At 50.4% G+C, this 141,693-nt stretch overlaps 2 protein-coding genes, 1 long non-coding RNA gene and 1 pseudogene across 5 annotated transcripts; 3 read left to right on the forward strand and 1 right to left on the reverse strand.

The window, feature by feature from the left end:
• Positions 1–1,672: 1,672 nt before the first annotated feature.
• On the forward strand, positions 1,673–27,563 carry RCC1L (RCC1 like). The gene is made up of 11 exons (XM_055409997.2): positions 1,673–2,050; positions 7,102–7,231; positions 10,442–10,570; positions 11,445–11,511; positions 11,972–12,023; positions 12,773–12,857; positions 15,132–15,313; positions 18,236–18,323; positions 19,141–19,314; positions 21,678–21,763; positions 26,801–27,563. Exons 1-11 carry the CDS (start codon positions 1,733–1,735, stop codon positions 26,876–26,878), a joined length of 1,389 nt encoding a protein of 462 aa, XP_055265972.1. The 5' UTR covers positions 1,673–1,732; the 3' UTR covers positions 26,879–27,563.
• Positions 27,564–32,416: 4,853 nt separating this feature from the next.
• Positions 32,417–87,758, reverse strand: CASTOR2 (cytosolic arginine sensor for mTORC1 subunit 2). Of its 2 annotated transcripts, none has more exons than XM_055409994.2 (9): positions 87,415–87,758; positions 48,531–48,601; positions 44,032–44,225; positions 43,050–43,182; positions 42,395–42,518; positions 41,299–41,409; positions 40,761–40,843; positions 38,242–38,336; positions 32,417–38,163 (listed from the first exon to the last, which is right to left on the reverse strand). In XM_055409994.2, the coding sequence occupies exons 1-9, from the start codon at positions 87,525–87,527 to the stop codon at positions 38,098–38,100; spliced, it is 990 nt and encodes a 329-aa protein (XP_055265969.1). In that variant the 5' UTR covers positions 87,528–87,758; the 3' UTR covers positions 32,417–38,097. The 2 variants fall into 2 exon arrangements, with proteins under 2 accessions (XP_055265969.1, XP_055265970.1); XM_055409995.2 differs by lacking the exon at positions 87,415–87,758 and adding an exon at positions 58,056–58,078.
• Positions 87,759–87,986: 228 nt separating this feature from the next.
• On the forward strand, positions 87,987–98,936 carry LOC129545598 (uncharacterized). Of its 2 annotated transcripts, none has more exons than XR_016036601.1 (4): positions 87,987–88,228; positions 89,032–89,103; positions 89,550–89,637; positions 98,698–98,936. It is a non-coding gene; the product is annotated as an uncharacterized LOC129545598 (long non-coding RNA). The 2 variants fall into 2 exon arrangements; XR_016036600.1 differs by lacking the exon at positions 87,987–88,228 and adding an exon at positions 88,262–88,583.
• Positions 98,937–99,342: 406 nt separating this feature from the next.
• Positions 99,343–101,946, forward strand: LOC148773633 (large ribosomal subunit protein eL39-like; annotated as a pseudogene).
• Positions 101,947–141,693: the final 39,747 nt, after the last annotated feature.

A 141,693-nucleotide genomic window follows, 5' to 3' on the forward strand; every position in this document is an offset into this window, starting at 1 on the left:
AATTCCATGGACTGTATGGTCCCTGGGATCCCAAAGAGTCAGACACGACTGAATGACTTTCACTTTCACTAGATCAGCTGGCAAAGAATCTGCCTGCAATGCAGGAGACTAGGGTTTGATTCCTGGGTTGGGAAGATCTCCTGGAGGAGGGCATGGCAATCCTCCCCAGTATTCTTGCCTGGAGAATCTCATGGACAGAGCAGCCTGGTTGGGCTACAGCCTTTGGGGTCCCATAGAGTCAGACACGACTGAGCAACTAACACACAGCTAAAATTGGGCGTCAGGACAGGCCTGTAGGGGAGGGCTCGCGTGGCTCACCATGGATCTTCAGTTACTCCAAACAGGAATAGACAAATCCCTACACCTGGGACAGGAAGATGCCTCTATCCCACCAATGGGAAGTCACCATACTTTGGAGTCCCAGCTTCTTCCAAAGACTCTGGTTATCACAGCCCCTTCCAACTATCCCCTTTCTCTATAAAAGCAATCCCTTCCTTGTTCTCTGGATTTGCCTGTGGTCTGCTGTAGCTTCTGCTCCCTGATTTGCAATTTCTCTTCCTATTCCTACATAACCTCACTTTTGCTGGTTAAATAACTGGCTGTTACATTATTAAAGTTGACACAGGTATCAAGCTTATAAAAAAAAAATAGAAAAAAGAGGAAGAGGAGGGAAAAACAGAAATAGTTTGCCCTCAGCATTTGGGACTAATTTCGGATCATGGATCATAACGGGCTGCAAGAGATCCCACAGGCCGTGACGTTCAAACCTCACATTTATTTAAAAAAAGATTAGTTTCATGTATTGATTTAACCTTCTCATTTTAGAGGTGACACAACTTCCCAAAGTCACTGTACAAGTCAGCAGTGGAGCCAGGACAGGAACCCAGGCCCCTGGACTCCCAAATGGTTCACGAGGGCCTCCCTTGTTCCTGGCTGCACGTTAAACTCTAGTACAATACTGGTGAGGACCATCTGAGTGAACTGGTTCTTGGCTTCATGGAACTTCAAAGGAGGTGCGCCCGCTGGATCTTAGATGAGCAGGAGTTTGCTAGACACAAGTAGGGAGAATAGGGTATTTGGACGAGCATTCAAGGCACTGTGTGCAAAGTAAGGCCTGAAACGTCCCTGGGATTCAGAAATTACAAGCGGGACCACTTGACTTTAGTGGAGTGGTGATGGGCTGAGGGGTTGAGGAGACGCTGGGAGACAGCAGGGAGCTCTCTGGGGCTGGAGCATGGACTGAGCGGCGTGCAAGCGGGAGCAGGGGCGACAAGGCCAGGTAAGAAACGACAGGGTCAGTGGATGGGGGGAGCACTACGCTGGAGTAGTGCAGAGCCGGCAACCCCTAACATTTTACTTCTGATTGCCAAAAAAGCAAAGGGCCTTTGTAAGATGAAAGGGCTCGCCAGGGGCGGGAAGGTGCTCAGCAAACGTGCGCAGTGGGGGAAGGGGAGTGAGTTCAGGGTGGTTTCGAGAGCCGGAGAAAGGCTGCGCGTCAAGTCGAGCCTCCACGGATTCCCCCAAGATTTCTCAGGATCTGCGGATAACGGCTGCTGCCTAGCCCGTAGCCCAGCCCAGCCCTCCCGCCGCCCTCAGCCATTGGCTGCCCTCCAGGCCTTTGCTTTCAGCCAATAGTAAACGAGGCCGCAGGCTCTTCCGCCGGGGCGTAAGGTCAGGGGTCACCAACATGGCGGCGCCCAGGAGCTGTTAAGGCGTGAGACGGAGGGTGGCCATGGCGACGCTGGCGGCGGTGGCTCGGCTGGGGCGCCGGCTGAGTGGGCTGGGGCCGGGCCGCGGACACTGGACAGCGGCCGGACGCTCGCGGAGCCGGCGCGAGGCGGCGGAGGCCGAGGCGGATGCGCCCGTGTTCCAGTACGTGGGCGAGCGTGCGACTCGCGCCGACCGGATCTTCGTGTGGGGCTTCAGCTTCTCCGGGGCGCTGGGCGTGCCCACCTTCGTGCTGCCCGGCTCCGGACCCCAGCCCCGCGCCGGCTCGCGGCCGCGCCGCAGGATCCAGGCCGTGCCGTACCGCCTGGAGCTGGACGGAAAGGTGAGGGCTGCGGCGTCCTCCCTCCCTCCCTCGGTGCCGCTCTCCAGCCTTCGCCGCTCCTCCTGAGACCCTCTCCCAGCGTTGGCGACGCTGGGTGGACGGACTTCGGGGAAGGGGAGGGTGTTGTGTCCGGCTCGCGCCATTCGCGGGACACACCGTGAGCAGGGGTCGGTGCCACAGTTACGGGAGAGGAAAGGGAGGCTCCGAGAGGTTAAGGGGCCGGCCCATTGTCCCACAGTTGGTCGGTGTTCCGTTCTTAGGGATTCGCCCTCGGGCCAGACTCCAGAAGTCCTGCTGCTAGGAAAGAAAGAAAGAAAGTGAAGTCACTCAGTCGTATCCGACTCTTTGCGACCCTGTGGACTGTCGCCTACCAGGCTTCTCTGTCCATGGGATCTCCAGGCAAGAATACTGGAGTGGGTTGCCATTACTTCCTCCACGGGATCTTCCCGACCCAGGGATCGAACCTGGGTCTCCCGCATTGGGGGCAGACGCTTTAACCTCTGAGCCACCGGGAAAGCGGACTTCAAAAGGTCTGAGAAAATGTGGGTCGGCTGGAGTCGGTGAATAGGTCGGAAAGGAAATGTTAACTGGAGTAGTAACAGGAATGAGAGCGAGGAGGCAAGGTCTAAACACACTGGAATGGTTGCACAGGAGGCCCCTGAATTGACTCAGACTTGAAAAGATGCAGCAAAGAATAACTCCTGGAGGGTGCCTTATTGTGGCAGCCAGTATCTAGAAATGCAAAAATGGATGTTTAGGATAGGCTCTTGCTTGGCGTATTTGTGGACATCTTGGTAGGTGGTGGAAAATAAGCAGATTGGACCAGTTTGGCTTCTGACTTTTCTGTCAGGGATAACACATGATCTTTTGCCCTAAATAGGGAGCACCAGAGACACAGGGATTAAGCTTCAGTGAAAGGTTGTTTAACTTCTTAATATTGAGTTGTGAGAGTTATTTATGTGTTCTGGATGTAGGTGTTTTATCACATATATGATATGTGCACATATTTTCTGCCAGTTCTTTTCATTTTATTAAAAAATTTTTTTGTTTGTTTCTTAAAAAGTCACAATTTTATAAAAAGTGGTTTTGTTACATTCACTCATACATACCCCCACACACCCCACTCACCTTCTGTCCGATTGCAGGAGTGTGACTACGATGTAAGAATTTCATGACTAGTTCAGTTCAGTTCAGTTCAGTTCAGTCGCTCAGTCGTGTCCGACTCTCCGCGACCCCATGAATCACAGCACGCCAGGCCTCCCTGTCCATCACCAACTCCCGGAGTTCACCCAAACTCATGTCCACAGAGTCGGTGATGCCATCCAGCCATCTCATTCTCCGTCGTCCCCTTCTCCTCCCGCCCCCAACCTTTCCCAGCATCAGAGTCTTTTCCAGTGAGTTAACTCGTCGCAAGAGGTGGCCAAAGTATTGCAGCTTCAGCTTTAGCATCAGTCCCTCCAATGAACATCCAGGATCGATCTCCCTTAGAATGGACTGGTTGGATCTCCTTGCAGTCCAAGGGACTCTCAAGAGTCTTCTCCAACACCATAGTTCAAAAGCATCTATTCTTCGGCGATCAGCTTTCTTCACAGTCTAACTCTCACATCCATACATGACCACGGGAAAAACCATTGCCTTGACTAGACGGACCTTGGTTGGCAAAGTAATGTCTCTGCTTTCTAAAATACTATCAAGGTTGGTCATAACTTTCCTTCCAAGGAGCAAGCGTCTTTTAATTTCCTGGCTGCAATCAGCATCTGCAGTGATTTTGGAGCCCAAAAAAATAAAGTCTGACACTGTTTCCACTGTTTTCCCATCTATTTCCCATGAAGTGATGGGACCAGATGCCATGATCTTTGTTTTCTGAATGTTGAGCTTCAAGCCAACCTTTTCACTCTCCTCTTTCACTTTCATCAGGAGGCTTTTGAGTTCCTCTTCACTTTCTGCCATAAGGGTAGTGTCATGACTAGTTAAGAGACAGCAAATACTGTAAGGTACAGGTTCAAGTATTAGTGTAACAGGTATCTGCGTAACAAACGTCCTTAGGAAAAAAAAATACGATTTGTCACTGGTTTGGATGATTGCCCTCAAAGCTTACAAGTTATCTCAGTTAAAATGTGTTGGCTGGTGAGCACATTTCAGAACTTAGCAGGGGAAAAAAGCTTTTAAAGCAGATCAGAATTCAACCTGATGGTTTTTATCCTTCACATAGTAAATGCAGACGTTACTGAAGCACTAGATCAAGAATGAACACAGGTGAATACCAAAGGTTCTTAGAAGTCAGTTGTGTGGGGAGAAAGCCCCAGACCAGCACGTCACACCCTCTTTTTATTTTAATAGTGTCCTTCAGGAAGCGAAAGTTTTTAATTTGAATGAAGTTCAGTTGATGAGGTGTTCTGGTGTGGATCAGGCATTTGGTATATCTAAGAAGTCTTTGCCCATCCCAAGATTACAAAGATAATTTTGCTATGTTTTTGTCTAGGATCTTCATAGTTTGACTTCTTATATTTTGGTCTGTGAGCCAGTCATTTGAGTTAATTTTTGTGTATGGTATGTGGGCCTCCCTGGTGGCTCAGTGGTAAAGAATTTACGCCTGCCAATGCAGGAGATGTGGTCGGGAAGATACCCTGGAGGAGGAAATGGCTGGCTAGCCATTCCAGTATTCTTGCTTGGGAAATCCCAAGGACAGAGGAGCCTGGCAGGTTCATGGGGTCGCCACAGAGTCAGACAGACTTAGCGACTGAACAGCAGCAACCAACTTTTCTGTAATCTAGGAAGTCAGTCTCTTCTGCTGTGTGTGGCTGCTGACATTGCTTGGGTTTTTGTTTTGTTCCGTTCTCCTCCCCCAACTGTCTTTTTTTTAAAGTCAGACTTCTTGGGGTTTGCCAGTGATTTGGGCAGAGGCTGTGCTCAGATACCTTGAGCTAGTAAGTTTTCTGCTCTCCCCCTTTGATTTCTGTGTGTGGGTTGGGGATCACATTCAAAGTTCAGCCTGATCTTAAGTCGGCCTCAGCTTTTCTTCCCACTGGGAGCTCCTTGTGGAGTTTCCCTGTCAGCCATGCAGGTGTGAAGAGCTTTCTGTGACTCTCATTTCTAGGACCTGCCCGTTACATTTCTGGCTGGTCTGCCTCTCCTCTTACCCCACTCAGGATTGCAACCTCAGACTCACAGAATTGTGAATCTTCCTTGTTTGTTTCCTGCTGAATTTGCTGTGGGGCATGAGATTTCACCGTTTACCCCCAATTAAGTCTGTCTAATCAACAAAACTGATGGTTTTCACCGTCAACGCTGCCCTTTTCTAACTTCTGTGCTGACTGAGCTGGGTTAGCTGGAGCAACTCGGGACAAGAGGTCTACAAATGCTGGTGTTCTTGCCTGTAGGTCTAGCAGCCCTTTGTGAGTAATTTCTTGATTTGTTTGCCTTTGATTGACTTCTGGAGCCCTGAAATGGTTGTGGTTTGGGGTTTTTTTTGCAGTTTTCTCCAGTTTTATACTTGTTTTTTGGGGAAAGATTAGCTAACCTTTTCACACTACCAGAGTTGGAAAGTCCCCTTCTGGCGCCTTATTATAACAAACATTGCTTAATGCTGATTATGTGTCAGGTATCGTTCAAAGCCTTTTCACATACTGGCAGATTTAATAATATAGCAGCTGCTTCCCAAATATTTGTTGAATGTTGAATAAACAGATGAGAGTAATTGAATAGTGCGCTGGGCATTGGCTTCGGAACTCAGTTTTCTGTGTTTCCTGCTGTGTGGTTAGGGCTTGTCTCCTGCCTCCCCATTGGGTCATTTCCTTGGAGGTGGAGCCATTCCAAGAGACCAGAGAACTGAGGTGTTTTTTTTGTTTTTACTGATGGTGCATCTGTATATGTTCCAGGTGAATGTTAATGAGAGAAAATGTCACAGGGCAGAAAGAGGGATCTGTAACTTTTGGATGACTTGATTAAACAGGTCATCAAATTTAAAAGAAATATTTAGCTCGCTTTCTTCAAGATATGCTGGAGTTAAAAAATGTAAAAGCAAAACAAAACTCATGTTTGTTCATTATCATGGTAAGCTAGCATTTTCATCAGGATTAGGTTAGATTTGCATGTAGTCTCTGAGATCAACTATACAGGCCTTTGGTAAACTATGAACAGCCAAGAGATGATGGAGGAACATTAGGGTGACCATGTGATTTGTTCTCATTTGCTTGAGAATGAACTTTAGGGCATCAAGTGTAAACCAGGATTGTCTCAGGCCACTCTGGGTATTGTGGAAAGGGAGTTGACCTTAAAGCCAGGCTGCGTTTGGTTTGTTTCCAGCCCTACTGAAGACTCAGTTTCCTTACCTGATCTGTGAAGGTGGGGATCAGACAGTGTGTCATATTCATGGTAGCTGTGATGACTAATTCTTCCTCATGGAAGTAGTGGTTTGAGACTGTAACAGTGTAGCGTAAGGATTAATAGCATGCACTCTGCAGTCAGACCGCTTAGGCAAGTTACCTAATCTCTAGGAGGTTTGATTTTCTTATATACCAAATACTACTGTTATACCCTTAATAATAATAATAAGCACATTGTATAGCTCTTACATTAAGCCAGGTACTGTTTACTCTTAAGAGTAACTCATTAACTCATTTAGTCTTCACAACTACTCCTAACTATTATAGGAGAGACACTGTTATTAACTATTTTGCATATAGGGAAAGAGACACAGAGAAGTTAAGGAGTCTGTCTCCGGTTACACAGCTGGTAAAGGTCTACCAGTGGGCAACCCTTTGATCTTGCCAAGATTCAAACTAAAACTAAGATAGTCTTCAAGTTTACTATGCGAGACTGTGTCTTGGTGAATGGGGATCATTTGATACCTAGACCATTGGGTGACTGAAGATTAAATGAAGTTGTGCATATCAAGCCCTTAACACATGGTAAACCTCCAGTAAGTGTTAGTTGCTATAGTAATAGTGTTGGTTCTTAAAATGGATGAACAACCTGTGATTTATTGCTGGGAAAACTTATGTTCCATATCAGTCAATGCTTTATGGGAATTTTTTTTTTTTCCCTTTCAGATTTCATCTGCTGCCTGTGGATATGGATTCACGTTGCTGTCCTCTAAAACCAAGGATATTACAAAAGTTTGGGGTATGGGGCTCAACAAAGATTCCCAGCTTGGATTTCACAGGAGCCGGAAAGATAAAAGTAAGCATTCTCACTTTGGTTTCTCTCTGCTGTGAGTGGTCTGGAAAGGTACTCTTTGATTTTTAAGAATATGGTTTCATAAACCAAACCATAGCAACAAAATAGATGGAGTCTTTAAAGTGTTGTTTGAAACCATCTAGACCAGATTATTTTTCAGCTTGTTTGGTAATAACATTGAACCTTTAGTCAAAGGAGCATTTGCTGATGAGTAAAGGTACTCTTTTTGGCCCCAAAGAGATGACCCTTTTTTCCCTAGCTTGGAGATCACTTGAAATATTCTGCAGTGCCTACAATATGGTCTAAGGGGAAAAATTCAATGAAATCCTTAAGATGGAGGTTTGATTCCAGGTATTCGAAACTTGAATTGTAAAAATGTTAATTATTTATAATGACAGTTTTACAAGTAGACAGTAGTAAATCAATTATGAGTACAATAAGAAGCATTTTTTTAAAAAAAAGGAGTAAGTAAAAAACAGTGGAAACAGTGTCAGACTTTATTTTTTTGGGCTCCAAAATCACTGCAGATGCTGATTGCACCCATGAAATTAAAAGATGCTTGCTCCTTGGAAGGAAAGTTATGATCAACCTTGATAGTATATTAAAAAGCAGAGACATTACTTTGCCAACAAAGGTCCGTCTAGTCAAGGCAATGGTTTTTCCCGTGGTCATGTATGGATGTGAGAGTTGGACTGTGAAGAAAGCTGATCGCCGAAGAATCGATGCTTTTGAACTATGGTGTTGGAGAAGACTCTTGAGAGTCCCTTGGACTGCAAGGAGATCCAACCAGTCCATTCTAAAGGAGATCAATCCTGGAGTTCATTGGAGGGACTGATGCTAAAGCTGAAACTGCAATACTTTGGCCACCTCATGCGACGAGTTAACTCACTGGAAAAGACTCTGATGCTGGGAAGGGTTGGGGGCGGGAGGAGAAGGGGACGACGGAGAATGAGATGGCTGGATGGCATCACCGACTCTGTGGACATGAGTTTGAGTGTACTCCGGGAGTTGGTGATGGACAGGGAGCCCTGGCGTGCTGTGATTCATGGGGTCGCGGAGAGTCGGACACGACTGAGCGACTGAACTGAACTGAACTGAACTATATATGGAAACGGACAGAAGAGTCTAGTGCACCCAATGTGTTGCCAGCAGCTCCAGCAGACATCAGCTCACTCGTCATTTTTATTTAGCCTCCACCATCCCCCTCAACAAATTTGAAGCAAATCCTAACATTATTGATTTTTTTCATGAATATTTCAGTACATATCTAAACAAATTAAGGATTCTTTACAAAAAAAGATATCGTTATCACACCCAAAAATAATTAGCAATATAGTCATTTGATGTCATTAGATATCAAGTGTTTATTTTATTTTATGGCTATGCTGCTTGGCTTGTAGGATCTCAGTTACCTTACCAGAGATTAACCCCGGGTAGTTAAACTTTCACAGCAGTGAAAGTACCAAATCCTGACCACCAGGGAACTCCCCCCCAGTGTTTAAATTGCCTATTATCTCATGAATATCATTAGGTTTATATTTTTAAAAATTTATTTGAATCAAGGTCCAGATAAAGGCCAGACATTGATTGGCTGATAAGACTTTTGAAAGTCTTTTGAGTTTGTGTCTGTCTTTTTCTCCTTGATATTTATTTATTGAAGAAATCATGTCGATTGTCCTGTAGGAGTGTCCAGTCTGGAGTCTGCTGATTGCATCCCCGTGGTGCTGTTTGATGTGATCTGCTGTCTTCTTTTTTTCCTGTCAGTTGGTAGTGGGAAGTGGAGCAAGCTTCCCCGAGAGCCGTAACACTTCAGATTTCCTTCAAATGTTATGTCTTTGCTGCTTCCCAGGCCTTTAGGGGTCAGTGACTATAGTAATAGGAGATGTGAAGTTTTTAGTATTTTAAAATACAGTATTTTTGCAGTTAATAAGGCTGATACACTAACAGCGTTTTCCAATGCCTTTGGTTTAGCTTAGAGTTACGTCATCTTCTTGTGATAAATTACAGTTATTCCATGCTGATCAGAAACTCTGTTTGAAAATTTTATCAGTCACAAGTGAATACCAACAGGCATGTATGATAGTAACGCCATATATTTGGTAAATGAAATGTTTTTAAAGGTGGGGTTCATAGGAGAAAAGATAGGGGTCATGGGTGGTTGAGAACCAGGACATTTGCAGATCTTAACTCCAGCCTCTGTTACAAATATTCAGAAGTTCATTGTTTAAAACCTACTGTAGTGAAAGTGTTATACCTCAGTTGTGTCCCTCTCTTTGTGACCCCTTGGACTGTAGCCTGAGGCTCTTCTATCCATGGAATTCTCCAGGCAAGAATACTGGAGTAGAGTGCCATTTCCTCCTCCAGGGGATCTTCCCGACCTAGGAATCGCCTGCATTCCAGGCAGATTCTTTACTGTCTGAGCCACCAGGGAAGCCCAAAACGTACTGTAGGAATTCCCTATATAGACCAATCTGGCTTCTCCAGTAGGATTATAAAGAACATTAAGATTCTTCTTTGGGGTGCCTTCTAAAACACTTTCCTCCCTTTCTTGCTTATTTAAATATTAAAATTTTCTATTTTGAATAGATAACATACATACTTCAGAATCCTAAAGGCGCAGTTGAATATATAGTGACAAGTCTGCTTTCCATCTCTGTCCTCCAAGCCACACAGCATTTCTCCCTGAAGACAACAGATGTCAGCAGTTTCCAGTTTATCCAGGAGGAGAGATTTTTCGCATCTGGAAGGAAGCACATGCATCTTTGTATTCTTTTTGCTTTTATTCTAAGCGGTATCATACTATATATGCCATTCTTCACTCTCCTGATGAATTCTAATGGGGGTTGCAGGAAGAAAGTGCTTTTTTTCCTTTCCTTAAAAATCCAGAAGGTGGGACTTCCCTGGTGGTCTGGCAGTTAAGACTCCACAACTCCACACTACCATGGTAGGGGGTGTGGGTTCGATCCCTGGTCTGGGAGCTAATATTCTGCAGGCTGTGTATTGTGGCCCAAAAAAAAGAAAAAAAAAATCCAGCAGGTTTTAAATGACTTGGGAAAATATTTCTTTAATAGGACTAAGTATGTTTTATAGTAAGTCATGGTGTGATGGACGCCGGGGGCAGGGAGTGGGGCTGGAGTTCTCGTCTCAGCTCTGCCAGTAACGTCTGTCTCCCGGGCCGTGTAATGTGTGTGCACCTTGTCATTCTTGTTTCAGCGAGGGGATATGAGTACGTGCTGGAGCCCTCGCCCGTGCCGCTGCCGCTGGACAGGCCCCAGGAGACGCGGGTGCTGCAGGTCTCCTGTGGCAGAGCCCACTCGCTCGTCTTGACGGACGGTGAAGGAGGTGATGGACCCGTTCCAGGGGCGTGGGAGAGTGGGGGCCGCTTCCCCGTGGTTGGGCCTGAAGGGGCCCATGCGGTTGATCCCCATCTAGTTAGTGAAGCTGTTGGCATTTCACGAGCGAGTCGGTGGGATGGCTCAAGAGAGTGGTGTGGGGCCGACCTTGGCAACTCGTTCATGTTCTCTGCTCTCCGTGGTTCTTGGGAAATCTCTGTCTGTATTTATAAACATGACAGCACATGCCGTATCATGACCTACTTCTCCTTAGCCCCAGAGCCACCAAGCTGGACTCTGTGTGTGTGTCTAGATGGCATTTTCTCTTGTACTGAGAGTAGCCTGTTTGCTGACACTTCTTCCACATGGGGTAGGGGGTGGTTTCCCTAGTTCAAGCTCCTGGCTCACCCCCGGCCCCCTTCAGAAGAGCAGTTGTTTCCCCAGGAAGGTCAACTTGACTAAAGTTTTCAAATTTCACTTTTTTGGCTCAGTGTGCTTTGCAGGAAATGGTGAAGATAGTGTTAGGAGCTCTTTTAGGGGGAGGCTTGGCGTTGAGGGCAGCCTAGTGACAGGTCCAGGGAATGGAGGTGCTGAGGCCTTCCTTTCACAAGATGTGCTCACCTTATCATGTGGCATTCCTGAGAAGCACCCCAGGACCCAGGCGGGGAGGCAGAAGGCATGGCAACAGCGGCCTGAGCTGTCTTGGCTGGCTTTGACCCCAGTGCTCCTGTAGGGGCACCTGCAGAGGCTGGGAATGTTGGAGAAGGAAGCTGAGTGGCAGCTGGGGCAAGTGGTTGGACTAGAACCACATGTGAGACTTTCCTCCCAGTCCTGAGGATTCCAGGATCCTGCAGAGCTGATTTGATTGGCACTTTATCCTTTAGTCTTCAGCATGGGGAATAATTCTTACGGGCAGTGTGGAAGAAAGGTGGTCGAGAATGAAATTTATAGGTGAGTTCCCGAAATTGCTACCCCTCCCCAGGTTGTGTCGAGTGTTACACACCTTGTGAGATGTGAGAGACCCCCAGAGTCGTGAAACGCAGTGGGAGGCCCCTGTAAGGCGTCGAGAGCGGGAGGGAGGGTGCCTGAGCCCCGTCTGACGTGGGAATGCCTTTGATTTCATTTGTTGCTTAACTTAAAAGTTCCACTAGTCTTTAAAAAAATTTCCCTCTAGTTCCTCATATGATGCTGGTAGATCTAAATAACATTCAGAAGTCTGCAGCGTATTTACGTCACCAAGGGATTTTGTTTTGTTTTACTTTGATGCCCAGACCTACCCCTTCCTTGTGTTTGACCCTGAGAGTTTCCCTAACGTTACCGTGTGCATGTGGGGGCTACCGGTTGGGGTGACGAGAGGGCCTGCAATCACCCAGTGCTTACCATGCTTCTCCCCAAATTTCTCTGGCTGTAGTGAAAGTCACAGAGTTCATAGGATGCAGGACTTCGATGGACAGGTGGTCCAGGTAAGAGACGGGGGCTGAGGACCACTGGTCCTGCCCCCCGCCCCCACCCGGAGGTGGTTTTGAAAGGGTGAAAGGTTGGTGAGCTGATGACCAACTGTTATGGCGATTTTCTGAATTAATAAATGATTTTAGTAAGTATTGTTACCAGCCTGTTCTAGGTTGGGGCTTACACCAGCTTGTGGGGATACAAAGTTTAATAAAAATTGGGGAGGGTAAATAACACTCTGGGGAGAGGCAGGTTATATACCAGCAGTATCAGAGTGTAACTTGAGATCTGCGTTCCAGGCTGCCTTATCCTGCTGACCATTTTATTCTCATCCATGGTACAGTGCCTGGCACATGGTAGATACTTAACTGTGTAAATGAGTGTATACAGAAAGTGCTTATGAGAGCACCAGAAGGAGATCTGTTACTCCTACGGGGGGTGGTCTGGAAGGAGAGAAGGGCTTCTGGAGGAGGGCGTAGTTCCTTGGGTGGAGTGGGGTGGAGAGGCTCTCGGGTTCGCTCCTTAGGACACCAGGCACTGTTTTGTTTTTAGCCAGAGCAGTTTCAGGGCAGCGGGAGACACAGGCTGGGCTGTGCTGGATTGAGAGAGTCAGCCGTGGAGCAGGGCGGGGCAGCCTGCCGCCTGACCCCTGGGGCACTCTGGAGTGGTGGGCAGTGGTGCCTGGCTTTGGGCACTTGGGCCAGAAGAGTGGGGCTCTAAGGAGTCCTTCTCACCAGTCACCTCACCTGCGTTTGTGTGATAGGTCGCCTGTGGTCAGGACCACAGTCTGTTCCTGACGGATCGAGGAGAAGTGTATTCTTGTGGATGGGGTGCGGACGGGCAGACAGGTAGTGTCCCTTCCTCCCCCGCCCCCTGCCCGGGGGATGGTGCAGCTGCCTTCATCCGGCCCTTCCCTCTCCTGTCCCTTCCCGAGTGTCCCCTCCCTTTCCCCTCACCCCCAGCTCCTGGATTGGACAGAGGACTGGGGCTGCCCCACCGTAGAAGTCTGGGTCTTTTCAGAGACAAATGTCCCCTAACGGAAGCTCGGCTTCAACTGATTTGAGAAGCATGTGATTAAGGGAGAGAAGAATGAGAGAGGAGCTTTATCATCCTTGCGCAGTCTGCCTTTCCGTGTTCCATGTTTGTCTGAAGGGACGACCTTAAATTTAAGATTTAAACCTTGTGTAAATCCTCTTATCATCCTGCCACCTCAACACATCATCTTTGTCTCTTGACTCATGTTTTCCCTGTCCTTATTCATATGTGAACATCGTTTATGGCACTCAGAGGTGTGATTTTTATATGCCTGTTTTATTGTTAAATTTACATGAAACATTTTCCCACGTTGGTATAATTTGCACAGTTTTTAATATTGTATGATAGAGCATCCAGTTCATGTACTATAAAGTGAATTAATAATTTAGTTATTTTATCAGGTAGCTACTCATTACCCTGTAGTTGGGAGACATACTTTTGGCGGGGGGCGGGTGGGGGTGCAGTAGCCATTGCAGATACGACATTTCTAACATATACATGTCTGGCTTTTCCCTTCATTTGGATTGTTGCCCTGGGATAAATTTCCCAGGCGTGGGTCAGAGGATTGAAATATTTTTATTGTTTTCAGGATATACTATTATATTGCTTTCCAAAAATTTCACTATTGGAAATGACTTATAGTGACGTCAGCAGTGTACAGAAGTACTGATTTAATCATCAGCCCTCTAGCAGGGATTATTGTCAGTTTAAGTGTCCTGATTTAATCCCAGTACCAGTTTTTAAAGTGTGCATTTCTTTAGTATCTGTAAAGTTGAAGCTTTCTTTTTATTTTTTCAAATCTTGGTGTGAGTAACTTTTAAAAATCAGCTTTTTATAAAAAGAATGAAACTGATACATTTTTGACAGCACAGACCAAGGAATGAGGTGAAAGTCCCAGTGCCAGAGAGAACCGTGGTTTAGTTTGCTGGTGCCACTCCAGAAGCTCTGCTGTCACGTGGCCTCACTGCCCTTGCTCGCCAGGCTCCGAGTCCAGCCCTGCAGGCCCCCTGCACCCTGATCGGGAGCCTCCCTCCTCTGCTGCCACGGGGCCTTTGCACATGCTGTTCCCTTAGCCTGGGATGCTCTTCTTCACTCTCCCTTTCATCCTGCAGACCTTGGCTTGAGGTGGTCCCTTCAGTGCAGGCCCCCCAACCATCGGGTCTAAAGCAGTTTCTATCATAACCCTTCAACATTTTGAGTTAATTTTTAAAAATCTTTTTTAGTATATAGATTATATTTGGTGTATACAAAAGATGATATATATTTTTCACGTTGCCTGTTGCCGGCGGTGTTGCTAGTCTGACACTGCTTTGGGCCCCTTGGAGGAAACCTGGTTTAAGCAGGGCTCTGTGGTTTGGGGGTCTCCCTCATCTGCTGCCCAAGGGGTTACCCTCCATCGCCAGGCTGATAGTGACACTTGCCCTCCTGGCAAGCCCTGTCTTTTCCTTGGCTCACTGTCTACCACACCCGTTTGCCGGTTTCTGTTTGTTGTTTTGGGGGGATGGTGTGGGGGGTTGACATGGCATGGGCTCTTAGAAGTTTCCTTTATTTTCTCCCAAGCTCGGCAGTGCCTCAGGAATTGCTTGTTGTAACTTTGGTTTCCCAGCGCACATAGAAGTTATGTTTATACTGTAGTCTATCAAGTGTAGTGCAATAGCATTATGTCTAAAAAAAACAATGTACATATCTTAATTAAAAAAATACTGCCTCCAGAGTATTCACCACCACCTGACAAAACAGGGTTGCCACAGACCTTCCGTTTGTTAACAGTGCAGTGCCTGCGAAGTGCAGTAGAATGAGCTGTGCCTGTATACTGTATCCAAGGTCTGATCGGCTCACTGTGTGGTGGCGTTTCATCTTGAAAAGGTTTCTAAGTTGAATGAGACTTAGAAAATATCAAGGGTTTTACATGTAAACAATCACTATGATGTTTTTTCCTCTTAGAGAACATGGAACAGGAAGTTGCACAGTGTGCAGAGGGAACTGATTAGGATTCTGAATGGATCTTTGCAAAGTGCTTAAAGCGGTGTTTGGCACATAGTAAGTCAGTGCAAGTGTTTGAGTAACACAGTTTTCCATCGTGTCAGGCCTGGGTCACTACAATATCACCAGCACGCCCACCAAGCTGGGCGGAGACCTGGCCGGAGTGAACGTCATCCAGGTGGCCACCTACGGGGACTGCTGCCTGGCCGTGTCGGCTGATGGCGGCCTCTTCGGCTGGGGCAACTCTGAGTATCTGCAGCTGGCCTCTGTCACTGACTCCACACAGGTACGTGGTCACGGGCAGCCCGGGCTGGGGGCTTGGAAATAGTGTTAAGGACACACAGAGGAGGTCCATCACCAAGGGAGATGAACAGACTGCTGTGTAGGCCTCACCTGAGCTGAGGCTGCCTCTTCAAGGGGCTGAGTGCTTGACGATCTGTTTGGAGCCTAGAAAGAAAGCTCAAAAGCCTGCGTTATCAATACTTCGATAAGCTAGTCCTGGCTTGGAGCAGTAGTTTAGGTATGCCTGTGTGCCCTGTCCTCTTCTGAAAGGGGAAGTGAGGCTATTTACATGTGTTTCTGCAACATCCCAGGGCGCCTTTTGCTGCCGTCCAGCGTGTGTGCCCCTTGATGAAGATGCCGTGTGTCCCCCAGGTCACGCAGGAGAGGCCTGGCGCCTGGCCTGTGGTGTCTCCCCATTGCGACCCCGCCGTCACCGCAGGGGGCCATCGTCTGTACAGGGCAGTAGGGTTTTAAACGTTCTATTAAGGAAAGTTCCAAATATAAGCAAAAAGTAGGCCTTATATTAATCTCCGTGTAGCCATTACCCATATTCAATAATTACCAACTAATGGCCTGTTTAAAAAAATAGATAATTTACTGTTTTAAACTGTATGACTTAGTGGTTTTTAGTGTATTCACAAGACTGTGTAACTGTCACCAGTACCTAATTCCAGAACATTTTCATTAACCCTCCCTTACCCTCCTCTCCAAATAGCCCCATACACCTAATGGCCAGTTCTGTTGCATCTGTAATTCCATCTGCTGCTCTCTCCTATGTTATTTTGAAGCAAATCCTAGACTTTCTATCTATAAATCAGTATGTGTCTCTGAGTGATAAGGACTTAATATCATCAAGCTTCTGACAACATACAGAAGAGTTTTAAATATGTGTTAATAGGTGAAGAAATACGCACAAAGTGGTAAAAGTCAGCTGACCAGAGGAAAATGATTGGTTCTCTGTGGTCTGTCACACTGGCTGGAAGTGGCTGCAGGTTTGGCTCTGATCATTCTAGTAGCCAAAACAGAGGAAAAGGTGATCATTTATTATTTCAATGTGTTTACTTTTATTTATTCATTTGGTTGTGTCAGATCTTAGTTGTGGCATGTGGGATCTAGTTCTCTGACCAGGGATCGAACCCGGGCCTCCCGGAGTTGGAAGCTCAGAGTCTTAGCCACTGTATCACCAGGGAAATCCCAGAAAACATGGTCATTTAATGATTCATTGTTTCCATAAGATAAACTGCAAATAAAGTGTTCAGGAGAAGGACTGGACTTCCTGATACCAAGGCCTGAGATCAGTGTCTGCATGGCCTTCCTGTGGGGACAGGTCTAGGGTCATGTTGTTGTTACCTGTGCTGTGTAACAAATGACCGTACCATGTAATGGCTTATTTATTCTCTCTCAGTTTTTGTGAGTCAGAGATCTAGGACTGGCTTGGCTGGGTCTTTGGCTCTGAGTCTCTTTCTTGGGGTTCACCTTGGGAAGGCTCTGCCTCTGGGCCCACACTGGTGGTTCGCAGCGGGGTGCAGGTCCCCATGGACTGCTGGCCCAGGGGCCCCTGGTCCTCACTGGCGCTTGGCCAGCTCGTAGCGGTTGGCCGAGCCTCCCTCGGTTCCTTGCCATGCAGGCTTCTCCACATGGCGGCTCCCAGCACAGCAGCTGGCTTCAGCCAGGCAGGCAGACGAGAGGGTGAGTTAACTTGTCAGTGAGACAGAAGCCGGTGCTCTACAAGTTCACCCCAGTAGTGGCTTCCCCTCGTTTGACCGAGTTCTGTTCTGTAGAAGCATGTCACCAGCCTGGCCCTCCACAGCAGGGCGCAGACAGCACATAGTGTGACCTGCAGGAGGCAGGCCACTTGTTTGGAAGCAGCCCACCACAGCCCTGATCCTTTATGTGGCCTGAGCCTCACCCCGTCGGGGACAGCAGTGGTGCCTTTCCATGGCTCTTTGCTGGAGCGTTTCTCAGCCTTTGCTGAGGGCTGTGTGCCAGAGCCCAGTCGGGCAGAGGAGCTGTGTGAGCCGGGTAGCGGACGCCAGGCCCCACCAGCAGCCTTGCGCCATCTAAGATCAGTAAGCCCCTTTAGTCAACTTAGGGGTCGTTATCCTCCAGCTGTCTCCATTTGCCCGTGACTCTGAAAAGACCCATGCCTGTCACTGAAGCACTTAGAATCCATCTTTCCAAAGACACTCCTTAGTAGAAGCGCCAAGACCAAAGCCTGCTGGAAGGCTAAGGAGGCCACTTGGCCGTCCCCAGGCACTGCAGTTCAGGACGTCCGGAGTGAATCTGTGCTCAGCCTCTCCCTGGCCCTTCTCCACCGCCATCCACGCCCTCGCAGCTTCCCCTCTCGAAGCCACACCTCTCACTCACTGGGAACCTGTACTGCCTCCCCGTCACGCTTGGGATAGGGACCAGACCCTGACTGTGGTCAGCCGCCGCCCCACGTGGTCTGGTCTCCCTTCTCTCCACCAGCATCTTGCAGATAGCCGCCTTGTTCCCGGCCGCGGCCAGCCTGACCTGCTGAAACTCCTGAACGTGGCACGCACGCCTCACCCCTTCTGCACTGTCACCTGCCCGACCTGGGGTTTCCTTCTCTGCTCCCCTGGCTGCTTCCTCCTGACTGCTCTCCCGACACGTGCCCTGAGACCCCCCGTGCTCCCCTTCACTGCACTCAGCGCAGGGTCATCCTGTGTTCATCGTGGCTGACATCTGCCTCCTCCACTGGACTACACCCCCGGAGCGAGACTGGGTGTCCTGCTCCCTCGTCTCCCCCGTGCCTGTTAGACCCTCAGCACCTGTACAGTATTCGGGATTATCTAGGGGAAGGCACGAATGAACTGGGACTTAGACCTACCCTGTACATGAAACAGTATTTCCAAGTTCTTGCGGGTTTGTCTTCCTAATGGTGTGGCCCCTTCCTCTGATGCAGGTGAACATCCCCCGGTGCTTGCCCTTCTCAGGAGTGGGGCGGGTGAAGCAGGCTGCGTGTGGGGGCACAGGCTGCGCGGTATTAAACGGTGAGCCCCTCTTGTGGGCTGTTTGCTGGGAAGCTGCGGGTGGGATGGGTGCGGAAGGGTTGGTGTCCACTGGGTCCTGCTCTCAGCGTGGGGAGTGGGCCTGTGGGAAGATCAGAGTTCAGTCCACAGAGGGGGAGGGTGACTGATGTTCTTGACAGAAGGCTAACAGCTGTGATTTATACGTCGACAAAGAGCCAGTGTAGAACTTTGTATTGCAGACCTCTGGCTTGCTTGCTCGCTCCCTCTCCCTGAGCCTGGGCCAAAGACTCCAGCCCTGGCTTCTCCAGAGAGACTGTGCCGAGAGCCCACAGGCACACAGGAGAAGAGGCCTAGGGTCCAGATCCTGAGACCCATGTCCCCTGGGATTACGCATCTGGCACCACTGATCAGTGTTAAACTTTTTATAACCTGAAAGTCATTGCAAGTTTTAGAATCTGGCCAGGAGTCGTGTGGGTACTTGGCTCGATCTCCTGCTCCGTGTCGGGAAAAGCTGTCCTTGTAAGGCTCCCCTGTGTTCACGTGGGGTCTGTGGGTGATTTATGGAGCAGCCCCATCCAGCACCCTCAAGATGTGGGATGTTTGTGTTCTGAGATTAGTTAGCTGGCTAGACATCCTCCACAAGCACAAATTTGAAAGAGGAGAAAAGAAACATTAAGTATCTATCTCAGCATGTTCTTGCCAAGCAAGAAGAAGGAAAAGAGAAAAGGAAAAAAAATGCATGTGGACGTAACACATCTTGGTGGCGTGGTTTGAATTTCTGGAGAGGGAGGGCTGTGCTTGGTTTGACTTCCTGACCGTTGTTTTTACTGTAATCCAGGAGAAGGACATGTTTTCGTCTGGGGCTACGGAATTCTTGGGAAGGGACCAAACCTCTTGGAAACCGCTCTTCCAGAAATGATTCCACCCACTCTCTTTGGCCTGACGGAGTTCAACCCGGGAGTCCAGGTTTCCCGCATTCGCTGCGGGCTCAGCCACTTCGCCGCCCTGACCAGTAAGTGACCAGGCCAGTGCGGCCCCAAGGCCTGGACGGGCCTCCGCCTCTCGGGTTCAGCCCCAGGCCGTGGGCTGCTCTCAGTTTCCATCCGTCCAGCGGAGTGGCGCCCTTGTGTGGATAATGAAAGAGAGCGGCTGATCCATAAGTTGTTTGGCTTGAGGTTGTGTAATATGTGTCTCCTTTTCATCCCGGAGGTTTGTTTTTGGTTCATCTGGTTTGTGGTTAGGCTAACGTTACAGTGAGTTTCTCAAGAGGACACAGTCGGTGGTTGGGAGAGGGGACCCTGCAGTGGGCCTGGGGGAAACCAGTGGGGGTTTGGCGACATCCGCGGTGGGTGAGCAGGAAGTGACCGCGCGGGGCTTCCTCCTGGTCCCCTGGCCACGCCCAGCCCTCTTCCAGCCTGGAACGCAGGAGATGCATGTGTCAGACAATCCTGTGGTTTCGAGGAGGTGGACGTGCCCAGTTTCTCCAAAGTGCTGGGGGAGAGTGATCAAAGGGGAGGCGGAAATGGAGGCTTTCTCAGAGGTCTGCCCCATTACGAAGCCATGAGCTATCCGGTTACCCTGCAGACCTCCACCATGTCTGCGCTTCTTGATTACAGCCTTCATCCCACCACTGTGGCTGTCGGGTCAATTTGTTCCTCTTTAGTTGACTTGAAAAGTAAGATGGAACTAAATAGATTTCATTTTATGACTTTTAAGTATTATAAATTCGCTTTTTCCTTGCAATTTTAATGACCTTTCCGTCTCATGGCAAGTAGTTATTTTCTTCTTAAAACACCTGGGCTGGGACAGTCGGTTAGGGGTCGCCTTCGTCTGTGTTCCCTGGCCTTCTGCTAACGTGGGGCCGCTCCAGATAAGCACGCTCTGGAGGTTCCGGAGTCCTCACTGCCTCTCAGGCGTGGTCTGCATTGCGGGTTTGGGGGTGCGGAAGCAGCAGCAGCTGCTGTGCTGTCTGACCGTCCACTGAGGCACCCCAGTGATAGCAGGGGGAGCTGGGGTGAACCCTCACCACCCCCACGCAGGGTCAGCCACCTCCATCTGCAAATACGTGTGTCACATGAGCGTTTTAAAGCTGTTCTGATGTGGCAAAGAAGCGTCAGTGTGGTATTCTAGAGGTAACGATGATCTGTAATTTCTCAAATGTTTAATGCTGAAACTGTGTGCAGAGTTACGAACTTTAGAATCCACACACAGCCTTCACCTACGACTAAGGTAGATTCCTTTGTCTGCTGTTCTGCCGCGTAGCCATATGGGTCTCAGTGAAATGAAATCCTACTTAGATTTCCCCCCGAACCCAAAAGCCACCCTCCCAGTGCCAGTGATTGTTCCTTAGTAGAGGGAGCCCCAGGGCCAGGGTGTCTCCCCTGTCACTGGGCCTGGCATTTGCCTGCGGCCATCTGGTTTACCCTGAGGTACCCTCTCGGGTGGAAGACCAAGGAGAGCAGGCAGAGCAGAGGGCTCTGACACGTGTGACCGAAGGACCTTTACTGAGTCAGCCTTGTTGTTTCAGCCCCAGCTCCTGCGTGTCCTTTCTTCTTCCCACGACCAGAGCCTTCTGCTGGATGGGGCTGTGAATGGGGCCTCTGTGCTGAGGACGCCCCAAGCCGGTGCGGGAGGAAGTCTGGACCGAGGGCCCTTCCCAGTCTGGGGGTTCGTCTTGAAGGCTGGGATTCCCAGAGCCCCAGTCTGGCTTCAGTGTCCTGGCCTGTTCCTGCAGCACTCTCCCGGTCCTCTTCCTTCGTGGCACTTGTTACCGTCAGAAATCATGCATTTGTTGGGTTATTTATCTTTTGCTGCTGGACTGGCTCCACCCGCACGAGGACAGGAACATGCCTGTTGGTCCCCATGCCGTCCCAGCTCCCAGCACACAGACGTAGCCCAGCCCAGAGAGGCGCCCCGTCACCGTGTGTCACTTGACCAAATGCTCCTGAGACCAGACAAGGAATGACAGATTATCCTACTTCTCACTCTGTCAGGGTGTGGCTGGGATTTGAGGACACTGAGATCTCAGGGTTGTGGAGGGCAGGGTCACACAGCTGGGCGATGGGGGGTGTCTGCAAGGGCTGAGCAGAGGGGGCTGTGTGTGCAGGAGCCCCCTGGGACCACCTCCGGGCACGTGCTCATCTCCCCTGAGAAGGACGCTGCGTGAATCTGGGCTGGGACCCGTGTTTGGTTTGGGGATGGTACTGTTTACTTGTCCCTTCAAAAGCAAGCACTAATAAAGCCGGGGAGAGATTGAAGGTTAACGTTGGTCTTTGTACCGGGTTCTGGAAGGCCTGTTCTCATGACCCATCCTCCTCTTGGAGACTTGCCCTTGGCCTGAGCCCCAACCAAGCCACTGTTGTTCTTTCTTTGCAGACCGAGGAGAGCTGTTTGTGTGGGGCAAGAACATCCGAGGGTGCCTGGGGATTGGTCGCCTGGAAGACCAGTACTTCCCGTGGAGGGTAAGGCTGGGCAGGGCAGCCTGAGGGCGTGCCTGTGGCGCGAACACCAGACACAGCAGCCAGGCCAGCACCAGGTTCCCGGGGTTCCGGTCTCGTGCTGTCCTTAGGGTGCCTCAGGGAGGAGTGAGCTGCAGGCCTGGCGTCCCGGCTCTCCACGAGGGAGGGGGTCGGGCTGAAGGAGCTGACGTGCCAGGAGCTGTTTACCGAGGCCCGTGGAGAGGAATGTTTTACAGCGAATTTAAAAGAAAGCAGGATGTTTAATATTTAGAGTGCCTTACCACAGCCACCAGACTAAAACATAAGGCTCTTCTCAGGAGGAGGGTGCAGTTCCACAAAAGGCTCATTTCAAAGTTAAAGGGAAGGAGGTCCCTTCTTAAGTTATCATGTGTCTTCACGTTGTTTACTAAGTCAGTTCTTTAAGTTCTAGACAAGGCTATTTATTCTTTTGAGTACAGAACATATGGACCTGGTACAAAATGTATTATGGAAAATAAGCCTCCCGTCTCCTGTCCCAGAGGCAGCTTCTGGTTTCATCCTTCCCTTCTGGAGATGGTCTCTGTAGAGAAGCAGGAGCTCGTGTGCATGCACGCTTGTGTGTGTGTGTGCATGTGTGGGCGCGCATGTGTGTGCTCGTGTGTGCATGTGTGTGTGCACGCATGTATGCATGTGTGTACGCATGTGTGCCTAAATGTTATGTTTTGAAGGATGGTTTTTAATAATGTGTTTTGAGGTTGTATAAAAGCAACTTTTTAAAAAATGCAAAAGAGATGTTTTAATTTTTGAAAAGAAGATTTATCTGTCAAACCCACGGAAAGTGTCTGGAGGCGCTTTGGTATTTCAGCGGCTATTTCTCCCAGCCCTTGCCTTAACTGCTGGCTCTCCTGGCTCATGTGAATTTGGCTGGCCCTGCCTCTGGTGCAGTCTTCAAGAGACACTGGTCAGAGGGAGGCTTTGAACTTGTTGGGGAATGATGAGTGTGCCCCCGAGTTGTTCCCAGCCTGGTGGGGCGGCCCCGCTGTCCCCTGGGGACCCCAGCCTGGGAAAGGAGAGGCGCGGTGGCAGTGGGCAGTGGTTGGCTGCTCTGGGAGCAGGAGCGTGGGGCAATCAGGATCCCTCTTGTCCTTTGGGAGCCCTGACCCCACCCCGAGGGTTCCCTTCTGCGGGAGCAGCTTGGGAAATGGCCGAGCAGCCGGGCTTTGAATGAATGACCGTTGTGACTCGGGGCTCCCTACCTGCCTTCATTTCCTCTAAATTAGAGCGAAGATCAGCCGTGAAGTCAGACTTGACATCAGAGGGTGTCTTCACTGCTGAAGTGGCCAGGCCAGGCTTGGCCTCTGAGGCGGAGCAGGGGGTGCCAGGCCTGTGGGCGGACCCCTTGCTGTTCAGGCTGGACCCCCGAGCGTCCCTCTGACGTGCTCCTGGCCCCCACGCTGTCAGGGCAAGGACGCTTCAGTCTGTTCTGTGGCGGCCGCCCTCAGGCCACATGCTTCTCCTCTTGGGCATCTGCAGAGCTCCTTCGCCCCCTTGTCTCCTTTGGGTTGGGGTGGGAGGATGGTGCTGAGGTCCGTGCCGGCTCCAGGATATGGGGCTGGGCTGTGGGAGGGCGATGGAGACAGGAGCCAGTTTTCCAGTCAGCTGGGCCGGAACCCTTAGAGGTTAGTCTGATGCTGAGTCGCTGTAGCTTTCTCCAGTCTGTTCTGTTGTCTCACTTAAACAAACAATTGCACGTGATTTTTATTCCTTAAAAACTATATTTTTTCACTCATCTTCAGCAGGGGACGTGTTACATCATTTAAAAAGTATTCCACAAAAGGGAAAAAGAAAACAAACCGAATTTGTAGCTCCTATAGTGGTACTAACTGGTCACTCTTAGGTGCACAGAGCCGGGCTTTTCTCATGGTTCACAGGCCCAGGAGGCGACATCTCAGTCACCCGATGCAAGCCTCTCCTTCCGGAAGCATCCAGGATGTCTTCCTGCTCCATGTTGGTGCTCAGAGAGGTTCAGTGATCTCTTTAAGGTTACACACCTAGTGAGAAGCGGATTCAGTGTCTGACTTTGAGATGTCACCGAGGCTCCCCTCCTCTGTGAGGGCCTGAGCTGGGTCCCCCGCCGTGGAGGAGAGGGCGTGTGCAGAGGGAGACCCTCTGTGCAATAGTGGCCCTGCGGGCCTGGGCTCAGGCCGCACCCCTGCCTAGGGAAGGGTGACGGCCATCCTGGGGTCGAGGCGCTCTGCTGGTGCAGGTGGGGCTGTGCCCCCAGCCTGCGCCCGTCAGCACTGACTTCCCTGCCGCTCAGCTGTCCACTGGGCTGGGCTGCGATGTGAGCTTGTCCTTTGCAGACTGTGCCTCCCCTGCGCTCTGCGCCTCTCTGGCTGGTTGGAGCCCAGACTGGGGACCCTCTGCCTTCAGGGCCCCTTTCTTACTTGGCCTCTTCGGGAGCCGCAGGCCCTGGCAGTTCTGACGCCCTGGGGGAGGGTGCGCTGTGGTGCCGGGCCTCTTTGCAGGCTGGGCAGGCTCCCCTCTGGGGTGTGGTCCCACCTCTGGGTGCCAGGCAGGGTGTCTTCAGGTGCAGCTGAGTGGGGACGTGGCGAGTCTGGCAGCCCGGTCACAGCTGGTCCAGTGCTCCTCTTGGCCTTCCTCTGTCCCTGAGCTGCTGGGCGCGTGTCCTCTGTCCCTGAGCTGTGGGCGCGTGTCCTCTGTCCCTGAGCTGTGGGCGCGTGTCCTCTGTCCCTGGCCTGCTGGGCGCGTGTCCTCTGTCCCTGGCCTGCTGGGCGCGTGTCCTCTGTCCCTGAGCTGGCGGGTGCGTGTCTGTCCCTGAGCTGGTGGGCGCGTGTCCTCTGTCCCTGAGCTGGTGGGCGCGTGTCCTCTGTCCCTGAGCTGGTGGGCGCGTGTCCTCTGTCCCTGAGCTGGTGGGCGCGTGTCCTCTGTCCCTGAGCTGTGGGCGCGTGTCCTCTGTCCCTGAGCTGGCGGGCGCGTGTCCTCTGTCCCTGGCCTGCTGGGCGCGTGTCCTCTGTCCCTGAGCTGGTGGGCGCGTGTCCTCTGTCCCTGAGCTGGTGGGCGTGTGTCCTCTGTCCCTGAGCTGGTGGGCGCGTGTCCTCTGTCCCTGAGCTGGTGGGCACGTGTCCTCTGTCCCTGAGCTGTGGGCGCGTGTCCTCTGTCCCTGAGCTGGCGGGCGCGTGTCCTCTGTCCCTGGCCTGCTGGGCGCGTGTCCTCTGTCCCTGAGCTGGTGGGCGCGTGTCCTCTGTCCCTGAGCTGGTGGGCGCGTGTCCTCTGTCCCTGAGCTGGTGGGCGTGTGTCCTCTGTCCCTGGCCTGGTGGGCGCATGTCTTGGGAACTTGTCCTTGTGTGGAGAGTTGTTCATACACTAATTCTGCTCACACTTTTCAGTTACTCAGGTCAGATAGGGTTCGGCTTCTGGAACTGTTTGCCTTTGCAATAATGGGAGTGTAAATTGGTTTAAAATAGAAACTCCTTTTAACCTTGAGGAGGACACAAATAGAACACGGCTGAGGGCAGCCGTCTCTTGGACTCAGTTCAGAAGCTATGGGGTGGGTTGCCGGGGGAGCCGCCTGCTTCTCCCCAGAGAGGCTACTGGGGCCAGCATCAGCCAGGGCCATGTGGCCCTCTCTGCCTTGGGCTCTTGGGCCACAGCCCTTGGGGAACAAGGACAGAGGTGCTTAAGTGCGGCCGCTCGGCTACAGGTCAGCGCGGAGAGTGGCCTCCCCTGGGGAAGGTCAATAAAGGCGCCCTCGTGGCTGGGGAGGTTGCTGGGAGCTCACCTGGCTGGTCGCCCCGGGCAGCATGTTTTCTTCTGCTTCCATGGCCAGCCCGGAACACTTTGTGCAGCTCTGAGCCTCTGCGATGAGCAGGGGGCACTGTGGTGTATTTGCTCAGTGGTTCCTGTAACAGGCTTTGCTAAGGGCGCTTGTTTAGAGCAGGACGGGCAGCATGACTTGGTGCTACTGTCCGTTTGCCTTGCGGCTCGGAGCCCTTAATGGACTTGTCTCTGAACCGTGGACACTGCTGCCTCTGGGCTTTTAAAAGGCCAGCCATCTGGCTGGGGCCGTCCCCTTGGAAGCTCAGTAAACTCCGCAGGCTGTTGCAGAGCCGTCTCCAGCTGTCACTTTGCCGCCCGGGGGAGGAGGGCGGGCAGGACTCGGGTGCAGGCAGGAGAGCAGCACCCGTGTCCGGCAGAGGCTGAGGAGGAGCCGGGGCGGGAGCTCTAAGGAGACACTGCACCCCCACCGGCTCTCTGCACCCAGAATCTCTGGGAAGAGCAGAAACCAGTGAGAAGTCGTTTCCAGTTCTGAGGGAAGGTGGGGAGCAGGGCAGACGATGCCGCGGTGGTACCCAGAGGCAATGATACCTTTCTTTTTTACTGAATGTCATTTTATATGGTAGCCATGTGACTATCACCTATTTAAATCAATAGTAATAATAACAACAACAGTAATAATACTACAATAGGAGAAAGCCAAGTGCCCTTCTCCTGGAGAACTTGGGGGCTGTATGGGCCTAGGACCCTGCTTGTGTGGTGGGCACTATGGAGTGTGTGTGTGTGTGTCCTTCTCCAGGGCCCAGCTGTGGAGCTGCAGGACGATGAGCGTCCATGTAAAGGCCAGCAGGCTAGGCCGTAGCCTCCACACCCGTGCGGGGTTGTCTGCACGTCACCCGGAGGGTTGGCCCTGCCGGTGATAAAGTGTTGGCAGGGCCGCCAGCCAGGCCTCTGGCCCCTTCTGAGACACAGTCAGCACACCTCCTGCAGCCTGCCTGGGCCTGGGGCTGATGGGTGAAGCGGGTGAGGACGCTGGGCTGGTAGGACTCCTCCCCACAGTGGGCCCCGCGGTCAGGACAGGGCGGGGCGGTTTCTGGAGCCGCTCAGGGAGCTGTCTGGTGACCCCTGGGGCAGACGCCTGTGGGGAGTCGCCCTCACAGGGGCTGTCCACGTCCTGGGATGGCGCACGCAGGGTCAGAGCCAGGGTCGGGCCCTCGTTGGGCGCCTCCTCCCCTCACAGTGCGCCGGGCCTTGCTTTTGCAGGTGACTATGCCTGGACAGCCTGTGGACGTGGCATGTGGCGTGGATCACATGGTGACTCTGGCCAGGTCCTTCATCTGAACCTCCTCCTCGAGCCACTGGAGCCCGGCCCTGGCCTCAGGACCGCTTAGCCTGCTCAGCCAGGGTGGCTGTGGGGCTCTGGATGGGGCCCGAGAGGGTCAGGGCCCTCCATGCTCTGGGCCGCGCTCCCCACAGCCTGGAGCGGGGTGACTGGAAGTGCCGGAGGCGGTCCCCCCTCCAGCCCAGGGTCAGGCGCTTGGCACAGACTCTGCCCCTGGGCTGAGTGGCTCTGGCAGGGCGAGGACGATCTGCTTCATCTCAGCTCCTTCCCAGGGACACACGGTGGCATCTGCTGTCACGACTGGTCTTCAGAGAGCTTCAGCCATCTCTGTGCGCTGTTGGGACACCAGCTGACAGCCCTGCATGCGGGTCCTCCCTGGAAATGCCCTTGGCGCCAGCCTGGAACCCTGTGGGCCCTCAGCAGTCACCTACCTTGTAACACTCCTTCCTGCCTGGCTCAGAAGACTTGAGAGGCCCCTTGGGAAGATGAGCAAGGCCAGATTTCTATGGGCCAAAGGCTTTGAACACAATCCGTGAAAGCTTGGCTGGAGTGCTCGCCTTGGAGAAGGAAAACTCAGACGGTGAAAAACATTTGCGTTAGTAACGTAACATGTCCTTTTCTTTAACATCTTTTAAAAGTCTTTTTTGGAATAAAGTCTATTTTCTGCCTTTTCATTTTTAAGAACTTGAGAGGTCTTTTTATTTTAACCTAATCATTTAGGGATTAGCTTTCCAAAAACAAGGCATGTGGTAAAGAGGCTACTAGAAGCCAGTGAAAAGTACTCTGGAAGACAGTCCTGCTTGGAAACTGTTTTCTGACCAGAGCCTGCCCCCTCACTGCAACTGGGAGAGAACGATGCAGTATGAAAATAACCAGTTATCACGCCACAAACCGGGGTCTCACTCGAGGTGTACACACTCCCTCCTTCCATCCGTTTGCTCAGTACATGTTCACTGTTGTGTCCTGTATGTGCCAGGTATCGTTGATCACAAAAGAGTCACATGGGGACAGAAAACCCCCACAAGCAGGTCTCATGATGCTTACATTTCAAGGAGGCAAAACAGTCAACTAGCCAAGTGCAAAGTGTGTTAGATGGCTGCGTGGGCTGTGAAGAAAAAGTAGGAGGGGGCGGGCGATGCTGGGAGGGTGACATTTAAAGTGGGACGGTCACTGTCGGCGTCCTCGCTGTGGCCCAAGGCTGTCTGGGGTGGGGGGTGGCCCCGGGCCCTCCTCACCTGGTCCCGTGCCGCCTCCACTCCTCTGTGGGCCAGCCCATTCCTGTGTTTCTTAGATCAAAGCTCTTCCATAAACTTGAAACAGAAATTGAAAACCGTCTGCCATGTTCCTTCTCAGAGCTCCTCTTGGGCCAAGGGCCACGTCACCCCGGCGGTGAGCAACAGTAACCCTTCCTCCAGGAGATACACGCCTTGAAGTTCATGCTGACTTGCGGAGCATGATGCCCCCAAAGGGCAGGCAGGGGACCCCCCACTGATGCTCAGGGACCGTAGGGGATGGTGGTGATGGGTGGGGGTCTCTGTCGAAGGTGGGGGTGGTTTTTAGCCTTCCCACACGTGGCAGCCATGATCAGATCCGGCTACTACCTCCTCCTTGGACACAGTGTGAGTCGCTCTTTGTCTGACGCTTTGTGACCCCATGGACTGTAGCCTTCTAGGCTCTGTCCATGGGGTTTTCCAGGCAAGAATACTGGAGTGGGTTACTGTTTCCTTCTCCAGGGGATCTTCCTGACCCACGGATGGAACCTGGGTCTCTTACATCATGGGCAGAATCTTTACCATCTGAGCCACCGGGGAAGCCCGGGGACACAGTACGTAGCGTATATTAAGGGACGTCCTTAGATTTGTCTTAAAACTCAGACAACCCTGGCCAGATCTGTTCTCCCTGGCCAGGTAGCACGGCTGTTCGGTTTGTGGGTGACAGGGGTTCCTGGCTGGAGTGCATGTGCCAGGCCCTCCCACGACTGCCCTCTGTGCTCCTATCTCTTTTCAGCTCTGTCCTCTCCTTCCCAGCCCCCTCCCCAGCTCCGCGGCATTTAACAGAGAGGCCGTCTATGCCACGGGCTTCTCCGTTGAGGTTTCTAATTTTCCTGCGAAGGGTCAGGCTCTGGACACCTCTGATGTGAGCAAATGCATGGCTGACACCTGCGTGAGGCGACCTCGGGCTGCCCCTGATGTGACCTCTCTTCTCACACTCGGATTGCGTCCATTCACGGACGTTGGGGTCAGTAGCTGGGGCCGTGCAGACCCCTGAGAAGGCATAGGGACTCCTCCACCGGCTCTCGCAGTGGACGGTCCCTTCTAAGATGCCTGGGTCCTTCTTTTAAGTTTTGACAGCTATCAAGGGGTTGTCGGAATAACTCCCATTTTCTTGGCCATTCTTCTTGCCGTGCGTCCACATCTGGCTTCTCCAGGACATCCAGTTTTTTTTAAAAAAATTGAAATGTGAGTCGTATACTCTTAAAACCATTTTCAACTGTATAATTCAGTGGTTTTAGCCTTAGTCTTTTGTGCGACCATCACCACGCTCTCATTCCACACACTCCCTCTGGAGAGCTTTTCACCATCGTGAGCCCCCTGCTTCCCCACCAGCAGGGTTACACATGATGAAACCAAGGGGAGGTGGGGACTTCCCTGGTGGTCCAGTGGCTAAGGCTCTGCACTAGCAACGCAGGGGCCCAGGTTTGATCCCTGGTCAAACCCTAACCCTAAGGTTAGGGACTAGATCCCACATGCCAAAGACCTGGAGCAGTCAAATAAATAAAATTTAATCAAAAACCAAAAAACCAAAGGGAGGCATAGTGACCACAGAGGGTGCCCTTTCCTACTGTGGCCCTTATTTTTAAGAGCGGGTTCTGTTCTGGGGCTGTCGTGTCTAACTCTTTGCGACCCTCTGGACTATAGCCTGCCAGGCTCCTCTGTCCATGGGATTTTCTAAGCAAGAATACTTAATGGATTGCCATTTCCTCCTCCAGAGGAGCTTCCTGATCCAGGGATCGAACCCGCATCTCCTGCACTGCAGGTGGATTCTTTACCCACTGAATCATCAAGGAAGCCCCTAAGAATGAGTTGCTGCTGCTGCTGCTGCTAAGTCGCTTCAGTCGTGTCCGACTCTGTGCGACCCCATAGACGGCAGCCGACTAGGCTCCGCCATCCCTGGGGTTCTCCAGACATGAACACTGGAGTGGATTGCCATTTCCTTCTCCAATGTGTGAAAGTGAAAAGTGAAAGTGAAGTCGCTCAGTCGTGTCCAACTAGTAGCGACCCCATGGACTGCAGCCCACCAGGCTCCTCTGTCCATGCGATTTTCCAGGCAAGAGTACTGGAGTGGCTTGCCATTGCCTTCTCCGAAGAGTGAGTTGGGGAACTTTAAAAACTATACTGAAGCCAAGAAGAGTTAAATCAGACTCTTTGGGCCGGGGGTTGCGGGGAGGGAGTCCCAGTACAGGGAACTCCTCCCATCCTCCAGGAGAGTCTGATGTACTGCGGTGAGATCCCTGCCAAGAAGCAGCCAAAGCTGCTCCCACGTGGAATTACGCCTGGCTGGGGGCAGGGGCACCTGCCAGTCCCTCCCCATCCGTGGTGCCCGCCATTCCTGATTGCACTGGGAAGGCTCTCGAGTCAGCCAGGGTTCTCTCTCCTGAGATACGAGGCCGGGACCCTGGCTGCCCCCTTTCCCCCTCCTCTCAGCCATATTCAGTAACCCAGACTCACCATTCAGATGCAAAGTTTGGTCTCCTGCACGAAGTCCTCTGTGGCTCCCCATGGTCTGTAGTGGAGTGTGAAGCCTCCAGCTGGCCTGACAACCCACCTTGTATTTCAGCCTCATTTCCTACCAGCCCCGTCCATTTCCACCCTCCCCTACCCTGCTTCTCCGCTAGGCTCTCTGCATCTTTGCTGTCCCTTCTGTTTGGGTCCCCCCCCCCCCCGGCTTAACCAAGCTCAACCTAACGTCCTGGCTTCTTGTTCCCCGTGCCTGACCGTGGTATTGGCCCCCAAGCATGGCAGCATCCCCGTGTGGTCGAGCTTGGCACTGCACTTCCCCCAAATAGCCGATTTCCACATCTTTAAATCTGGAGCAACTCAGGTGCAAGGGGCCGTGGCAGAGTCATCTGGGTCTCCATCGCCCCCACCCCCAGCCCCCAACCCTAGGTCTGGCACTGCCCTCCAGACACTAAACATGAATGAGCAATGGGAAAAGGGGGCCTTTGCCACTGTTGGGGGCAATTGAGTTCCCACCGATGCTGTGGTCCCTGTTCGAAATGTGAAGGGTTGAGTAGAGTGCTTAGTCCTTGCAAACCCCAGGGAGAAGAGCCTTCGCAGCAGTCCAAGCACCTCCTTGGACTGAGGGTGGTGAACGAGCGCTTCAGTGCCCATCTTCACCCCCTTCCATTGTTAGGGCTACTTTTCCTGCAAGGCAGGGGTGAGGGGAGGGTGGGGTCTGACGTAGGCAGAGCCCTGCCCCGCTCACACCTGCCTCCATGGAGAACACCAGCGAGGGGCAGAGTGAGGGTACGCGAGGTCCAGACCTGCTGGTCTCAGGCCTCTTCTTTTTCGGCCATGTCGCACAACATTGGGATCTTAGTTCCCTGACCAGGGATTGAACCCGTGCCTGCTGCGTTAAAAGTGCAGTCTTAATCACTGGATCCCCAGGGAAGTCCCTCAAGCCTTTCTTGCCAGGGCAGCCTGTGTCCACCTGCCAAGGGAGCAGGAGCCCAACTCCAGAGTGCTTGTGGGAGGGATGCTGAGCCTCCTGACCTCAGGGTGTCTTGACCTGGGCTTCTAGCACCAAGAGACCTTTTCTTGGGGGCGTGGCGTCCTCAGCAGGGCCCCAGCCTCTGATCCTTCCCCAGGGGCCCCTGCCCCCCCAGGCCCACCTCTGCCAGAGATTTGGGCTGGGGGGAGGGAATGGTGACTGTAGTAGCCAGTTCCCAAGGTGGCCCCAAGGTTTTCACACCCCTGTGTGGTCTCCTGCAGGGTTCAGTCAGAGCTGAGCTGCAATGATGACAGAACTTGGTGGAGAGGATGGTACATGAATTCTGAGGCTAGAACTTTTTTTTTTTTTAGGTTCTGCCTTGGTCCTTGAATCCCTTACTCTGGGGAAAACCAAGCACCTACTGTCAGGACATTCAAGCAGCGGAGACTCATGTGGGGACAGGCTGGCAGCCAGGCCCACCTCACCAGCCTTGTGGAGGGGAGCACGTTAGAAACGGACCCTCTGGTCCCAGCAGAGGCTCTCAGATGCCTGCAGCCTCCTGAGACTCTGAGCCTAAACTGCTCCGAAATTCCAAATCACAGAAACCAAGATACACGAATGGACCGTTTAAAGCCTTACGCTCTGGGGGCAACTTGTTACACAGTATTAAGACAACCCTTCTTGCTCTCAGGGTGATTTCCTCCCATATTCTTGTTCTGCCTCCTTGCAACTCCAGGCCGGTGTTCCCCCAACCACAGTACAGAGAAGGGAGGGGGGAGACTTGGCCCTGGATCAGCTCGAAATCAGACAGCCATCAGCCAATGTCATTTGCTTTTTCTTCCATTTTAATGAACACTTTACAAAGTACAAAATATACTGTCTTTTTGGGGGAACATTAGGTACTTTTTTTCTCTCCATCAGTACAGTACACGAATCTCAAGGGTCTTGTGTTTCTTCAAGAAAGAAAGAGCGTGAGGGCCCTGGGCAGGGCTGCTCCGTTCTCCCCGCACCCAGAACGTGGGACAGATAGATGTAAGTGCCACTGGTACTGCTGGTGACCCGGGGCGTGCCAGACCCCCAAGGCAAGGCCCTGGGCAGGGCAGCGGCCTCTCTGAGCCCTGCTGTGCAGCCAACATCCACTCACTCGCATCTCGGGATAACGGAAATGATTTTGGCAAAGAGCAAGAGGAGGGCTTGGGGTTTTGTTTGTGGTTAGCCCCTCCACTCCACCCCCAGTTTTGGAGCCAATGCTGTCCAGCTCTCCCTGGACCATTTTCTGAACAGATAAGCTGAAACAGTGGACAGGAAGATGCACTAGGCTTGGCCTCTGCCGTGGGACCTGAATTTGGCCTGTTTTCCACAAGCTCCTCACCCCCACTCTGGCCTTCAACTTGTTGGGACGCTCTCTGTGGATGAGCCCAGTAGGCAAGGGGGCACTGGTCCCCAGAACCTCTCCTTGTAAATACTGTCTTCAGGGCTGGCTGCTTCTGAGGAGCCTGCTGGGGGTCTAGCCCTTGGGGCTGGCTGCATGGACCACCGGGCCTCTGCAGGGCGGAGCAGAGTCCCATGGGGACACCTCTGGCCTCTCCCCAGTGTCAGTCGTTCAGGTGTGTCCGACGGTTTGCCACCCCATGGACTGTAGCCCACCAGGCTTCTCTGTCCATGGAGTTCTCCACGCAAGAATACTGGAGTGGGTTGCCATTTCCTCCTGCAGGGGACCTTCCCAACCCAGGGGTCGAACCCTGGTCTCCCGTGCTGCAGGCAGAGTTTGCCATCTGGGCCACCGGGGAAGCCCGCCCCCTCCCCAGAGCGGTTTTACCAAAGTCAAGGGGAGTTCGAGGCCCGCCACCCCCACCCCTTCCGTTCTGCATGTGGCCCGCGGTAAGCACATACCGAGGTCTTGAAATACTGAATGAGTTAGTCCTTCTGCTTGAATGTGGGCTCTGCACGCGTGCGCCCCCATGCACACCAGTGTTGACACAGCACACGCTCACACTCACGTGCGCATTTACACACGTGTGCCCAGAACACTGCTCTGACTCCCACTCTCACAGCCTGCCCGACCGAGAACCAGGAGCCACAAGCCCCCTCACCTCCAGGCTGCCCACCGAAGCCACAGGCCAGGCCACAGGCTTCTACCTCATTCCAGGCCACTCTGGGGCCCTCAGCTCCCAGGGCAGAGGCTACCTCAGCCCACAGTTCCCATCCTCCCTTCCCAAGAAAACAGGCTTTCCCGGAGGGTTTGGGTTTCAAAGCTGAAGGCCAGAGCCTACCCTATAGCTTTCTCCCTTGGTCTGTGGAAAAGAATCCTTTTGCTGCTTCTAACTTGAAAAATGAAAGAAAGGAAAAGAAACTTGAGTGTAAGAAAAGCTATTTAGCTATACGAGGGCTCAACTCCCCTCACAAGTCCTGGCCACTCTTCCCAAGGCTGTCCTCTGCTGGGCTGACCACCATCTGCCATCTTGGTCGACCAACAGACGCCATCTTGGTCGACCAACAGGCGCCATCTTGGTCGTGCCTCTTCTAGGCAGCCTCACTGAACAGAGGCCTACTGCCCGCTCCAGGCCTTGCCCTTGCATCAGCACAGTATCCAGGAAACCTGAAAAGCCAAAGCCCCTTCTTTCCACTATTGCGGGACCCCATCATCTGCCCCCAAGCCCTGTTCGCTAAGCCAACAACTGACTCCACTTCATGGCAGCCATGACAGTGGCAGGCTACTTCCCAGCCTTGGCTGGGCAGACACACTGGGGGCGCTTCTTTTCTATGTCCCCACCATTTTCACTCAGGGAAGTGGCAACAAACCTTCGTCAGCCAGCACCTTGGAGGTCCCCACTCTTAGCTGGGGCTGGGACGGACCCTAGTTGTGCCTCCAGATCCAGGGACTCAGAAAGGTGGCCCAGGGGGCTGGGAACTGTGGCTGGAAGGCGCTGGTGGCGAGTGGGCAGGCTCGTCTTCGATCATCAGGCAAATGGTGCCCTTGGCTTGGGGTTGAGGGCTGGCCCTTCCCGTCTCCCTGGAACCTCCTGTCCTGAGCTCTGAGGCCTCCTCCTCTGTCACCTCCGAAGGGACATGGCCCAACTGACCATGCATCTTCTGGACACACCACTCTGGTCACCAAGGCTGCACTGCCTGAATGGGGAGGTCACAGTGGCCAGCTCCAGGTCACCCGGTCCCTCCCTCCCCACTGGGGGCCTGGGGCCTGGAGCTGACGGGAGGGGGAGAATGCTGGTGCTTGGGGGGTTCTGGGACCCCTGAATCCTGGGGAAGGGAGGGCTGTAATCCTCTCCTGCTTGGATGGGTGCTCTGGGGGGAGGGCAGTGGGGAGGGCACCACCTCCTAGGGGGCTCTGGAGACCCCTGTGAAGAGAGGGAGTGTCGAGTGGGCACTGCTGAGTCTCTGCTGGGCCAGGACTGGGGCTGAGGCAGAAAGAGACTTCTTAGGAGCCGGGGGAGCCCAAGTTGAGTGTTGACTTTCACACTGGGGGTGGGGCGGAGCGGGGGTCTCGACTCCCCATCTCGCTCACTCTTCCTACCTTAATCTCTCAGCCCATGTTCACAGGTGACGCAGGTGAGGAGTGAGGGGGCGGTGAGATGGTTTCAGCTTTTCTCACCAGGGAACAGCGCAGACTTGAGACACACTGGGAGCCTGGTGGCAACTCCAGGGCTCCACGCTCAGTGAGCCAGAGTCAACAGTGTCTCAGTCAACAGGGCCCCTTCGGGCCGCCTCCCTGTGGGTCTGGAGACCCCTGGGGGCAGCCAGCCGGTGGGTTAACCACTTTCTCTTCCCCCAGGCTGCTGGACATCAAGCCACTGGCTCACGGGCACTGAGGATGCTCCGGCCTCCCCACACAGCAAGAGGATGGGGAGGGGTGGGAACCAGAGGGCGGGGTTCCCAGGGTGTCGGCTCCCAGCCCCTGGGTTGGATACACACCAGTGTAACCCGGAGAGCTGAGTCCTTGCACCAGCCCCTCAAGGAAACAGTGTCTGGGGCTTCCATGTCTTTCTCAGTTACCTGGGGCCAGTCCCCAGGAGGAGACCCGAGGAAAGAACCTGTGGCTTCTAACCTTGCAGGTGGAAGAAATCAGGTGATGGAGGTGCTGCAGGGGGGAAGCAGACCTGGACCGACCAATGGTGAAGCGGCTGTTCCTTTCCAAACGCTCTTCCCCCTTTATGGCCCTGTCCCTCAAATAAAACAAGGGTGTCCAGGGGCCTTGGACACAGAACTAAAGGAAGGGGCTGAACCCCAGCTTTCAAAGGAGACTTGGAGAGGAGGGGGTAGGGACCCTTAACCCCCACCCTGGGGCTCTGTTCTCGGCTGCTGGTCTAATTCTTCTCTCAGGTCAGGGCCGAGGCAGCCAGCCGGCTTCTCTGATAATTGTATTGCCTATATACTTGAATTAAAAGTACAGGGTGGCTCAAAACGTGCCTGAGTGCACAGCAGACACAGCGGGGCGGAGGCCCTCACGCCCGCACACACACGCACACATGCGTGTGCACGCTCACACGGTATATATTAACATATATATTGCTCAAGTATATATGCTATTTACAGGATATATCTATATCAACATAAAACACAGGTATTTATATGTGTGTACAATATACGTCCTAGGGGGGCTGGGGGGAATCACACGTTTCTCGGGGTCACGGGGCCGACACACTTGCTCGGCGGGGAGGAGAGGCGGGGGAGCGACATGGGGAGGGCCCGACAGGAAGGGGTCTGGGGGGCACGCCACAGAAAAATCAAGGCCTTCCAGGCACAGAGAGGGCGCTCGGGACGTGAGGGGCTGCCCTGCCCACGCAGTCACCCCAGTTTTGGAACCAGCAAACAACTGACATGTTTTGGTTCTTCTGGAGTTTTGTGCAAAATGACTTCCAAAAAAAAAGAAAAAGGTTCCAAATCCGTGCTTGGGCTCTGCACATCTGTAAAGATTCAGAGACACACCTCCGACACCCGTGGGTTTCCAGGGCTCAGAGGGTCCCACGTGGCCTGGAGGGGGAGAGTGGGGCTTCACCCAGTCAAGACAATGGCCCTTCTCCTCCCAGCTTCCCAGGGATGGCACGGACAACACTGCCAGCTAGAGAGGAGGCAGGGGGGTTGCCCTGTTCTCCGGGACGGGGGCTGGTCTGCCACCTGGCTGTCCGTCTCCCCGCAGTCTGATGAAACCTTCCTCTGAGGCTTGGAACCACTCTGCCTTGGCAGCTCTATGTGGGGTGCCCCTGGAGACCCCTGGATCGTAACTGACCTCTGCTCCCAGCTTCCTGCTCTGAAGGGAAAGCCAAGGCCCCTGGCGGCAGCTCTGGTTCTCAGGCTTGTCCCTGGAGCCACAGGATGTCACCCCAAGCCATGTCACACTTTGGGTCCCGACAGCGTCAGCAGGCCCTGTCCCCTGAAACTACTGCCAACCGCAGCCTGGGTAACAAATACATTAAATAGGAGACTACAAGGTATGGTTTTCTCTATTAAGGCTCAGATAAGCTGCCTCCCAGGCCAAGCACTCATGAACGCCACGGTCTCTGGACAGAGGGGCGGGTGAGCTGGGGGCAGGGGCCTTCCACGTTACCCCACAAGCGGGCCAGGGAGAGGAGGGCAGGACGATGGGGAGCCCTCTGCTGGTCTCATTGATTGCTGGGGAGGTGGGGTGACCTAAGAAAACCCCAGCTCAGAATGCTGGGTACGCCCCCACTTGGGGAAAACCGAGGCTCTGCCGGCCCCAGGAGGGTCCAGGGAAAGCAGAGGGGACAGGAGCTGTTGCTCCAGGCTGGTGGGTCTCCTGGGAACCAACCCCCCATCCCCCAGGATGAGCGCTTACGGTGGGGAGTGTCTGGACAGGGCCCCCTTGGCAGTCTTGCTGGGAGTCGGGGTACAGGCCCTGTGGTTGGCAGCCAAGGAAGGTTCTGGGTGGCCGGGGTCCCACCCACCCAGCTCAGGGCCCCACCAGTGTTCCCTCAGAGCCTCACCAGCACAGGACTGGAGGGCCGCCCACTGGCCTCCACTCTGCAGGGACCAGCCCAGAGCCAATGGGACCAGAGATCAGTGACCACGGGGTCCAGAGCCCCCGCCCTCACGAGGGCCTTCCCCGGCTCCATGAACTCGGCCCTGCTCAGCCAGCTCCTCAAGATGACATGACAATCGGTACCCCAGCGTCCCGTAGGAGGCACCAGCTTCCTTCGGCGTTTGCCCTCGGCCGTGGGTGAGGCTGGATGAGGAGGCAGGTCAGCGGACAAGCTCCCTCGGCCCTGGACATCATTTTCTGGGGTGAGGGTGGGGGAGGGGGGTGCTCTCTGGAGGGTCTGGGGGCTCCGGGAAGGCAGGAGGAGGGCATGGGGAGGCCTTGGCTTGGGTCCCAAGCCTGGCGGGGTCAGCCATCGGGGGCATCTCCTAGATGCCTCTGGGGGCCCTGGGGCTGGTTTTCCAGTCTGTTGAAAAATACTGCAAGAAGAGTCTTTAGGGTGGGGCTGGGCCCAGGCCTGGGGAGGGCGGATAGGGAGGAGCGGAAGAGGCGCTTCTAGTGCTTCTCTGCTTGGCTGACTTTCAGGGCACTGATGACGCCGTTGATGTTTTCTTCCGGTACCTGCGAGGGGCGGGAAGTAAACATCTGGGAGCCGCCAGACTGGGCCTCCCCTGCCCGGGGTGGGTGCCTGACACTCACCAGTGCGTGGTCGAACTTGAAGGTGCTGATGTAGTAGGCGGGGATGTCTGCGGCGGCCAAGGGCTCGGAGATTTGGGCCACGATGCCGCACTCATCTGGGGACAGAGGCGGGGACCACGCTCAGCCCTCCCCCTGCCGTGTCACCCAGCACAGCCTCGGCCGTTCCCCGACAGGTCTCTCAAGCTCCTGCTTTTGTGCCTGGTCTCCCAGGGCTCCTGGCAGGACCCACAGGCCCCTCTGGTGGCCGCATAGGCCTCGTGCCTGCACTCCTGGTGATCGTGGGACCAGCTACGTGGTGGAGACTGGTTGTGTCCTGAGATTCTTAAACCACAGACACATTCGTTTTTATTTCTATAAAATAAGGCGGGAGGGAGATGAGGGTCTAGAATGGTGCCTTTCAAACAGCGGCTGGTGACCTGTTTGCGACATGAATTTAGAAGGCTGGTGACGCTTTATAAAGTGACAACAGGTGGTCTGGTGGTTAAGAATCCATCTGTCAATGCAGGGGACCCAGGTTCGATCCCTGATCCGGGAAGATTCCACATGCTGCGGGGCAACAAAGCCCTCGCACTGCAACGAGTGAAGGCCTTGAGCCTGTGCTCCACAGCTAGGAAGCCACCGCAATGAGAAGCCTGGACACTGCAACTAGAGAGTAGCCCCTGCTCGCTGCAACTAGAGAAAGCTCTTGGGCAGCAACACAGAGGCAGTGCAGCCAAAAATAAATAAAACTAACAACAACAACAAAAGACAACAGGAAAGGGAAGGGCCAAGAGCTCGGACAGCACCGCCGTGAGTGCAGTTTTGTGAAACAGTAGAGTTGTTAGGGTATGTGTGTGCTGGGCTGTGATGGAAAACACGTTTCCTGCAAACCATGGTCAAAAACATATGGCATCTGCCAATCTAGAATCTTTCCGATTCTCAAAAAGTTGTTTTTCTCGCAGGGCTATTTTTAATTAATTTATTTTTGGCCATGCCAGGTCTTCATGGCTGTACGGGCTTTGCTCTAGTTGCAGCAAGCGGGGGCTACTCTCCAGCTGTGGTGTGTGGGCTTCTCATTGTGGTGGCTTCTCTTGTTGCAGAGCATGGGCTCAAGGGTGCGCAGGCTTCAGGAGTTGACACTCCCGGGCTCTGGAGCACAGGCTTAATGGTTATGGTGTACGGGCTTAGCTGCTCTGCAGCATGTGGGATCCTCCCGGATCAGGGATCGAACCTGTGTCTCTTGCCCTGGCAGGTGGATTCTATACTACTAAGCCACTAGGGAAGCCTTGTAGGGCTATTTATAGCTACTGGCCCGGTGGTAACACTCTCCACATTTCAGGAAGGGGGCAGGTCCCACTATTGCTTCTTATATTTCAAATGCCAGGACCCCTGGTGCCTGCCCACGAGGTCACTCAAAGCAGCACACAGTGACTACAGATGCTAAAATGATTCAAGTCTCATTCACTGTCCCGCCTCAATTCTCCCTTCATCCTGACTTTCTTCTTTCTGTAACGTTATTATACTGTGTTTTGGGAAACTCTAAACTGAATCTGGGAATAAAAAGAGAAGCTGATATGCATGGCTAATTATTAGAGAAATGCATATAAAATGACAATGCGGAACCACGTCTCAGCCCAGTCAGAATGGCCATCATTAAGAAGTCTACAAATAACAAATGCCAGGGAAGGTGGGGGGAAAAGGGAACCTTCCTATAATTGACGGTGAGAATGTAAGTTGGTGTAGTCACCGTGGAAAACAGAGATGGAGGTTCCGCAGAAAACTAAAAGTAGAATTATCATGTGATGCAGCAATCCTACTCCAGGACACATGTGTGGACAAAACTCTAATTTGAAAAGATACATGCATCCCTATGTTCAGAGCAAAACATGTGGTCCATTGGGACACTACGGAATACATCGGAATATACAACAGAATACTACTCAGTCTTAAAAAAAAAATGAAATAATGCCATTTGCAGCAGCAACATGGGTGGACCTAGAGATTATCATACCAAGAAGAAAATCAGGAAAGACAAGTATCACATGATACCGCTTATATGTTAAATCTAAAATGAACTAATCTGCAGACTTCCCTGGTGGTCCAGTGGTTAAGAATCCACCTGCCAATGCAGGGGACATGGGTTCGACCCCTGCTCTGGGAAGATTCCACATGCCAACGGGTGAGTAAGCCTGTGCGCCACAACCACTGGGCCACAAGCTGCCACTCCTGAAGCCCCAGTGCCTAGAGCCCATGCTCTGCAACAAGAGAAACTGCCACAGTGGGAAGCCTGAGCACTGCAGCTAGACAGTAACCCCTACTCGGGGCAGCTAGAGAAAGCCCACGCACAGCAACAGACCTAGCCCAGTCCCCCCGCAAAAATCTGAACTCACTTACAAAACAGAAACAGTCTCACAGACACAGCAAATAAACACGGTTACCAAGGGGGAAAGGAGGTCAGTGGGGGGATCAATTAGAACGAGGATGGGATGAACAGACACCCACTACTACACGTAAAACAGTGTCGAACCCCAGGGGCTCACCGAATCCCAGGGGCTGTCCTCCAATCCGCACCATCTTCCAGAGCTCCCCAGATGCGCTCGTGAACAACAAATTACTAGGAAACCTTAAAAGGGAGTGAGAGACGTCAACCCCCGGTTGCTGAGCGCTCCCTCCGCCAGCTCTCCCTGAAACGCTCCCTGTCGCTGGGGCATTGATGCTGGGCTGGAACTCAGGGGCCCCAAGGACCCTCCAAGCCCTCAGTCCACACACTCTGCACCTTCCTTCTCCAGGGTGGGTGGGTGCGGGGGCAGGTAGGCAAAGCTGGGATAGGGCTTTGGGAACAACTGCCCCCTTTGCTCAGGCTGGTCAGGGTACCCCTCCTCAGCTCCAGACTGGGGGACGGGGTTGGGAGGACAAACAGCGCCGCATGGCGCTGGGTGACTCGGGGCCTTCGTCTCTGAGTGGCCTGTCATCTGTAAGCTGGGGCCACTCACCTGCAATGAAGGGCTGGGGTGGGGACTTATTAGGACCAAGTGGGTGACGGGCCCATTGTCAGCCTCTACCCGGGGCCTGGCTCACCTCTGCTGGGTCTGCACGTCCATCACCAGGGAGATGTAGCCCTCGATGAGGGAGAAGGAGAAGAAGCGGATGTGGTTGCAGTCATCGCCGGACACCAGGGGGTCCTTCACTCTGGGGGCCAGGGGAGATGGTGAGGGGTGGAGCGGGGGACCCACTGCACCCTGACCCTCACCCGGCCCACCTGCCCTGCCTGTTAGGTACGGGGTTTCCGGGAAGGAACCGACCAAATCCTGGCTCTGACCCTGCCTTGCTGGGGGACCCTGAGCCACTGTCCCCTCATTGGGCTCCACACCTGTGAGATGCAGGTGATTCCACGGCATTCACGGGGGTGAGCACTGCACTTCACAGTGTGAAGACCCAGCTGGCCCTCTGCATGGGCTATACTTGCCCCTTTCCGGGCAGGGTTTCTCTGTCCCTGTGTTGGCCAACATCTCAGGGCACAGTCTGTGGTCACTGCCAGCTTGCTGGCCCCTGATCCCACCCCATTTGGTGTTGGCCGAAACTTAAAATCTGCCCTGAGGAAAAATGTAAAGTTGTCCACCAAATGAAAAAATCCTGAGTTCCGGGCTCTTCAAATGACTGGCTTTGCCCAGGAGCTCAGGGGACCCTGGGGTGTTCATAACATCTATATGTATGTTGGCCTGGGGTGTCAATAAGTTTTGGGGTTCACAATGAATCAATTTTCAGAAAGGGGATTTGGGGTAGAGTCATGTCTCTCTTCTCAAGCTAGCTCCCAGGATAGGTCTGTTTCTCCCCCCTCGGATTAGCTGCCAGGGTAGGTCTGTGCCTCCCTCCCTCCTGGGACTAGCTCCCAGGATAGGTCTGTTTCTCCCCCCTCGGATTAGCTCCCAGGGCAGGTCTGTTTCTCCCCCCTCGGATTAGCTGCCAGGGCAGGTCTGTACCTCCCTCCTGGGACTAGCTCCCAGGATAGGTCTGTTTCTCCCCCCTCGGATTAGCTCCCAGGGCAGGTCTGTTTCTCCCTGCCCAGATTAGCTCCCAGGGCAGGCCTGTGCCTCCCCCCTTAGACTGGGGCTTGTAGGCAGATTCATGTCTTCTTGGCTCAACCTGCAGCCCCTCACCCCCGAGGGGGCCCTACCCGTTGGAGTAAAACATGACGTCCATGAGGAGTGTGGCAACGGTGGGCAGCGTGTCGGGGTCCAGGCTGGTGACACAGAACCTGTTGCTTGGGCTGGACAGTGGGTGGATGACGGGCCTCTGGACTGTGGGAGCACAAATACAAGGGATGCTGAGGCCAGGAGGAGAGGCAGCGGCAAGGGGCCTGGGAGGAGGGGTGGGGTCAGCCAGCAGCTGCTCTGGGGAGGCCTGATGGCAGGCTCTGAGATCCAGCCCCGGTCACTTTTGCAGCTCCCAGCACCCCCTGCAGCTCTGCTGATTCTCCGGGCCCACCCCCAGACCCCTTGGCCTTTGCATGTGCCATGTCATCTGCCTGCAAAGCCCTTCTCAAACTTCACCACCTATCTTATTAGCTCCTACTTTTGTTGTAAGTTTTTTAGCCTGAGAGTCACTGCCTCTGGGAAGCCCACACTGATACCCTGGGCTGGGTCAGCAGTGGTCCCTGGCCGTTTCTGGCTGTGTCCACATCCACCGCCCTTTGGAGACCCCGGGTCTGAGGACTGCTGAACCGTGTGATGCCTATCCCTCAGCTGAGGTTCTGAGAATGGGGGTGCCCTGGGGCAGGACCCGCTCACTTCCTGAAGTTTCTCTGCACAACCCTCCTTCCCTCAACTCACCCATCTTGGGCTTCACGAAGCCGTTGGTGATGCCGAGGTTCTCAGCTGCCACTGTCTCGCCATTGACGACACGCAGGATGGTGAACTCTGATGACAAGGTGTGGGTGACGAAGGGCAGGTCCCGCTCACGCACCTGGGGACGAGGAGTCAATGAAGTGAGTGTACCATGATCCCCGGATGGAGTGGGGCTGGGGGCACCGGCCCCTTCACTCTGAAATTCTGTGCCCAGAACCAGTGTCCCCCTCCCGGTCTCCCTCTGTCCTGGTTGGGACAGGGGCACGTGACTCTCCAGGGACAGAAGGAGGACCAGAGGGGAGAAGATGCTCTACCGAGGGCGGGGACGTGTGGGTCCACGCCCCACTCCCTTCAGAATGCAGTGCCGAACCTGCCACCCAGGCCACGCCCTCCAGGGTGGCCACGCCCCCACGGGAGAAACGCACCAATAACACGGTGGCCAGGAGTTGCTGTCAGCTCTGTGACTGGACAGCGAGATCAAACTAGTCCATCCTAAAGGAAATCAACCGTGAATATTCGTGGGAAGGCCTGATGCTGAAGCTCCAATACTTTGGCCACCTCACGCCAAGAGCCGACTCACTGGAAAAGACCCTGATGCTGGGCAAGATTGAGGGCAGGAGGAGTAAGGGGGCAGCAGAGGATGAGATGGTTGGATGGCATCACCGACTCGATGGACATGAGTTTGAGTAAACTTCGGGAGATAATGGACAAGGAAGCCTGGGGTTGCAAAGAGTCACACATGATTTAGCAACCCAACAACTCTGACCAGAAACGCCTGCCACCCTGGAGGAAGTGGTATGGGATTGGGGAGCCAGAAGTCTGGCTGTGAGGGCGTCCCACCCACATATCTGGCATCCAGTTCAAACCAAACAGGGTCCACTCAAAGGGCAGGTAGTAGATGGAGCTAGAGCCTAGCCCGGGCCATGCTGACACTGGACTGATGACCCCAAGGTCCCCTTCAGCTTACCAGGATGAAGTCCGTCTGGTAGGTGGACAGCATGAACACTGAGATGTTCTGATCGGCCAGCGGGGCGATGACCGACTTGGCAATCTTGGTTACACCGATGGGCTGGGAGCTGGAGAAGCTGCCGCCGCCAGACACCACATTGAGGGCAAGCCAGGTGGCGTCGGCCACACTCAGGTGTTCCGAAGAGGGCAGTTCTGGAGGGGGACATGGAGGGCCGGCCTGTGACTGACGGGCCCCAGCTGTGCGACCTTGGCCAGCCCGCCCTCTGGACCCCAGCGCCCTCATCTGTCAGAGGAGGACGGGAGACTGGCTTCCTCTGTCCCTCCTGGGAGGACCGAGCAGGGAAGATCTTCAGAGGAGTCTGAACATGCCGGGCAGCTCAGAAGGGCAGGGGCCCCAGGGACAAGGGGTTTATCTGTGCTGGGCCTCAGTCCCCAGCTGTGAAGTGATGAGTACTCGGCAGCGATTCTGTTGTTTCTGGTTCTCATGACCGTTCAGGGTGCTGGTTATCACCACCTTATCCAGGTCTTGTGGTTTTCAAATTGGGTTCCCAGGAACCCTCTGGCGGGGGGGGCTGGGGGTGGAGGGGAGGGAGGCCAGAAGAAGACAGAATCGAGGGCCTAAGATTTCTCTCCCTACTTCCATCAGACCTGTCACCCAAGTCATCCTGAGAGCCTGGGGATCCTGCCGGGGGGGCCCATCAGGGACATGGCAGTGTAGGGTCAGGGGGCCAGTGATCCTAGAGTCTCCTTGACTAGCTTGGGAAGACCATCCTACCCACCCTGTCCTGCAGAGAGAGCATGCAGGGGAGGCTACGCACGGGACACGGTACATGTGTGTGCGTGGCTGCACGGACAGGCAGCCACTGAACTCTCCGTGCATCGTGGCTCTCTGTTCAAACCCACCCCAGGCCACGACTGTTATTTCACCCCATTCATGTGACAAACCAGAGCTCTGAGGGACTGGTGACTTAACCAAGATCACTTATGGAGTAACAGAGCCAGAATTCAAATCCAGGTCTGACTTATACACAGACTCCCATGCTCTGTGCTGGGCACTGCATGGGAAGAAGGGCAGGTCCCCAGTTAGCGCAGCAGCTAAGAGGGGCCTGGACCCTGGGAAGTTGAGGGGGCTCTCAGATCATGACGCTCGAGGGAGGCTGTGCAGGGTGGCTCTGGAGGCCTCAGCCAGGCTCCTACCTGCCCAGCTCCAGTCGCCATGGCAACCACAGCCTAGGGAGCCCATTGGCCCTGCTGCCTGAGAAAGGCCAGTCCTCTGCTAGGCTGGCTGGAGAGGCAGGCTGCCTCCCAGAGAAGGGAAGGGGATTGGGAGTTGGAGCGCAAGGAAAGGCTTTAAAGGTTCTGATTTCGGGCTTCCACCTGTTACCTGGGGTGTCAGAAGAGAGACTTCTCAGCTCCAGGACCGCCAAGTGGAATCACAGCCCTGACAGAGCCAAGAGTCCCAGCTCAATTCTGAAATCCTATGGGGCCTGGAACTGGCCAGAGGGGACTTCCCGGGGACAGTATTGACTCCACCCCGCCATCTAGTTTTTCCTTTTGTTATTTTTGGCCATGCCACGTGACAAGTAGCATGGTCCCCCGACCAGGGACTGGGCCTGGGTCTCTGCAGTGAAAGCACTGAATCCTAACCGCCAGGCCACCAGGGAATCCCCCTAGCCATGCCATCTTGAGCAAAGACAGCCCTAGGAGCCACTGAGGGCTGGGGTGCCCTGATAGTCCTGTCATCTGAAGCCATTTATAAACGTATTAATAAACAAAATATTAATAAATAGATTTAATAGGAAAAGTTTTAAAAGTCCCTTTATATGAGGACTGAATCCCGAAAGCCTTCTTGGGAAAACTCTGGAGGGGTCCTTCCCATAAGGGTAAGCTCATGCATCACAACCACGCTGGCTGTCATGAACCTGCCCTCCATCTGCCTATTCCAAGCTCCTCGCGACTCAGAGCCGCCTGGCAGCTCCCACGTCCTCTGGAGCAACAGCTGAAGTCCTCGTGACCTGGGAACCAGCGCTGCCCCAGAGGGCGTTCTGGGTTCAGGGAGACTATACCTACGCCGTCTGAGGCCACTCACCTCACATGGCTACAGGGCACGTGAGAAGTGGTTAGTGCGACAGGAAAGAAAATACAATCGAACGTTTTATTTAGTTTTGGTTCATGTAAGTCCCCACAGTCGTATGGGGTGAGCAGCGAGCTGGAGTCTACAACTGGCCCCATTAGCCCATCAGCTCCCCCAGGGTAGTGGTCTCGGCGACCTTTGTTTTCTGCCATGCTCAGCACAGGGGGCAGACGGAGGCTCCAAGTGAAGGGCTGGGGAGGGACAGGGCGGCTGTCCCCACCTCTCTCTGCTCGGCCCAGGCCCCTCTCCCCCCTGCTCTGCTTTCCTGTTCCCTGTCCCGTCCCCCCAGCTCCGTCTCTGTGGTCAAGCTCCATCTCACTACCAGACCCGGGGTGCAGGGTGACCTCTGACATCACTTCATGTGCCCCCATACTCGACTTCCCAGGACGGGGCAAAGGGCCCCAGGGGAGCCAGTGCCATCCCCTCACGTGGTCTGCCTCTCTGAATTCTCAGGGCAGAATGCTGTCCACTTGCTTAGAGACCCAGCTCAGAAGTCAGCCCCTCTCCCATTTCACAGACTACAAAACTGAGGCCCAGAGAGGGAGGCTGATGGGCAGGAGATCACAGTGCAGTAAACGCGGGGGGACCTCATTCTGGCCTCGTGGCATGCCTTCCAGTCTCGCCTTGCCGCTAGCCTGCAGTGGGGTTTTGAGAAAACCCCTCTCACAGGGCTGAGCTTCAGGACTGTCAAGCAGGGGGGGTTCAGGCAGCTGGGGTTCCAGGGCCCCAGTTCTGACAGCGTGGTCCTACTGGCCCTGTAAGGCTTTCGCCTGGCAGGTGGAGCTTTGGCTGCCCCAGCCTCAGGCCTGCCCTTCCCTAGGTGGACCATCCCAAGACTGAAAGGGATTATTATTTCTGTCACTACCCATCACCCAAGGCCCTAAAAATAGCCTCTTAGAGCTGAGGACGGTCCCTGGTGGATCGCTGAGGATGTCTGTCACCTCCCAGACACTGGGTGGGCAGCTCTGTCGCTGGGAGCCCCGACACTTCTCCAGCAGCCCCCCCGCTACTGGCAGCAGGGCTTGCGGGCCCCTGTGCTTCATGGTCACGTCCTCCGCACAGACTCGGTCAGGTCTTTCCTACCCCACCAGCATCAGGATCAAGAGTCCTGGGGTCAGGTGGGCAGGGTTTCATCCTGGCTGCGTGACTCTGGACAAAATCACCTTGTCTCAATTTCTTAAGCTTTCAAATGTGGGCTGCTGAAATTAGGATAGGCTCCAGAAGACGCTTGGAGGGTTATGGGATATAAACCCCACTGGATGCTTAGCTAAGGGCCTGGTGTCTGAGGGCTCATCAAGCGCCAGAGCCTTTCTGGTTCAACACAGGTGGTGGCAGTGGTGCTGCTCTGGGGACAGGAGTTGGGGAAAATGTATCAATACCAAGAGTTTAACATGTAAAGTTTCACTGTAAAGGAGTTACTTGTGGGACAAAGGAACAGTCAACTCAAACGGATTTAAAACAAAGACCTAGGAACCACCTAAAAGTCCATGCTGGAGCCCAGCAGACGAACCCATAGTTCATCTATGACAGAAGACCACAATCTGTTTAAAAAGCAGCTTTTCCATGGGACTTCCCTGGTGGTCCAGTGGTTAAGACTCCACGTTCCCAATGCAGGTGGCACAGGTTCTGTCCCTAGTTGGGGAACTAAGATCCCACAGGCTGCACGACGAGGCCAAAAAAACAAAAAAGATGAACTCTATGGTAAGGAAAATTATATATCAATTTAAAAGATGGAAGAAAGATAGGGTAGGAATTTTGGTGATACCCTGAGGCATTGTATAAAAGATGGAAGAAAAGTGTTATTCTCTCAGTCGTGTTTGACTCTTTGCCACCCCCATGGGCTGTAGCCACTCCCATGGGCTGTAGCCACTCCCATGGGCTGTAGCCTGCCAGGCTCCTCTGTCCGTGGAAATGTCCAGGCAAGAATACTGGAGTGGGTAGCCATTCCCTTCTCCAGGAGATCTTCCTGGCCCAGGGATCACATCCAGGTCTCCTGCATTGCAGGTGGATCCTTTACCGTCCGAGTCACCAGGGAAAAAGATACTGGAAAATCATGAGGATGGTGACTGGGGCTTGTTCCCATGGGAACAAGGACTGAGGATGTTTGAAAGCACCTCCCTTGTGGGAGGAGCCCCCAGAGAACAAGCCCCCCGCCTCCGTGGTGGCCTTAGTTCCGGGAGGGGTAAGCACTGCCCCCTCTCAGCTGTGGGTCCTTTCCTGAGGGATTGGAATATGGGGGGAGAGAAGGAAGCTCTACTGACTTTGAAACCCACCAGTAGGTGGGGGCAGAAACAGGCAGGCGAGCAGTCAGCACTGACCACAGGCCACAGCCCAGCCAAGCCCCCGGAGAGAGAAGCACGTACCCAGGAAGCCCTCCTCATCGACAATGATGGTGTAATCCTCCGGGGTCTCGGTCAGACTGAAGAACTTGCACCTGGGTGGATGGACAGACAGACACACACAGGATGTTGTTAAGTCCCAGTAGACCCTGTGGCAGCCGCCCCCGTGACCCAGTGTACCCAGCGCTCTGACCCAGGCTGCTGGAGCGGGGTGGGGGGTACTGATTCTTTCTCCCTCCAGTGCCCCAGCTCTGACTCAGGGGGTCTCAGAGAGGCCTAGAGATGATGGTTTCCTCGGCCACCCCCAGTCTGTGGGGACCCCCAAGCTGGCCAGCCTCCAGGGTCGCCTCCAGGCCCAAGGGCAGCTCTGACAGGAACCGTGCAGATGAACTAGGTTTTCCAGACTACCCAAACCCCTACATTCTGACCTCTAGGCCTCTGTCGTTGTGCTGTGTCCCCTGCCCATGGTCTCTGCCCCTCTCCTCACCAAGTCAAGAGACCCCACTGTCATTCAGGCCCTAATTCACATTACCCCAGAGAGCCCCACCTTTAGGGCACCCTTCTTCCTTGTACAAGAGACGGGTGTGGCCATGTGTGCCATTTTAGGGCATGGATCCCTGAACCGCCTCTGGTAACACTGCTTAGCCTGGGGTGTAAGTTACGCATCCCCTACCCCAAGTGGGACCATCAATTTCCCAAGAGCAGGGAGGGTCCGGCAATCACTCTGTCCTTCTGTATCTCGGCCCTGCTGGTCTCAGTCCTGGGCGTGCTCTGGGCGCCTGGCAGACAGGCTGGTCTCCATGTCCAGCCGCCCTTGGGCTGGGCTCTGAGGCTGTCACTGAGGGGAGGGTTACCTCCTCTCAGTGCCTGTCTCCCTGCTCCCCACCCAGCGAGTGGCCCCCAGAACACCCCAGGCACAGCGACAGGGAGAGATGGCACGCTCAGGCAGTGGTGTGTGGGAAACTGCCCATGGTCATTTATTTTTCTGGTGTCACCTATCTCAAGAATGAGGCTCAGCTTGGGCTCCACGCCCGAAGTGTAAAATCCATCCATCATGGGAAGTCGTGACACGAAGAGGCCCAACGAGTAACCCTGGCAAGGGCCCGAAAGGCACTTCTACGAAGATTAAAATGGGAAAGGAATCCTGAAGTGTCACGGGATGGGGTGGCCAGAATGTTACACAAACCTCTCTCCTCCTGGCTTCCCCTCTCCTAGCAGCCGCCCTCCAACACTGAAGCCTTGTCACCAGAAACCCCGCAGCACCCTTTCCCCTTTTTTATTTTTTTAAAAATTAATTTAACTGGAGGATAAATACTGTGGTGGCTTTTGCCATACATCGACATGAATCTGCCACAGGTGCACATGTGTCCCCCTCTCCTGAATGCCCCCTCCCACCTCCCTCCCCTTTTTTCTTTAAATTTTTCACAAGGCACGAGATCCACCGGAACTGGTAGGAATGCAAAATGGTACAGCTGTTAGGGAAAACGGTTTGCCAGTTTCTTATAGAGTGAAACATACATGACCACAGGCAATCCTACTGCTGGGTATGGACTCAAGAAAAATGAAAACATGGCCATACAAACACATGTATGCAAAATGTTTACAGCCTTTATCTGTAACCACTCCGAACTGCAAACATTCCAAACAGCCTCCTTGCAGCTGGAGAACCGGGTAGGCTGTGGGGCACATCCACGCCAGCGAATACTAGTCCGCAACAAAGAGGAGTGAACGAGTGATTCCCGCAATAACGTGGATGAAACTCAAGAGCAATGGGCTAAGGTAAAGCCACACTCCACAGGTTAAGGTACTCCATGATTCCATTTATGCGAGATTCTGATTTACCTATCTTCTTAAACTTTTTATCTTATATTGGAGTATAGCTGATTAACAATGTTTCGATAGTTTCAAGTAGACAGCATGGGGACTCAGCCATACATATACAATGTATCCATTCTCCCCCAGCTCCCCTCCCACCCAGGCTGCCACACAACACTGAGCAGAGTTCCCTGTGTTCTACAGTAGGACCTTGTTGGTACAGTAGGTACCTTGTTTGTACCTTCCCAAAGCCCCTAACTATCCCCACTGCTTGCCCCACTCCCAGCAACCATAAATTTGTTTTCTAAGTCTGTGAGGCTCCTCCTGTTTTGCAAATAAGTTCATTTGTATCATGTCTTTTAGATTCCACATATAAGGGATGTCATACAATGTTTCTGCTTCTCTGACTTACTTCTGTGTGACATTCTGGAAGAGGCAAAACTCTACGGATGGAGCACAGAACAGATCCCTGGTTGCCAGGGGCTGGGTTGGGGTTGATGTCTGAAAGTCACCAGAACTTTTTGGGGGTAAAGGAGGTGTTTGGTTTCTTTCTTAAAAATGTATTTACTTATGGCTGTGCTGGGTCTTCTTTGCTGGGCAAAGGCTTTCTCTAGTTGCGGCAAGCAGGGGCTTCTCTCTGGCTGTGGCTTCTCGTGCTGTGGAGCGTGGGGTCTAGGCACACAGGCTTCAGTAGTTGCAGCTTGTGGACTGAGTTGCTCTGAGGCATGTGGAATCTTTCTAGACCAGGGATCGAACTCACGACCCCCGATGGATTCTTAGCCACTGGACCACCAGGGAAGTCCGGTGTTTGGTTTCTTGATCATTGTGGGGGCGACGAGATCATATACGTTTTTCAAAATGGAAAGAACTATACTCTAAAAAGGGTGACTTTTACTGTATATCTAGATTATACCGCCATGAACCCGGCCTTAAGAAAAGAGCTGGTGCCAGAGTCATAAATGAGGTGGCACCCTCCCCCCTCCTTGACATTCGGCTCAACCAGCAGCACACACTGTTCAATTTCCCTCCAGGCCTTTGGTTTTCAAATTACATCTCTTGCCCTGCCTGTCCCACATCCAATTTGCAACTATTGCCTGGACAAGCGAAATCTATAATTGCTGGGGGACAGCAGCACATTATCACCTTAGTGAGTGGCAATCACTGGTCTGGCCTCGTTCCTTCCTGGGGACCCCCGTGTGCTAAGAGCCTCAGGAACCCCCTCTCCGCAGCCATCACCAGAATGCCACAAGCACGTACACCCTGGCTGGGGCGGGGTGCAACCCAGCCATCCGAGAGCCCTGGGAAGGCAAACAGATGTGGTGCTTGCTCTCAGTGCCCTCTTGGCGGTGAGGGATGCTCCAGAAATAGACCGTATAAATGACCCTGAGGGCATAAACACCGGCAGAAGGCAACACCGGCCTCTGTATAAATGGGAGTATGACTATGCTGTTGATGTGACCCGCGGCTGAGGGCCAGCTGGTAGACATCCATCTCGGAATGGGCGCCTTGGCACGGGCAGGCCTCTGGGAGGGCGGGTCGGCTGGGGGGACCTGCAGCCACTCTTCTGGTCGTCAAACTCAGGAAGACCTATTCTCATATCTCCCCCGCCATGTCCCACACGTCTCTCAGCTCACCCCATCTCCACCACCCCCCAGTCGCTCTGAGATCTGTTTATGCCTCTCCCCACCACTCTCCTCCACATGAAAGCTTGCCTAGAAGCCTCTCCAGTCTCCCCCCCAACTCTTGCCTGTCTCATCTCATGCATCCAAAGGCTGACAAATATTCTTTCCACTGCCCGGCACCCCCTTCCCTGTTCTTTGGCTGGACACGTGCTGCTCATCCTTCAAGACTTGGTTTAAGCATCTTCTTTGGGATGAAATCTTTTCTAACTGGCACCTGCCACCTCCTCTGTCTCACTTCCCACCATAGGAGGGGTCCTCCCTGGATGTTAAAGCCATCGTGGACAGCTAGGCTTGGCAGTGCATCACACCTTTAGGGGACAGCTCATTCATCTCAGAGTGTCTGTGAAGGATGCCTGTAAGAGTTGTGCAGTCCACAACCTGTACAGCTGCACACGACGGTCCCGAATGCTTTCCAGTCTATTTCAGGTAACACTGTTTCCCCCAGTGGACCATATAAGCTCTCACAGGCAGCGATGGTGGGCTCTCTGTACAGACACCTTGTACTGAAGTGGGCTGGACAGAGCATCAACACTCAAAAGTCCGAGCAAAAGAGTGAACTACGGCCACACACCTACCCCCAAAGCCAGAGAAGCCCCAATCAGAGCAAACCCTGTCTGTCCTTGTGTGGCACTGCTCGGATTTGCCCCGCCTCTGGGAAACGCTCTAGTCTCCAGTCCCAGCTCCACGCTCTCTAACGAGCTGTGGCTAAACCCACTCCCCAGATGCCGGGCCTCGGTGTTGGTGGCATCTCTGTGCTTTGTCTAAGGAGCTGGAGAGAGGAACAAGACCCAGCAATTACCCAGGCTGCTGCTGAGTGCTGTTAGGAAACCCGAGGAGGAGGGGACACATTTGCCCTCTAGATGCCCTCATGGTGCTAAGGAACAGGATGAAGTAACAGGGTCAGAGAGAGCCGCCTGGGAGGGCAGGAAGAGGATGACGTTCTGGAGTCAAGAGGCCCGAGTTCCAGTCCCAGGCCGGCACCACGGGGTGGTGAGCCCTGGGCTGCCTCATTCCCCTGTATGTGTCCAACGAAGGATGCATGCAAGGGGGACTAGGTTCCCTGTAGCTCCAGCTTGGGCAAGAAGGACACAGCTCCCCTGGAACCCTGCCAGCTCCACAGCAAGGTGGATCTCAAAGGACCTGGCAACAAGGCATGGAGAGACGATCCCAGAACCATCAAATCTGTCTGGGAAACGCTTTTCAAGGGCAGGCAAAAATCCTATCCAGCGCTGATCAGAACCCAAGCCAGATCTGTCGCCCAGGTAGCTGGGCAGGTGGTAACATCACACCTCTGGGGGGAGGGCTCATTCATCGCAGAGTCAGTGTAAAGAGCACCCTCAGGGTTGGGCAGTCCACAACCTGTATGTGATGGTCGATCAGCAGGAACAGTCAGGTAGAGTCCTGGGCAGTGTGGGAGGGATACTGGGAACAACAGCTCTAGAGACCCTCCTGGTTCACTGTGGTTCAGGACACTCCAAGAATTGTAACGCAAGTCCCCTGTCCAGGAGATGCCAACACATCCTTGGGCTCTGCGAACAAAGCATGGGTGCTCGATAGTACTGGAGGCCACACGAGAAAGTCTATGTCTGTTCAGAGACAGCACGCCCAGGAGAAATGAGGGGACTTTACCCTGCACCTCCTCCCTGCCTGGAGGAGGAGTCCAGCTGCCGCCTTTGAACCTCTGTGGCTGCTCTGGACCAGGGAAGGGAACAGCGCTGCTGTTTACGGCTGTGTGGCCTTTGGCAAGTTACTTAACCTCTCTGTGCCTCAATTTTGTCACGTGTACAGTGAGGACGGTAACAGCGTCCACTTTCTAGGGCTGCTGCTTAAGACTAAACGAGTGGATACCCAGCATGACCACGGTAAGCACTCAGTATGTTGGCCATGTTTCCTTCTTGGAGGACAGAGGCACCTGAGGTGAGGGGCCACGGGGAGGCCAGCTTGCGTTGCCAGTTAGAAAAGCTCCAAAGCCAAATGAGGGCTTCTCCAGTGGCTCAGTGGTAAGAATGCACCTGCAATGCAGGAGGGATGCGGGTTCGATCTCTAGGTTCGGAAGATTCCCCAGGAGGAGGAAAAGGCAACCCACTCCAGTATTCTTGCCTGGGAAATCCCCATGGATAGAGGAGCCTGGCGGAGTATAGTCCGTTGGGTCACAAAGAGTCGGACATGACTGAGCAATTGAGCGCGAGCAAAGCCAAATGGGCTTACAGGGAGCAGGAGGCAGTGAGACGTCACTTTCTGAGGGGCTGAGCCCCCGGCTGGTGGGTTTTGGAGATGATGCTACATTGATGGGGAGGATGGATTAAGCCACCTCCAAGGTTCTGGGGAGTGCCGAGGTTCTGGATTCCTTGAGACACTTGGTCCTTACACGCTGACCCCAAGCAACAAGCTTGGGCTGAAACGTCTCCGTTCATCTTCCCAGTAGTCCGGCACCCATCAGGGAGCCAGCAAAGGGATGATGGTCTATGATGGAAAAAACCAACTCAGCCTGCAATTCCCAGTGGATCTGCTGGAGCCAAACCCACTCCCTGGCCCCAGCTCCCTGACACACCATGCTGGGACCTCAAGAATCTTCAGACATTCAGCAGGTCTGAGCACACGGATTGTCCAGATCAGGGGAGCCAGGGAGGTGGCCTGACACATCACCATTGGGTGAGAGCTCCTATCAGCATCCTTCTCGCCTTCCCCATTCACCTGAGGGCTGGGTGGTGGTCCTGCCCTCCCCTCCTTGTTTCTCAGACATCAAAAAGACCCCCTGACATAGTGAGGGCTCAGCAGAAGTCACCTTTCCATGGAATCCTGTGCAGAAGTCTTGGTCTTTGGGAGGCGGGAGCTAGCTTCGTGGGCCAGACCCTCCCAGGACTGGGGCCTGTTTTCTGCAGGGTCACCATGTGCTCCTCCCAGACAGACCTTGCTGAGGTCGCCTGGCCAGAGAATAAATCCAGCCCTTTGCAATTAGAGCCTGGTCAGCTGGGCTTTTTGTCTTTTTATACAGTTCATGGGGTTCTCACGGGAAGAATACTGGAGTGGTTTGCCATTCCCTCCTCTGTGTTAAAGCTGAAGCTCCAGTACTTTGGCCACCTGATATGAAGAGCTGACTCATTGGAAAAGACCCTGATGCTGGGAAAGATTGAAGGCAGGAGGAGAAGGGGATGACAGAGGATAAGATGGTTGGATGGCATCATCAATTCGATGGACATGAACTTGGGCGAACTCTGGGAGACCGTGAGGAACAGGGAGGCCCGGTGTGCTTCAGCCCATGGGGTCGCAAAGAGTCAGCCACGACTTGGTGATTGAACAGCTGGGCTACGACATGAGCACACCTGCAAACTGGACTGAGAACAGGCTTCCAGCACGTCACGGGTACCCGTAATTCCTTTGCTCAAGTAGGGCCTCTGAATGCTCATTTTGAATTTCAACACCTGGACACCCATGCCTGTTTCCCACCAGGGGTAGCCCGTTCAGGATGGAATGAGGGAGGGTCAACTACATCTTCCTCTGCAGCACATCACAGCGAGCAGACGGAGGGGCTGGGCTCTGACCCACTTCTGGGGGCCATCCAACTGCCTCTGCCAGCCCCGCCGATGCACTCCTGCAGTGGAGCCCAGGGGCCTTGAACTTGAACTACCGTGGGGGACAGATGCGCTTTTGGGGTGCGCACTGTGCTGGTCTCCTGCCCTCCCGGGCTCTTCTTCCCTAAAGACACCCAGGTGGAAAGCGTAACTTTCTTCTGTTACCCAGCTATGACTTTTTCTTCTGCTTCTCCTGGGTCTTTGATAACTCTTCTGTGTTATTTACAATTCATTTCTACTGTCATTAACAACTGCTGCTGCTGCTAGAAGCTGCCAATTCAAGTTTTAGTTAGAAAAAACTAAATTAGTTGTTTTAGTTAACAACTAGAAGCTGCCATTTCAAGCACTGTGTCAGTGCTGTGATTTGAAGGGCAATCCTAAAGAATGTCCTTTTCCTGTTAAGATGGAAAAAAAATTCTGCTTCAGTCTTGTGTGGCCCGGAGAATCAGACAACGTGGGTATCAGCGCTCACAAATTCTAGGGTCACACGCAGAGACAGGACTGCAGAAAAGGGCTGGGTAGGGCGGGAAGAATCGGTAAGGTCTGGATAAAGCCCCTGAGAGCCAGGCAAGAGTCGAATGCAGTGGCTAGATCACTCAATCTTTCAACAAACAAATGGTTAAGTGCCTTTAATGCACAAAGGCACTGCTTCGTGAGCTGGAGACACACCTTAAATAATTGGACAATTAGAATTTCCATGGGGGCTGGATAAATAGTGAGTCAGACGGTGGTGTGTGCCTCAGAGCCAATAAAAAAAAGGGAATTTGCAGTTTAAAGCAGAGTGGGGAGTGGTTGCCAGGGGCTGGGGTGGGGGTAAGGGAACGGGGAGTAATCATTAAATGGGTGCAGAATTTCACTTTTGAGATGATGCAAAGTTCTGGAGGTGGATGGCGGGGAAGGCTGTGGAACAATGGAACGTAAGTATTTAATGCCACTGAGACATACACGATACACGGGAAAGCTTCTACAGGGCTCATGGGGACCTCTCTCACTCTCTTTTTGTAAATGGTGGACAAATGTATTTAACAAGAAATATTACAAAAAATCAAAACGATAATACTTTCTGTTAAGTACATTTGTTCACCATTTAAAAAAAAGAGGGGACTTCCCTGGTGGTCGAGTGGTTAAGAATCCACCTTCCAAGGAAGGGGATTTGGGTTTGATCCCTGGTTGGGGAACTCCAATCCCACAGGCCACCAGTCAGCTAAGCCACAGTGTCACACCTAGAGAGAAGTTCGCCCACTGCGATGACAGATCCCACATGCTGCAAACAAAGACCTGATGCGGCCAAATAAATAAATTAAAAAAAGAAAAAGAAGAGAGAGAGCAGGGAGGGTCCCCGTGAATTCTGTAGAAACTGGAAGGGCAAGCACGTGGCTGTCCCAAAGCCCTGAGGTGGGTACCTGCCCAGGAGCTGGTGGGGCAGGGGGAACGGCAGGCTAAGATGTTGGAGATAATGTGGGAGGGACGAGGATGCCTGGGGCTCCTGTAAGGACCAGGTGGGGCTGACAGGCCAGTGAGGAGGTCCCTGTGGTCTTCAAGGGGGCTGGCCGGTGAGAGCTGGGGGCTTGGACCTGGCTGGCGCTGGTGGGCGTGGCTCTGTTTAGGAGCCAGGAAGTCATGTTCAACAACTGGGGGCTGGTGAGGTTGGTGAGAATGACTGAGGTCAAAGCAGGAAACCATCATCTTCCACGGCACGTTCTCGGCAGAGGCACCAGAGGAGAGGTCAGCTGGCGGCCGGACAGCCCTGAACTGGCAGAATGCATACACCTCTGAATCCTGCCTGGACCCACAGCTTTGGTCCTTTCCTCCATGGAGACCTGCAGCTCCTTAGCCCTGCCCCAAGAGCTCAAGCACAAGCCGCGGGGAGCTTCCACATGGCTCCTCCTATGGCCATCCCTGTGGCCTGAGGCACCCGGCAGTGTCAGAAGGGTCATGCCCCAGGGCAGGAGCTGTGTCTGCGGAAGGCCGGCCTCTTGCTTTGCTAGCAGTTCCCAAGTGCAGGGCATACACGAGGCGCTGACTAGTGCTTCCCTTTCTGCTTTGGGAGGGACGGAGATGGAAAAAACCCAAGTGGACATCCTGGCTTTTGCCATCTCTCCAAGATGAGGCTGGAACAACTGATTGGTCCTCGAATCTTCCCAAGTTCCTTGTCTGTGAAACAGGTTTGAAGATACCTCTCCTGCAGGATCGTTTAGGATTTAAGGAGGTTACGGAACACATACGGGAAGTGCTCAAGACCCCACATAAGCATGCACAGTCTCTTGATGCCGTGAGCTGGCCTGGAGACTTGAGTGGACATCCAAGGCAGTGTTCCCATCCAGGTAGTGCTCAGCCTTGCAGCGGGCTCTGGGTCTCTAACTTTTGGTCTCCCCATTTCTCATGGCCTCCACCCCAACCCTCACAAGCAGGACAGTCAAGTCTCGCTCAGCGGCTAATGGACCCAAGGTCCCCCAGGCAGGCCACGTCCCCCCCCTCACCTGCCCATCACCTCCCAGCGATGATCGTATCCACTGCAGTGCTGAGATGGCTTCCTTCATGGTCTGTCTTCTGCTGGTCAGGTATCTGCTCCTCAAGAGATAACTGAGTTTTTCTCATCCAAGTTCCCCATGCCTCCCACAGGACTCCACGCAGGGTCTGAGAGTCATCACTGCTAACTGAAGGTATGTGTAGTGTCATTAATGATTCCCATTTCACAGGCGGGAAAACTGATGCTCCGTTAGGTTAAGGCAGGTATGGCCTTGGGACCACTGTGCTGGTCTCTAGGATGGGGGGGGCAGCCAGGGGACAAGTGTGGCCTGTGGCATATTCCCTATGACTCAGCTCTTTCCCTGGGAGTCATCCACCCTCTTAAACATGGGTAACAGCCCGTCCTTGGTAACAAACACCTGGCTGCAACCCAGATGCCCATCACCAGGAGAGAAGGAAAGTGATGACAGAATACTACCCAGCAGTCAAAACGAACACTCTGCAGGGACTTGCAAAACTATGAATGCATCTCAGCAATATAATCGTAGATGGAAAAATAAGTGCCCAACTGTTATATATAGCACGGTATTCTCTTTACAGGCTGAAAAGCAGCTACAATGAAAAAACAACAACAAAACCCAACACATTTAAGACTCCACGGAGTTGCAATATAACTCCATGAAAAGGAAGCCAGGGAATAAAGAACACATTACTCGGGGTTGGGGGGATTCCCTGATAGCTCAGTTGGCAAAGAATCCATCTGCAATGCAGGAGACCTTGGTTCGATTCCTGGGTTGGGAAGACCCCCTGGAAAAGGCAAAGGCTGCCCACTCCAGTATTCTGGCCTGGAGAATTTCATGGACTGTATAGTCCATGGGGTCACAAAGAGTCAGACACGACTGAGCGACTTTCATTTTACCTCAGGTTTGGGGGTCTGGTTAGATGAAGGGCAACTAAAAAAAAATAATTTGCTTGGCTGCGCTGGGTCTCTGTTGTTGCTCGTGGGCCTTCACTAGTTGGGGCACAGGCTCCTCGTGGAGGTGGCTTCTCTTGTTGCAGAGCACAGGCTCTGGGGCAGAGGCTCAACAGCTGTGGTGCACGGGCTTAGCTGTTCCGAAGCACGGGGGATCTTCCTGATCCAGGGATCGAACACATGTCTCATGCATTGGCAGCTGGGTTCTTTACCACTGAGCCACCAGGGAAGTCCTAGATGAAGGGTACTGTTTCCCTCCGACTTTTGCTCTGGCTTTGCATGTGCTGATTACACTATTAATATTAACTAGTCAATTAAGCAAATACAAGTGGGCTGTGCAAGTGACACGTGATGGGTGAGGGTTATGAACCTGATGATGAAGGCTGCAGGCAACTGGGATTGGGTCCTGGCAGAAGGGACCTGGCCACAGATGAGAGGCCAGGGTAGGCTGCACAAAGGTGGAGGAAATGCAACTGAAGAGCCACCCCAAAGAGGTGGCTGGAGAAGTTTCTGGTACAGGAGCCAGAGTCAGGCAAGCATCCTAGGATGAATGCACAGGACTGGCCCCAGGGTTACAGCTCACTCCCCCTCAGGGTCATTCACCTTGGGCCTGGCTGGCCAGTGATTTGGGGCTCACTTTAGCTCAAGAGATGCATATCTGATCCCCAACTTGGCCCCCACAGTCCAGCCTCTAATAGTCTGACTGTGCTGTGGGTAACAGGCTAATGTTCTGGGTCTCAGTTACTGCACCAGCCCCAGTGGCCTTTTCATTTAAGAATTAAAAAAAATTGTAATGTTATATTGGAGTATAGTTGATTTATAATGTTGTGTTCGTTTCAGGTGTATAACAAAGTGATTCAATTATACATATATATATATACGTATGTTCTTTTTTACATTCTTTTTCGTTATAGATTATTACAACGTATTGAATATTGTTCTCTGTGCTATGGGCTTCCCAGGTGGCTCAGTGGTAAAGAATCTGCCCAATGCCAGAGACACAGGAGATGGTGATTTCCATTCCTGGGTCGGGAAGATCCCCTGGAGAAGGAAATGGCAACCCACTCCAGTATCCTTGACTGGGAAATCGCATGGACTGAGGAGCCTGGCGGGCTACAGTTTATGGGGCTGCAAAGAGTTGGACACATCTGAGCACACACACACCACTCTGCGATACAGCAGTTCCTTGCTGATTATCTATTTTATATACAGCAGTGTGTATATGTTAATCCCAAACTCCTAATGTATCTCTCCCTCCTCTCGATTTCCCCTTTGGGAAGCCCCTGAGCCTGTGTCCTCTCTGATAGGGACTCCCTGGCTTTCTCCTGACTTAACGGGAAGCTTGTTCAACAACCCCCACCCCTGTTCCTCATGCTGCAGCTGAGAACACACGCAGACACACACCCTCCAAGGATGCAGACAGCGTTCGGTCAGCAGACTGAAAACAGTAATCAAAAGACTCAACCCTTAGCAACCAGTGGTCCTTCTCCCCCTGCCTTGCCCCGCCAAGCCCCTGACACCTTCACGGGGAACCAATGATCCCTAGAGGGTTTGCCATTACAAGACTTTGGAACCACACTGAGGTACAGCCTGGACGGAGATGCCGGCCTGTTGCCTGGCAACTCTCTGATGCCCCCACTCCCAGGTCACTCTGTGCCTCTCTCATCTCCTGCGGCCACTCCAATTCTGTACCGCCTGTTGTGCTTCGGGAGCAGCGTGTCCTGGGTGGCCGATCCTTAGATGGCCCCTGATCAGCACCGTCTTCCTCGGCAGTGACCTCCAGCTCGGAGATCCCCCAGGTCCTGGCTCTCACCCCTCCACCCCTTGGGGGAACAGCTCAACCCTGCCCCTCCTGTGCCTCTCTGTGCCCACGCTCTGCACCCCAATGTCCACCTCCAAGTTCCTAAGGAGGTGAGGGCCTCCTTCCAAACCCCTCTGCCTTTCCACTCATCTCATCCCCTCTCTCCGCCCTCGGAAAAATGGTGCCACCGGGGCAATCGTTTAAGTCCCTGTTCCCACCAGCACCTCTCTCTCAGGAATCTCGTCACGTACTTGGCTTCCTCCTAATCTTAGTGACAAACAAGCTCAAGTTTCCTCCATCCTAAAAAAGGCTCCCTGTGCCCATCAACCTTCTTCCCTCCACTACCTCCAGCCCCTGCGCTGCTGGCCTCGGCCCTCCAATGGATCCTGCTCACCTGTGACCTCTACCAGCCAAAGATGACGGCTTCCTCCCTCACGCCCTCCTGTCCTTGGCCTTTTGGCAAGACCCTACATGGCTGCCCAGGGGCCTCAGCCTAGACCCGGGTATTGACCACACAGTCTGCCGACGTCGACCCTCCTTTTGCTTCCTGCAGGGTTTTCTCTTTCTAGCCTCCCCAGTGCTCTTCTCACACTACCCGCTCCCTGAAATTCTCTCCCTCGCAGGGCCCCGGTCACTGCGACCCAGGCCTTCTCCCTGAGCATCAGACACTATTTCTCCTCTGATGCCGGCTGGACTGGTCTCAGACTCATTTTTCACATCCAGCCGCTCAGAGAGGAAGTGCGGGTGCCCATTTCACAGATAAGAAAACCGAGGACAGCAACCCGGCAGACAACTGAGGCCACCTCCTGTGCCCTCCTCCCAACAGAACGAAACAGAATCGAGTACCATTCGCTTGACTCTAAAAACCCACTGCTGGGAGTTCCCCGGTGGTCCAGTGGTTAGGACTCTGGGCTTTCATTGCCAAGGGACCGAGTTTGAACCCTGGTCAGGGAAGTAAGATCCTACAAGCTGCGAGGCATGGCCAAAACCAAGCAACCAAACACCCCTGCTGTTCCCCCTGGGTGTGGCGAATAGCTGACCACCAGGCCAGAGTCTAGGACAGGGGACTGCTCCGAGCTTGGGGCTGAAGGCTGAGTCATCTCAGAGAACATTCTCCTTTTCAATGGCTGTGGCCGCCTGTTATGGGCAGTCGGCTGACACTTGATCTGTTTACTCTCGGATTCCTAGCCCAGCAGAGTGAGGCCCTCATGGGGACCTCTCTGGGGCATCCTGGGCAAGGAGCCCCAGCCAGTCAGAGCCTCGCGGACCTTAAGCCAGGAGGGGGAGGGCCACTTCCAGGTAAACTTGTTCAGCAGACCCACCCTGAGACTTCAGATTTACGAACCAGATAAAATTAGCAGAGGGAAGAGATTGCAAGGGTTGGTTTAATTTGGTAGAATTGCTTACCACAGATTCCCATTAAAACCACGACAGCGGGGAGAAAGGGGGGATCTTCCTGGAATCACCCAGACACGAAGGCGGCTCACAGGGAAGCACAGAAATCAGGTGGGGAGGCCACTGTGTGCCACCTCTGGGTTACAGAATCCCGGAGACCCCACCGCTGTTTGCTTACTCCTGAGGAGGGGCAGCTCACTCCTTTGTGCGCCAATTCATTGGATCCCGGGAGAACTTATTTCTAGAAAGCTCTATCCATGGGGCCTCCTTAATAACTGACACCCAGCTAGTCTTAATTCTTCCCAGGGAGATTTATTCCAGCTGGAAAATGGCTGGAAAGGAGCCCAGGAGGACTACCACCTCTTCCCACAGTGGGAACAGGGCTTACGGGCAAAGATGTTACATAAACCTCAGCTTTTTGCTTAAAGCAGGGGTCCCCAACCTCCAGGATCTAAAGCTTGATGAACTGAGGTGGAGCTGATGTAATGATAAGAGAAATAAGGTACACGATAAATGTCATGGACTTGAATCATCCGGAAACCACCAGCCACTGCTACCTGCTTGTGGCGGCGCTAGTGGTAAAGAACCCGCCTGCCAATGTAGGAGATGTAAGAGACATGGGTTCGATCCCTGGGCTGAGACGATCCCCTGGAGGAGGGCATGGCCACCCACTCCAGTATGGTTGCCTGGAGAATCCCCATTGGCCATAAGCCTGGAGGGTTACAGTCCACGGGGTTGCCAAGAGTCAGACACAACTGAAGGGATTTAGCACCCCCACCCCCTGCCTTGGTTCGTGGAAAAACTCTCTTCCATGAAACTGGTCCCTGGTGCCAAACAGGTTGGGGACCATTGGCTTAAAGCATGGGTTCTCAACCTTGGCTGCACATTGAACTCACCTGGTGAGCCCTAAAATATACTGAGGGAGCCTGCGGAGGATGTACAGCTGAACGGAAAGCCAGAGAGGCAGGAGGCCAGCCTCACTTGCCAGATGCTTGGACCTTCCTGGCCAGGAGAGGCTGCCGGCAAGCTGCCTAGCCAGGGACTTGAGCACAGCACATCCGCCACCACGTTCTGGGGGGACCACCCTGGGCGGATGTCCACTTACCGAGCCTCTGCTCTGCAGGCTCCCCCAGGCAGCTGTGGGGGTGGCACTCCTGGCCTCCTCAAGACAAGGCTGAGCACGCCTGTGAGACGCCGTGGAGGACACTGCCCCCTAAATCAGAGGCACCACTGCTCCCCGGAATGTCAGCGCCTAGGGCTGCGGGTTTAAGCTGGTCCTGACAATACCCGCTCACCGCAATGCCAGCAGGGAGGTGACGGATGGGGATGGCTTCTTGCTTTGCCTGGGACGGTCCCAGCCTGGGCACAAACAACAGCTCAGAAATGGGCAGAATCACACAGAAGCGACAGAAGTCGGGTGGGGAGTGGGCAGTAAAGGGGAGTGGTGACTGGAAGTGGGTAGTGGGAAGACTTCCGGGAGCCCGGGACCATTCTCTAGGGGTTTCTGCCTGGGAGCTGGGTCTCCAGGTGTGGTCATTTTGCAGGAATTCACGGAGCCTCCTTTATAAAATCTGTGCACGCCCCACCTTGGCTGCTGCTTCACTAAAGTAGAAGGAAGTCCCAGGGAACAGTGAGGAATGGGGGATAAAGGCTAAAGGGTCAAGTTCATGCCTTTCTTCCTGTTTAACCTGAGTCTTCTTTGCATCCCAACTATGCTCAGTGGTTTGCCTGGAGGTGGCCATGAGGCTCACGTGCCAGGGTACACCTCAAAGGTCCTCCGAACAAGGGTGTGAAGGGGCAGAGGTGGTGAGGTGACCTGAAGATGGATGAGGAGAAAGGATTCTACAATGTTCCCATGGTGACACCCCTCTCACTGTGCCAGTGCTGAGCAGCAGCTACTGAACATCACTCGTTGATTTATGTGAGAAATGCTTTAAAAAAAAAAATTATTTGGCTGTGTAGGGTCTTAGCTGTGGCACGTGGGCTTTTTGTTGCTTCACAGAGGGTTTTTCGTTGCACTGCAGGGGCTTAGCAGTTGTGGCTCCCCGTCTGAGCTGTTCAGCAGCTTGCGGGATCTTAGTTCCTTGGGATCGATCCCAGGTCTCCTGCATTGCAAGGCTGATTCTTAACCACTGGACTACCAGGTAAGTACCTGAGAAATGCTTTTAATGCCATCAACTTGGGTTTTGATAATAATTTGTTACAGGTTTTATATATATATATATATATATATATATACATATTTTTTTAATCCAAACCTTTTTCTGAACTGTGGCATAATTCACCATAATGAAATGTGCAGACTTTAGGTGTATGGTTAGATGAATTTTCACAAATGTATACTCCCTTTTAACCAACACCCCAATCAAGATACTGAACATTTTGGGAGGGGAAAAACTGGGAGATTGGGACTGACAAATACACACTCAGTTAAGTCAGTGTTAAGTTTTAATTGCTCAGTTGTGCTCAACTCTTTGTGACTTCATGGACTATATATAGCCTGACAGGCTTCCCTATCCATGGAATTCTCCAGGCAAGAAACTGGAGCGGGTAGCCACTCCAGTGGCTTCCACCCCTTCTCCAGGGGATCTTCCCGACCCAGGGATCAAACCCAGGCCTCTTGTATTGCAGGCAGATATTTTACCATCTGAGCCACCAGAGAAGCCCTGACATATACACACTACTATATATAAAATGGATAACTAATAGGAACCTGCTGTATAGCATAAGAAACTGTAATTAATACTATGTAATGGCAAGGAGATCCAACCAGTCCATTCTAAAGGAGATCAATCCTGGGTGTTCACTGGAAGGACTGATGCTAAAGCTGAAACTGCAATACTTTGGCCACGTCATGCGACGAGTTGACTCACTGGAAAAGACTCTGATGCTGGGAAAGGTTGGGGGTGGGAGGAGAAGGGGACAACAGAGAATGAGATGGCTGGATGGCATCACTGACTCTGTGGACATGAGTTTGAGTGAACTCCGGGAGTTGGTGATGGACAGGGAGGCCTGGCGTGCTGTGATTCATGGGGTTGCGGAGAGTCGGACATGACTGAGCGACTGAACTGAACTGAACTGAATGGCATATATGGGAAAAAAACTAAAAAAAAAAAGTGGATATATGTATAACTGATTCACTTTGCTATACATCTGAAACTAACAACACTGTAAATCAACTATACCCCAATAAAGAAATTAAAAACAAAAAAAGATACTGAACATTCTCTTCACTGCAGAAAGCCTTCTGTCCCTTGCCTGTGGGTCCCTACGACCACCCAGAGGCAAGCCGTGCTCCAGTTTCTGCCATCATAGACCATTTAGCGGTTCATGTGCTTCACAGCCGTGAAATTGTATGGTGTGTACTATTTTGTGTCTGGCTTCTTTGGTTCAGTGTATTGTTTTTGAGATTCATCTGGTTTTTATCATTTGGAGCAGCTTTGATTGCTGAGTATATATGTTTATATATTTATGTTGTATTACATTTTCATCCATTCTTTCTCTTGTTGATGACATTCGGTTGTTTTCAGCTTTGGGTTATTATGAAGGAAGCTGCTATAAACATCCTTATTAAAAAAAGATTTCCTGGCTGGCTTCCTCTGCCCCAAGTTCCCGTAATTCCGCAAAAGCAGCTCAGGTTTGCCTGAAGAACTCCTCCGCAGACCTCAGCCCACCCGGGGGCACCTGAGCCCTGCCCTGTCCGTGGGGTGGGTCCGGCGGCAGGGCGGTCACACCTGCTGAGATGAGGAGGGACCCTGCTGGTGTGCAGCCAGGGAAAAGCAAGCGGAGAAAGCATTACTGTAGTTTGACTGTGGGAAAGGTGGTGAAACAAGGACTGTAAAAGGGAGCAGCTGTGTGGACTTCTTTTGGACAGGGAGCCCAGGAAGGGCTCAGGGAAGCAGAGATCCATGCAGGACAAGCAGCAGACACAGGGGACCCCAGAAGACCCCCTGACTCTCGGAAGAGAAATATTCTACAGGGTTGTGGTCCAACCATCTGTAGCCACGGAAACTTCCAGTATCGTCCACATGATGTAATATATCGCTGAGTGGGAAAAAAGCAAGCTCCAGAAGATAACACACAGCCCAATACCCTTGCCAGCTGTATATCCAGGACAGAACTGTTTGTAAAAGTCAAGGGAGAGATAAGCGTGGGTGGACCTCAGTTACCATCGATGTCACGGTTGCGGTGCGGGGGATATTCTTATTCAAACAATCAACAGGTGAAACGTGGAAGCTAGGATCGATAAGTCAGTCACAGGACGAGGATGGTGAGTAATCACACTCTGTGCACCTGAGGTCTATTAAAAAAATAAAACTAAAAACGGCAGCTTTGAAATGTTTGAGGGTGTATGTCTTATACAGAGAGCAGTTCCTGCATCTTGCTGGCAGTCGCGCTGCTCCATTTCTGCCCCTGCTCGAGTCCCGTCTTCTCTTGCATGGGGGAGCTGGAGTCATGCTCCACTCACTGTGGACCACCAGCGGGGTGGGGGACCCCCGGGAATGCAGGGGGATGCACAGACCCCGAAGTCTATGAGCCTCGCCATATCAGACCCCAGCCCCCGTGTCCCTCCAGCTGGGAGCCTGGGAGGAAGGTCAGGAGCCCCAAGAAGACGTTGCTACTGTCTTTATTAACAGCACTATCAGCCGAGCCCCTGCCAAGACAGGGAGTCAGACACAGACGGGTCTGTGTTTCTGCAGGGGTCCCAGGGACAAGACACCAAAGGGGGTGGAGCGAGAGGATGGGCGGGGGGGCCTCAGTGAAGGAAGAGCCTGGAAATGCCGTGAACAGGGGGTTACAGTGCAGAGGTCCGCAAGATACTTGGGGTGATGAGAACCAGGACTCAGACACGCTGTGCAGGCTCCACACCCGAGAACATTCTTCACTTGCACCAAGAAGCACGTGGCTCCCTCACTCTCTTTTTCTCCCGAGCACTTTTAGGAGTACAAACATATTTTTCTGTACCCAAGAAACAGGCCAGTAATAGCATGATGACAAACGGGCCTGGTGCCTGGTCTCCGTGGAGGGGGGTGTGTGTGTGGGGGGGGTAGGGTGGGAGGTACCAGGGTATGAAAGGGACTGGGGCTGCCAGGTGCGGAGGTGGGGGGTGCTCCCTTCCTACCAAAAGAGGGCCGGCTGACACTCAGCGTCGATCAACTGTGGGCCCTGGGTTGCAAGATCTTCCAACTTTTCCGGAAAAGCTGGAAATCCAGATTTTGGTGATCTCTTGAAACTTAAATGTTGGTATACTTAAAAAAAAAAAAAAATACACCAAGGTGGGAAAGAAAATACGTCTGACCTATAGATACCCCATTTTCCCCCCTCCCAGCCCCCTGCTGCTGTTGCTAAGTCACTTCAGTCGTGTCCGACTCTGTGCGACCCCATAGACCTCAGTGCAGCCCACCAGGCTCCCCGTCCCTGGGATTCTCCAGGCAAGCACACTGGAGTGGGTTGCCATTTCCTCTCCAATGCGTGAAAGTGAAGTTGCTCAGTCATGTCCAACTCCTCGTGACCCCTTGGACTGCAGCCTACCAGGCTCCTCTGCCCATGGGATTTTCCAGGCAAGAGTACTGGAATGGGGTGCCATTGCCTTCTCTGCTCCCAGCCCCCTACCTCCCCACAAAGTTCCCATATGGGATTTAGGAGTTGCAATTAAGCCTCCTAAGCGTTGGACTGCAAGAAGATCCAACCAGTCCATTCTAAAGGAGATCAATCCTGGGTGTTCATTGGAAGGACTGATGCTAAAGCTGAAACTCCAATACTTTGACCACCTCATGCGACGAGTTGACTCACTGGAAAAGACTCTGATGCTGGGAGGGATTGGAGGCAGGAGGAGAAGGGGACAACAGAGAATGAGATGGCTGGATAGCATCACCGACTCGATGGACATGAGTTTGAGTGAACTCCGGGAGTTGGTGATGGACAGGGAGGCCTGGCGTGCTGTGATTCATGGGGTCGCAAAGAGTCGGACACGACTGAGCGACTGAACTGAACTGAAGCCACCAGCACTGGGACCACCCTTGGCTCGGATTTCATCTCTGGCTCCACAGTGTCTGGAACCTCACGGAGGCTCTCAAGACTGAAGGACTACAGACTGGCGTGAGGTGGGGTCTTGAGTTTACCACTATCTTTTCCCAGGAAAAGCCCCCTCGGCGTTCACTTAGCTCAGGGGAGAAAATGTTTGCCATTGACACTTGGCTCTTTTTAAAAATTTTTTATTTTTGGCAGCGCTGAGTTTTCACTGCTTTGCACTGGGTTTCTCCCTAGCTGCGGTGGGCGGGGGCATTCTTCACGGTGGTGCGAGCGACTCTCACTGCGGGGGCTTCTCTTCTTGTGGGGCACTGGCTCTAGGGTGCACAGGCTCAGCCGCCCTGTGGCATATTGAATCCTCCTGGACCAGGGATCGAACCCGTGTACCCTGCAGTGGAAGTGCAGATTCTTAATCACTGGACCACCAGGGAAATCTGACACTTGGCTTTCTGAAGACCTACTTGCCTCTCTCTTCATCCTCCCATTACCAAGCAGGGCTTTGTTTACTAACTGGACTCGGTGGTCCTTCCAAAGCCCTCAGGCACCTGGCCTGGGGGCCCAGTTATGGCCAAGGCATGCCCGTAAAGGAAGCCTGGGCTGTCCTGTGGTCTTGCACTCCTGGCTGACGGTGACACCGGTTTCCCAGAGTCAGGGCTGGGGCTGAAAATCAACACAGGCAGCCACTGCCGGCTCCTCACTCCCCAACCTCTTCTGGAGGATGCAGCGCTTTGTTTTGCTGGGTTTGTACCTGTCATTACCTCTCTGAGCTCCCCGGAGCAGCTTAATGACTATCCAGGGGTCCCGGCCCACAGTGAGGAGGGCAGGCCCCTAGGGCCTTTCATGGACTCTGGGCCAAACACTTCACTTTTATTAAAATTCTTACTTGGCTGGGGCCAATTTCCCTGGGGCCATGTCCAATTTGCCAAAGTCACGGAGACAGAGAAAAGTAAGGGAGATTGTGGTGTTAGAAGACGAGAGAGAAAGTCATTAGAGCATCCACCTGCCAACGGAGGAGACATAGAGATGTGGGTTCGATCCCTGGGTCGGGAAGATCCCCTGGAGGAGGAAATGGCAACCCACTCCAGTATTCTTGCCTAGAAAATTCCAAGGACAGGGGACCCCGGCGGGCTACAGTCCATGGAGTTGAAAAGAGCTGGACACGACTGAGCATATACACACACAATTGGAGCATAACATAAAAATGCATTTCTGACAAACTGGCCAAATCAGTGTCATCACCCCATTTTGCAGATGAAGAAACTGAGGCTTGGAAAGTCAACACCCCACCAAGGGCCGTGAGCTAAGTAGGCAGAATATGTTGCCTGTGACTGGTAAGGGGGTACACCTGGGCCTCTGCGGTACAGCATCCTCTGCTCGCACAGGGGCAGGGGTACTCAGGGGAAGGCATCTTAGGTAACAGCAAGGAGGCTCCTCAGAACCCTCTGAGGGCAACAGGGGTCAGTGGCTGCCTTCCCACCGCCCTGGGGAGAGAAGGTGTCTTTCTGGGGTGTGCAGCATTTACTTCTGGGACAGCTATGAAGCCCTGGGGAAGGTGCTACTCAGACTCAGCTGCTCCCAGAGCCTGGAGCCTCCCCATCAGCTAAACCTGGCAGGAAGGTGGGAAGGCCTGGGACCCAGGACAGTTTCCGACATTCAACACTGGTGGAGGTGAGAGAGCTCAGGAATCTGGGAGGGGGCGGCCCCTGGAGGTGGGGACTCAGCTTCAAGGGCTGGGGATGGCTGAGAGTGGGTCTGGCTACCTGGGCCTGGCAGATGGGTGCCTTCACCTGTACGTGGAGGGGCCACAGGAGGAGCTGGCCACACAGATGGGCAAATACACCACTGTGAGAGCAAACAAAAGCAGGGCTTTAACTCTGATGGGCCGATAACAGGCTGGGTGCTCTGGTGGTGAAAGGCTTAAGACCTGTCACAGCCCAACGGGGGCCTGAGTACTGGCTAGGTGAGAAGATAAAACGGTGATGAAGGACCCCAAACAAGAAGACGAGCAAATGCCCCAGGGCCTGTATGTACACGCATGATCACACATCCCCAGGATGGAAGGGGATACACAAGGTCCTTCACCTGCCAGGCTGATGCATACTGGGTGGTGAGGTGGTGGGAAGCAGGCTGGGACACCCAGATGGATGGACGAGCTGCTCTGGGCAAGCACCACCCGAAGACTCTTCCAACATGTGTGCTCTGATCCCGGGCTCTGCTTCTACGCATCTGCCTGTAAGCGTATTTCCACATGTGCAAAATTAAGGCCTGTGCCCCGAATTATGCGTCACAGCATTCATTGTAAATAATGACAAAAAAGACTGAGAAGAAATGCCCACCAGTGAGAGACAGTTTAAAGATATGATGGCCACCTGGTCCTCGGGAAACTATGTGATAGTTAAAAGTGTGAGGGTTGCTCAGTCATGTCTAACTCTTTGTGACCCCATGGACTGTAGCCCACCAGGCTCCTCTGTCCACGGAATTCTCCAGGCCAGAATACTCGAGTGGGTAGCCATTCCCTTCTCCAGGAGATCTTCCCAACCCAGGGATCGAACCCAGGTGTCCCACATTGCAGGTGGATTCTTTATCATCTGAGCCACCAGGGAAGCCCAAGAAGACTGGAGTGGGCGGCCTATTGCTTCTCCAGGGGATCTTTCTGACTCAGGAGTTGAACCGGGGGCTCCTGCACTGCAGGCAGATTCTTTACCAGATGAACTACCAGGGAAGCCCCAATGGTTAGAAGGAGGGATGCAAATTATCGCCAAGATGAATTTCAGCTGAAAAATCCACAATGCAGAACAGGAACAGTGAGCATAGTTTAATACCAACTGATGTTTAAAAAAAAAAAAAGAGGGAAAATACTGCATATGCATATTTGCATATATATACATACATGTATATATACACACAGACAGAGAAAATATCACCAAGATCCCACCAGTCTCCTTGTAGGGCTGGGAACTGGGTGGCTGAAGAATAAGGGTGGGAGGGAGCTTTTACTGGGTACTTTTGTGTATCTTTGGAATCCTAATAAAAACAGAGGCAAGGAGGCAGCAGGGCTGGGGTGGACAGTCCAGGCAGGGGAGCCAGGTAAGAGTGGGGTGCCAGAGGGGGACCCTGAGAAACGGTGGGAAGGAGGGCACAGTGGCCAAGGGCATGGTGTCAGAAGCCAGACTGTTCTGGCGGTCAAACCCCAGGCCTGCTGTCGACCTGCATGGGGACCTTCCTGCCCAGGGCTGGGGCACGGCCCAGATATAGCTTGATGCCAGGAGGACCGATGAGAATCAGAGGAGTCAGCCTCTCCTGCCCACCTGCAACCCTCTGCTTGGCAGGGGTGCTGACCCTGAGCCACCTAAGAGGCCAGTTGACATGTCCTCTTAAAGCAGACCCTGGGGCTCTGCCTTCTCTCCATGCAGGGCTCCCTGTAGAAGTTGCTGGGTCACCACCTCCCAATTGTAAGCCTGAGGCCTTTGCGGGTAGGTAAACAAAGGATGGGGGAGGTATCTCAAGGTCTCCAGCCTCCATGTAAGGACAAACAGCAACCCAAGCCTTCCTGAGACCTTCTGCTCACCCTCCAAGACCCCTCCTAGAGACCAGAACACTAGGCCAGTTATAGTGGCCCAAACCACATTCTGTAAGTACGCGGGGAGACAGCGGGGTACTGAGCATCTCCAGAACATCTGGGGACACCGGGAGGTGATGGAGAGGGGCATACCCCACATCTCGCTTATCCATTCATCAGTCAATGGGTACTTGGGTTGCTTCCATGTTGTTGCTATTGTGAGTAACGCTATGAATGTGAGACCCTGCTTCCAGAACTTTCCAGCATACATGCAGAAGTGGCATTTCACTAGCTGGCATGCATGTGGGCTCAGTCGTGTCTGACTCTTTGCAACCCCATGGACTGCAACCTGCCAGGCGCCTCTGTCCATGGGATTATCTAGGCAAGAATACTGGAGTGCGTTGCCATTTCCTCCTCCAGCCTTCTTTGGCCCAGTGACCAGATCCTGACAGAGGAGGCTGGATGGAGCCTGCCCTTCCCTTGTAACAGGGCCACTATCTCTAGCCCCCGGGTTGCTCCAGCTCACTGTGGGCCACACCAGCCAGGCCTCTGGGCTTCCTGCACATGCTGTTCCTCCTTCTTGGAAATCCCTTCCCTACCTTGATGCTTCAAGCCTGGCTCAAATGCCCCCTCTTCTGGAAGCCCGCTCCAACCCCCTGGACTCCACTGTATCTCTCCCCTGCACCTCGAGCTCCCGAGCCTGGAGGACTTTTCTTCTTGCCAGACTAGCATCATCAAGAGCCTGGAGAGAGCCCCCCATGTGCTGTGCACAGTGAATCCAGGGTTGGGATTCAAGTCCTCAAAGGGCCAGCATGTGGCACAGAATGGGTATCACAGGGGACTTCCCTGGTGATCCAGTGGCTAAGACTCTGAGCTCCCAATGCAGGGGGCCCAGGTTCCATCCCAGGTCAGGGAACTAGATCCCATGTGCTGCAACTAAGAGTTCACATGCCACGGCTAAAGATCCTGTGTACTGCAACTAAGACCCAGTGCAGCCAAATAATAAATATTAAAAAAAAAAAAAAAGAACTAGTGGAGATGAATGAACCCCTGAGGGCCAAGAATCCAGGCCAGGTGTCAGGAAACCCCAGACAGCAAGAATGAACCGCCTCTCCACTCTCAGCCTCTGCCTTCCCCGGCCACCCTCCCATGGGCCTGATTCCCCCTGGGGTGACAGATGACAGATAAACCCTAGGAGACTGGAGGCACAGGCTTCCCGGGACCTCACACTCACCTGGCTGCTCCCTCGGGGCCTGTTCCTGCCCTTGGAGGGAGAAGGGACGAGGCTGCGGAGGAAACCTGACCTCACAGGACAGAGGTGTGTGTGCCGGGTCAAGACAGGGGTGATGATGCAAGAACCTTCATTCTTGGGGAGGACACAGAGGTCTTGGCTTTTGAGAACAAGTGCTCCTTGGGGCCTTAACCCAGGGCAATCTTGCAATGGTTTGGTGTTTTTCATGGGGCATTTTAGCACCACAGCTGGTGTCCAAATGAGGCTGGCAGTACAGGTGGGCACTGAGGGGTCTCATGATCGCCAATGCCTCCAGTCCTGCAACCCTGCCTATCCTCAGACTGGGCACCCACCTAAGCACCTGGCCTGCTGGATCTCATTTAATCCTTGGAGCAGCCCTCGGACAGGGTGTGATCGCTTTCTGCGTTTTTTTCAGTGGAAGTTGACAACTCAAGGCAGTTAAAACCAGTCTGATTTGGACTGAGAAGCAAAGGGAGGAAAAGGGCTGGAGGGAAGCTGAGGGGCCATCACTCTGAGTAGGCCTACTCTGAAGAGCGTTTAGAAAAGAGCAGATAAAAAAAGAAATGTGGGGACGTCCCTGGTGGTCCAGTGGTTAGGATTCAGAGCTTCCAATGCAGGAAGGGTGCAGGTTCGATCCCTGGTTGGAGAACTAAGATCCCACATGCCACGTGGCTTGGCCAATACATAAATAAAATTAAAAAGAGAAAACAAGAAATGTGGTTTCATTGTTCCAAGCATGTACTCCATCCCCCAGGGCTACCTGCTGGGGTCCTCAGAGACCAGGGTGCAGGAGATGATGTAGACCAACCATTCCACAAGGACGCTCAGTTCAGGGGGCTCCAGCCTGAGTGGGTGCAAATGAGTTCCACCAGGCGGTTCATCGTGGGGTCATCCCCAGGCCAGCACTGCACCTCCCGGGGGTCAAGCCCGGGGAAGGGGAGAAATGGATCCCATCTCTGAGAGCCCCGCCCCAGTCTCACCCCAGGAGGCAGTGAAGGAGGTGGAGTCCAAGAAGACCCTTCTGAAACCTCCTGCTCCCCGACGTCCACCTGCAGGCTCCCAATCCTAACCCGTGCCGAAGCAGGGGGACACCACGCGGTTCCTTCCCACTTCTATGGCTCATTCTGCAAAGCGGGGGTGACAGCTCTGTCCCCTGTCCTAAGGCTACGTATAAACCCTCCTACAGAAAGCAGTGTGGGCAAAGTAGAGGTTGTCCTGGGGAGAGAGGAGGATCCGGGCATCAGAGGGGAGCGGGGAGCAGGACGAAGCAGCAAGGAGAGAAGGCGGGGTGGGGCTCTGGGAGTCCAGAGGGCGGGGCCTCGGGGGGGCTCTGCTCAGGGCCTGGACTTCATCCCAGCACATCTCACAGTCACAAGATGGGATTAGATTTCTGTGCAAATCAAAGCTGCCCTCCTGTTGGGAAAGAGCATGGAGGGGACGATCAGGGTCAAGGGGTCTGGTGAGGGAGGCAAGGGAGGCGGAGCGAACAGAGAAAGGGCCTGCAGAAGGGCTTGATAGAGACAGATGCATGTGGGGATGCAGAGGAGGGTGGGAGCAGGTCTGGGCAGGAGATGAGGAGGACCACTTGGGACAGGCCAGGGACGGGCAGAGAGTCTAAGCATCAGTCAGGCAGCTCCCGGGTGCAGAGAACAGCTCCCAGGACCTGGCTGGGAGCGGACTTCGGCTCTCTTGGTTCTGACAAGCTGCTCTTACAGAGGGCCCCCTGCCTAACCCCAAAGGTTCCCAGGTCTGTATGCCTGCAGACTCCTCCTCTGCTGCGAGCAAAAAGTCCCTCATCAAAAAAGAAAAAATCAGAATTAGACATTCCATCCTGCACCCACCAGCTCAGCCCTTCCAGTGATTCCAAAGCTGAACAGACCATCAGCGCTGTGGGAACCAAGGCCACTGCTGAGGCGTGCAGCCCAGCGAAGGGCACTTTGGTCCTCAAAAAAATATCCCATGAATTCATACGAATAACCAGCTCACTGTGGGTAAGATGCCTAAGCCCTTGATATAAAGTTTCCCATTTAATCCTCAGTGCAACGCAAAGGGCCCCATATACTGATGACCATTTTAAAGATGCAGAAACTGAGCCTCCTTTGAGGCTCTCAAGAATCTGCCCAAGGTCACAGAGCTGGTGAGTGGCGGTGGTGGTGGTTGTTTAATCTCTAAGTCATGCCTGGCTCTTTGTGACCCCGTGGGCTGTAGCCCACAAGGCTCCCCTGTCCATGGGGTTTCCCAGGCAAGAATATTGGAGTGGGTTGCCATGCCCTACTCCAGGGGATTTTCCCAACCCAGGGATCAAACCCATGTCTCCTGCATTGGCAGGTAGATTCTTTACCACGGAGCCACCAGGGAAGCCATGGTAAGAGGTGGACTTTGAATTAAAAACACGTTTTCTTAGCTCTTCCAAGTGTGCATGTGCCCCGAGAAACGGGCCCTAGCACAGGCCGGAACCCCAGTCTGCGAGGTGTCCGCCGTGAGACTGGGGGTGAGCTGTGAGCTGCTGTCCCCCCTGTGGGCTGGGGAGGGAAAAGGATGGAAACCCTACCGCAGCCTGGCATGCAGTAGGTGCTCAAGAAAGATCTCTGAGGCTAAGCTTTGTTTGTTCTAAATCCACTCTATCAGTCACCGCCTTGGTGACTTTTGAACTCTGACGGAAAAAGACTGAACTTGGAGAACACATTTTCACCCCCTGCCTTTCCTGCCCAAGAAAGGGAATACATCATGAGGTGGGGAGGGGCTGGAACTGAGGGTGGAGAGGAAAGTACAGGGGAGCGCCCAGGAGGTCTGCCTTGGAGGGAAATGAACCCTACCTTGAGAGAATGCACCTTGTTCCTGTCCAGGATCCCAGCCGGTGCAGGAGGAGAAAAGCCTGACCAGATTGCCTCTCCTGTCCCACTTCCCGGGACTGTTCAGCTCCTGACAGCCTCAGCTCAGGTCAAGTGGCCACAGCCTAGGCTGGGTCAGCTGGGGAGCCCGCCTTCCCCTGACCCTTCCCCAGGGCCCCTAGGTATGGCCACCCTAGTGCCCCCCGAGCCTCTTGGAGCCCACCACTTCAGCAACCACCCACTCCAGACAGGTGAGACACGGAAGGTACCTGGCAGTGGTCTCCAAAGAGCCCAAGAGCCACGGGAACCTCCACGTGACACATCCTTAGAGATGCGCCCACTTAGGTTAACACCAACTTCCGGTGAGCTCGGTCCCAGGAGGACCGTGGGCGGAGCCTGCTGTGGCCAGGTGCTTGACCTGGGTTATTCTCGCCCCATAATCCTGTCTGTGCACAGAGAACCTGAGTCCAGGCTGGGGTCACCCAACCGGAAGTGGACTCCAGGCTTCTACCCAGGCAAAACTAATATGGTGGTTTACGAACATGGCCTCAGTAGCCAGAGGCCCTGGGTTCAAAGCCTTACTTCTCAGGTATTTTAAACAGTGCAGCCACCCCGAAAAACAGCCTGGCAGGTCTTGAAAATGTTAAACACAAGAGTTACCGCTTGACGCGGCATTCCCACTCCAAGGATCTACCCAAGAGAGGTGAAGACACACATTCACACCAATATCTGTACATAGACGTTCACCGCAGCGATCTTCATAGTAACAAAAATGGGGAAACCATCCAAACATACGTCACTGGATGAATGGACAAGATGTGGTCCCTCCATATGATGGAGCATTATTGTGCAGTAAGAAGGAACGGTGAACTGACACACAGGCTACAACAGAGACGAACCTTGAAAATACGCTACTCAGCGAAAGAAGCCAGTTACAAAGAACCACATACTGTATGATGATTCTGTTGGTATGAAACGGCCAGAAAAGGCAAATCCCCAGACACGGGAAATGGATTAGTGCTGCCAGGGGCTGGGGCTGTCTGCTTAATGGGCACAGTTTCTTTTGGGGCGACAATCAACGAGTTCTGGAATTAGACAGTGGCAACAGTTGCACAACTCTGAATACACAAGAGGCTTGTTGTGCTGCTGTTGCTGTTTAGTCGCTAAGTCACCTCCGACTCTTGTGACTCCATGGACTGGAGCCCGCCAGGCTCCCCTGTCCGTGGGATTTCCCAGGGAAGAAAGCTGGAGTGGGTTGCCACTTCCTTCTCCAGGGGGGATCTTCCTGACCCAGGGATGTTCCCTTCTACACTGGCAGCCAGATTATTTACCACTGGGCCACCAGGAAAGCCCACCCAAGAAGCTACTGTGTTGTAAATTTAAAGAGGGTGAATTGTATGGTATTTTATGTGAATTTTATCTCAACAAAGGTGCTATTAAAAAAAACACAACACTGCTTTTCACTAGTTGCTTTTGTGATCTCGGGCAAGGTATGAACCCTACATGCCTCAATTTCCCCATCTGTAAAATGGGGCCAGTAACTGTACCTACGAGCTAAGGGTTGTTGTGAGGATTAAGTGAGCTCATTAAGCAGCTGTCTCGCCGGTTGCCAGCACTTCCCCTCGGTCTGACTCTGCCGCCCACGCTGCCCTGGCGCACCGCCATCTGCTCACCCACCACACTGCCCTTTGATTCTGCACACTCACCGTGCTCCTATCTCTCCCACCCAGTGCCCAAATTTTCGTCAAACATACATCCTATCAAATTTACCATCTTGATCATTTTAAAGTTGACTTTTCAGTAGTTAACTGCGTTCGTATTGTTGTGTAACCGATCTCCAGAACTCTTCATCCTGCAAAACTGAAACTCTATACCCACTGAATAACAACTCCCCACTCACCCCCCCTCACCAGCCTGTGGCAACCACCACTCGACTTTCTGTCTCTACGAATTTAACTTCTCTGGGTACCTCATGCAAGTGGAATCAAACAGTATTTGTCTTTCGGTGAATGGCTTATTGCAGCTGGCATAATGTCCTTAAGGCTCATCCATGTTGTAGCATGTGTCACAATTCCTTTTTAAGGCTGGGTGATACTTTATTATCTGCAGAGACCACATTTTGCTTATCCATGCATCTGTTGATGAGCACTTAGGTTGCTCCCACCTTTTGACTATTATGAATAATGCTGCCATGAATATGGGTGGGCAAGAAGACCCCAAGCTTTTAAGGCCAGACCTTAGAGATGTGAGTGTGTCCATTATAAGGAAAGGACTATAAGTCCAATATAAGTGCGCTGGCTTCCCTGGTGGCTCAGTGGTGAAGAATCCACCTGCAATGCAGGGGATGTAAGGGACACAGGTTCGATCCCTGGGTCGGGAAGATCCCCTGGGGTAGGAAATGGCAACCCACTCCAGTATTCTTGCTTGGAAAATTCCATGGAATTGTGCAGGGCAGGCTACAGTCCATGGGGTCACAAAGAGGATGTTACCTTTAAGGCAAGGAATAAGGTTTAGGGGGCCTGGCAGCTGGGGGAGATGTTAATGGTGGTGAAGAAGTGGCAGCGGATCTTGGACAACCAACAATGGTGGGATGAGGCTGGTTCATTCAGGGCTAGTTCCTCGGATCAGAGTCTGTTACAAGAAAGTCATTTGCCAACACGTGCAAGCTCAGGGCTTTGCAACAGAAGATGAGCCAGTGCAGTGAAGCTCTGGTCCTGAGGCCTGGACTGCACCTGGGGCCAGCACAGAGGGAGATAAGCACTCCCCACTACGGCACAGGTGATTCTAGAAAGTCACTCACCCAGCCCCAGGGCGGCTTTGAGAGCTGTCTGGCTGGATGAAAGGTAGCTAGGGTGATCACACATTCTGGTTTGCCCTGTTGTCTGGGGTAATTATTTTTAGTGCTCCTTGTTATTCTCAGAAGTGTCCCCATTTAGATGACAAATTACATACAGTTACCTACTGCATAACAAATTGCCTGAAAACCTAGTCACTTGAAACAACAAACTGGTGTATCTTTCACAGTTTCTATAGGCTAGGAAGGTGTGCCTGGCTCAGACAGGTATTTCTGGCTGAGGGTCTCTTATGAGGTCACAGCCCACGTGCAGGTTCGGGCTGTGGTCACCAGAAGGCCTGCCTGGGGGCAGGAGGATTTAAGGTCAAAGTGACTCCCAGGCTGGCAGCAGCTGGGAGGTCTCAGCGCCACTCCACTCTGGGCCTCTCTGCAGGGATGCTTGAGCATCCTGACAACATGGCAGCTGGATTCCCACAGAGCAAGTGGAAGGCAGAGACAGAGCGAAGCCATGCCAGGCAGAAGCTATCATTTTGATGCCCCAGAAGCATCACAGGATCACTTCTGTCCCCTTCTGCTCATTAGAAGGAAGTCACTAATCCAGACCCTACACGTAAAGGTAAGGGAGCTTTAGCTAGCTTTTCAAGGGAACATTGTCAAAGAATCTGGGATATTTAAAAACTACCACAGTTGCTCTAAAACTAGGGCATGTGAGGTGGAGAGAGGGAGCAAAGCCAGAGAGGACAGAAGTCAGATCAAAGAATATTTGCAATGCCAGGTAAGGAGCACAAACCAGGATCTGGGGACGAGGTGAGAAGGGACTGTTTTGAGCAAGGCAGAGATAAAATCAGGGAATCACAGTGAAGCATGACAGCTACCCCAGCACCCGCCTCTGGTGGGGTCACAGGGTTCCACTCGGCCCCCGCAATACCAGCCATCACCTCCTTCTGGGTCTTTGGGCCTGTCACCCTCTGTCTTTGGCAGAGAACACACCTTTTCTTTCCACTGGACCGAAGTTCCTTTTGTGTCTCCCACAGGGCCCTGCACACAGGGAGTGTACACTACAGGGTTTCTGCATGGACAAAACAGATCAGTTTACACCAACCCCAAGCTGTGGGCACGCCGGGCCTGTATGTACTCTGCACCCACCTTTCTCTTTCCAGCCTCCAGGCTTTGGTTCTTCCTGCCCGGAGGGCTCTGGCTGTGCCAACCATCTGCACTGCCCTGGGGGCAGATGGGACTGGTGGGAAAGTGGTTTGGATAATTTAGCGGGGAGATGAGCAGGAAGAGGCGTGGACCTCACTAAGCAGGTGCATGTGGGGCAGGCCAAGGATAACTTTGTGCTTTCCACACCTTGGGCTTCGGAGCTGGCACTGAGCCTGTGTCTTTGTCTGGGGCAGCAACAGGCCATGGACACCCCCGGCAGGCGTAAGAATTGGCTCTGGGCTCCCCCACTCTCTCCATCTGTGTCCACCCACTGCAGCTCACGACCCGGCCTGTCTTCCTTCGTCCCCAGCACCTCCACCTCCTGACATCTCCCCGTTCCACTCAGACTCAGCTCACAGGGCCGTCTCTTCTGGGAAGCTTTAACTGCTTGTAGCTCGGGATGCTACAGGCTTCCCAGGTGGCTTGGTGGTAAAGAATCCACCTGCCAATGCAAGAGATGCAGGAAGATTCCCCTGGAGAAGGAAATGGCAACCCACTCCAGTATTCTTGCCTGGAGAATCCCATGGACAGAGGAGCCTGGCGGGCTATAGTCCATGGGGTTGCACAGAATCAGACACGACTTAGCAACTGAACAATTGGGATGCTACAGCATTTTGGCTGTCACACTCAAGAGACCTGGAATGCCTGGTGTCCTCAGCGAGGTTCCTGGAGGGCAGTGACAGGCTCTTCTCTTCCTATATCAGAGTGTGATTGTATGTGCATTGTTTTGTCGCTAAGTAGTGTCCTACTCTTTGTGACCCCATGGACTGCAGCATGCCAGGCTTCCCTGTCCCTCACCATATCCCGGAGTTTGTCCAAGTTCATGTCCGTTGAATCAGTGATTCCACCCAGCCATCTCATCCTCTGTCGCCCTCTTCTCCTGCCTTGAATCTTTCCCAGCACCAGGGTCTTTTCTAACCAGTCAGTTCTTTGCATCGGGTGGCCAAAGTATTGGGAGTTTCAGCTTCAGCATCAGTCCTTCCAATGATTATTCAGGACTGATTTCCTTTAGGATGGACTGGTTGGATCTCCTTGCAACCTAAGGGACTGTCAAGAGTCTTCTCCAGCACCACAGTTTGAAAGCATCAATTCTTCGGTGCTCTGCCTTCTTTCTGGTTCAACTCTCACATCTGTATGTGACTTGTGGAAAAGACCATAGCTTTGACTAAATGGACCTTTGTCAGCAAAGTCATGTCTTTGCTTTTTAATACACTGTCTAGGTTTGTCATAGCTGAAGGCTCCTTAACGCACACACATAGCTTTGTGTGTGCATTAAAGAGCCTTAAAAAGTCCAACCCTAGGCTTTTCAAACTCTGCATCCACAGACTCTCAATGGCTAGCTTAAAGAGCATTTTCTCTCTCAGTTAACACTGGAGTCCGCAGTGGACCCCAGGCTCTATTTGAAGTGCTTGTCATGGTTTGTCTAAGTCCCCACAACAACCTAGGCGGGGGGCATGAACACTATTCTGATTTAGAAATAAAGTGCACAGACAGGTCAAACATTGTGCCCCAGGTCACACCGCCAGGATGCAGGGGTGCTGAGATTCCACCCGAGAGGCGCCAGGCCCCAGGCCCCCTCTCCCCTGCTCATCTGGCTTTCCCTAATGTGATCTTCGCTCATCTGTCTTTCCCTAACGTGATCAAACAGTGGCCTCAGCCCAACACCCTCGGAAACAGTGGACTGTTTGCAATTTTGAGCTTTTGTCCTGTAAATGCCTCTTAAGTCTTCAGTGCTCACGATGGCTCATTGGCAAGATTTCCCAGAGGCAGCACCATGGATGAATGATCGCGGGCCAAACCGTACCCGAGACTTAACAGACAGCAGATCCGGCCCAGGCGGGCAGTGTGGGTTTCTGTGAGCACAGGCTTACTGCATATCACGTAGGTGCTTTTTCTTGCCAATCAAAAGAGATGGACTTTCTAGATACGAGCATCTCCTGGGCAAAAAGAGGATGCTGCAGCTTCCTGTGCCCCCACCCCCAACTTGCATTTCAGGATAACGATCTTGCCCCTGCCCCAGCTTCATTGTTATGGCCTCTCAGTGACACCTCTGCTGAGCGGCCCCCGGGAGGGGGTATGTCCAAACCAGTGTGATTTTAGACCTGGCTGAGAAGTCTCAGGACAGGTTCCACAACCAGATGGTTGTCCAGTCGCTCAGTTGTGCCTGACTCTTTGTGACCCCATGGACTGCAGCACGCCAAGCCTCCCTGTCCTTCACCATCCCCGGAGTTTGCTCAAACTCATATGCATCAAGTCGGTGATGCCATCCAAGATTTTCTGGGTTCAAATCCCAGTTCTGCCACTTGGGTGTGTCCCTGGGCATTCAAGGTTCTCAGTCTCCTCATCTGAAAAGTGGGGACAATCCTGCTTCAACTTTAGAGGGTTGTGAGAATTAAACGAACTAACAGATGTATAGTGCCTGAAATGTACTAAGTGCTTTATAAGTATCAGCTATTATTGTTGTCATTGTTGGTTTCTTCATACACTTATTCATTATTGCCAGTTTTCCCTTCCGCGGTTGCAGAGAGCAAACTGGGGTCCCTGAGGAGCTCCATCTCCAGATGGCCCCAAGACTCTAGCCAGGCGTCCCCAGCTGCAGTGGTGCATCCTGATTGGCTCGTGATGGTCTCATTTCCTGTGCCTGTGATTGGTGGAGATATACTTATGTGCCTGGTTCTGACCAATGAGATGAGGAAGACTGTGTATGAGGGGGATGTGATCCCAGAAAGGTTTTCTCATAGACCTTCTCAAGGCAACGGCCCTTTCTGTCCCCAGGGTCCTCGCCACTCCTTCCCATGACTGCCCATATGGACTAGAGGTGCCCCAGCCATTCCACAGAGCCAAAGAGAAAGACAGGGCCCTTGATGATATCAAGCCTTTAAGTTACCAGCTCTCAAACAGCCCAATTCATGACTTCATGGTGCAAAGTTCATACTTCTTATTGTTTGCACCAACTTATTTGCAGCCCAAAGGATCCCAACTCTATTCCATGGTTGGTCACATTATATCTTCTTGGGATTAAGCCCACCATACCAGAGGAAGGATTTGAGTTCAGCGGTGCATCAAGGAAGACTTCCTAGAGGAGGTGAGGCTAACACGGGATCTAAAAACGCAGGAACGAGCAAGTAAACAAAGGGGGTAGGGCAAAGAGCAAACATTCCAGGCAGAGAAATAAAGGCCTGAGGCTAGAGACACTATAGGGTGTGTGTATCCATGCAAATAATCTGTGTGGCTGGGAGCCATTTGAGATGAGACTGGAATGGTGTGGTGGGCTTTCCAGTGGGCCCTCAGCCAGGCTACAGAAACTCAGGCTATCACAGGGCTGAAGGAAAGCTCTCTGGTCAGCCTGGATTTGGCTCACCTCAGGTCTCCCCCTCCAGCCATGGGCCTAGAACAAATGTACTCAGCCTGCCTTCTGCCCTCCTTTCCAGCCACACTCAGATGCTGCTGCCCTGACAGTCAGGGCAGGGGCACTGGGCCTTGTTTCTCCAGGTGTGATTCAGTCTGCCGAGCCTCTTCCAGCCCCCAAGGCTTTCAGAAAAGCCTCCGGCTGGAATCTGGGTCACTCTGCACGAGTCGGACATCCATCAAGTAAGCAGTTACTAAGTGCCTACAAAGCAGAGTGCTAAGCACAGCGGAGAAAGGACCTGGTTCAAATCCCAGTTCTGTTTCTTCTGTGACCTTGAGCAGGCTGCTTTACTTCTCCAAAGCCGGTGTCTTCACCTCTTTGGAACACATGGTAAAAGCAGTGGTACTAAGTCGCTTTAGTTGTGTCCGACTCTTTGCGACCCCATGGACTGTAGCCCACCAGGCTCCTCTGTTCATGGGGATTCTCCAGGTGAGGATACTGGAGTGGGTTGCTGTGCCCTCCTTGAGGGGATCTTCCCAACCTAGGGATCAAACCCATGTCTCTCAGGTCTCCTGCATTGGCAGGTGTAGTTCTGTTTTCCTTGGTACTGGCAGGGGGGTGGGAGAGAAGAAAAAGTTAAAAAGATGCACAAAAAACTTCCTGAAAGTAAGGTTTATAAACTAGGCGGTGGGAGAGTAAGACAAGCAAATGATATGCTCCTATGGACAAAACTTGAGAGGTGATGGTTACAGGGAGGAAGTAGAACATCTGGATGCGGGGTGATGAGGGACAAGCATTCCTAGCAGATTAGGCAGGGTGGAAGGGATGTTCCTAAAGCTTTAGAACGGTATGCTGCAAATACATGGGCTGGATATAAGTGTTGAATACAGGTGTCACTGAACCTGTAACAGCAGATTTCTGAACTTGAGCCAGAAAGATGCTGATTCAAATTCAGGCTCTACACTGACAGCGTAACCTTGAATGAGTCACTTAACATCTGAGCCTCAGACTCCTTCCTTGCAAAGCAAGTGTAAAACCTAGTTCAGAGAGTCGTGTGCTCAGTCGCGCAGCTGTGTTTGACTCTGCAATGCCATGGACTGCAGCCCACCAGGCTCCTCTCTCCCTGGGACTATCCGGGCAAAAATACTGGAAGGGGTTGCCATTTCCTCCTCCAGGGGATCTTTCCAAACCAAGGATTGAAACCACCCTGCATTGGCAGGCGGATTCTTTACCACTGAGCCACCTGGGAAGCCCCAATTCGAAGAGCTGTACTGTGGTATATGCAGGATCCTGAACCAGAATCTGGCTAATTCCCACTTTAATGCCCTAAGATGCAGTGCCACCTCCTGCAAGAAGTCCTCCAGGCTCCCTCAGGTCATCCCCCAGATCCAGCTGCTAGCCCCTAGACACTCCCCTTTCTGCTGTGATGGCCTCTTCTTTCTCTCTCACCAGCCCTGGGGCTTCGAAGAGGAAGAGGCAGGGATCTCAGCATCTCCTGAACCCAGCTGCACCCACACAGGGAGTGGGCATCTACTGATGCCACATCCCTCCCAAGCCTCCACCCAGGTAGACACGAGAGGGAGGAAGTGACTAAGTCTGTGGCGGGGTGGAGGGAAGCGGGGTTCAGGGAAGTTTTGGGTGATAACACTAGATCTTGAGGGTTCAACAGGAATCTACTGGTGGGAGGTGGGAGGAGGGGGTTTCAGGCAGAGAAAGAGAGAAAAAGAACTCCAGCAGGGAGGTGTGAGTGGAAGTAAACTGTGGGTCAAACAGTTGCGCCAGAAAATGTCTAACTAAAGATGAGAATTCTGGATTCAGATCCCAAAGGGTCTCAAATGCCACGCCGAGGGTTTGCCCCTTCAGGGAGTGACCGCAAACAGATAACAGAGCGACAAAAACGACAAGGCTCAGGGCCACCACTGGGGGCAGATAGTGATGGAGGAATTAAAGAAGGACCAAAAGTTCTACCTGGATGACTGACTGTTGAAAAGTGCTCCAATAATACATCCACACCCTGCTCCCCCTTCTCCTTGCACAAAAGCCAATTTCCACAATCATTCCACGCTACACCCACAGCAGCCCTGAGACACCTATGGGGCCGAGCAGTGCTGTCTTCATTACAGACAGACAGAGTGAGAATCAGAGAAGGAAATGGACCTTGCCACGGTCACGGGGGCAATGAAGGGGCGCATCACAACCTGAAGTCAGCAACCTGGCCCTGCCCAGGAGGCAGGCCTCTGGCCATTGGACAAATGTGCTGAGCACCTTCTAGAGCCAGATCTGGGAGACAGGGAGATGACCTTTGACCTCTGAGTCATCTTGAGACTGGACTGATCACCTGTGCTTCTGGCAGGAGAGGGAGAAGCGGGACCCACTGAGCGGTGGGGTTTCTGTGGTCCAGACAGGTCAGCAGGGGCTCAACTCCAGGACAGGCCTATCTATGAGACCTCCAAACTGGACCTTGGAGTGGGGGATTGAAGGGGGCCAATCCCCCCACAAAGGGAATGGGACAGAGGGAGGGGCCCTTGGCTGCCTTTCTAAGAAGCCCCCAAATGCCCCCTCCTGCCAGCACCCAGGCCCCCGCACCGCAGCAGCCTGAGTCATCATCCTGGTCGTTTGAATGGTAGCCGAGAAATCAGCCAGGGGGGCTGCCTAGGGCTGACAGCCAAGGGTTGGAAAAACAAGGCCGCTCTCTCTTACCTCCAGCCTTGGAATTTCAAGACAGGCTGGGGGTGGGGAGCAGAGGGCAGGTAGGTGCAGGAGGGGTGGGTATCAAGAGTGGGCGGAGGCTGGGGTGGGGGGCCAGAAGGACGCGGAGAGGTTCAGAATCTGAGCTGGTGTCTTTTGTTTTCAAATGACCTGTTTAATAATTACCTTTGCAATCAAAGGAGCCAGGGCCCAGGGAAGGTGAGCATTCAACCCTCCAAACCCCACCAGGCAGCCGGGCAGCCGGAGAAGAAAGTAAACAAGATGCCACTGGCTCTCTGCTCCATCTCGCAAACAATGGCGGGACTGAGCTGCCGGCTCACACACTCACACACACACACACACACACACACACACATCAAAGTGAGATTTCCAGGCAAGAACTTTAACAGGCAGATAAGAGGCTCGGATTGAATTTTCCCCTCACATTCCGGGAGCTCCCCTTGAGCTTGCGTCCAAGGGGGTAGCCTAGGGGCTCCCGTCATTTTAAGTTAACCTTGATCTGTAATTTATTCATTCATTTTGCAGAGAACTACCTCCGACTCAACCCCCGAAAAGCCTAGCCAGCAACAACTTCATCCCTTTAAACAGTCACAATGGTGGACAAACAAGGGATTTAAGTTACAGCGGCTAGCTAGCACTCACACTCCGGCTCCTTAAAAAAACATCACCCTAATCCAAGCCCCGACGGGGGCTCACAAAGTCAGACCCTGCCCGGCAGTGGGAAAAATCCAACTTGAGTTTTTTTTTTTTTTTTCAACCTCCCAAGGCCTTCAACTATTTTTCCCCCTGCAGCATCCAAGCCCAGCCTCAAGGCAGAGCCGTAAACACGGCTGCTCCTCCCCCTTCCACGGTTCGGCAAAACAGCCCCCCCCGAGCCCCCCACCTTCCCGGACCCCGAGAGAAAGAACCACAGCGACCCTCACCCGCAGCCCGCCTCCCCTCCCCTCCCCTCCCCCAGCCTCCAGCGCCGTCCGCAATCGTCGCAGGCACCTTGAGATAAACACCCACTAATGATTTTATGATTTTTCTGCTCTGGGTAGCCGCACTCAGCAGAATCCCTTCCCCCGCCCCGGCGACGGGGGCCGGCCCCACGGAGGGATTGGGGGATGGGGGGGCGTCAGTTTTTTTTTTTTCCACACCTGTTTTTCATTCATTCATTCATTACCGGATTCCACAGCTGCCGGCCTGGCCTCTGGATCTCGGGGAGAGGATGGGAAGGGGGCTGAGATGGGGGAGACGGCGGCAGGGGTGCATCCTGCGTGTGCGCGTTGGGGTGGGGGGCTCGGGATGGAAGAACCCAGGTGGAGGGCAGAGCCGGCGGCTTTGTCAAACACCAGGCGAGCGGTGCGGCGGGGGCGGGGCGGGGGCGCTCCCCGGGGCTCGAAGTTGTTTTCCGAGCCGCGGCGGCGAGGACGGCCGCCCGGGTGCGCCTCTTTGTCTCTCCCCGGCCGGCGCCGCGTCCCCGCGCGCTCACCTGGTCTTGGAGGACAGGAAGGCAAGTTTGATCAGGCCGTAGGTAAAGAGCGGGATACTCTCCTTGGCGACGCTGGCAACTTGCAGCCGGTGCTCCAGGATGTGGAGTTCCATCGTCCGCCCGCGCTCCGCGGCGGCTCATCCGCGGGGGGCGAGCCGCGGCCCCCGCCCCCCTGCGCGCGCCCAGCCGGCACCGGAGCGCCGCGGGCAGCCGGCCGGGGGAGCCCGGAGCTCGGCGCCGGGCGGGCCGCGGCGGACGAAGTGGGAGGCCCGCCGAGCCGCGAGGGGGGCCGCGGGCGGCGGGCAGGCGGCGGGCGAGGGCGGCAGCGCTGGCGGAGCAGCGGCGCGCGGAGCCCGGCGCGGAGAGCAGCTGGTGTTCGCTGTAACAAACAACTTGCCACTCAAACGCCGGCCCGCTGGGCATGCGCGGCCGCCGCGGGGCGTGTCGGGACTTGTAGTCCCGCGGCCGGGCGCCGGCGGCTGCTGATGTCAGGGGGCCGGGCGGCCGTGCTAGGGGCCGGCCCGGTGCTGGGGAAGGCGGCGGGGCGGGGGGTGGCCTGAGGGGCGGCTGGAAAATGCTGGAGCGCGGGCCCCCGCGGGCCCACGGGGAGGCGGAGGGCAGAAACGGGGGCCTTTGGAGCCGGCTGGAGCCGGAGTGCAAGCCCTGTCCCTCCGAGCTCGGGACTTGGCGCTTTTGGGTGCAAAGCGAGTGGCCCACAGAACTCCGGCTCTTGAGGAGGCCCGAGTTTGGGAGGGGAGAGGTTTGGAGAAACCGATAATTACAGTGCAGAGAAGCAAAGCAAAATAAATAAAGGGTGTGTGTGTGTGTGTGTGTGTGTGTGTGTGTGCTGGGGACCGAGAAGGCTTCAGGGGGGTTTCCTGGAGGAGGGGACATCCAGGCTGGGTTCTGAAGCATGAACTGGAGCTCGCTGTGGAGGGGGAGGGGCACGCGGGGATGGAGGCGGCCGGCGGCCTTCCAGGCAGAAGGAACAGCATGTCCAGAGGCACAGAAGCGTGAAAGCCCCCACGGAGCCGTGTTTGGCTTTGCTGGAGCGGAAAATGTGAGGGAGGAGAGGCCAGAGATAAGGCAGGCGCAGTCACCAGGAGCCGGGTCTAGAGGGTCAAGTCTGCAGAACTAATGAGGTGGCCGTTTATCCGGCGGGACAGAGGGTGAGAGGGCTGCGAATGAGGGAAAAGTCTGAAATACACCCCCAAGGGCTGCCCACCCCAGGCCAGCATGTCCCGGACTAACGTCCTGCCACGGCTCCCCGTTAATGGCCTATTGGAATTTTAAAATTTTCTAGGTTAAAGTTACTGGTGCTTTGCTCTTGGGCAGAGTATTTTGGGGACGTGATGGATTAGGTTTACCTGCTGGGGCTGTCTGGGAACTTTCTTTTGGGGGAAGATTCTGACCATGCCCTATCGCCATTCCTCAACCCCACCTCTTGAGGTGGGGGGACATATGGGCTACCTTGTTTCCACAAAGGGGCTCAAAGCCTGCAATCTGGTGGCTGTTAAAGCATCTTGACCCCCTTCCCACTTTACTTTCCCTCAAGAATTTATCTCCATCTAATGAAGAATATTTGTTTTGTTTTGCTTGTCTGTCTCCCTCTTCTAGAATCTCAGCTCTATGACGGCAGTGGGTTTTGTCCTCTTGCTGTATTCCCAGTGCCTGAAATGTGGCTGGCAGGTGAGAGACATGTATTCAATATTCATGGGATGTATAAATGCATACATCTCTTCCTTTAGCATGGAGAGACTTAGAAGGCCCAAACAAATGCATGCAGGGGCCAGGCAAGTGTGAAGGGGAAAAAAGCAGTTGGGTATCAGACAGTTGGGAAATGGTACAGGGGAAGGGAGGCTTGACTGAAGGCCTAAAATTCTTAAAACAAATGAAAGCAACCCAAGAGGTGAAACCAAACAAGGCCAAAGGCAGGATTTGGTCAGTTTTCTGACTTCTGCTCTGGATGGCCTTGGTCAGTGTTTTTTAATCTGTAGTTTATGATCCATGAGTGGGTGGTGAAATCAATTTAGTGGGGCATGACCAGTATTCAAAAAGAAAATTGAATAGAAAATGACGCAGAACTTTGCACATAGAACAGGTGATCTATTACTGTGATCTTTTCTATGTTTCAGGAAGCTTTCATCTTGGCCACGTGTGTACATGTGTGCATGCCAGCCTAAATGTACATCCAGTGAGCATACACTGGATCTTGATGCAAAGGTATTTCTCTGTGTCTTGGGTCAAAAATAATTTGAAAACCCTGGGATTTCTAGTTAATTAAGCCAGGCTGTTGTGAAGTTTGCAAATTTAGGAGCACATTGGTTGGATTTACAGAATTGCTTTCACTGAGCTGTATTTGGTGCTTAAGTTTTGGGACACTGACACCTGAAATGATAGTTGGGAATTTGAGGAAACTGACCTCTAGGTTGTCAGATCAAGAGGATGGTTTCAGGCTGGGCCTAGGGTGAGACATTCACTCTCAAGGTCATGCCTGTCTTGACTCTGCACATTCTTGTGGAATTCACTTCTCTCTTGCTCCCTTAGCTTTGCAACCTTCTGGTTCTTTCTTGGTTTTTCCCTCTTTGGTTTCTTTTCTGCCCAATCCTAAAATATGTGGAGGCCCACCTGGTGTTCCTTCCTGTAGTGTGTTTTTACAGCAGTGGCTGCCAGTGAATCTTGTCTCCTGGTAAGGTATCCCACATTGATTTTGGCCTTGTGACTTTCTTTGGCCAATAAGGTCTTAGCTGGGTAGTACATGTACTTGGTAACTCCTGTGCATTGACCCCTGCCCGCTTGGTTGCTCCCCTGAGTCCACGACGCTGTGAAGAAGCTTAAGTGAAAGTTCGCATGGAAAGAGAGGCCAGGTGTTCCAGGTGTTGCTGCTGAGCCCTATCCTCTGCTGACAGCTGACATCAACCAGACGCGTGAGTGAACTGATCTGGGACCTTCTAGCTCACTATCCAGACACATGCAGCTACATGAATGAGCCAGGTGAAGCCAGAAGAGGAACTACCCACCCAATCTATAGAGCAATAATAAATACAGCTGACCCTTGAGCAGCGTGGGTTTAAACTGCTCTGCTAAGTCACTTCAGTCGTGTCCGACTCTGTGTGACCCCACAGATGGCAGTCCATCAGGCCCCCCCGTCCCTGGGATTCTCCAGGCAAGAACACTGGAGTGGGTTGCCATTTCCTTCTCCAATGTGTGAAAGTGAAAGTGAAGTCGCTCAGTCATGTCTGACTTGTAGCGACTCCATGGACTGCAGCCCACCAGGCTCCTCCGTCCATGGGATTTTCTAGGCAAGAGTACTGGAGTGGCTTACCATTGCCTTCTCCATTAAACTGCTCAGGTCCATTTATACATTGTTTTTTTCAGTAGTGAATAATGCAGTGCCTTAAAATCTATGGTTGTTTGCATCTGTGGATGTGGAGCCATGGATACTGAGGAACCACATATATGAAGGGTCATTGATAAATTATAAGCAGAAAGTTCCCTAAGAATCTGCCTTGCAGGAGATGTGGGTTCAATCCCTGGTTGGGGAGCTGTTAGTAAGATACCACATGCTGTGGAGCAACTAAGCCTGCTCACTGCAACTACTGAGCCCAGTCGCCTCAAGGAAAGATACTTCATTGTGCCACTAAGACCTGATGCAGTCAAATAAATAAAAATAAATATTAAAAAAACTATAAGCAGATTTTCAACTGATGGAGGAGCAGCATTCCTAATCCCCACCTTGTTCAAGGGTCCACTGCAGTTAATTTTTAGCCACTAAGATTTGGAATGGTTTATTATGCAGAAATAGATAGCTGATATTTCCCCTCACCCTTCGTCTACTCTCACTCTGTGGGTGGACTCAGCCTCTGACTTCTGATATGTTGAGAGCCCCTAAATTGACAGTTCTAGCCCAGAACGTGTTCCTGAAGCCCCGATTCACTTATCTAACTTCCTGACGGTTGGGGATGTGTGTGTATGCGTGCTCAGTCATGTCTGACTCTTGTGACCCCATGGTCTGTAGCCCACTAGGCTCCTCTGTCCATGGGATTTCCCAGGCAAGAATACTGGAGTCGGTTGCCATTTCCTTCTCCGGGGAATCCTCCCAACCCAGAGACTGATCCTAAGTTTCTTGTGTCTCCTGCATTGGCAAGCGGGTTCTTTACCACTGTGCCTCCCGGGAAGCCTGATTGGTTACATCCACCTAAATGTTCACAGGCTTGGGCAGCTCACCCTGTTTACACCTTACCTCATCATCCAACCCAGGTATCTCAAACCTCTGGAGCTAATGTCTTATGATCTGAGGTAGAGCTGATGTAATAAATAATAGAAATGAAGTGCAAAGTAAATGTAATGTGCTTGAATCATCCCCAGACCACCAACCCCACTACCGCCCCCTAGTCCATGGAAAAATTGTCTTCCACGAAATCAGTCCTTGGTGCCAAAAAGGTTGGGGACCACTGATCTAACCCATCCTAGACCTTCTCCTCTTCCTCTCGTAATCTGTCTTGGTTGATGACATTGCTGCCAATCCCTAAAGTTACCAGCCTGATCTGGCAGGTTGTATTTTCCAAGATGGTCACAAGATCTTTTATTCGGCATGCTCTCCTGGCAACGTGAGATTGATCATTGTCTCATTAGGCAGTGGGTCAGTGTTCCCTTGTCTTGAATCTGTGACTACAGAGGAAATGACACCTGTGACTTCTAAAACTAGGTCATACCTCGTCATCCTGTGTCTACCTGGTCCCCTCGGGACGCTCACTCTCTGAAACCATATGCCATGCTGTGAAGAAGCATAGGTTCCATGGATGGATCACAGGTGGAAATTTGTATTGGTGTGTTAGGTCTGCAGAACACAGACTGGGGGCCTTAAACAACAGAAATGTATTGTTTCACAATCCGGGCGCTGGAAGTTCAAGATCTAGGGTATGTTTCTTCTGAAGCCTTTCTCCTTGGTTTTTAGATGGCCACCTTCTCCCTGGTGTCCTTGTGTGGTCTTCCTTCTGTATGTGTATCTCTGTCCTAATCTCCTGCTCTTATGAGGACACTGATGATACTGACTAAAGCCCACCCTAATGACCTCATTTTAACTTAATTAACTCTTTAAAGACCCGTTCTCCAAGTACAGCCATGTTCTAAAGTAGTTGGGGTTAAGACTTCAACGTATGAATTATGAGGCATCGTGGACACACTTCGGCCCAAAGCAGTGTTCCAAATTCCACAATGGCTCAGCGAGTAAAGAATCCACCGGCAACGCAGGAGACACGGGTTTGACCCCTGTGTCGGGAAGATACCCTGGAGGAGGGAATGACAACCCACTTCAGTATTCTCACCTGAAAATCCCATGGACAGAGGAGCGTGGTGGGCTACAGTCCACGGAGTTGCAAAGAGTCAGACACAATGAGCGACCAAGCACAGCACAATGTTCCAGCTAACAGCCCCAGTGGGTGACAGAAACCTCAGGGTAGATCAGACAGCCCCCAGACCTGGGGAGGAAGGCTTCGCCTGACATGAATGAGACTCTGAGCAGGAACCACTTAGCTGAGCCTGATCACCCTCTCGAACCATGGAAGGTAATAATTAGATAATTATTGTTGTTCTAAACCACTGTATTTTAATAGCAATAGATGATTGGAATATTCTAGAATCAGTCTGGTTGCTGGTGGTCATGGTGGATGAGGGCAGGGGTAGCTGACTAGGGAATTATCCTGGGTTGGTCCCTCTTGCTTTCCTGCAGCCCCCCTCCCCCCGGCCCCATCTAAAACAGGTCTTGATTTTATTTACTGCACACCTCTGTAATCCAGCTGTCTCTTCACCTTGACCATCATGTTCCCGTGTCCTAGATTGTTACAATGGCTTCCTGATGCCCGTCATCCTCCTTGTGTTGCCTGATAGATGTTCCATGATGTGGGCCTGCCACCTGTAGCTCTTTTAGGGACCATGGCTCTCCTAAGAAAACCAAGCTCTGGTCCTCCATAGTTGGTCTTATGGGAAGGGAAAGAGGCTTTCTTGCTCATAGACCCATCCTCCCCAGTATGGTAGACATTGGCCGAACATGGCTATTGAATACTTGAAACTGGAGCTAGTGCCATGAGAAATGGAAGCATTAATTCTACTTCATTTTAATTAATTTAAAATTTAAAAATGATGATTTAGTTATTGGAAAACATTGACGTATGTTTGGAAGAGGCTGCCCAGCTGTCCTGGTTTTCCTGGAACTGTGCTTTTAGGATGTGGAACTCTTGAGTTTTAAAACCAGGACTTGCGGACTTCCCTGGCAGTCCAGTGGTTAAGACTCCGAGCTTCCACTGCAGAAGGTACAGGTTCAATTCTTGGTCCGAGAACTAAGATCCCACTTGTCATGCAGCATGGCCAAAAGACAAATGGAAAACCAGGACTTGAGTAAACAAGGATGAATTGGTGACACTGCTTTGAAACAGGTTGGTTATGGACATCTATGAAATCCAAATACAGCTTGAGTATTGTGGATGAGAATTTAGCAGCTGGATGGAGATACGCCGTAAAAGTCAAATACACCCTAGCTTTCAAAGACTTGGTATAGAAAAAAAAAAATCTCCTTAATAATTTCTTATATTGATTACATGTTGAAATGATAATATTTGGGATGTTGAGTTAAATAGAATATATACTAAAATTCCATCTGTTTCTTCTTTACTTTTTAAAATTTGAAGTCACATATGGCTTGCATTATATTTTTATCTAGCCCTGCCCTTGAGTAGTGACTGTCAAACTGTGGTTGGTGTCAGAATCACTGGGGTGCTTGGTAAAGATACCCAGGCCCAGGCCTTGCCCTGCTTGGGGAGCCTGGGCCCCTGTTCTTTATCAGCTTTCCTGATCTCGGTCACCCTGCTGTGGTGGGGTGTGGTGTGGAATTATAGATGCCAGCAACCCCTTTCTTCTTAAGTCTGGGGTCTCTGGACCCAAGAAAACAATACACCAAGACAGGCAGGAGTTCTCAGTCTGCCTGGCTAAGGCCTAGCATGGGCTTTACCAGCATGAGCTGCTCAGATGGCATAGAAGCAGAAAAAGAGGAGAAGGAGGGGAGGGCCAGGAGAACTAAGGGGGCATCTTTTTCTGGGGCTTTGTTCTTTCTGGATCCTTCCCTAGACCCTAGGTGAGCTGACCTTGAATCTCCTTCCCTGGGTTTGACAAACAATACCAAGGGCCATGGGGAGTCATTGAAGGTTCTTGAGCAGGGGAGGAGCCCGATGAAATGGATATCTTTCCGAGGGAGCCCAGGCCTCCACCACTTCCTTTTCCCACACTTCACCACAGGGCTGCAGGAAGAAGAGATTTCTCTGATTCTTTTTTGGAGAGTCCCTTCCCATATGCTCACCTTCACCCCCACGGAAAAGGATTGTGTGCTTATTTGCTCAGTCATTTCTGACTCTTTGCGATCCCATGGACTATAGCCCACCAGGCTTCTTTGTCCATGGAGATTCTCCAGGCAAGAATATTGGAGTAAGTTGTCATGCCCTCCTCCAGGGGATCTTCCCAACCCAGGGATTGAACCCAGGTCTCCTACATTGTAGGCGGATTCTTTACCGGCTGAGCCACCAGGAAAGGGAAAGGATTACTGGTCCCCAGGGTGTGGTAGACTGAGTTCAGGTCCCCAGAATGCGGTGGACTGAGTTCATGTCAACTGTCGCAGGTTAATCCCCATCAGCCATTATCCTCATCTCAGGCACAGGCTCTTCTTCCTTCATGCTCCCAGGCCTGCCCAGCCTTGCCAGGATCGCCCAGAGACCAGGTGCCGGCCTCTCTGCTGCAAATCCACACTTAGACACAGACGCCAGGCACCACTTGGCCCCACGGAGGGAGAGAGTGTGGGGTGTGAGAAGCCAGCCAGCCAACCAACCAACCATCACTGCATCCTTGAGAACCAGGCCTGGTCTGAGTTTGGCCTCCACCACATTCTGTGCTGTGCAGATTACATCTTTCTCTGCTTTGGTTTCCTAATCTATAAAATGGGCACGATGGTGCCTTTCTCACAGAGCATGCTCATATGGAGATGAAAGAACGCCTTTGGGAAAACATCCAGCACTGCTCCTGGCACTTGGTAGATACTCATTCATCAAATGTTTGTTGAATGAATGAATGAGTGTGTGGATGGGCACGTTGGCACTCTGGCCTCAAGGGCAGCCCGCCTTGAGGGGGCTTCCAATCTATTCCCTCCTGGCTTGTGGCTCCCCTCCGTGAAGGAGGAAAGGAGGGAAATGGGTGTGTCTAGGGCTTCCCCGTGGTGCCTGTGTGTGCTCCTTGCAGCGGATTCCCAGAACAGGTAGGGATTCATATGCTCGTTTTACAGACAGGGAGACTGAGGCTAGGGGAAGGTCAGGAGGAGCCGACTGTGGACACATCTTTTCTTGGTCTCCCAAGGGCCTGCACCAGGGCTGAGCACGTAGTGCTACTTAGGGAATGCCGATTGGTTGAGTCGGAGAGTGAACGTCGGGCACTGAGGTGACAGGAGAGGCCCCATCCTCCTTATTGTGACGTCCTCGGGCAGGGCGAGAGGCAAGGAGTCTTTCTCTCATGCTGTCTTGGATTATTTCCTTTCACACCCTCTTCCTGCCTCCTCTCCTTCTACTTCTCAGCAATTTCAGCAATTTTATTTTCCCTTTTCTTTCTTCCTCCCCCGCTCCCTTCTTTCCTCTCTCTCTCATGTAACCTGTGACTGAGGACGAGACTGCATAGCCTCTAAGAACCCGAAGATCGACATGGTGGAAGATAGAGGCTGCTGCTGCCAAGTCGCTTCGGTCGTGTCTGACTCTGTGCGACCCCGTAGACGGCAGCCCGCCAGGCTCTCCCGTCCCTGGGATTCTCCAGGCAAGAACACTGGAGTGGGTTGCATTTCCTTCTCCAATGCATGAAAGTGAAAAGTGAAAGCGAAGTCGCTCAGTCATGTCCAACTCTTAGCAACCCCATGGACTGCAGCTACCAGGCTCCTCCGTCCATGGGATTTTCCAGGCAAGAGTACTGGAGTGGGGTGCCATTGCCTTCTCCAGATAGAGACTGAGGGACCTCCAAACCCCTACCATTCACACATGGCTGCCTTATTTTCCTCAACTGTAAACTGGGTTGTTTTAAGGAGTTGGGGTGGTATGTGTAGGCGCCGAGTACAGGCCCGACCAATGGAAAGAGCCTGAGGGATGTGACTTGTTGATGTGGTTTCATCTGTGCTTCAGGCTGGCCTGACTGCAGCTCTTTGATATCCTGGGAACTGATTTGAAAAACATCAGGGCCTGAGATTCTGAAGATGTGACTTGGGGTAGATTGTGCATCAGTTTTACTATCCCTAAAATTCAAGTGTCTGGGGTGCTGCTTCCCAGGAAGGTGGTGAGCTGTTGATCATTAAGTCATTGGGATAGGAGAGCCATAGCTGATTCCTGTGGAACTAAGGAACTCTGGGATGATATGTGGCCTTCCCCGGGGTGGTGTTCCTTCAAGGCTTGTGGAGTGACTCAGGATGCATATGTGGTGATTGACCAGTGGGAGTGGCCTGGGGGTCCTGGGTGACCTCTGATCCAGAGCAGTTCCAGAATTCCTTCTTGGCAGATGTCAGGAGAGGGAGCTGTACCTAGGGCGTCTTTTTGCACATTGCAAAGGCGATTTGCTCTCTTGGGAGGGAATCTGATCTCTAACATCCTTTGTGAAGATGCAGAAACATCTGCAGTGGACACTGCTGGGATTGCTCATGAGATATTAGTCTCGTCTCAGTGAAGAGAGCAATTTATCAGAGGCCATTCCTTCCAGCGATGAAGAACCTTTCAGAACTTGATTGCACTTAATGCATCAGCCTTTCCAAAGTGTTTTATTCCACCCTCAAATGAGATAATGAAGCCCTTTAATTTACTGTTCAACTCCCACACAAAGTGAGTGGGTCAGGCCCGAGGAGACAGAACGCTGGACCCCAGCTCAAGAGGCCATGTACACCCAGGGTGTTGTCAGCCTGGAACTGCCCGTCTCCTGGCGGGAGTTGGCATGGAGTCCCAGGCAGCCCAGAGTAAATCCCAGTCTGGTGGCTTCCTTCCTCTGCATCCCCAAGCAAGTCACTTATTCTCTCGAAGCCTCAGTTTCGTCTTCTGTAAACTTAGGATGGTTGATGACACTGGCGTGGCAGGGTTGTGGAAAGGATCAGGGGTGATGTGGCTAAGGGGGCAGTGCCTATCACTGGATAGATCCTCAATACATAGAAATTGTCACTGGGTAGTGAAACTGAGCTCTGAGACCTCAGAGGAAGTTGTTCTTGCTCCTGGTCACGGGGGGGCATTCACATCCATGGCTCTGCCCTGGAGTTACCATTGGCACCAAATAAATCAGCCTTCAAGGCCTTTACCTCTTGCTTCTCTGCCTATCTCATCCTGATCATTTCAATGGAGCTAGCCCATCAGACCGGAGAAGGCAATGGCAAGCCACTCCAGTACGATTGCCTAGAAAATCCCATGGATGGAGGAGCCTGGTGGGCTGCAGTCCGTGGGGCCGCTAAGGGTCGGACACAACTGTGCATCTTCACTTTCACTTTTCACTTTCACACATTGGAGAAGGAAATGGCAACCCACTCCAGTGTTCTTGCCTGGAGAATCCCAGGGATGGGGGAGCCTGGTGGGCTTCCGTCTATGGGGTCGCACAGAGTTGGACACGACTGAAGTGACTTAGCAGCAGCATCAGCAGCAGCCCATCAGACAGTAGATGATGGATTAATGGCTGTAAAAATCCAGCCATGGGCAGCATCGGAGCCCAGGCTGGACCTTGCCCAAGCCTCCTTCAGCCTCCCATTTGGACCTGGGGGCTTCTCGACCTCCCCTCCCCTGGTTTTCACCCCCTGTTGGACATGCGTATTCTGACATATGTGATGGTGCAAGCTCTGGGTAAATTTAAGGGGCCTCATTAGATTTGTGTTGATTACAATACTCTCCCCTGAAAGCAATAAAGTTGCTTGCTTTAACAATATCATCATGGGCTTCATAGGTGTCTCAGTGGAGGCGAATCTGCCTGCCAATGCAGGAGATGCAGGGAAGATCCCCTGGATGAGGGCATGGCAATGCACTGCAGTATTCTTGCCTGAAAAATCCCATGGACAGAGGAAACTGTCAGGCTACAGTCCATGGGGTTGCAAAGAATTGGACCCAGCTGAACATGCATGTGTTGCGTGCGTGTGCACGGGCATGCACACACACACACACACACAATATCAGTATATTATGATACTTTTCCACGGATGGAAGTAAAGCATCTTGAGAAAGGGGTGTGTTTTCTAATTTGCTACAGGTCCGTCCAGATGAATGGCTTACCCTTCCTTCCTCCACTGCCTTGTTGACCTTCCCTGGCTCAACCCTGCAGCCCCTTATGGCAGGATTCTGGCATTTGGCCTCTGTTCCTGCTCTGGCCTGGAGGGACCAGCCAGGACTTGCACTGTTGGCTTCATCTCAGGCAGATTCCTGACCGGCTCTTGTCCTGACCCCAGAATGACTCCTATCAATGTCGTCTCCTCCCTCAACTAAGACCCAGTGCAGTCAAATAAATAAATATATTTTTAAAAGTATTCCTTCGACTTATTTCCTTCCTCTTCTAATGGGACTTCTCTGCCTTTCAGAGTTTCTGCTGTTTATTTCCAGGAGCCCCAGTGGGTGTCTCACTAGTTCTCACACACATTTTTCTGCTACATTTTATTGCCATTTTCCTCCTCCTGTGATTGATTTTCAAGCTGGGATGGTTGCTCTCAACGTTTCAGCTGTCTTCTCCCATCGCTGTGGCCCTCACTCCTCAGAAGGCTGGCTTGGACACACCTCTCTGAGCTGCCCCCATCACCCTAAAATGACTTTCCTATCGCTTCCAGGCTTGCCATTTCACGGTCACACAGCTACAAAGTAGGCTGTTATCTCTTAGTACTGTGCAGACTGTATTCTCCCCAAAATGGTACCAACAGTGACTCCCCATCTTCACATGGTCTTCATACAATGGGACTCTGACACCCCTTCTTCTTGGATCGGGATGGATTTGTGACTATGGCAGAAATCACAGAGGGTCATAATGAGTGATGTGGCTTCAGCTAGCTTGCTTGGGATGCTTGCTCAGGGGACCCAGCCACCATGCTGTGAGGAAGCCCAAATCGCATCCACCTTCCAGCCAGGGGAATGGCGCTATCTTGAAACAGTGGATGGTCCAGCCTTAGTCAGCCACCCTAGCCCGTGCCACCTGGAGCAGAGATGTCGCCACTGAGCCTTGCTCAGACTGTGGATTCATGAGTAGAATAAGTGTTGTTTGACACCACCAAGTTTGAGATGGTTTGTTGCACTGCTGTAGACAAGAGACACAGAGTTTTCTCCAGTTTCCAGTATTCTCCTTCCCTGGGACTCAGACCTGGAGCCATGGGGCTGAGCCCAGGCCAACCTGAAGGACTGATCTGGCTCCACCCACTTGGGAATTACATTTCCCTTTCCTCAGGTTGAGCCTCTGCCTGGGAAGCTCTTGGGTCCTCTTAAAGACTGACCCATGGGGACAACTGGTCCCCTGGAATTGACTGAAAGCGAAAGTCGCTCAGTCGTGTCTGACTCTCTGCGACCCCATGGACTATACAGTCTATGGAATTCTCCAGGCCAGAATACTGGAGTGGGTAGCCTTTCCCTTCTCCAGGGGATCTTCCCAACCCAGGCATCGAACCCAGGTCTCCTGCATTGCAGGCGGATTCTTTACCAACTGAGCTATCAGGGAACTGGACATCCTTAAATCCTGGAGGGCCAGAGTTTAGATTAAAACCAAGACATCTCCTTCACTTCCTTCTTATCCTCCACTCCTAATCACAATCTTGGTTATTTTATGAGAGGGAAACTGAGGCTCAGAGAAGTTGAAGCACTCTCCTCAGGCAGTACAGCCGGGAAATGGGAGACTGAGATTTGGGCTCACATCTGTCTGCCTTTCCACTTCCCTGGGGACTGTATCTCTGTGTTATGTGCAGAGGCTGATGCTTCACAGGGGCCCCTTGTGTCTCCCTAAGGTCCTAAGCCACTTTATCACCCTCTTTACAGACGGCCCTCAAAAAAGATGTGTGTTCAGATGGCTAATAAACCTATGAAATGCACTCAACCACATTTGTAGCTAGGAGATGCAAATAAAAATCCCAAGCTGGCGGTCCAGTGGTTAGGGTACTGTGCTCTCACTGCCAGGGCTGTGGGTTCAATCCCTGGTCAGGGAAGTAAGATCCTATAAGCCACGTAGAGCAGCCAAACAATGCCCCCCACAAACAACAACAACAAAAGCAAACCAAGCATACCCCTGCTGTGATAGAATGTAAAAGCGCATCTCTCAGACCACCTCCCATAGATTTGCGGCCCCAGCAGTCATTTTGGCCAACTCTGGTCGTTCCAGCTTTGGTGCACCCTCTGGATTCAGCGGGGGCTCGCTTTCTCCCTCTGCTTGCACCTGCTTCCTTCCTGACCACAACTGTTGATCTCAAGAGCACTTCTTAATAAACATCCTGGTTGCTGAACTCCATCTCTGTTTCCAAGGGAACCTTACCAGTAACAACTACAGATCCACTAGAATGGCTGAAATATTTTTTTAAAAATTGAATGCTGTTTTTCATGTTTTTGAAACATTACGGCCTGGAAACAGACTCACGCATATATGGCTAGTTGATTTTTGACAAAGGTGCAATGACAGTTTAATGGAGAGAGAATAATCATTTTGACAAATGGTGCTGGAGCAACTGGACAGCCATATGAGAAAATAAAAAGCAAGCAAAAGAAAAAAACAGCCTTGATTACCTGTACCTCACAACTTACACAAAAACTAACTCAAAATGGATCATAGACCTAAAAGCAAAACTTAAAATATTCCCCAGAAGGAAACATAGGAGAAAATCATTGCGACTTCAGGTTAGGCAAAATTTTTCTTGGTTAGGCAAAATTTTTCTTGGTTATAGCTTCCTTATCCATGAGCTATAAAAGAAAAATATGGTAAATTAGGTTTCATAGAAATGAAAAACATCTGATTTTGAAAAGACATTCTTATGAAAATGAAAAGACAAGCTACAGCCTGGGGGAAAATATTTATAAAACACATGTGATAAAGAACTTGTATCCAGAATATAAAGCATCCTGAAAACTTCATAATAAGCAAACAAATGACCCAATTAAAAATGATCCAAAAAATGGAGTCAACCCCGCAGACAAGAAGATATGTGGATGGCAAATGAGCATGTAGAAGGATATTGAGCTTCATGAGCTATTAGAGAAACGCAACAACAACAAAAAAACCAAAATGAGAGGGACTTCCCTGGTGGTCCAGTGGTTAAGAATCTGCCTTGTGTTCTTTTCTCTTCTCTGCCATCCTGTGTGGGGTTGAATTTGCTCCTCGCCAAGTCCTGTCACGAGACTGTCAGTATCAAGTGATTCCTGGCCAAGAAAGAGAGGCAGAATCATCCCATTCCCCAGTGGACTCGAATGAAAACTGATAATAAAATCAGGTACAGCTCCAAGAGCAGACAGACACTGGAGAAGAATCAAGCTGGGTCTATAGGGAGCCTCACATGTGAAGTGGCACATTTATGCTCCGTCAAGGTCACTTACATCTTAACCGAATCACAGAGCTGAGAGCATCGCTACTGTCTGAACAGCTCATGGGAGAATGGGATGTTTGGCTCTTGGTGTTTCCTGACTAGCGGTCCATTTGGCTCAGAAATAAGTATGTGAAACCTCTCATTGGAACTGTCACTGTATTATTCTGGTTTGTGATGATGTACTGAACAAACACCTCTCCTGTCAGGTGAAAAAAAGAAAAGAACCTGCCTTGCAGTGCAGACGATACAGGTTTGATCCCTGGTTAGGCAACTAAGGTCCCACATGCCTCAGAGCTAAGCCTCTACACCGCAACTACTGAAGGCCATACGGCACAACTAGGGCATCTGTGCAACATCATGAAAGACCCTGCATGACGCAGTGAAGATCCCATGTGCCACAGCTAAGACCCAATACAGCCAAATAAATGATGAACTTTTAAAAAAGCAAAATGAGGTACCAGTAGACCTCTGTTACAATGATTTGACAAACAAGCTTGATAAGACCAAGTGCTGGTGAAGAGGCAGAGCAACTGGAACTCATGCAAAATTGCACAGAATATTTGGAAAATGGTTTGGCAGTTTCTTATAAAAGTAAACATGCACTTATCATCGGAGAAGGCAATGGCACGCCACTCCAGTACTCTTGCCTGGAAAATCCCATGGACGGAGGAGCCTGATAGGCTGCAGTCCCTGGGGTGGCTAAGAGTTGGACATGACTGAGCGTCTTCACTTTCACTTTTTGCTTTCCTGCATTGGAGAAGGAAATGGCAACCCACTCCAGTGTTCTTGCCTGGAGAATCCCAGGGATGGGGGAGACTGGTAGGCTGCCATCTATGGGGCTGCACAGAGTTGGACACGACTGAAGCAACTTAGCAGCAGCAGCAGCAGCACTCATCATGTGATCCAGCAATCCCATTCTGAGTTGTCTACCCGGGAGAAATAAAAACATGTGTTCCCACAAAAACCAGCCCACCCATGTTTACAGCAGATTTATTCATAATTTCCCTTCCTGGAAACAACCCAGATACACTGTAATTGGGGAATGGATGAATAAACTGGTAGGTCCATACAGTGGAATACGATTCAGCAATAACAAACTGTGGAAACACTCAATGACATCAATGAACCTCACACACATTATGCTCAGTGGATGAAACCAAAGTCAAAAGGCTTCATACTGTATGATTACAAATGCTGGGAGTAGGGTAAAGGATTTGGGGCCTATCAAGTATCACCAAGGAAGTCTGGAAGGTGACAGAACTGTTCTACATTATGATTCTGACAGTGACCACTCCACTGTATGCATTTACCATAACTCATAGAACTGTACGCCAAGAAGAGTAATATTTACCGTATGCAGATAAACTAGACTGAAAGTTTTGAACCCAAAAGCCCTTTATGTAAGTAGTATCATACTGCATGTATCCTTCTGCAGCTTGCTTTTTTTGCTTGCCCTAATGAGTTGACTCACTGGAAAAGACTCTGATGCTGGGAGGGATTGGGGGCGGGAGGAGAAGGGGACAACAGAGAATGAGATGGCTGGATGGCATCACCGACTCGATGGACATGAGTTTGAGTGAATTCTGGGAGTTGGTGATGGACAGGGAGGCCTGGCGTGCTGTGGTTCATGGTGTCGCAAAGAGTCGGACACGACTGAGAGACAGGACTGAGCTGAAACTGAACTGAACTGAACTGAAATGTTTTATACAAGTTGACACTATGTATGTAATAAGGATACATGTAGCTCTTGTTCATTCATTTTAACTGCTACGTGATCTTCCTTTACGCATTATCTTAATTTGTCTATTTTTCTTCTTCTGATGGACATTTCTTTGTGTCTGTTTTTTCTTTCCTCTGTTTTAAGCAATGTAGCAATAAAGACTCCCGTAAATGTGTTCTGGAGCACAGGTGCAGAGATTTCTTTCTTGAATATTTACTGAAAAGACTGAATTGAATAGGGATAAAGACTATGAGCATCTTCACATTGCTCTCCAAGGGCTTGTACCAATTGACTCTACCAACAGTGTATGAGAATTTCATTCCTCTACATCTTTATCAGAAATTGTATTATCAGGCTTTAACTTCTGCTTAGCTGATAAATGTAAAATGACACCTAAATTGTTGTCTTATTTTGCATTTTCCCTGATTTCTAGGGAGGTTAACTTATATGTTTGTTGGTCAGTTTGGGTTTTTTTCTTATGTGAATTGCCTCTTCGTTGTCTTTTTTTTTTTTTCCCTACTGTGTTTTACATCTTCTTCTTCTTGAAAAAGTTTCTTTGTTTTCCCCCCTCAACCTCTTCCTGATTGTAATCCCTTATTGGGTAACAGATATCTTCTCGGTCTGTGGAATTTTTAAAAAAACAATTTGATAGTATCTTTTGTTGATTAAAATCTGTAAATTTATTAGTCTTTTTTTGTTGTTGTTGTTCATCCTTTTTGTGTCTTTTCTAAGAAAGTTTTCTTCACCTCAAGGTCATAAAAGATATTTTCCTGTAAACTTTAAAAAGTTTTGCTTTTCACATGTATGTCTTTAGTTCACTTGGAATTGATCTTTTTGTGTGTTGTAGAGCTCTAATTCAGAGAAGGCAGTGGCACCCCACTCCAGTACTCTTGCCTGGAAAATCCCACGGACAGGGGAGCCTGGTGGGCTGCCGTCTATGGGGTCACACAGAGTTGGACACGACTGAAGCAATTTAGCAGCAGCAGAGCTCTAATTTTATTTTTTTATGCATAGCCCTACACCATTTATTGGAGAATCCATCCTTTCCCCACTGATTTGTATAGACTTATGGGCTCCCTATTTTATTGGTATAGTTGTCTATCCTTGAGTCTATGACACTATCTTAATTATGTAATCAATCTTGCTATCTAATAACTCTGTCTGGGGCTATTCTTGGCCCTTTGCTCTATAAATTTTGGAAGCATCTTGTCAAGTTCCCAAAGACAGTTTTGGATAGTTTTGAAATTCTGTTTAATAATTAATTTAGATAGAATTGACATCTTTATGATATTGAATATTTCTGTCCATGAATGTGGTATATATTTCTTTACTTACTCAGATATTCTTTTGAGTCTTTCAATAATGTTTTGTAATGTGGACCATATCATTCTCGCACAACTTTCTGCTGCATTTATTTTAGGCACCTTACAGTTTTAATTGCTTCTTATTTTTTTTTCTATGGTTGGTAAGTGAAATTAAAAATAATATATTCTAGTTATTTGTGATACATAGGGATGTTATTGATTTTTATATGTCAATCTCATGTATAGCAATCTTTCTGATTACAAGTTTGTGTATAGATTCTCTTGGATTTTCTCTGTAGATAATTATACTTTCTCTAGATATACTTTTCCTTTATACTTAATGTCTTTTTATATCTTTTACTTGCCTTATTTAATTGTCTGGGTACTTTAGTGTAATGCTGAAGGAAAACAATGACAGAGGACCTCCTTTATCGCTCTGCGTGCGTGCTCAGCCACTTCAGTAATGGTCAACTCTGTGACCCAGTGGACTTTAGCCCGCCAGGCTCCTCTGTCCATGGGATTCTCCAGGCAAGAATACTGGAGTGGGTTGCCAGGCCCTCCTCCAGGGAATCTTCCTGACTCAAGTCTCTTTTGTCTCCTGAATTGGCAGGCAGGTTCCTTACCACTGGTGCCCCCTGGGAAGCCCCTTTATTGCTTTGAGTCTAATCGAGTTGCCTTTAAAGTTTAACCCTTAAATATAATATATGCAGTGAGTTTTGAACAATTACTTTTTATCCCATCAGTGACATTATATTCTATTTCGAGATTGCTTTTGAAAATCTTTTTAATGGTATAAATGAGTACAGAATTTTGTCAAATGCTTTTCCTGCAGGTATTGAGATGATCATATGCTCTCTTTTCCTTTTAATCCAATAATGTGGTGTATTACATTAATAGATTTACTTATTATTCATGAGATAAATCCCACCTGGCCAGCAACCATTTTATATATATATTTAATTTCACTGAAATTAAATTAGCTGCTGAATTTAATTTGCTGATATTTTATTTAAGATTTCAAAATACATGTTCATAAGTGTATAATGGATCTATAATTGCCTTTTGAAAAAATTATCCTTGTCTGGTTTTTGCCATTAAGGTTATACTGGCTTCATAAAATGAAATCAGCAGCTTTCATTCTTTTCCTGTCCTTTGAAACATTTTTGTAAAAGGTATATATTTTCTGGTCCTCAGAATTTTCAGAAAATTTGCCTCTAAGCTTGCTCAAGCTTGGGATGGTGGAGGTCAACTTCTGGATGAATTAAACGTGTTTACTAATGTAGTTACTGTGGGAATGAATGTCTTCCTTTTCGTTACTTATTTTGATTATTTGTACCCTGTTCCTCCTTTTCACACCTCCCTGTCTTCCATCTTCTTGCACAGGCTAACTAGTAGTGTCTTTATTTGATCACTCCCCACCTCCCCTTCTGATTTTGCATTTGGATAGGAGATAAATCTGACAGCTACAGCAGAAACCTGAAATCATTAATGACTTAAATAAAGACACGGATGTCAAGAACAAACGCGTGGACTCGGGGAAGGAGGAGGAGCGGGTGGGATGAATTGGGAGATCGGGGTTGACACATATGCTCTCCTGTGTATAAAATAGATGGCTAATGAGAACCTACTGTGTGGCTCGGGGAACCCTACTCAGTGCCCTGCGATAACCTAAATGGGAAGGCAATCCAAAGAAGAGGGGGTATATGTATACACAAAGCTGATCGACTTTGCTGTACGGTAGAAACTAACACAACATTATAAAGCAAAGATACTCCAATGAAAATGAATTTAAAATAAATGGAATTAAAAAATTTTAATGACTTTAAAAAATCATGCATTATTATCAGTTATGTTCTCAACTGTGTACCCCGCCCTCTTGTTGCTCAGTCCCTCAGTCGAGTTTGACTCTTGGCGATCCCATGAAGCACGCCAGGCTTCCCTGTCCTTCACCGTCTCCCGGAGTTTGCTCAGACTCATGTCCGTTGAGTTGGTGATGCCATCCAGCCACCTCATCCTCTGTCATCTCCTTTTCCTCCTGCCCTCAATCAATCCCACCCTCTAGCTCCCTGCGAGTTCACATGTGGCAGCCCTTGGGATGTGACTGTGTTAAGAGAGGTAATTAAGGTGGAGGTGGTAATTTCCCACCTTTAAAGAGGTAATTAAGTTAAAATGAGGCACCTTTATGATGGATGGGCCCAAATTCAATCTAACTGGTGTCCTTATAAGAAGAGGAGGACTTCCCCTAAGGATTGCAATGCCGGGGGTTTGGATCCCTGGTCAGGGAACTAAGATACCACACACTGCGTGGTGCAGCCAAATAACAAAAAACAGAAGAGGAAATCTGTACACATACGGGGACACCAAGGCGTAAGTGTGCCCAGAGAAAAGATTATGTGAGGTACGGAGAGAAGAGGGTCATGTGTAAGCCAAGGAGAGAGGCCTCAGAAGAAACCAGCCCTACCAACACTTTGGTCTTGGACTTCTTAAATTTCTCTTCTTCAAGTCATCCAGACTGTAATATGTTAGTATGGCAGCCTGAGCAAACTAACACAGTGCCCCACATAAAGTCCCAACTTTTATGGAGTTCGTCAATTGCCTAGGCTCTTTCTATCTTGCTGCTCTACCATCGTCAACACGACCTGCCTTCCTGCCTGCATCTCAGCCAGCTGGAAAAGAAAAGGGGAAGGGAGAGCACACTCCTTCATTTCATAGACATGACCCAGTACTTGCGCCCACTTCCGTGTTTTATATTTGGCTGCAAAGGTTACTGGGTGACCAGTTAGGAACACAAGAGTGAAAACTGGGGAGCAAGGGCAATTTCTGCCGTGAGTTTTTTTTTTTAATTTCTTTCTGAGAATTCTTTAGAGGTCCAGTGGTTAAGACTCCACTGCCCAGAAAATATTTAGAAAATTTTAAAGTTATGTGTATTCTCAGTTTCTTAAATTCTCAATTTGTTGGGTGGTATAATGTCTCTCTCCTATATATGATTCAACTTCTTATTTGTGTTGTCCAGATGACATATATTGTGATTAAGAATATATTTGGACTTATTATACCGCCTCATTATATGTTTTTTGCTTACTTTATCTTTCTTTCCCTTTTTGTCTCCTGTGGGATATATATGTATACACAACATACATATATACATGCATATTTTGAAGTTTAAGAATTTACTGATTTGATAATGGAAAAGAATATGAAAAAAACTTTGCTGGTTTGGATGACTGATATTTTATTTCTCTTTTTTGTGGTTATTCTTAATTTTTAATAATTTAAAGGATTTCCCCTTTATCCTTGATTTTATGTGGTTTAAATATAATAGAGCTATATATGGACTTAGTTTATGCTGTATATTCTTGGGGTGTATTTAAATTTTTTTTTACTTTTTGGCCATACCATGCAGCATGTGGGATCTTACTTTCCCAGCTAGGGATTGAACCTATGCCCCCTGCATTGGAACCACAGAGTCTTAACCACTGAACTCCCAGGGAAGTCACCTCTTGGGGTATATTTTTGATTTGCAGTTTCATATTGATCTTTAACTCTTGAAAATCCTCACTGATTGTCCCATTACATATTGCTTCTCCATTGTTTCCTCTTTTTCTTGGAACTTCTATTCAATATAGGTTGTAGTCCCTCCATCTCTCCTCCAGTTCTCTTAACTGCCCCTTTGTGTATTTTTTTCCCCTTTGACTCTTGGTGCTGTCATGGGGGTCAGGACTGCTGGTAACAGAGTGGTCGTCTGGATGGGCGTCTGTGGAAGGTCACCCTCTGAATGTGGTGTTTGAATTGAGATCCAATGGGGGTGGAAGAATGTCATGTGGGATCAGAGAATAGTGATGTAGGGGAGAGTCCTCCAGGCAGAGGGAGCAGGATTTGTAAAGGTCCCAAGATGAGAAAGTTCATGAGATGAAGAGCAAGAGGAGGTTGGCCATTGGAAGCCCCCGAAAGCCTTTAAGCCAGGAAAAGACTTGAAACGCTGGCGCACCTTTCTGGTTGCCTTGTGGAGCAGAGGACAGAAGGGCAAGAGCAGGAGTGGGGAGACCCGTCTGGAGCTCCTGCAGCCTGGGTGAGAGACGGGTGGTAGCTGGGACCAGCAGCTGGCAGTGGGGATGGAGGAAGATGAAGGACTAGATATTTAGAACACGAGCTGGATGGTGATGGGCTGCATGGGAGTAGGCTGGCGGTGGTGAGGGGAGCCCAGGGCCCAGCTGCTTCGGGGAAGACCTGGAGGTTTGGGTGCAAATCCTTGTCTTGCTTATCCTTGTCCAGGTGGAACCCTCCTGCACAGAATCCACCTGCTGTTCATGAGCCATTTTAGATGGGCTCCCAGGGTTTGGATCTTCAATGGGTCAGGTGTCCTGTGGGCCCCAGGAATCCTATCTCCTTCCAGCTCTAGCCTCTTCTCTGACCCACTGGGTATGTCGAATTATCCTTCTGGGCTTCTGCTTCTGCTGGGATGCACACTGTGTTTAGACCCTGACCTCGAGCCCTGGTCCAGCTGCTCAGACCTGGCCAGATCCCTTTCCCAGGGTTAGACCTTGATGACACACCTTCAGGTCCTACTCTAATCTGAATAGGCTACTTGGAATAGAATCCTGTGCCAGCATCCATTTGGGCAGCTTCTCTCCCTGGAGACTCTGCTGCTGGACCACACATCCCAGCGGCAAGCCTGGACATCACCTTCGGCCTGGCTATCCTGTCCCTGGACCACCTCCACCAGGCTTTACAATGAGGTGGCTGCAAGCTGTCCTCCTGGTTCTCAGCTTTCTCCTCCTTAGCTGCTTAGTTTGAGTTCCCTCTGAAGCAGGCTTTTAGACAGGGATTCAAGTTGTCCCAGAAACCTAGGTAGGGTTGTGTCCGGATAGAAAAAGGAAGGCAGCCAACACAAGGATACTAGCAAGCTAGTCTCGACAGAGATAAGCAGCTGAGCCGAATCTGGCGTGGAGCTCTGAGAGACAGTGCAGATGCAGGAACTCAGAGCTTTCTCACCTGCGGGGTGAGGTGGTCCCAGTGTATAGGCACAAACCCCCATCGGTCATTGGTGAAGGGCAGCCCGAGGGACATTTCATTCCCTAACACTTGCCCCTGTCCTGGTTGGGCAGAGCAGACTCAGACCCTGGAGGAAGCCTTAGCCAAGAGTTGCAGATGCTGGATCCTGGCCCTAGAATGGGGGCGCCTCGGCTACCCTCTTATCCTAACCCTGAAGCTGGAGCTCCTGTTCCACCATCTGCAAAGCCAGGGCAATGCCACTTGCCTGTCCCCTTGCTGTCAGCACTGTGACTTAACACATGGACCGTGCCCGACTCTGCTGGGCACAGAGCAACCTGATAAGGCTGGGGAGGGCGAATAGTTCTCTGTGCTGTGCAAATGTGTCCTAGATATGTGGGCAGCAGACCCGAAGCTCTGAGACAGAAGGTAATCTCTTTTGCTTTGCCCCCGCCCCCCCATTTCTGGCCACTGGTTCCTGCTGATGTGACATTCTTGTTCTAAAAACAGACATGTAACACCTCAAGCAGATTTGCAGTCCCTTGACAACGGTCTTGTCTGGCACATAAAGGGCCTCTGCCTTTCTGCTTGGCTTCCCAGAGCCCAGGAGAAGAGGTCAGTCCAAGGGGGCTGCTCAGAGAACAGTGTGGTGCCTGACCCTACCACCCATCCCTCCAGAAGAGGGAGATACCAGGAGTCAGCGCTCTGTCTGTCTTGGAGGCCCTGTAATGGATTGCTGATGCTGTGGAAGGCTGACGATGTGTCCTTTGCTGGTGGTTTCATTCTTTGCCCCTGCAGACCTTGGTTACTTTGAGTGACCATTCAGAGCATACTTCCAAGGTCAGGCACTTCCTGTTTAGAGCAGGGTGACCCTACGCTCAGATGGAGGCCTTCTATTGCAGAGACACTGAGGCCCATGGAATCCAGGCATGCTCCCCGCTGTGCTTCCAGGAGGCTGACTGCCCCAGGCACCTTACAAGCCAACCATGAAGCATGGCAGCAGGCCAGGAACGGCCCAGGCATTGCTGCCCTGGGGTTTCAAGGGTGCCCTGTCACTCTGGCCATTCTATTATTGCCACCCATGGGGGTGGAGGCTCTGGGCACAGTCCTGGCCAGGGCAGAGCATGGATAGTGCCTCAGCTCCTATGGCGGCTGGGGCTGGCATTGTCTCATGTTCTCAAGCCTGGTACCCAGTGGGTGGGTGAGCCCTCTGAGAGCCCTGTGGGCCCCCTATAAGAGCTGCCTTCCCTTGTCAACTCCCCTATTGCAGGTGCAGCTCCCGCCTTAGTTTTCCCTTCCATGCTCTAGCGCCCCCTGGAGCTCCCAGTGTTCTGTTGTTCCTCCCTGAAGCCTAGCTGCTTGGTCTGATGCCCCTTCCCAACTCCTGCCAGCCCCTGAACCCGGGACTATCTCTTTTCCTGGGTCACTTACTAGAAGACTCAGTTTCCTTGTCATTAATAGGAGTGATGTCACCTGCCCTGCAGAGTTGTTGGAAGCAACAGTGGATATGTTTCAAAGCCAGGGTGGGATGCATTGGAAGAAGGGGATTGACGTACAGATGTGCATGTGTGCCCAGACGCTCAGTCGTGTCCGATTCTTTGCGACCCCATGGACTGTAGCCCTCTGTCCATGGAATGTTTCAGGCAAGAATGCTGGAGCAGGTCTCCATTTCCTACTTCAGGGGATCTTCCTGACCCAGGAGCTGAACCTTGGCAGGTGGATTCTCTACCACTGTGCTGCCTGGAAAGCCCGGCATACATACACTGCACGTATAAAATAGCTAACTAATGAGAGCCGACTGTCTAGCACAGGGTCCCCTACTCAGTGCTCTACGGTGACCTAAATGGGAAGGAAGTCCAAGGAAGAGGGAATCTATGTTTTGTGTGGCTAATTCACTCTGCTGTACAGCAGAAACCAACACCCCATTGTAAATCAACTGTACTTCAATAAAAAATAGTTTCTAATGCATCTAACAAAGTCCCTGGCAGAGAGCAAGTGCCCCGTGGACAGTGGCCATGATCATTCCTGGTGCTGATAACGACCTTCTCCGTCTCTCTGCCTCCCACCTGACTCTGAGAGATGCTGCTGCCGTGACCGCCACCTTTGCAGCCCTGGGAGCAGTGCTGCCCAGCAGAACTTTCTGTAGTTGTGGAAATGGTCTATATCTGAGCAGTCCAATATGCTGGCAGGCCCTCTTGAAATGTGGCCAGTGAAAAAACATATTTTAAAAATTCAATTCAATTAAATATAAATAGCTTCACATGACTAGCTTCATGAGCTGAATGGGACAGCACAGCTCTTGGTAGGAACACTGGCCTGGTTCATCAATCACACAGGTATTTACTGAGAGCCAACTCACTGCCGTTTAGGTGCTGAGATTTCAACAGTAGACAAGACAGGAGAGGGCCTTGCTGTCATGGTGACAGGAGAAGTTAAATAAATAAATAAGCAATTCAGGCTATGACAAGGGATGTAGACAACTCCAGAGCGCCCTCAAGTGCTAAAGCAAGAGTGTACTTGCTGTATTTTTTTTTTTTTAATTTTTATTGGATGAAATGATTCCCATCCTTTTATTTTAAAAAATGTCCAATATTTCAAAAATTCCTGATCCATGTAGAGAAATTCCATTCTATCATTTAAATAGATTTTAGTATATTGTTTTGTCTCTTGATGGACTAGTCCTGTTTATTATTATTGGCTTCATGAGTAAGCTTTATTTAATAGTTTAAATGGGCTTCCCTGGTGGCTCAGACGGTAAAGATTTAAATAACACATAATTTCAGTTACTTAAGTTATTCCAAGACAAAGAAAATGATGAACAGCTCCTTGATTTATTATTTGAAGTCACAGTGACTAAATAGCAAAATTTTATACTATCAAAAAAGAAAAATACATACCAATTTCACATATACATAGAGAGGCAACTTTTCTAAAGAGTAGCAAATAGAATTTATTAATCTATCAAAAATAATTCACTATGGCAAGTAGGATTTATTGCAGGAATGCAAATATGGCTCAAGAAGTTAATCAGATAGCTAGCGGGAAACAGCTGTATGGCACAGGGAGCTCAGGTCATTGCTCTGTCGCAGCCTGGAGGGGTGGCATGGGGAATGGGAGGAAGGCTGAGGAAGGAGGGGATGTATGTACACTGATAGCTGATTCACGTTGTTGTAGAGCAGAAACCAATGCAACATTGTAAAGCAGTTATCCTCCAATTAAAAATAAACAACAACAAAAAGTGTCCCTTTCAAAAAGTGAATAATTGAAGACTCTGAGTTCATTAACATAATAAGTTCATTAACATAATTTATTATACCAACAGATTACTAGAGCAGAGATTGTTGGAAATGTAAAAGCATTTGGTATAATTTGTGCTTACTATTGGGCTTCCCTAGTGGCTCAGTGGTAAACAATCCTCTGGCTAATGCGTGAGACCTGGGAGACGCAGGTTTGATCCCTGGGTTGGGGAGATCCCCTCGAGAAGGAAATGGCGTCCTGCTCCAGTATTCTTATCTGGAAAATCACAAGGACAGAGGAACCCGTTCACGGGGTTGCAGAGTTGGACATGACTTAGCAACTTCAACAACCACAACATACATCAAAAGACTTGCCTTTGCATTAGTGTGTTTGAGCTGCCATAACAAAGTCACAGATTGGGAAATTTAACAACAAAAATGTATTTTCTCATAGTTCTGGAGGCTGGAAATCCAAGATCAAGGCGTGGGCAGAGTTGGTTTCTTTGAAGGCCCCTTTCTTTGGTTTGTAGATGGCCGTCTTATCCTTTTGTGCTCACACGGTCTCTTCTCCATGTGGATCTGCATCTAATCTCTTCTTCTTTTAAGGACACCAGTCATATTGGACTAGGACCCACCCTAAGGGTCCATTGTACCTTAAAAATCCTGTCTCCAGATACAGTCACTGTCTGAAGTACTGGGGGTCAGGACTTCAACATATGGACCTTGGGGAGATGCAACTAAGCTCGTAGCAGGCTTCAACCAACTTATGTTAAAGCATATCTCTAAAAGCACAGTGACATTGAACTTCAGCTACTTAGTTGCATAGCTTGCAAAGCTTATGCGCTTGGTAGCATCTTTCTTGAAATGATTCATGTATGCATGGTGGCCCGTGCAGGGCCACCACCTCGACCAGCTCACAGGAACGACTTCTGTTTGGCTTTATTTTGTGTTTGAGAGCTAGCACTGAAGAAAAGGGGGGAAAAGTACTTTCTTCCCAACATTTTTCCAACAACACTGGCTCCTGGCTTTTTCGAGTTTCTTTGTTTCCTCAGATACTGTTTACAGAGGAAGACCTGCCAACAAACAGCCCGATTATCCCTGGTCAGTAGAGCACCTTAGGTCCATCTACTGGATCCAGGTCTTAGCATCTCAGTGGATGTAACGGCTATAGTGTATATATAGTGGATATAATGGGCCCATCACCTAGCTTGAGTAATGATCACCATATTGCCAACCTGGCCTCATCACTTCTCCCCATCCTCTCTTCTGAAAAACAACCAATTTGAGATGAAACTTAGATATAAAAATCAAGGACTAAATGTTGAACGATGTGGTGTCCCCCAGGGTTGTATCGATGACGTAACTGCTGATGAATTACACCCACTGAGAGGGTGAATTGGATCAATCCATATAGCCCTCCAATGTGCCCACGGAAACACTGTGCTTGATTTAGAGACATTAAGTTTGACAATATATTTATCAAGTGAACCAGAGAGGGAAGTCTAAAGTATAATATGTTCTGAGAGAGAGGCATGGAAATCTTTGTGTACTCGTTGGTTTTATTGTAACAAAGCAATGTGCACATTTTAACATTTAAAACAGAACATGTTTTTTTTTTCCCCCTTCCTTCCAGTGAAACAAAAAGAAAAACAACAAACTTTTTATCATGGAAAAATGTGAAGCATTTTCCAAAGTAGAGCAAGCAGTACAATGAATCCCCGTGGACCCATCACCTAGTTTAAGTAATGATCACCATATTGCCAACCTGGCCTCATCCCTTCTCCCCAGCCTCTCTTTTTCTTGGTTGGAATATTTTAAAGCACACCATAGACATGTCATATTAAGAAAATTTAAAAATAAACCCGAACAAAAATTACAATATGGAATGTCATTTCCAAATTAGACCCCTTACATTCTGCTGAATCTCCTCCATCAAGTGGCAGGGCTCCAGTCATCGTTAGGAGAGGGTTTTGTTTTTGAAGCAAAAGTTTCAATGGCGAGAACATCCATTAAGCATCACCCAAGAAGAAGCTGTTTTGTCAACATGCCCGCTTCACCCTCCCAAATATCTCCAACCACCTTCTGCCGATTTTCTATAATCCTGCTTTTCTAGTTTTACAAAGAAAGAGTAGAGATCTAAGGGCTGGTATTGGATGTTCATAGTCACATGGATATGGTTGCAGGGAAAGAAAAAAGAACACTAGGGCTCTGCCTGCCTCCCCGCGGGTGCCCAGCAGCCTCCGGGCTCACAGGAGTGCACATTGTCATTTTTCTCATCAAGCACAGTGGTGTATGCCTTCTGTAAGGGTTTTGTTGAGAAAGGAAGGGATAAAGAGGGAGTTGGAACAAAAAAACTGTGTATCAGGTGTAAAGAGGCCAAGAGAGACCTCAGGAACACCAGGAGATGTAACCTAAGCGAAAAGAACAGACCATTCATTCCCTCGCTGACAAGGTCCTGAGAAAATCAGAAAGGCTAATCAGAAAAGGAAGGTTGGACCGCAGCAGTGTTGTCGTCTTCTTCATCTTCACCCCCATCTCCTCCTTCTTCAGTGTCCTCCGAACTTCTGCAGCCAGCACTCCCTCACTTGGCACACCTTCCCGCCCACTGTACTTTCCCCTTCTCTCCTGCTTATGGTTATTACAGTTGCATAACAAATTACTCCTAAATGGAGCAGCTTAAAATAACTGTTTTATTTTGGTCACTATTTGGTAGATCAGAAACAGAGAAAGGGCTGGGCTGGGCAGCTCTTGTTTGGGGTCTTCAACTTGGTTGAGGTCGCTGCTGGCTGGGAATGCAGACATCAGAAGGTACTACGGGGCTGGCCGTCCAAGACGGTGCACTCATGTGGCTGCTGGTTTTTGCTCCCTGGCTGTTGGCTGCTCCACCTGGCCACTCCTGTGTGGCAGATAGTTGCATTTTCATTTTCACTTGGTTCAAAATATTAAAAAAATTTATTTTGAGACTTCTTGTTTGACCCATGTTTTACTTAGAAGTGTGTCATTTAATCTCCAAGTGTTAAACACACAACTTGGAAGTTTCTATTTTTATTTTCTTTTTAAAATAATAAGCTTTTAAAAATTTGTATATGTTTTTGATGCAGACCATTTTTAAAGTCTTTATTGAGTTTGTTACAATGCTATTTCTGTTTTATATTTTGGAGTTTTGATTGTGAGGCATGTGGGATTTAGCTCCCTGACTGGGGAATCGAACCCACACTCCCTGGATTGGAAGGTAAAGTCTTAACCACTGGACTGCCAGAGAAGTCCCTCTAGCTATTTTTCAATAGCTAATATTTTAGTTTAATTCCATTGATGTCTCATGGCATTATTTGTATGATTTCTATCTTTTAAATTTGTTAATGTGTGTTTTATGGCTCACAATATTGTTATTTTGGTGAATGTTCCATATGAGTTTGAGACAAATATGTATTCTTCTTTTGCTGGATTAAGTACTCTATAGAATCAATTAGATCCAGTTGATTGATGGTACTGTTCAGTTCAACTGTGTCTTCTCTGATTTTCTCCTTGCTGGATTTGTCAGTAACTGACAGAGGGATTCTGAAGTCTCCAACTGTAATAGTGTCTTCATTTATTTTTCTATTAAATTCTGTCAGTTTTTCCCTCATGTATTTCAATGAGTTATTGTTAGGTGCAAACACATTCAGTCAGTTTATTCTCTCAGTCCTGTCTGACTCTTTGCGACCCCATGGACTGCAGCACTCCAGGCTTCCTTGTTGATCACCAGCTCCTGGAACTTGCTCAAACTCATGTCCATTGAGTTGGTGATGCCATCCAACCATCTCATCCTCTGTCATCCCCTTTTCCTCCTTCCTTCAGTCTTTCCAAGCATCAGGGTCTTTTTCAGTGAGTCAACTCTTCGCATGAAGTGGCCAAAGTATTGGAGTTTCAACTTCAACATCAGTCCTTCCAATGAATATTCTGGACTGATTTCCTTTAGGATTGACTGGTTGGATCTCCTTGCAGTCCAAGGGACTCTCAAGAGTCTTCTCCAACACCACAGTTTAAAAGCATCAATTCTTCAGTTCTCAGCTTTCTTTATAGTCCAACTCTAACATCCATACATGACTATTGGAGAAACCATAGCTTTGACTAGATGGACCTTTGTTGGCAAAGTAATGTCTCTGCTTTTTAATATGCTGTCTAGGTTGGACATAGCTTTTCTTCCAAGGAGCAAGCATCTTTTAATTTCATGGCTGCAGTCACCATCTGCAGTGATTTTGGAGCCCCCAAAATAAAGTCTGTCACTGTTTCCATTGTTTCCCCATCTATTTATCATGAAGTGATGGGACCAGATGCCATGATCTTAGTTTTCTGAATGTTGAGTTTTAAACCAACTTTTTCACTCTCCTCTTTCACTTTCAAACACATTAACGACTATTATGTTTTCTTGGAGAACTGACATTTTTATCATTATGTAATGCTTCTCATTATCCCTGATGATTTTTCTTGTTCTGAAGTCTGTTTGGTCTGAAGTTAATAGAAGCACTCCACTTTCTTTTGATTAATGTTCAGTTCAGTTAATGTTAGGGTGCTATAACTTTCTTCATCCTTTTACTTTTAAAAACTTGTTATTAAAAAAAATTTAATTATGGTAAATGTGGCTCAGTTGGTAAAGAATATTCTTTACCTGCAATGCGGGAGACCTGGGTTCGATCCCTGGGTTGTGAAGATCCCCTGGAGAAAGGAAAGGCTACCCACTCCAGCATTCTGGCCTAGAGAATCCCATGGACTGTATAGTCCATGGGGTCACAAAGAGTCGGACATGACTGAGCGACTATCACTTCACTTCACTTCACACATGAAGTTAAATTTGCCATGTTAATCAATTTTATGTGTATAGATCACTCATGTTTTGTGTATTTACTTGGTTGTGTAACCAGTCTCCAGAACTCTTTTCATCTTGCAAAACAGAAACTCTATACCCATTAATTAACACCTTCCCTACTCATTATCCTTGCAACCACCAAAATCAACTTTCTGTCTTTATGAATTAAAAAATTTTTTACTTACTTATTTTTGGCTGTGCTGGATCTTAGTTGCTGCATGGGCTTTTCTTTAGCTGTGGAGAACAGGGTTTACTTTCCAGTTGCAGTGCGTAGACTTCTCATTGTGGCTTCTCTTGTTGCAAAGCACAGGCTCTAGGGTGTGAGGGCTTTAGTAGGTGCAGCGTGAAGGTTCCACAGTTGTGGCTACCAGGCTGTATAGCACAGACTCAATATAGTTGAGCACACGGGCTTAGTTGCCCCACTGCATGTAAGATCTTCCCAGACCAGGGGTCAAACCCATGTCTTCTACATTGGCAGGTGGATTCTTAACCACTGAGCCATCAGGGAAGCCCTGTCTATGAATCTGACTGCTTTAGGTTCCTCATGCAAGTAGAATCACACGGTATTTGTCCTTTTGTGACTGGCTTGTTTCACTTGGCACAATGTCCTCCAGGCTCACCTGTACTGTAGAATTTCCTTCCTCTTGAAGACTGAATGCTATTCCATTGTATGCATATACTGCGTTTGTTGATCCATCATCTGTCAATGGAAAGTTCCATTGTTTTCACTTCTTGGCTATTATCAATTGCTACTATGAATATGCTTGTGAAAATATCTCTTTAGGACCCTGCTTTCGACTGTTTTCTGTCTATACCCAGAGGTGGAATTGCCAGGACATATGCTAATTCTACTTCTAATTTTTTGAGGAACTGCCATGGTCTTTACCGCAGTTGATGGCTCCATTTTACATTCCTGACAATGGCGCGCGGGGTTCCGAATTCTCACATACTTGTCAACACTAGTTATTTTCTGGTTTTTGTTTTGACAATAATCACCCTCTGTGTGTGAGGTGGTATCTCATTATAGTTTTGATTTACGTTCGCTTAAAGATGAGTGATGTTGAGCATCTTTCCATGCACTTGTTGGCCGTCTGTATATCTTCTTTGGAGAAATATCTATTCGTGTCCTTCATCCCTTTTAAATCCATTTTTGTTGTTGTAGAAATTATTTATGTGTTCTGTTATCAGATATATGATTTGAAAATATTTTCTCCCATTCCCTCAATTGCCTTTTTACTCTGTTTATCATGTCCTCTGATGCATAGACGTTTTAAATTTTGAAAATGTCTGTTGTTTCTTTTGTTGACTGTTCTTTTGGTGTCATATCCAAGAAATCATTGTCAAACCCAACGTTACAAAGCTTTTCTTGTGTGTTTTCTTCTGAGAGTTTTATAGTTTTTGGTCTTACATTTAGGTCTCTGATCCATCTTGAGTTAACGTTTATATATGTTCTGAGGTGAGGGTCCAACTTCATTCTTTTGCATGTGGATCTCCAGTTTCCTGGAACCGTTTGTTGAAAAGCCTGTTCTTTCCCCATTGAATGGTCTTGGTACCCTCATCAGAACCATTTGACCACTTATGTGAGGTTTTATTTCTGGCCTTTCTATTCTATTCCATTTGTCTATATGTCTGTCCTTATGCCGGTTTTTTTCGACTGTTTTTATTACCGTGGATTTACAGTAAGTTTGAAATCAGGAAGTCTGAGACCTTGAACTTCGTTCTTTTTTTTTTTTTTATGATCATTTTGTCTATTTGGAATCCTTGAGATTCTTTATGAATTTTAGGATAAAATTTTCTGTTTCCTCTGATAGCTTTATTCTTATCTCTCCCACTGTCTCTGAGATTCCCTATATATATTTTTAAAAAATAAATTTACTGTAAATGTATTTATTTATTTATCTGGCTGGGCCTGATCTTAGTTGTGGCACCCAGGAGATTCCATCTTAGTTGTAGCATGTGGAATCTACCGTCCTGACCAGGGATCGAGTCCCAGGCCCCCCGCGTTAGGAATGTGGAGTCTTAGCCACTGGACCCCTAGAGAAGTCCCTTAAAACACATTTAAGTCTTCGTAGCACTTTTCTGACTCCCTCTGCCCCTTCTCTTCTTGTTTCTTTTTCCGTTGTTTCTTCACATGCCTGGATCTTGGGAATCCTGTACTGATCGAATTGCTCGACTTGGAGAAAGCAATGGCAACCCAACTCCAGTACTCTTGCCTGGAAAATCCCGTGGACAGAGGAGCCTGGTAGGCTGCAGTCCATGGGGTCGCTAAGGGTTGGACACGACTGAGCGACTTCACTTTCACTTTTCACTTTCACGCATTGGAGAAGGAAATGGCAACCCACTCCAGTGTCCTTGCCTGGAGAATCCCAGGGACGGGGGAGCCTGGTGGGCTGCAGCCTATGGGGTCGCACAGAGTCGGACATGACTGAATCGACTTAGCAGTAGCAGCAGCAGCAGCAATTGCTCGACTAGATTCCTAGATCAGGATTGGCAAAACAGTGGCCCATGGGCCACGACCAGCCCACTGTGTGTTTTTGTAAATAAGATTCCGTTGGGACACGGCCATGCTCGTTTGCTTGTGTGTTGCCTGTGGCTGTCTTTGCACTTCAGTAACAGAGGTAAGTAGCTGTGACAGAGGCCATATGGCCAGAAAGCCCTAAATACTTGTTAGTCTGCCTTTGACGGGAACAGTTTGCCGCGCTCGTCTGTGTATGTACCGGCCGCCCTCATCCCTCCCTTTGACCTTGGCTCTGATGATGTCCGCATGAAGCTGTACACAGAGATTCTCCCTGGTTCATTACATGAGGGTGACATCTTGAGGCTGGATCAGGCTCCCAGATCCTAGCCAGGAGGATGGCCATGGTGGCGGTCAGGGAAGGCTCTGGTGGTAGTGGAACGTGAGAGCAGAGACCTGTACTATATGAAGAAGTTATGTGAAGGCTTTGAGGCAGAAAGGAGCTTGGTGACTTCAGAGCGGCTAAAGAAGTCTGCTGAGCTGAAACAAAGAGAGGTAGAAGGGAGGTGGTGGGACAGGGGTGGCAGGAAGGTGCCCCCACTGAGGCTGCACGGGGCCTTGGGGACTTTGTCACTGCCCTGCTTGGGGGTTAGCAGTTGCATAAGGGGTGGGTCTCGAGTGTGTGTGTCACATTCAATGTTTCATTTAATCCTCGCCCACGTTGGGGGAGGCAAGCATCATTGTCCCCATTTTAGAGGTGAGCAAACAGAGGCAAGAGAAGTAAAAGGACTTGCCCAAGACCACACTGGAGAAGAGAAGGAAATGGCAACCCACTCCAGTATTCTTGCTTGGGAAATCCCATGGACAGAGGAACCTGACAGGTGACAGTCCCTGGTGTTGCAAAGAATTGGACACGACTGAGCATGTGTGCACGAAAGACCACACAACATTTTGTGTCTAAATTAGACTCTGAACAGAAACCCCCAAGTTCCCAACCTAACTTTTAATAAAGTGGAATGAATTATCCACTGTTGACTTTTTAATTTTTCGAGGCAAAATATCACTGAGGCTGGCTGGAATGGTGTTGCGATTCTTCCTGACATCCTTGTGCTAGAATCTAGTTGGTGCTGTCCCGAGTCAGTCCTCAAGTTGGCTTGGGAGGTGAGTCCTGGGCCATAGCAGACTCCGCCTGACCTGTCCAGCCTTTGGACTGAAGTCTGAGTGTCTCAGTATTTGACTGCTGGATTCACGGGAGCTCATGAAGCTGCTCAGATGCCAGGTCTGGGCCCTCACTCCGACACGATGGTTGAGAGTTGGTTTCAGAGGGACTCGGTCCTGAAGTTTGTGCTGATTTGTTACAGCAGCAACAGGAAACTGATGCAGACACTAAACCAACCAGAAAGAGCCCTCCTCCCACCCCACACTGAGTCCAAGGCTTGAGGTCTGGGCTGGATTCTGCCGTCACTTAGTTGATCAGAGTTGACTAAGCCTGCTTGGACTTGCAGATAACATTATTACAGCTGGCTTGTTCCTGGTCCTTATGAGAAAGGCCGATTGAGACCCAAATTAAAAAGGGAGAAACACCCGAGGCTACGGGTGATTTGACGGGCAGCTTTGGCATGCTAAGCTCCCCGCCTAGCCACTCCGCTCAGCTTCCCCTCTCCCTCCCTTGCCCTTTATGGGGCTGGCTTCATGCAGAGCTCAGACACTCCTCAACCTTCAGCAGATCAGGCCCCAGGGGACTCTCTTTGTCACTGGAGAGTGATCAATGTGCCTTCTGTCATAGCACAGGCTGTGAGCCTGGCCCTGTTCCCCTCCTCCCAGTGAGGCCTGCCACCTACCACCCCCCACCCCCCACCCCTGCATTGACCTGGCAGCATGCGGTGCCTTCGCAGCAGAAGACACAGATTATTAACACATCGGTCAAAGACCGTGACCCTGCTGCGGTTTCCTCCAAAGAGGATGGCAGCGTGGACTCTGACCCAGAGCTTGGAGCCTGATGACGGGGCTTCTCCCTGCCTCTCTCCTCATTAAAGCAGCCATCCTTCATGGGGTAATACATGCAGACCTACCTCGCATTTATCAGCTTTATTAACCTGCTTTTTATTCCAAAGCTACACGGCCCTTCCCGGCGTGACCTGTCTTCCCCTGCGCGCTGCACATCCTCTGCCACCTTCTTTGTCTTCCTTTAGACTTTCCCCCCTCTCTTCCTCTTTCCCTAACAGGGCTTTCCCCCCGCCCCCTCCGAGGCACATGATCCAACAATCTGTGATGATTTAAATATTCTTTTTGGCATTTCAAAGAGAGATTTCTCCTCTCCCGCTTGTGAATCTGAGAGGCAGTGTGGTGTCAGGTTCAAATCACAGCTTGGCACTTGTATGACCTTGAGGTTTGTTCTGCTATCTATTGGTGCTTAAACCGACCACCCCAAAATGGAGTGGAATAAAATGGATCATCCCAAACCTCGTGCCTGTCATGACTTGTGTGGGTCTGGAAGTGCTTGGCTGGGCTGTTCAGGGCAGGATAAATCTCTCACGCTGTTTCAGGCAGGAGGGGTTGGAAGGGTGGAAGAGGCAGGAAGGAGGTGGTAGGGTCGCTGGGGACTGTCTGGGGATTCCTTTTCATGTAGACACATCGCAGGGTTCGTGTGGGCTTCCTTGCAGCCCGGTGGCCCCAGGGCAGTCAGGCTGTTTACATGGCCGCTCCGGGCTGTGGTTTGAATGTTCATCGCTTCTGCCCGGCTCAGTTATGACTAAGATAACCCCAGAATCAAGGAGCCACAATGTGCTCAAGCAACTTGAGAACCCCCTCCAGCCCTAAGATTTTGTAATTAGCCTGATTCAGCCATGGCAATCTCATTTCTTTTTGCCAGTGATTGGTCTAAGGTTGGACTTTAATACAGTGCTGGCCAATGTCAGGGAAAGTTGGCTGGGGCTTCTGGAAAAAGATTTTCTTTCCTAATAAAAGAAGAAAGTCATGTAAGGAGATAGATCTCTGTTAGGCTCTGGCAGCCTCCTGCTTCTTACTTTTAACACAGTTGTATGAGGACATGATGTTTGGAGCTGTGGCAGCCATCTTGGAATCATGAGGCCCAAGAGTTGAAAGACAAAAAGTCCAAAGCTGAAATGGCAGGAAGAAAGATCTTGGGGCATCATTGATAACATTACCCAATTGGCTCCTGCTAGTTTGAAATCACCTCTAGACTTTTTAAAAAATTAATTTTATTTTTGGCTGTGCTGGGTCTTCATTGCCATGCTCGGGCTTTCTTTATTTGTGGCAAGCAGGGGCTACTCTCTAGTTGGAGTGTGGTGGCTTCTCTTGTTGCAGAGCATGAGCTCTAGGCCCACAGGCTTCAGTCGTTGCAAAACTCTAGAGCATGGGCTCAGAAGTGGTGGCACATGGTCTTACTTGCCTTGCAGCATGTGGAATCTTCCTGGACCAGGGATCGAACCTGTGTCCCCTGCATTGGGGGGTGATTCTTAACCGCTGGACCGGTAGGGAAGTCCTCCTCTAGACTTCTTAAATTATGTCCCTGTTGTTTAAGCTTAAGGGATTCCTGCACTTCCCAGACAACTCTTTCTCATGGATTCCACATCTCCGAACTTTTGCAAATGGGACTCAATAGGCTTGAAATATTTTCTCCCTTTGTCTAATCAGAGAACTCTGACTCATCCTTGAAGATCCAGCTAAATGTCACCAATCTCCTTCCTCAAAACCTTTAAGTCGTGTGGTTTCTGAGATGCTCTAATACTTGGTAAACTGATGAGATCTGTCGGTCCAGGGGATCACAGCTCCTGGAGGAGAGGTGTCAGCCTTCTGCATGTGTGATGAGGGACCAGCTCAGGGATCTCTCTTCTTGACTGGTGCTTGGTGATAGATGGGATGATGAAGGGGTTAGATGTGTAGTCTGAAGTCAGGTTACCTGGTTGATACCCTGCACCTCTGTCTGCTAGCTGTGTGACTTTGGGCAAAGCACATGTCTTCCCTGTGCTTCAGCTTTCTCCCTGTCAAGTGGAGATAATAATGGTGACCCTCTCATAGGGTTACTATGAGGATTAAATGAAGTGAAATGTGGAAATGCTGAGCAAGGTCTGTGCCTCAGTCATGACTCACTTTTGCTGAGCTCTTGATACTATGCAACTGGTATTGTTGGGCTTCCTCTGTGGCTCAGCAATAAAGAATCTGCCTGCAATGCCGGAGACACAGGAGAAGCAGGTTCAGTCTCTGAGTTGGGAAGATCCCCTGGAGGCAGAAATGGCAACTCATTCTAGTATTCTTCCCTGAAAAATCCCACGAACAGAGGAGCCTGGCAGGGTACAGTCCAGTGTTGCAGAGTTGGACACAACCGAGAAACTGGCCTTGTTATTAAAATATATCATTTAATTAAATTTAATTAAGTCTTGATTGAAGTAAAATGCATTATAGATGTGTCTCATTTGATCACTGAGGCAAGTTTGGCAGGTATTAATAAATTCTGCTATTTCCCCCTTTTTACAGATAAGAAAACTAAGGCACATAGAGGTTAACTGGCTTCACTTTGTACTAAATAGAGGATTTGGTTTGATCCAGGCTGCAGATCCTGGAGGACCCCTGCTGCTCTTGACCACGTCTCCCCATTGTTAGGAAGGTTGATCAAATCTGCTGTTACCTCCCTGGTGGGCCTGTGCTTCCCAAATCTTTTCACTATTCAAGAGGCAAGGGATTCACTCCGCTAGAAAAGGAGCTTTTTTCTGGGCCCATCTCAGAGCTGGGTGGAGTTGGGCTTCTGTTACCCTGCTTTGCCTTGGGGCACAGGACAGGCAGCCCAGGAGCTGCTGGCACTGACCAAGGACCAGTGTCCACTTGGGGTGCTGAAAGGCCGGGGTAGAGCTTGTCCTCTCTGGGTAGCACAGGTCAGTGAGGATCCCAGTGAGAATGAAATCAGAGGTGCAGAGGGGGGAGTCCTGGGAGCACTGGGAGCCTGCAGAGATCAAGTTCAAAGGGTCCCAGCTGGGGCACAGTAGGGTTGTGGACAAAGGTCAGCCTTACTGTGGAAGGACATGGGCTGAGCTGGAGCAGGAGGAGTGATAAGGTAGGGTCTTGGCTGAACTGTCTTGTGTATCTGAGGCTCAGCTGTGCTGGATCGGGCATGCACGATAGGAGGGGTGGGTCGTGCTGGTTTTAAAAGCCTGTGACATAGCCAACCCCAACCCCATCCTCCAAATCCCAAACACCTTTCTAGAACCTTTCTACCCTTGGGCTTCACCCTTAGCACCTGTGGAAAACCACTATGGTATTTCTAGGTTTCTCTTATAGATAGATAAGCATCTTGCTGCAACAGCTAACGGAAAAAAGCCTGTTGTCAAGATATGGAGAAACCAGAACTGCAGGTGGGAATGTGAACTGCTGTAACTGCTCTGGGAGTCAGGTTGGCAGTGTCCGAAATATAAACACGCCCCTGCCACGGAAGCCAGCCATCTCACTCCTAGGCATTAACCCAAGAGAAAGAGAAATGCGTGTCCATATGAAGACCTATATGCAGATGTTTACAGCAGCTTTATTTGTAATAGCTCACAACTAGAAACAACCCAAGGGCTTCCCAGGTGGCTCAGTGGTAAAGAATCCGCCTGCCAGTGTAGGAGATGTGGGTTCAATCCCTGGGTCGGGAAGATCCCCTGGAGAAGGAAATGGCAACCCACTCCAGTATTCTTGCCTGGGAAATCCCGTGGATGGAGGAGCCTGGAGGGCTACAGTCCGTGGGGTCGCAAGAGTCAGATAGGACTGAGCGACTGAGCACACACGCACAGAAACAACTGAGCAGCTACTGAGTATCCAGCAGCTACCGAATTGATACCGAATCATATCAAATTGATGTGATTCGATATGAATCATATCATATCTGCAGCTACCAAATCGATAAACACACGACAGTATAATCTTACAAAGGAATACACGTGAAGTGGCCAAAAGGAACGAACTAGTGACACAGGCAGTAACATGGATGGATCTTAAAATGATGATGCTGAGTGAAAGAAGCCGCATGGAGGACAGTGATACCGTAAAGGCCCTTTTATCTAAAACTATAGACTGCAAACTCATCTGCAGTGTCAGAAAGCAGAGCAGGGGTTGTCAGGGGACAGGGATTCAGGGCAGGGACAAGAGGAAGCATTGCAAAGGATTTGAGGAAGGCTTTGGGGATAATGGATAAATGTACCATCTGGATTGTGAGGATGGTTTCACGGGTACCTGTGTCAAAAATGAGCTAAGTAATATGCCTTAAGTACATGCAGTTTATGGTATATCAAGTTATGGTGCAGGAGAAGACTCTTGAGACTCCCTCGGACTGCAAAATCAAACCAGCCAATCCTGAAGGAAATCAACCCTGAATATTCATTAGAAGGACTGATGCTGAAGCCGAAGCTCCAGTACTTTGGCCACCTGATGCAAAGAGCTGACTCACTGGAAAAGACCCTACTCATTGGAAGAGACCCTGATGCTGGGAAAGATTGAGGGCAAGAGGAGAAGGTTGGATGGCATCACTGATTCAGTGAACGTGAGTTTGAGCAAGCTTGGGGAGATGGTGAAGGACAGCGAAGCCTGGTGTGCTGCAGTCCATGGGGTTGCAAAGAGTCAGAAACGACTGAGCGCCTGAACAACAACAAATTATACTCAATGAAGCTGTTGAAACATAACAATAAAAAGGGAGCTGAGAGCAGGGCTCCAGGTGCCCTGAGAGTTTTCTGGCTGGAGGAGAACAGGAAGCTGCTCCTTCATCTCTAACACTGCATTCCTAGCAGCTGTTTACTCACACCCTCTGTGCTGATACTATTGAGTATTTGTACCTCCGTCTAGAATCTCAGGGTGGAACGGCTTGTTCTGTGGGAAGCCAGAAAGCCCTTACAAGACACTATTACAAGCCCTTACAAACAGTATTTCTTACAAGCCCTTACAAACAATATTTCTTAGAGGCCCTTACAAACAATATTTCTCGGCCCGCAAGGCCTGCTTTCTACCTTGGCAAAGGCAGCATTTATGAAAAGTAAAGTCTGATAAATAATCGAGTGGATTCCTGAATATTTCAAGGTTTTCTTGGAGTGGGTTTTAGAAGTCTATGTAGCTTCCCTACTGTTACGTCAGCTTCTCATACTCAATTCTCCTTTCTCTTCATCATTTAAACAGTCTAAAGTGCCTCCCGTATTAAAAAATAAAATCTCCCTCTCTCCCAGGTCTCCCTAGAGCTACCCTCTTTCTCTTTCTGCCCTAACCATGAACTTGGGAGAGTTGTCCCTGCGCACCCCTCCCTCCCCCCGGCCCCGGAACCTGCCTCCAGGCTCCTCCTCAGCCCCCTGCAGTCTGGCATTTGCTCCCTCCCTGCTCTGAGAGCATTCCCAGGGATGTCAGGAAAGCCCTCCTTCTTGCTGAACCTCCTGAGGCTTTCCTTCAGCAGCATTTCATCCCAAGGGCTATTTGGTGCTTCTAGACATTCCCCTCTCTCTTGGCATGTGGTCACCACCCAGGAATGGCTTCCCCCTACTTCTCTGACCGTGAGATTGCAAAGAATTGGACACAACTGAGTGACAACGACTACTCTGATGGTTCTTACATGTAATTTGGTTTATTTATTTATGGCCGTGCTGGGTCTTTGCTGTGAAAGCTTTCTCTAGTTGCAGCAAGTGGGGGCTGCTCTCTGGATGAGGTGCCTGGGCTTCTCACTGCGGCGGCTTCTCTTGTTAAGAACCAGGCTCTAGGGCACACGGGCATCAGTAGTTGCGGTTCCCGGGCTCTAGAGCGCCAGGCCCTTGGGGTTCACTTGCTCAAGTTGGAGACTCCAGTGAAGGTCTCTACTCCATAATATGCAAGGAATGAGGGGGACATTCTTTGTGGCTGTCTCCCAGGTGGGTGGATTAGTGACTAGGCACCCGGAACTCTCATAACTGCTAACGCTTACTAACGGAGGCATCTGGACCATCGGCGTTCTTTGCCCCTGCTCTCCTTCTCCAGAGACCTCTGGTCATCGAGCTCACTGTGCACGTTTGAGTCTGAATGGGTCAGAGACCATGGGAACTTCACACCCCAAATGAAGCCCACGGTGAGGGCTGTTGTTTAGTTGCTCAGTCGTGTTTGACTGTGACCTCATGGACTGAAGCCCGCCAGGCTTCCCTGTCCTTCACCATCTCCCGGAGCTTGCTCAAACTCGTGTCCATTGAGTTGGTGATGCCATCCAACCATCTCATCCTCGGCTGCCCCCTTCTCCTCTTGCCCTCAATCTTTCCCAGCATCAGGGTCTTTTCCAATGAGTCGGCTCTTCGCGTTTAGGTGGACTCGGGAGCGGTGAACAAATACCTGTTTCTCATTCTAGCCTCGTGGACAAGTTCTTCTCTACCTTTGAGAGGCAATGTCTCTTGTGAGTGGATTGTCCACCCTGCAGCTCACCTAAGCCAGTCTTCCTCTGTGGGGTGGGAAAGCGCAGAACCAGGCACACAGAAAATCAGAAGGAAAGCTCTTTTAATTCTCGCGTGGTTGTACGTTAGTGTCATTCTGAAAAGTACCATTTTGTTGGGACCTGTGGGATGGATAGAGCCTCACCATCTTCAGTGTTTAGAACCAAAGATCAAATTTGGTCTTGGGGACTCACGGGGCCAGGGGGAGCCAGAGCTGGATCTCACAGCCTCTTGTGCCTGTTTCTGCCCAGCTGGGGGTACTAAGAACAGACTGCTCAGGACCCAAGTCAGTTGGTGGACAGATGGGGGCCAATTGGAGACTGTTGCCAGGGAAACAGTGCTCTATGCAAATTCCTCTGGACTGGGAGGGGGCATCGGTCAGCCTTCCCTCTTCGTACCCCTCCTCCTGGCCTCTCAATGGCCCCAGTCCTGTTTTTCTCTCTCTTTCTCTCCACCATTCTTTAAATAGATGGTTCCCCGCAGATGTCTGCTCTGACACTGCATTGGTACTCATAGGCAGTGAGTCTGTAATAGGCACAGGATTAAGCCAGCAAGACTGACAAAGCAGATTTTTATGACCCGAGCAGCCCTCTGGGGTGAATTCAACATCACCCCGTATTATGGGGAGAGCTGGTTCAGTCCAGCCTTTTCCAGGAGCTTTACTGGGAGAATGAAGCTTCAGGCTCAGTGCCAGCTGACTGGGGGCAAGATCAGGAGTGGCCCATTAGCCACGAGCAGCCCATCTGAGCGCTGCACCTGCTCTGACGATGGACCCCACCGGGCTTTGGCAGCCGTGCTTCCTGAACTGACGCATGGCTCCACTCTCATGGCCCAGGCTTGCAACATCTTTCCACAGGAAAACCACGATGGAAGTTAATCGCCTGCATCGCTCTGCAATTGAACAGGTCCATAAAATGTTTATTAGATGCAGTTGTGGGGACTGAATGGGTGGCCAGTTGCTCGGTTTGGGGTTGTGGTTCACATCTTGGGGAGGGGGTGGTCCTAGGCAAGGAGGTGTTCTAAAATATTGTTGACAATGGGCATTCAGATGGACTTTTTCTGGAGCTGTTCCAAAGCTTTTAGGAGAAAGGCTTGGTTATTTACTTGGGAATTCCTGCTGGTGGCTGTCGAGGCTGCTAAATAGCCTCAGTTTCCTCTGCAAACATTCAGAGCATTTCAGCTTCTTTCTCTTTTATTTGGCTGTGTTTTTAAAATTGTAAAAAGTATAGTTGGCTTACAAGATCATATTAATTTCAGATGTATAACTTAGTGATTCAATATTTTTATAGATGATACTCAATTTAAAATTATTATAAAATATTGTCTATATGCTTTGAGCTGTATGGTATATCCTTGTAGCTTATTTATTTTATACACAGCGATTTGAATTGCTTAATCCCCTGCTCTTATCTTGCCCCTCGCCTCTTCCCTCTCTTCACTGGTAACCACCAGTTCGCTGTCTACATTTGCGAGTCTGCTTCTGCTTTGTTATCTACAGTAGTTTGTTTTATTGTTAGATTCCACATATAAGTGGTAACATACAATGTTTGTCTCTGTCTGATTTATTTCACTTAGCATAATACCCTCTAGGTCCATCCACATTGTTACAAATGGCAGAATTTTATTCTTTTTTTCTGGCTGAGTAGTATTCCATTACGTATATGTGCCACATCCTCTTTAGCCATTCACTTGTCAATGAACACTTACATAGTTTCCATATCTTGGCTCCTGTAAATAATGCTTCTCCGAACACATCAGCGGGCAGGTGTCTTTTTGAATTAGTGTTTTCATTCTCTTTGGATAAATACCCAGGAGTGGAAGTGTTGGATTGTATGGGAGTTCTAGTTTTACTTTTTTTGAGGCGGAGCATTTCAGCTCCTGAGAGATGTTTGGAAGTCCAGTCTTCCCCTCCTCATTTATGGTTTTGCTGTCCGTGGTTTCAGTTACCGGCAGTCAACCGCAGCACGAAAATATTAAATGGAAAATTCCAGAAATAAACAATTCATAAGTTTTTCATTGCATGCCATTCTGAGTAGCGTGATGAAACCTCACGCCATCTGCTCCGTCCTGCCTGGGACGTGAATCATCCTTTTGTCCAGTGTATCCTGCCCATTAGTCACTTAGCAGCTGTCTGGTTATCTTCTCGCGGTCAAGTGACCCTTATTTTGCTTAATGATCGTCCCAAAGAGCAAGAGTAGTGATGCTGGTGATTTGGATATTCTCTGACTGTGAATTTATAAATTAAATGTTATCATAGGTATGTACGTGTAGGAAAAACATACATAGGGTATGAAATTGTCTGCAGTTTTAGGGTCCACTGTGGATCTTGGCACATCTCCCCGTGAATAGGGGGTGCGGCTTGCCAGTAGACAGGTTGTTGCATTGGTCAGGATGATTAACTGCTGCCGTGGAAGAATCTTGAATTCAGTGGCTTGGACACAGGTTTATTCCTCACTCCTGGTACATCTCTAGTGAGAGCTGACAGGAGCCTGTGCTCCATTAGGCACTCAGGGACCCAGACTCTAAAGAGACATCTTTGAGATCGTGTTATCCCTGAGCTCTCTGTGGCAGGAGTAGGGAGGGTGGATGAGGCATGTTGGCTTTGGATGCCTTAACTTGGAAGTGACACATGTCATTTTTACCCACAGCCCATTGGTTGAAACTATTTACATGCTTCCATCCCATTTGGAGAGCTTCCCTGGTGGTTCAGTGGTAAATAATCTACCTACAGGAGACCTGGCTTCAGTCCTGGGTTGGGAAGATCCCCAGGAGGAGGGTATGGCAGCCCACTCCAGTATTCTTGCCTGGAGAATCCCTATGAACAGAGGATCCTGTTGGGGTTGCAAAGAGTTGGACACGACTGAGTGACTAAGCACAGCACAACCCATTTGGAGAGCTTCCTGGTGGCTCAGTTGTAAAGAATCTGCCTGCCAATGCAGGATATGTGGGTTCGATCTCTGGGTTGGGGAGATCCCATGAAGGAAATGGCACACCACTCCAGTATTCTAGTTTGGGAATAGAAACTACAGATCCCATGAAGGAAATGGCACACCACTCCAGTATTCTAGTTTGGGAATAGAAACTACAGTCCCTGGGGTCACAAAGAGTCGAACGTGACTTAACGACTAAACAATAACAATGAACCTATTTGGAGGTGAGGCTTGGCCACACAGGGGCACATGTGGCTATTTTGGAGAGCAGTGATGTCTCTGTCACAGCAGTTCCTGTTGGCAATGGCGGGACCCTCTCCAGCCGCACCTCCCTGAGGGGTGGGGTCCACCGTCTGGCCTCCAGGAGTCAGCCCACCTGCGGAAGGGAATGAGCTGCCCTGATCAATGAGCAGACCCAGGGGCACCTGTCTCTGGGGAGCGGCTCTCCTGCCGTCTCCCTGAAACCCATCCTCCCCAGTGGAGCAGTGGCTCCATGGTGCTGTCCTCAGATGGGACAGTGGGATCACTTGAGATGCTTAAAAACGGCTGGCTGTGGGGCCTGGAGATTCTAGTGGGCGGGTCTGCTGTGGGGCTGGGTTTGGGAAGCACTCTTGGGCTGACAGTGCAGACAAGGAAGGTCCGTGGCTGAATCGTTCCACTGGGCTGACTTGCAGGATTCCTGAGAAGTGACAGTGCAACCTGTCTGAGTCCCTGCGGACGTGGGCAGAGGCCTCAACAAGCGTTTTACAGCTGACAACATGCATCTGATTACATTCATTTGTTGTTTTGAAGTTTACAAACTGTTTGGTCTCAAACTACGTATGTTTATTTTTTAAAAAATTTTGAATGGTTATTTATTTAATTAAAAACATTTTTTTTTTTCGTTTCACCCTGCAGCTTGTCTAGTTCCCCGTCCAGGGACTGAACCCTCATCCCCTGCAGTGGAAGGTGGAGTCTTAACCACTGGACTGCAGGGGAAGTCCCTCTGATTATGTTCATTTATCTTTTACCAGGTACCTACAGTTTTCCAGAGTCTCATTTGCTCTCTGTGGCAATATCCAAACCTGAGTTATTACTATGGCGAGTGTGTTCTCCATATTTTATGGATGGGATGAAGTTAAGAGATTAGCCTAAAATCGTGAAGCCAAGTGACTTAGGCTGGTTCTCAGACTTGTTTTTCCTAGCTCTATATTGGCCAGTCTCTCCACCATGTCAAGCCGCCTCTGGTCAGATTCTCTGCTTCCAGAAAGAAACTATACCCCACCCTTCCTGCCAAATAGTTCCCCCCACTTCCCTGTCATGTGCATGCGTGCTAAGTCGCTTAAGTCGTGTCCGGTTCTGTGTGACCCCATGGACTGTAGCCCACCAGGTTCCTTTGTTCATGGGAATCCCCAGGCAAGAACACTGAGTGGGTTGCCATTTCTTCCTCCAGGGGATCTTCCCAACAGAGTGATCAAACCCACGTCTCTTAAGTCTCCTGCATTAGCAGTTGGGTTCTTTACCATTAGCAGCACCTGGGAAGCCCTCACATTCCCTGTCACATTCTATTCCAATTTCTCTTGGTGTATATTGGACAGGCTGATGCAGAAGGAGCTGACATCTGGTCTCCTCACAAACCACGGTCGGAATAAATGATGAGTCCTGCTTGTATTCAGTCAAAGTAAATTTAAGGGCAGACATCATCTAAGACTGGAGATTGCTCAGCAGAGCACTTTGCCTGAGAACTGGGGTCAGAACGAACACCACAGGCAGGCTAGATCTATACATTTACCGTGACAAGCCTTAGCCAGATAGTGATAAAGTGCTTCATGCTAAAATATCAAAATATGTCTTGTACTGTAAAAGTCAGTATAACACAACAATATGAGTAAATCTGAAAAACAGTAGCTGTTTGAAGACAACCTTGTACCAAAGAGTATACAATGTATAGTTTGATTTATATGAAATTTCTAGAACAGGTGAAGCCAACAGATAGTGGTAGAAATCAGATCAGTGGTTGCTTCTGGGTAAGTGATACAGACAACTTTGTGACCCCATGGACTGCAGCCAGGCTCCCCCGTCCTTCACTTTCCCAGCATCAGGGTCTTTTCCACTGAGTGTGCTCTTCACATCAGATGGCCAAATTTGCTGGAGCTTCAGCTTCAACATCAGTCTTTCCAATAAATATTCAGGGTTGATTTCCTTTAGGACTGACTAGTTTGATCTCCTTGCAGTTCAAAGGACTCTCCAAAGTCTTCTCCAACACCACGATTTTAAAGCATAATTCTTCAGCACTCAGCCTTCTTTATGGTCCAACTCGTACATCTGAACATGACTCCTGGGAAAACCATAGCTTTGACTAGATGGCCCTTTGTTGGCAAAGTGATATCTCTGCTATTTAATACACTGACAAGGTTTGTCATAGTTTTTATTCCAAGGAGCAAGCATCTTTTAATTTCATGGCTGTATTTAGCTGTAAATAAATAATTTTTAAAGAGAAAAAAGTGACACACTTTTTTAAAGAGAAAAAAGACACAGTAAGAGTGTTTTAATGTAGCCTAAGACACTTTTCTGGAAGATGGAAGAAAGTGAAGGAAATTGAATGATAGCCACTGTTTCAAATTTGTGTAAATGCAGATACAGTCTAAAGGCTTAAAAAAAGCCACCAACATGGATGGAGGCTCCAGGAACACCAGTATTTAAAGACTGGGAAGAAGGGACTTTCCTAGTGGTCCAGTTTTAAGACTCTGCTTCCACTGAAGAAGGCACAGGTTTGGTCCCTGTTTGGGGAGCTAAGATCCTGCATGCTGTGTGGTGCAGTCCCCCAGGAAAAGACTAGGAAGAAGAAGAGACATGCAAAGGAGACTGGGAAGGAAGCGAGAGAGGCAGAAGTAAAGGCAAGGTCACGGAGCCTCAGCATAACCCTAAGATTAAACCCATATGTAACCCTAACCTAGAACTAGTCCTACCCTAACCCTAGCCCCAACCCCAAGACTCACCCTAATCGAAACCCTCAACCTAGCCTGGAGTCCTGGCCTTCGCTCTAATCTAATTCTAGTCTACCCCTACCTTAGTCCTATCCTCAACCCTAAACTTAAATCTAACTTCAATCCTAAAAGTAATCTTAACCCTAACCCTAGCCCTAACCTTAAAGTGAAATCGCTCAATCGTGTCTGACTCTTTGTGACCCCATGGACTGTAGCCTAAAAGGTTCCTCCATCCATGGAATTTTCCAGGTGAAAGTACTGGAGTGGGTTATTCCTAACCTTAAGGCTAACTCTAAGTGTGGATTGAAAAATGAGCCTGGGCAGGTTGATGTTCCGTTCCGTTCCGTTCCGTCGCTCAGTCGTGTCCGACTCTCTGCGACCCCGTGGACTGTAGCCTACCAGGCTTCTCCGTCCATGGGATTCTCCAGGCAAGAATACTGGAGTGGGTTACCATTTCCTTCTCCAGGGGATCTTCCCAACCCAGGGATCGAACCCGGGTCTCCCGCATTGGAGGCAGACGCTTTAACCTCTGAGCCACCAGGGGGGTTGATGTTAAATGTCCCTATTCCATTATGGTTGGTCCCAGGCCAAATGAGCCCAGTGGTATTGGAAAAAATGGGGGTAGAAGGGGAACCTCAGCCTTCCACTGCAGAGGCAACTTTCAGCATAAATTGTCCATGAGAAGGCCTATAGGTTTTCTAACTAGTAATCTTAATGGAATCTTTCCTGAGATAAGGGTGCACAGTGTTGTTACCAGGACCCGCTCTCAGAACAGGCACCAGGATTATGAGCATCAGGGCTGGATGGGACTGTCGGGCCATCCCTTGCAGTTCCTGTTTTGACAGATGGATCCTGAGTCCCAGCTAGGGGATCTCAGTGATGCCCGAGATCACTGGGGACACTGGAATCCGCGTCTGTTTCCCTCGACCATGCCAGCTTCCGCTGTTTGTCCAGAGGGGTGATCAGGCCACATGTGAGGTCCGGCCATCTCTAGGGACTCTTATGAACATCCCTGTTGCACACCTCCAGGAGTGCCACTCATTTGGCATTATACAAGAACAGCATTTACATTGAAATACTATGTGAGAGGTTTTTCTTGGATCTGGACAATGCAAAGCCCTTCTTGCCCTCAGAAAGCTGGTATTTATTCTAAAATTAGGGAAGTATCTTCCAGAACCCAAGCAGGCCGGAAGAGAGACTGGGCAATCAGGAAGAGACTGGAACCAGGTCTGAACAGTACTTGTCTCAGCTCTTTATATCGAGTGAAACAGAGATGAGGCGCCCTGTGAAGCTCTGCCCAGACTGCAGGCTCATTAGGAGAAAGAAGTTGTCTTGAGCCACTAAGTTTGGGGTGGTTTGTTACGTAGCAGTAGCTAGCTGAAACCTGCCCTGACAAGCCAGTTTCTCGCTGATTTCCATTCCTGGGTATCTTTCTGACTCCCAGCTTCAGTCTTATGGAGAAAAGAGTTTCCACCCTGTGGAATCACTTCAAGCCCCAGGAGAGAGCAAAGAACGGCCCAGTTCTATGGAATCTTATTTCACTCTTCCAACCAATGCCTCTCCCCTAATGCAGAAATGGGCGGGCGGACTTCAGTTCCAGGTGCGCTTTCGTCCCCAGGTGCCTCATGCACCCAAATGGAATCAAGGACACCATATTCCGTACCTCCGTATACACCGAGTCTTCTCAACAGTCTTGGTTCTCTGCATACCCTCAACATGCCCCAGAAGTTCTAATGCTTTGAAAAACGCATACCCGAATGAATAAAGCATTATAAGTAAAATGCAGACTTACATGTCAATGACTCCCAGAGGTCCACCCATGAATGTAAGCACACGGGGCACATTTTTGAGGAGGAAAGTCAGGAACTCGGCTCTCATGTAAAAGCACTGGCAATTGAAGAATAAGGCTCATGGCCATCAGGTTTGAGAGGGATCACAGCAGTCCACCTTCCCAGTTGGCTGCTCCCGGACTTTGCCTTGTGATATGACGTGACTAGAAGTATATTTGAAATTGCTGCTGCTGCTAGGTAGCTTCAATCGTGTCCGACTCTGTGCGACCCCATAGACAGCAGCCCACCAGGCTTCCCCATCCCTGGGATTCTCCAGGCAAGAATATTAGAGTGGGTTGCCATTGCCTTCTCCAATGCATGAAAGTGAAAAGTGAAAGTGAAGTCGCTCAGTCATGTCTGACTCTTCGCGACCCCATGGACTGCAGCCTACCAGGCTCCTCCGTCCATGGGATTTTCCAGGCAAGAGTACTGGAGTGGGGTGCCATCGCCTTCTCCATTGAAATTGCTATAAGATTTTATTACACGATTGAAGTGACTTAGCAGCAGCAGCAGCAGCAATTTCAACGGAGGTGAAGGGCTCTCTAGGAGGCCTGGGACTTATTCTTGACCCGAGACTGGAGTGGGAGAGGGTGGAGATGGGAATGAGGCGCGCCCATTCCAGAGTTTAGTTCAATTCAACTCAACAAACATTTATCGAGTGCCCACCCATGCTTGGCTTCCCTGGTGGCTCAGTGGTAAAGAATCTACCTGTCAATGCAGGAGACACGGATTAGATCCTTGGGTCAGAAGGATCCCCTGAAGAAGGAAATGGCTCCCCACTCCAGTATTCTTGCCTGGGAAATCCGATGGACAGAGGAGCCTGGTGGGCTACAGTCCATGGGGTCACAAAAGAGATGAACACAACCGAGCAACTAAAATAAAAACAACAACAACAGCAAACCCACGCTGGACTCTGACGCCCAGTGTCCACTCACATGACCTCCCCTTTGCTTGCCTTCTATGAAGACCCAAGTTCCTTACCCAAGGGCCAGTCTATGATCCTGGCAACAGTGTAGATCTGACCCCCCACCAAGGCACATGCCGCATGATCCTCTTTCTTAGTGGTAGAGCTTGGTATAAAGTAGTTACTCAGGAAGTATTCTGAGTTGGTGAAATGGAAGACACTATGATCTAGAAGATGTTCACCCAAGGCTGGGGTAATGGGAAGAAAGATATTCCCACAATGCATCACATCCACAGGAAAGGTGATAAAGCACACGGTTATTTCAGAAGAAGAGAGGAGACAGGTGATAGAATTCAATGACAGTTCTCCCCATGCCTAGCCTGAACTCTTTGCACAAACAAATCACAGTGATTATAAGAGAAGTAGAAAAAAAAGACTGCCTATAGTATACCACTCTAATTCGAAAACCTTCCTCACCACCCATCTTTCTGCCTTGTTCTTGGTCACAGGCACCGTTTTTACTTATTGTAACATCATTTTGTTTTCTGCTTGAACAAAATCAGCAAAATTTCAGTTTGCTCCATTATCTCCATAATTACAGTCCCTAATGGCTGCACCATTCTTCATGGGGTGGATGGATCCTAATGTGCTTAACATTCCTGTGGTTGCCAGGGTGGGCGGTTTCCAAGTCTTTACTTTGATGATAAAAATAATAAAACTGTCTTTTATATTCAGTTACAAAACAGTTAGGCACATACATTGCCTTCAGTCCTTCCAACGTGATTCAAGGAACCACAGGTGACAAATGAAGGCAGGAGGATAAACAGAATTTGAGTCCGTTTTTTGGAAACCAAACGCTTCACTCTGTCCACAATACTATGTTGCTTTTTCCAGATTTTACAAATAAAGCTGCAGTGAATATTTTAAAATAGTCTTTTCTCTCCTTTTGAATAATTTCCTAAGGTCAAGTTCCTGACAGTGTGATTGTTGGATCAAAGGGTATGAGCATTTTTGAGGTTCTATGTGTGCATTGTGAAAGTGTTTTGCAAAGGGTTTTCAAGCCTTTCTCCTGTCCATTGTTCCAGCAACATACTTTTTTAAAAAATTGCGTCCTCACTAACGCTGCATAATACAATGAAGAGTTCTAAGCTCACTTAAAACATATTTGTTGTTTGGTCGCTGAGTCGTGTCCAACTCTTTGTGACCCCATGGACCACAGCACACCTGTCCTTCAGCGTTTCCCTGTCCTTCACTTGCAATGTATACATGGTTTGTCCTGGTGGTTGAATTTGCATTTCTTTGATTGCCTTGAGGTTGAACCATTTAAATATAGGCATTCCCTTTTCTGGGAATTGAGTTTCCTCTCTTGAAGAACATTCCTCTCGCTGGAACTCTGCCCACCGACAAACACACACCCAAGACTTGGAAATTAACACTTTGTTGATCGTATTTCAAGCAATTATGTACTCCAGTAGTTCCTTTTTAATTTTAATTGTACTACTTTCAGGACTCTTACGTGTTTTAAACTGATGTTCTTTTCATCTATGGTTTCTTCTATCGTCTCAAAGCTTGGAATGCAATAATGCCATCAAAGAAGTGATAATTAGGCAGTTTTATTTTTGAAGCTCTATTATATGACATTTTAATGTTTAGCTCTTTAATCTATGTGGGGAAAATGACAGTATTTATAGTGCTCTCTCTCTCTCACACACACACACACAAACACACACATACACATGGAATGTTAGAGAGCAGGATATTTATGAAAAACCACAGGTTGTGAATGAACAGGGGAAATGCCATGTTTCTGGTTAGGAGATTAAAGACTGTAAGAAACATATTATTTCCAAGTTAGTATAAATATTTAATGTCATGAAAATTAAAAAAAAAACTAAATACATTTTTAAAATATAGAGATGATAGACACACATGACAACATTATGTTAGTTTTAGGTACACGACACATTGGTTCCATATATAAATATGGAACAAGGGTGACAGAGGATGAGATGGTTGGATGGCATCACCAATTCAATGGACATGAACTTGGGCAAACTCCAAGAGATGGTGGGGGACAGGGAGGCCTGGCACGCTGCAATCCACGGGGTCACAAAGAGTCAGACACAACTTGGTGATCGAACAATAACAAATAATTGACATACATGACAACATCATATTATTTTAGGTATACAACATAATGGTTCCATATTTATATATATTGCAAAATAATCACCACGGTAAGTTCTAATTAACAGCTATCAACAACACAGTTAAATTTTTTCTTGTGATGAAAACTTCTGAGATCTACTCTCTTAGCAACTTTCAAATATACAATACAGTGTTATTATCTAGAGTCACCAAGCTGTACATTACATCCCCAATATCATGTAAATTAGAAGTTTCAAATGCGTTTTTAGTGGATTTTTGTCAAAAAGATGTTTTACAATTCACCTGGAGGAATGTGGTAGATTTTATTTTTGTTCCCAGCAAAGCATTCCCTCCTTCTGTAGGAGAACTATACATCTTGTCCACTGCCATGTGGCTTGTCAGCCTTCTTGCCGGAGGAATACACATCCCATATCCAACAAAAATGGGTCTGGTCATGTGACTTGCTTTGGCCAATGGCACGTGAGCAGAAGATTTACAAGGCGTTATGAGTCCCTAATATCTTCTTGCTCTTTTCCCTCTGCTATGAGCCTAGCATGTACCTGATGGGGGCAGGGCCTTCATTCTGGGTCCTGGACTGAGAAGCTTTATGGAGCAATACCAGATTAACTGTCAGAGCTGATCTTTGCAATTGTAAGCCGCTGAGATGTGGGGCCTGTTTGTTACTGTAGCACCATTTAGCAAAAGCTGACTAATGCAGTGAACAAAAAAGGCTAGACTATAGCATAGTATTTTAAGTGTTGAGCAATAAGCAATCGTGAGACTGTCAAGAACAAAGAACTTTATTTGCAGTCTCTTAAAAAAAATCATTTACTTGTTTATTTTTAAATTTTTGGTTGTGCTTGGTTTGTGCTGGTGTGTGGGCTTCTCACTGCAGTGGCTTCTGTCGTTCTGGAGCACAGACTCTAGGGCTCATGGGCATCGGTAGTTGTGGTGCATGGGCTTAGTTGGTCCCTGGCATGTGGGATCTTCCCAGTCCAGTGTCCCCTGTATTGGCAGGTGGATTCTTATCCACTGTGCCACCAGAAAACTCTCTATTTGGGGTCTTAAGAATAGCAATTCAAAAGACCCAGTTTCCAGTAAAACAGTGTTTCAGAGAAGAGAAAGAGTCAAGGGCTTATAAAGTCATGAAGTCAACAGATTGTTAAGGTTGCCCAGTGGGAATTGTGATTGACTCTGACACAAGTCCGGCTTCCCTTGTGGCTCAGCTGGTAAAGAATCCGCCTGCAATGTGGGAGACCTGGGTTCGATCCCTGGGTTGGGAAGATCCCCTGAAGAAAGGAAAGGCTACCCACACCAGTATTCTGGCCTGGAAAATTCCATGGACTGTATAGTCCATGGGGTCACCAAGAATCAGACATGACTGAGCAACTTTCACTTTCTGACACAAGGCAATGTTTGTCCTTAAAGAATCAAGGATTATTTTAGGACTAGGGTCTGATAAATAGATGGGCTATCATGAATAGGATAAGGGTCTCATAAGAATCTTAAATTCTGGGAAGATCTTCTGGAGGCCTCCTTAGGATAATAAATGATCAGAAGGTCATAATCCATCCAGGCTGAGACATGTATATGTCAGACTTCCTCAGTTGCTTCCTAGCTTCGTTTTGGAGAGCTCTCTTAGCAATGCTGACTTTCTTTTCATTTTCCTTCCGTGTAAGAAAAGAAGAGCATTGGAAGCTGCTAAACGTATTAGACTAAATTAAATTAGACTAAACTAAAAAAAATAAAAGTGAAAGTGTTAGTCGAAGCCATGTTAGACTCTTTGTGACTCCATGGACTGTAGCTCACCAGGCTCCTCTGTCTATGGGATTTTGCAGGCAAGAATACCGGAATGAATAGTCATTTCCTGCTCCAGGGGATCTTCCTGACCTAGGGATTGAACACTTGGATCTCCTGCATTGAATTCTTTACTGTCTGAACCATCAGGAGTTAGCAGAAT

The sequence above is a fragment of the Moschus berezovskii genome, chromosome 27, assembly GCF_049115385.1.
Source record: "Moschus berezovskii isolate FMDL1 chromosome 27, NW_MosBer_1.0, whole genome shotgun sequence".
Classification (NCBI taxonomy): domain Eukaryota; kingdom Metazoa; phylum Chordata; class Mammalia; order Artiodactyla; family Moschidae; genus Moschus; species Moschus berezovskii.

Excerpts from the sequence above, each read along its gene's own strand:
- RCC1L (XM_055409997.2), top strand. The coding sequence starts at position 1,733 with ATGGCGACGCTGGCGGCGGTGGCTCGGCTGGGGCGCCGGCTGAGTGGG. Across the intron at positions 12,858-15,131 it reads GGGTGCGGACGGGCAGACAG|GCCTGGGTCACTACAATATC; the intron begins GTAGTGTCCCTT and ends CCATCGTGTCAG. Across the intron at positions 19,315-21,677 it reads CCACTTCGCCGCCCTGACCA|ACCGAGGAGAGCTGTTTGTG; the intron begins GTAAGTGACCAG and ends CTTTCTTTGCAG.
- CASTOR2 (XM_055409994.2), bottom strand. The coding sequence starts at position 87,527 with ATGGAACTCCACATCCTGGAGCACCGGCTGCAAGTTGCCAGCGTCGCC. Across the intron at positions 48,602-87,414 it reads TTCCTGTCCTCCAAGACCAG|GTGCAAGTTCTTCAGTCTGA; the intron begins GTGAGCGCGCGG and ends CCATCCACCCAG. Across the intron at positions 42,519-43,049 it reads CTTCGTGAAGCCCAAGATGG|TCCAGAGGCCCGTCATCCAC; the intron begins GTGAGTTGAGGG and ends GTGCTCCCACAG.